Source organism: Schistocerca piceifrons, chromosome 7 (assembly GCF_021461385.2).
Source record: "Schistocerca piceifrons isolate TAMUIC-IGC-003096 chromosome 7, iqSchPice1.1, whole genome shotgun sequence".
NCBI classification, from domain to species: Eukaryota; Metazoa; Arthropoda; class Insecta; order Orthoptera; family Acrididae; genus Schistocerca; species Schistocerca piceifrons.
Window position 1 is genome coordinate 247500228 of NC_060144.1, and position 144179 is coordinate 247644406.

The 144179-nt window shown below is 40.3% G+C and overlaps 2 protein-coding genes and 1 non-coding gene across 3 annotated transcripts; all 3 read right to left on the reverse strand.

Annotated features, from left to right (window-relative positions):
- Positions 1-2267: 2267 nt before the first annotated feature.
- On the reverse strand, positions 2268-2342 carry Trnai-uau. The gene has a single exon. It is a non-coding gene; the product is annotated as a tRNA-Ile (tRNA).
- Positions 2343-26722: 24380 nt separating this feature from the next.
- Positions 26723-106063, reverse strand: LOC124804858 (ubiquitin carboxyl-terminal hydrolase 3-like). The gene is made up of 11 exons (XM_047265213.1): positions 105865-106063; positions 105457-105604; positions 105150-105359; positions 92792-92959; positions 92490-92717; positions 74903-75077; positions 70932-71070; positions 53504-53622; positions 53190-53383; positions 37822-37862; positions 26723-27640 (listed from the first exon to the last, which is right to left on the reverse strand). The coding sequence occupies exons 1-11, from the start codon at positions 105953-105955 to the stop codon at positions 27516-27518; spliced, it is 1638 nt and encodes a 545-aa protein (XP_047121169.1). The 5' UTR covers positions 105956-106063; the 3' UTR covers positions 26723-27515.
- Positions 106064-110208: 4145 nt separating this feature from the next.
- LOC124805063 (40S ribosomal protein S17) lies at positions 110209-121467 on the reverse strand. The gene is made up of 4 exons (XM_047265488.1): positions 121394-121467; positions 121060-121211; positions 111583-111754; positions 110209-110330 (listed from the first exon to the last, which is right to left on the reverse strand). Exons 1-4 carry the CDS (start codon positions 121394-121396, stop codon positions 110262-110264), a joined length of 396 nt encoding a protein of 131 aa, XP_047121444.1. The 5' UTR covers positions 121397-121467; the 3' UTR covers positions 110209-110261.
- Positions 121468-144179: the final 22712 nt, after the last annotated feature.

Here is a 144179-nt window from a genome sequence, read left to right on the forward strand (position 1 = left end):
GAAAGCCTTATCGCACAGTCTTTGCCTTTGGTGAAAGACTCCGCAGTTCTACTGTTAGCTAATGAAACTACTGCACACTCATACAAAAATAAAGAATTTACTTTCATCTTCTCATAAATCTGTAAACAGTGACACAAATGCATCTTTTGGCAGTCATCAGCTAACCAATGGGTAAGTAATGTATTCACAAACAAAATTAGCAAACATTGCCTGCTTCTTCCGCCTACATCCATGCTAGTTGGCTTCTAGTTTAGTATTGTTGCACAATTATTAATGCGAGAACTCATGGCTGTCACTCACTCGTATGCATCGAGCCTTACACTTTGTTTACTTGAAGACTGAATGAAGTAGGTAAGGTTGTAACTACACGAGGCTACTACAAAAGATATCTATTTAATATATACCATACTTATGATGACAATAGAGCACAACTGTCTTGAAATATTTCATTGCCTTCGGATGGTTTTCGAAACTATTACAACAGGCACCAATATGACACTGAACTTCATTTTCAAGGGCATCCATGGAAGCAGCCTTACGCTCATGATTTGCTGTTTGCTGCCTTGTGTAGGTACAGTCTTGCTCAAAAGTATTCCAACGATCTGAATTGCATTTCGCCTGATTCGCATGCAACCCGCATAACGCAGCTGTCTAGCAGGTCCTCTAATCGTAATTGGTACAGTCGTTTGAGTATTGAAAATGGTTCTAACAAGTCATCACTAGAAAACACTGCTCTGTACCGCAATAACTCAAGATGTAAAGTAATAACATGATACTAAAAATATCACGGAACACAGTATCACAGATAAGACGATCCTTAAGGATTGTAAGCTCACATTTATTACAACAAATTACATACCTGAAATGTTACCACTCTCATTATAGCGTCAGATAGGTAATGAACGTAGTAAGTTCGTCGTATTCATGATTTCCTCATCAAAGTGACATACCGTACTTATTATTTAACACAAAATGACAGTAAAAATTTAAGTTATTCACAACCAGCTAGTTGAGAATATGTATGAACTTCAAATGACACGACGAACCGTCTTGTTCCGCATATGGATTCAAACCCAGGTCATGCAGACTAAGCAAAGACTTTGTGACTGATGGAAACTAACAGTCATTTCTGACTAGGCATACAGAGAGTGATGTACCTCAATTTTAGACAGCATCAGTTAGCAAATATCAACTTTAAATTACATAATGTAAACGTTTTTAACGGACGCGAATTCCTAACCAGCATCTATTGTCCCTGTTAACGAACTACGAGAGATGTTAAATATTGCTTCTGCTCAAGCAACTTACTTGAAATTCCGCGAGGTAAAGCTTTGTGTTGGACAGGGATTCGAAACCAGAACCTAATCGGATTGATATCGAAGAACAATCAACTGTGGCATATCGGATTTTCTCAGCAGTAGCTAGATGTTTTAACTGAAATGACGAGACGAAACATTAATTTTACCCTTCCCAGAGCGCCAACCTGGCCGCTATCTCTGTTATATTCTAGAGAAAACGAACATTAAATATGGGTTTGTTACACCAGCAGCTACATGTGAGCATGTTTGAACTAGAAATAATATGACAAAGAGTTCAGTGCTGACTGTGAACCCCACACATATCATTGATGACTACACACAATGAGATGTCAGCTACCGCTTTTTTTCTCCACCAGCAGCTCGGAATAACATCCTTGAGCTTGCAGTGATCTCGCAAATAGTTCTGTCTCACTGGGAGTCAGAAAAGTCAGATATTGTTAGTGTTGACAACAAATGAAAACACATTAAACATCAAAATTATTATCCACCGGCAGATAGGTGTTCTCATGCTTGAGCTTGATAATACATAATGAAACTTTAGTGTCGGGCCAGGATCCGAACGCATTGACATGCAATACTTGGAGATGTTGTGGAATCTGCAGTTTTGAACAAACAACAAATTGTAGTTGAGCTGTATTGTCACGAAGAGATCTAATTCTGCTTTAAGGGTGGTTTGAGTGGCATTCCCAGTTCAGAACCAATTTAATCAACATACAGAAGCTCAAATAAAAGATGGAATGAGTGTCCTGTGACTCTACATAGCACTTGTTTCGTCACAAGAAATAAGTAACTAGTATAAGAAAGGGTACTGGTGATAGAGTTTGCACTTGTCGCCACTCCTGACTTTATTATAGTTCAACCTAACGTCTACTTGAAATTAGAAGTAAGTAAATACCTTCAGCAGCTGCCTGGTGTTGATATATACCAACGGGGACAGGTGAAAATGTGTGCCCTGACCGGGACTCGAACCCGGGATCTCCCGCTTATATGGCGGCCGCTCTATCCATCTGAGCCACCAAGGGCACAGAAGGCAGCGCAACTGCAGGGACTATCTTACGCACGCTTCCCGCGAGAAACACATTCTCCACTACATTACTCGTGGAGGACATTCTTACCACGTCCCATAAGAGTTTGGGGAATATGTGTGCATCTGCACAGAAGAAGATGGTCATGGCCCGTACGCCAGAACTATATACTATACTTAAATGGATGTGGTGTCTGTTCTTTCGGACATGTCTAGCGTCTACTTGGTATAGAAGGAGTAACATGCTTAATGTGAGTTTCAGACCACAACACTATCATACGTTCTTCACTTGGTATAGCCAGAAGAGAATAGAATCTGTCTCTCCCTATCAAAAATCATCGGCAGGAGTTGGAATCGAACCCAGACCATAAGTATATGAACCTATCGTCAGTCCAATAGACCACAAAATCCTCTTCTCTGTTACTCATTTCTCTATCGTAACGCCGTTGCGCCACACTGGATGAGAATTCTGACACACAGGCTCTCTGTAGTGGTTTGCAGCTTGTTCAGTACATTAATTTACTTGGTTGACCAGATCGCTATGAACTAGCTGCCTCGACTCTATTTTATAATCACTGAAATAAAATCACGTAACTGCCATCTACACAGAATTGTCAACAGATGTAGGATGCAGAAATTTAAATAGGAAGTGTTCCTTTTCATTTGAGCTACTCTGTTGCGCTACCTGTTTGTTGAAAACGTCGTGCAGTGCAAAAAAAGGCAGTAACTGTCTGTCTCTCAGAAGTCTAGATCCGGCCATATGCATTACCTCACAGCACTGTGGAATGCGGAAGTTCTAGAGCACTTGTTGTTGACCTGTGGAGCTGCTGTAGGCATGTGTCAGCTAGTAGCGTAACGGTAAGCGTCGTGCACCATACATAAGACGTCGCAAGTTCGAGTACTTTCACTGCTACATCTTGTAAACCGCAATTCTACTGTCTGCTGAAGTTATTAATCTAATGGATCTTTGGATATAATTCCCTTCACTTCTCAACCCAAAATAGTCGCAGGTGAAAAAGGGCTAATGTGACATTTTGTTTTTTTTTTCAGGTTTAATAGACAGCCAGGCAGCAGATGCATCTCGAAACTTTTGTATTATGTATGGGGAGAGCGCATCATGCCAAAATACACCAGAAAAGTATTTTCTACATTTGCTGTTGTGTGGTAGTGGTATTTTATTCTCCTTCAAACCTTGTTTGACAGATTTAAATCAGAACAAGTTTTCTACATGCATGTAATCAATAAACAGCATGTGCATTGCCAGACTGTTGTAGATAACATCAGAGAATTCGCATGTATCGTTGATGATTAATTTCTCTCTCATGTTTAGTATTGTTTTAACAACTCTAAAAGATACCTTACACAAATTGTGTACCGTATTATAAGAAATGAAATAAAAATTACCCACGATAACCTTACGACGAAAGTCTGTTTTAATAAAACTGAGTATCTGTACACAAGCCTGCCTCTATCTACACTAGTAAAATACTACTCACTTGTTAGATTTCGATTGGGTCTGTGTTTAATTGGTATGCTGTGTCATACTCAAGAGATACGCAAATGTGGCATTTCATAAATAAAGTTATGTATTCCTAGAAACCCGAAATTTGCTTTGTGCAGTATTGTGAGTTTTTCACCATTGCACTATAAGCCGAAAGTATTTTCTTCCAATTTCCTTATCGATGTTTGGTCTGACTGCTTATAACTCTTTCACAGAAGGATTGAAAACTTTAGTCAGCAAGTCTGGAACCGCGAACCATAACAGACGCTTTTTCACAGGTCGGCACGTTACCACAGAAATAGCAAATAGATGTTTTGCCTGGCTTTCTCATTAAGAGGCCAATAGTGGCAAGAACTCGTAAACCGCTATTTCAAGGACGAGATTAGTTGCGATTTCCACGTGCAAAAACTTTCCTGGGCTGAAAACCGTAAGTTTAAAAATCTTTTGTTACATCTCAAGCGATGATAACTCAGATTATTCAATGGAAATGACAGGAAAAATCAAGTAAACTTTGAGACTTATTTCCCTGCACACTAGGAAGTAACTCATCGCTCACAGAGTTCCCAAACATACCTTGCCTTGTTGCCAAATCTCAGTTACAGTACCAGCAGGAGGAAGGCGAACCGATGTAATCCTGCAGCGGGCTGGGAAGTGACCATAGCTGGCGTCTCAAAGACGCGGCTGCTATGGCCTGGAATACGTAATGCGTCTGATTCGCATTTCTGTAACTAGGTTTAGGGACAGGAGCGTAGTTACTAATAATTCTCAGAACTGACTGCAAACTAAGCATCATAAATCGGTAACTCTCATAGTAGTTTTTATATTTCGTTCGTAAGTGTACTCAAAACTAAGAAACTCATTCACGGACGTTTTCGAGCCTCGCCGATAGTCGAGCACAACAAACAAATAAAAAAATAAAAAAAAGAATGTGTGTGTCTGGGTGTGTGAGTGAGTGTGTGTGTGTGTGTGTGTGTCAGAGAGAGAGAGAGAGAGAGAGAGAGAATGAGAGAGTAAAAAATTATTGTAAGAAATTGAATCATGGTATGTAAAGAAATCTTTAATTAAAATGACTCGCTCCACATCTTTACAAAATGTCGTATTCATGATCTATGGAACAAGTATTAATCAGCCATGAAGAGTCAGGAGTTCCCGAAAATTTCGCCAATATCAGTAACCAAATCTAAACTTGAAAATAAAAGACGACAGTTTTTGTAATAAACCGCAACTGCTATCAAGACCCTTTTGTCACTGTTAACTAACCACGAAAGATGTCTGATATACCTCCATTCAGAAGTAACAAAGTGTGCATGCATTTAAAGACGAAGCACATGATGAGAAGTTCTGTGGCAGAGATACGAACCCAACAGGTAATCGGATTGTTAACTAAGTAAAATCAAGTGTTATATATCGGTTTACCTTACCAGCTGCTAGATATTTGAATCTAAAATAAGGATACAAATTTTTGTGCCTGAGCGACAATCAAACCGCACACCTATCGTCCTTCTTTATCATCCACGAATATAGTTTAATGAGCATCAATTACTTACTTACCAACAGTAAGATGTGTGCGTGTTTGACCAGAAATAACGACACATACTGCGATTGTTGGCAACACATGAACAGACATTAAAAATGACGTTAATTTTCACTAGCAGGCCAGTGTGCACATGCTAGGGCTTGAAATGACCCACATACTTAACTTTGGAGGAGAGCTAGAGAAGACTGAAGTCTTGGGAAAAGGAACGAAATGATTGATCTATACTGTTCCGAGAGATTCAGTTCCTCGAAAGAGGCGATATGAATTCGAATCGCAGTCCAGCACCAAATTTTTCTGCGTCTCTAGTTCAATCAAGTACAAGTAAAATAGGCGCCCTGTTCCTTTAAGTGGCTATGGGTTCATCAAATAAAATAAAATTTTCTAATGTAAGTAAGTTTACTGGTGACCGTATTTCTGTTTACCATGACTTCCGCCTATGTCATTTCCCAACGTAAACCGGCTCTGCCCAGTTGGTAATGAAGGAACGTGATGTTAAATGCGGATTCTGGATTATAACGTCTTTCTCTTGGGGTTACCAGAGGTAAAGTAAATCTGTTTGTGCGTCTTAAAAGTAAATGTCTGAACCCACGCATTGCACTGTGATAGTTCGTTCCACCAGACCATTGTGGCCACATTTCCCAGCCCCAGGAGTGTGCTGTAACGGATAATGTGCTTAGTTTACAAATTAGTCACGCTGGTAAAAATGTGAGTGTATTAAATGGTCAGCAGGATGTAAAGACTCTTCTAGGTATTATAGCCCCAATGTGAAGCCATTTGAAATTTTCACTAATTCACCAAATTCCTTAGTTCGAGAAAATGCACTGTGAAATGTGAAGTTACCGGATAATTCTGTTATTACCAGCATTATTACTATCATTTTCTTCATACCGCTGCTGGAACACATGTGCTTGAAGATCATTTGATGCCTTTTGGTCATTATAGAAGTAGTTGCCCAAGAACAGTTTCTTTTCCTGGCCACGGAATCCTTTTTATGTTAATATCAAACGTCAGCAATTACTCTTAGATTATATTAAAACTAAAGTAATTCATGAAGACGTTACTTGATAACAAAAACGTGCTGCCTTTCTTCATTTACTTGAATATAGAAATGGCGGTCGAATGCTGCCAAAGCAAAAGCCAAGGGATCTTACTGCCTTCCGATATACTTCGCTGTCAGTTCTTCCTTATGATTTGGTCGACGTGACCTGTTTCAAGTTGTGTAGGACAGAGAATCCTTTAGAAAATCATTTTTTTTCCTTTGCAATAAACGGAGAGATTTTCATTCTAAGCTATCCAAGTTCAAAATTTTCGCAATATTAGTTCAAATTTAATATTCGCTTCTATAATGTAGGAAAGTATTTCACAGTTGCAAAACCTGCATCCGACTCATTGACCTTACACTTGGTTGCTGACAATAAATTCTAGCTCAGAGGGACATCAGTTTAAGTAACATAATGTAGCGAAGACTGTTTGCCAGTGCTCTTTCTCACTGGAAAATAAGCAATTCGTTCATTGGGCTCTTTAAGTACACTGTAAGAGTAACTTCTGTGTGTATGCAATGCATATGGATTGTAGAATTCAGTGGTGCTCTCTCATCCTCCTCTGTATACAATTTGCCTGACATAAACGAGCCCTTTATCAGTACAGGCCCTGGGCAGTGCAACATGATACTGACAACAGTAATGTGCTTATAGCGACAAACTCACTGATCGTTTTACCTGATTCTGTATAATCATTTAAATAAAACAAGATGACCTTCCAGTGGGAGACATTTCGTCTCCCTTTTCCTTGTGTGAAATTTGTCAGTAAGCTTTTTGCCTTCCAACCAGCGAAATGCGGCAGAGTAGGCCGGTAATCGATTCACAAACCACGATTTAGTGCCATTAAGACGATTTCTTTAAACAGTGTCGTAGCTGAAAGAATTTAGTTTCTTCTTAAATCGTCTTATGCAGCAACTTTCACAGATATCTCAAATAGGAAAAGCTCTTTATCCAGGTACGAAGGTTGTAAAACAATCTTCCCACAGTTTGTGTCAGGTTGATCTTTTCGTCTTATAGCACTGTGTAAGTGTTTCGTCTAAGAGGTATCCAATGGCTCTGAGCACGATGGGACTTAACAGCTGTGGTCATCAGTCCCCTAGAACTTAGAACTACTTAAACCTAACTAACCTAAGGACATCACACACATCCACGCTCGAGGCAGGATTCGAACCTGCGACCGTAGCGGTCGCGCGGTTCCGGACTGTAGCGCCTAGAACCGCTGGGCCACCCCGGCCGGCTCTAAGATGTATCACAAGTAGTGTACCTGTAGCTGTGGGAATCATTGATTGAAAACGAGATTAACACCAACGGGTACAATACTGCTAAATATTCAAAATGATTATCAGTTTAAGCCTGAGTTCATCCACAAACTGAGGCGTATTTATAATATTGAAGCTAGACTGTGTATCCACGTCTCCTTGAGTGGGCATTGGAAGGCGTTTGTTTACACACACGTATACAATACTATGAATACTTCGAACGCTATAGTTAATGTTGCTCTCATAGACTAATTTTGTTTTTTTAAAATTCTTCTGGGTCTTCAGCGTGCAATATGTGTTGTAGATACAGTCTTAGACAAAAAAATGACCACCGAGTCGTTCACGTAAGGTGGACCAATACAGTCGTGCTCCCCTCAGAATTCTATGTCCGGCAATATGCTCGATCTGGCAACATTGTAGACTGCGCCACTTCCCGGAGAAAGTCTTGACTGCAGACCGAGTACATTGCTCTTGACAGCGACCGTAGTCTTGAGGTAAAACACGAGTCTAGCTAATACGACGGCTGGCAACTGAAAGCACAAGTCGACAAAATTTTTATCGCCCCTTTCCTCTCGGTGCTGAAGCTATGAGTGTAATTCAAACGAATCTACAATATATTTCGCTTTCTGTCACATTGGTAATAACAGTTTGGTTCAACAATATTTTCGCGAGAGATTTCTTGGCCGACCATCTGCCTCTGAACACCGCATGCGTCTGAGTTCTCTGGGACCCGTTTGCTGACTACCGGCAGGGGCTGAGGCACTGCGCTGCCTCGCCTTCTGCTGACAATGTCTGCTCCACTCCTCACTCTCGACGGTGTAAAATGCTTTAATGTTGTTGAGTGGTGACCTATAAAATCTGTCTACGATTTGTGTTTCACACTCGACAGCAACAGAGGCACAAAACCGTTTTTATTTCATGAGTATTTTTAACACTAGTATGCAATACATCAATGTGGCACAGAATTAATTTCGTTGTTTCTGATCCAGTGCACTACAATTGAAGCATCACATCCTGTTCTTTTTCCTTTCACAGGAGATTCTTCAAATAATTTATTTTTGTCATGGATTCATAAGTGTTAGTCAAGGCACAGAGAGTAAATGCAATGTAATCTGTTTGGATTCTTTCTTTGATTCCCTATGGTAAATGGACGTGAAACATTGTGTCAATACCTTTCAGAACCTGTTCTATAGTTACTCAGGCAAGTTTCTTGTTTTAAGGTCCATATACACTCCTGGAAACTGAAATAAGAACACCGTGAATTCATTGTCCCAGGAAGGGGAAACTTTATTGACACATTCCTGGGGTCAGATACATCACATGATCACACTGACAGAACCACAGGCACATAGACACAGGCAACAGAGCATGCACAATGTCGGCACTAGTACAGTGTATATCCACCTTTCGCAGCAATGCAGGCTGCTATTCTCCCATGGAGACGATCGTAGAGATGCTGGATGTAGTCCTGTGGAACGGCTTGCCATGCCATTTCCACCTGGCGCCTCAGTTGGACCAGCGTTCGTGCTGGACGTGCAGACCGCGTGAGACGACGCTTCATCCAGTCCCAAACATGCTCAATGGGGGACAGATCCGGAGATCTTGCTGGCCAGGGTAGTTGACTTACACCTTCTAGAGCACGTTGGGTGGCACGGGATACATGCGGACGTGCATTGTCCTGTTGGAACAGCAAGTTCCCTTGCCGGTCTAGGAATGGTAGAACGATGGGTTCGATGACGGTTTGGATGTACCGTGCACTATTCAGTGTCCCCTCGACGATCACCAGTGGTGTACGGCCAGTGTAGGAGATCGCTCCCCACACCATGATGCCGGGTGTTGGCCCTGTGTGCCTCGGTCGTATGCAGTCCTGATTGTGGCGCTCACCTGCACGGCGCCAAACACGCATACGACCATCATTGGCACCAAGGCAGAAGCGACTCTCATCGCTGAAGACGACACGTCTCCATTCGTCCCTCCATTCACGCCTGTCGCGACACCACTGGAGGCGGGCTGCACGATGTTGGGGCGTGAGCGGAAGACGGCCTAACGGTGTGCGGGACCGTAGCCCAGCTTCATGGAGACGGTTGCGAATGGTCCTCGCCGATACCCCAGGAGCAACAGTGTCCCTAATTTGCTGGGAAGTGGCGGTGCGGTCCCCTACGGCACTGCGTAGGATCCTACGGTCTTGGCGTGCATCCGTGCGTCGCTGCGGTCCGGTCCCAGGTCGACGGGCACGTGCACCTTCCGCCGACCACTGGCGACAACATCGATGTACTGTGGAGACCTCACGCCCCACGTGTTGAGCAATTCGGCGGTACGTCCACCCGGCCTCCCGCATGCCCACTATACGCCCTCGCTCAAAGTCCGTCAACTGCACATACGGTTCACGTCCACGCTGTCGCGGCATGCTACCAGTGTTAAAGACTGCGATGGAGCTCCGTATGCCACGGCAAACTGGCTGACACTGACGGCGGCGGCGCACAAATGCTGCGCAGCTAGCGCCATTCGACGGCCTACACCGCGGTTCCTGGTGTGTCCGCTGTGCCGTGCGTGTGATCATTGCTTGTACAGCCCTCTCGCAGTGTCCGGAGCAAGTATGGTGGGTCTGACACACCGGTGTCAATGTGTTCTTTTTTCCATTTCCAGGAGTGTATTAATTAATGGGGAAATGAGCGCTGTTCAAAAGTGATATTTAAAATATTCAATTGAATTTAAGTCGACAAAATTGCCCATATTTGAAGCTAGCCAGAGGAAAAGTAAGTTGCTAGAGCCGCTGTTAGCAAGTGTCTGCAGAGAGTTCCTAATTGCTTCTGTGTAAATGTAGCATAGAGGCCCTATAGTAATCAAGAGGTTCATTTCCTTCATACTTATCACCCTGGCATGTGAGTCTTAAGCGAAAAACAATATTCAAATTCGTATCTTTGACGGTCGATTCGAATTTGTTCAGAGACGCTTGTATTGTGAAGCAGCTTGGCAGTCAGAAAGCCGAGATCCATGACCATTAACACAACTTACTGAGTCGAGCTACCAAGAGGACTTGGTGTGGTAAGATTTTCTTCCTATTTCGTTACAGAATTTTTTTCTGGAAATTCGCAGCTCCATAAAATAAATCAGAAAAAAAGCTCACACACACTGGCCCCTACCACAGTTAGAACTGACAACTCATTGAGCCATCATGACACGAGATACATGTGGTACCATGGGGCTACAGACACACTGCTGGCAGCACGCCACTCTCATCATGGTATGAGTTGCTCAGCCTCATGACGCATCAAATATTCAGGTGTATAATCTTCCATCACGATTAAAGTTTCCCACAGAATATATACGAATAAAACACTTACCTCGTTACTTTGTGACAGAAGATTATTTCAGTACAATAAAAAGTCTTTCGAAATCAACTTTGCCCACCTGCCACGAAAAGTAAGATAACAAACACGTTGCGCCTCGAAATCGATTGCATCTGTGTGCAGTCTTGTGATCATACAAGTAGAATTTCAAGAATTACACGAGAATGTACAAAAACGTTGGTGCAAATGAAAGCTGTAAGAAACACAGTTAACTAATTATTCTGTGCCCCGTAATAATCAATTGATTTGAAAATACAGAAGAGAACAAAACTAAAAATTATGCTCATTAAGACAGAACGTAAAGTGCAGACGCGGGCACTGTGCAGATCTGCGCTTTTTCGTCTTCAGATCTATACACATAATACACTCCTGGAAATGGAAAAAAGAACACATTGACACCGGTGTGTCAGACCCACCATACTTGCTCCGGACACTGCGAGAGGGCTGTACAAGCAATGATCACACGCACGGCACAGCGGACACACCAGGAACCGCGGTGTTGGCCGTCGAATGGCGCTAGCTGCGCAGCATTTGTGCACCGCCACCGTCAGTGTCAGCCAGTTTGCCGTGGCATACGGAGCTCCATCGCAGTCTTTAACACTGGTAGCAGGCCGCGACAGCGTGGACGTCAACCGTATGTGCAGTTGACGGACTTTGAGCGAGGGCGTATAGTGGGCATGCGGGAGGCCGGGTGGGCGTACCGCCGAATTGCTCAACACGTGGGGCGTGAGGTCTCCACAGTACATCGATGTTGTCGCCAGTGGTCGGCGGAAGGTGCACGTGCCCGTTCACCTGGGACCGGACCGCAGCGACGCACGGATGCACGCCAAGACCGTAGGATCCTACGCAGTGCCGTAGGGGACCGCACCGCCACTTCCCAGCAAATTAGGGACACTGCTGCTCCTGGGGTATCGGCGAGGACCATTCGCAACCGTCTCCATGAAGCTGGGCTACGGTCCCGCACACCGTTAGGCCGTCTTCCGCTCACGCCCCAACATCGTGCAGCCCGCCTCCAGTGGTGTCGCGACAGGCGTGAATGGAGGGACGAATGGAGACGTGTCGTCTTCAGCGATGAGAGTCGCTTCTCCCTTGGTGCCAATGATGGTCGTATGCGTGTTTGGCGCCGTGCAGGTGAGCGCCACAATCAGGACTGCATACGACCGAGGCACACAGGGCCAACACCCGGCATCATGGTGTGGGGAGCGATCTCCTACACTGGCCGTACACCACTGGTGATCGTCGAGGGGACACTGAATAGTGCACGGTACATCCAAATCATCATCGAACCCATCGATCTACCATTCCTAGACCGGCAAGGGAACTGCTGTTCCAACAGGACAATGCACGTCCGCATGTATCCCGTGCCACCCAACGTGCTCTAGAAGGTGTAAGTCAACTACCCTGGCCAGCAAGATCTCCGGATCTGTCCCCCATTGAACATGTTTGGGACTGGATGAAGCGTCGTCTCACGCGGTCTGCACGTCCAGCACGAACGCTGGTCCAGCTGAGGCGCCAGGTGGAAATGGCATGGCAAGCCGTTCCACAGGACTACATCCAGCATCTCTACGATCGTCTCCATGGGAGAATAGCAGCCTGCATTGCTGCGAAAGGTGGATATACACTGTACTAGTGCCGACATTGTGCATGCTCTGTTGCCTGTGTCTTTGTGCCTGTGGTTCTGTCAGTGTGATCATGTGATGTATCTGACCCCAGGAATGTGTCAATAAAGTTTCCCCTTCCTGGGACAATGAATTCATGGTGTTCTTATTTCAATTTCCAGGAGTGTATATACTAACCAGCGTATTCTTTGCTTTCGTAATGTTTCCCTCTTGTTTAGTATTCTAATGAAGAACTGGAACCACATCCATGAGTCTGTTTCTTTGTATCCTTCCATCTACTATCTTTGTGTTGTTATTGCTCGGTGCTCAAAAAGCAAAATATTATGCCTGCTCCCACGAGGTATTAGAAAGGGGTCGCAAGAAGGCTAACGAATTATAATCAAAATACTCTGAGACGCCAATTTGTCTGCCGTCATGGTGTTAAGTCGACAGAAATAGTTTGGTATTATTGCCTGCATCACCGGCATCCCATTGTCGTCTTCTATTACTGAGATTTTGATAATACCATGACCACAAGACGCCGAAATAAATGTGCATATTCTCCGTGACGAAACATCCCACATTCCGTTCATCCTGATTCATTCGTTACGTGCATCGGCAACAATGAGTGATAGGAAAGCTGGTGTGAAGTGACAAATAACAATAACAATGGTAGTAATAACAAATCAGTAATCAAGGATGTTTACTGCAGTACAGACAATTGTTAGCGATTAACAAAATAACCAAGAAAGGTTGAGTGTTTAATTGGCGCACTATATAGGTGTTCTTACAACTTAGTTACTGAATTCTGTTCTGATTGTTTGGAATTGTTGTTGTTCTGGTCATCAGTCCCGAGACTGGTTTGATGCACCTCTCCATGCTACTCAATCTTGTGCAAGCTTCTTCATCTCCCAGTACCTACTGCAACCTACATCCTTCTGAATCTGCTCAGTGTATTCATCTCTTGGTCTACCTCTACGACTTTTACCCTCCACGCTGCCCTCCAATACTAAATTTGTGATCCCTTGATGCCTCAAAACAAGTCCTACCAACCGGTCCCTTCTTCTTGTCAGATTGTGCCACAAACTTCTCTTCTCCCCAATCCTATTCAATACCTCCTCATTAGTTATGTGATCTACCCATCTAATCTTCAGCATTTTTCTGTAGCACCACGTTTCGAAAGCTTCTATTCTATTCTTGTCCAAACTATTTATCGTCCACGTTTCACTTCCATACATGGCTACACTCCATACAAATACTTTCAGAAACGGCTTCCTGACACTTAAATCTATACTCGATGTTAACAAATTCCTCTTCTTCAGAAACACTTTCCTTTCCATTGCCAGTCTACATTTTATATCCTCTCTACTTCGACCTACATCAGTTACTTTGCTCACCAAATAGCAAAACTCCTTTACTACTTTAAGTGTCTCATTCCCTAATCTAATTCCCTCCGCATCACCAAACTTCATTCGACAACATTCCATTATCCTCGTTTTGCTTTTGTTGATGTTCATCTTATATCCTCCTTTCAAGACACTGTCCATTACGTTCAACTGCTCTTCCAAGTCCTTTGCTGTCTCTGACAGAATTGCAATGTCATCGGCGAGCCTCAAAGTTTTTATTTCTTCTCCATGGATTTTAATTCCTACTCCGAATTTTTCTTTTGTGTCCTTTACTGCTTGCTCAATATACAGATTGAATAACATCAGGGAGAGGCTACAAGCCTGTCTCACTCCCTTCCCAACCACTGCTTCCCTTTCATGCCCCTCGACTCTTATAACGGCCATCTGGTTTCTGTACAAATTGTAAATAGCCTTTCGCTCCCTGTATTTTGCCCCTGCCACCTTTAGAATTTGAAGAGAGTATTCCAGTCAACATTGTCAAAAGCTTTCTCTAAGTCTACAAATGCTAGGAACGTAGGTTTGCCTTTCCTTAATATTGCTTCTAAGATAAGTCGTAGGGTCAGTATTGCCTCACGTGTTCCAATATTTCTACAGAATCCAAACTTATCATCCCCGAGGTCCGCTTCTACCAGTTTTTCCATTCGTCTGTAAAGAATTCCTGTTAGTATTTTGCAGCCGTGTCTTATTAAACTGATAGTTCCGTAATTTTCGCATCTGTCAACACCTGCTTTGTTTGGGATTGGCATTATTATATTCTTCTTGAAGTCTGACGGTATTTCGCCGGTCTCATACATCTTGCTCACCAGATGGTAGAGTTTTGTCAGGACTGGCTCTTCCAAGGATGTCAGTAGTTCTAATGGAATGTTGTCTACACCCGGGGCCTTGTTTCGACTCAGGTCTTTCAGTGCTCTGTCAAACTCTTCACGCAGTGTAATATTTCCCATTTCATCTTCATCTACGTCCTCTTCCATTTCCATAATTCTGTCCTCAAGTACATCACCCTTGTACAGACCCTCTGTACACTCCTTCCACCTTTCTGCTTTCCCTCCTTTGCTTAGAACTGGGTTTCCATCTGAGCTCTTGATATTCATACAAGTCCTTCTCTTATCTCCAAAGGTCTCTTTTCTTTTCCTGTAGGCAGTATCTATCTTACCCCTAGTGAGACAAGCCTGTACATCCTTACATTTGTCCTCTAGCCATCCCTGCTTAGCCATTTTGCACTTCCTGTCGATCTCATTTTTGAGACGTTTATATTCCTTTTTGTGTGCTTCATTTATTGCATTTTTATATTTTCTCCTTTCATCAATTAACTTCAGTATTTCTTCTGTTACACAAGGATTTCTGCCAGCCCTCGTCTTTTTACCTACTTGATCCTCTGCTGCCTTCACTACTTCATCCCTCAGAGCTACCCATTCTTCTTTTACTGTATTTCTTTCCCCTGTTCCTGTCAATTGTTCTCTTATGCTCTCCCTGAAACTCTAGTCAGTTTATCCAGGTCCCATCTCCTTAAATTCCCACGTTTTTGCAGTTCTTCAGTTTTACAGTTCATAACCAATAGATTGTGGTCAGAGTCCACATCTGCCCCTGGAAATCTCTGTCTTACCATTATATAATCTACCTGAAACCTGTCAGTATCTCCAGGCTTCTTCCATGTATACAACCTTCTTTTGTGATTCTTGAACCAAGTGTTAGCTATGATTAAGTTATGCTCTGTGCAAAATTCTACCAGACGACTTCCTCTTTCATTTCTTCACACCAATCCATAATCACCTACCACGTTTCCTTCTCTTCCTTTTCCTACTACCGAATCCCAGTCACCCATGACTATTAAATTTTCGTCTCCCTTCACTATTTTAATAATTTATTTTGTCTTCTCATACATTTCTTCAATTTCTTCGTCATCTGCAGAGCTAGTTGGCATAGAAACTTGTACTACTGTAGTAGGCATGGGATTCGTGTCCTTCTTGGCCACAATAATGCGTTCACTATGCTGTTTGTAGTAGCCTACCCGCACTCCTATTTTTTCATTCATTATTAAACCTACTCCTGCATTACCCCTATTTGATTTTGTATTTATAACCCTGTATTCACCTCACCAAAAGTCTTGTTCCTCTTGCCACCGAATTTCACTAATTCCCACTACATCTAACTTTAACCTATCCATTTCCCTTTTTAAATTTTCTAACCTACCTGGCTGATTAAGGGATCTGACATTCCACACTCCAATCCGTAGAACGCCAGTTTTCTTTCTCCTGATAACGACGTCCCGCCCGGAGATCTGAATGAGGGACTATTTTACCTCCGGAATATTTTACCCAAGAGGACGCCATCATCATTTAATCATACAGTAAAGCTGCATGCCCTCGGGAAAAATTATGGCTGTAGTTTCCACTTGCTTTCAGCCGTTCGCAGTACCAGCGCGGCAAGGTCGTTTTGGTTAGTGTTACAAGGCCAGATCAGTCAATCATCCAGACTGTTGCCCCTGCAACTACTGAAAAGGCTGCTGCTGCCGCCCTTCAGGAACCACACGTTTGTCTGGCCTCTCATCAGGTACCCCTCATTTGTGGTTGCTCCTACGGTACGGCCATCTGTATCGCTGAGGCATGCAAGCCTCCCCACCAACGGCAAGGTCCGTGGTTCACGGGGGGGATTGTTTGCAGAGAGAAAAGAAAGAACCTTGTTGCCATACATATCGCTAGTACAACGAGATATTACCTATCAACTATCCTAGCTTTACATCACGAGACGAACACGGTGTCACCGAGCTGATATTTGAAATACATTTCTGTTTTCTCTCTCTGTCTTTCTCTTTTTATTTTTTGAGGAAAGTATTGAGAAGTGCGAGTAATAAGCAAATAGGCATATAATCTATTTACAGTTATTTTCATCGGGATACATAATGCAAAAATATACCTTTTACGTGTATTATTACGTAATTCCAATTTTTGACAGTCAATTCGTGAGCTTGCTCGCATTCAGTGGGGTGAAACCTATCACAGAAGCAAGCAAAACACAAATATTTCTTGCACCATGCGCAACACGCAAACGGAATCTCACTGCACTGACGTGTTATCCGATATATTGCTCGGAAAACATATATGGTTCATGTTGCTAAATACAGCTCTATCAGACATCAATTTGGATGCTTACCAAGTGTATAAAAGTATATCTTGAAACACACAGAAAGGCACATAGAGGTATTCAACTGAAACATAGCCATGACCAAGACTGTAACTAGGGTCGACAGCATCGTCGTCTACCACCTTGACAACTCTAACGCTGACAGTGCTCGGCCAGTTACTTACGTTTACTGGTATCAAAGCTACAGCATGAAAACACAAAAATGTTAATAACCCGATGATCATTAACTTTGGGTCCCAGTCATCAGTCGGAAGATTGGTTTTGAACACCGCAGTGCTTTAATAGGCACGATCTTGTTGGAGGTGGTGTGCCATTGCTTTTCTCCGACCTTTGATTTGACTTACCTAGCCAGTTAATAGGGGAACCTACAGTTTCACGTTGCTTTCGGACCACAGTGCAGCTTTGCATTTGTCACATCAAGAAACACTGCCCGAGGGGAAATAAGTGTAAAATGGCACATGAAAATCGTGGGACTGACCAGGGATCGAACCCAAGACCTTTGTATTTGTGGTCTTGCTCTTTACCACTTTGCCTTCTTCTTGGGCTAAAAATTAAGGATGTCTCGTTTGTGCCTGCATTGGCACTTGCGTGTCCCTGCACCAAAGTAAAGAGAACTGAATTGAATGTAGTGCCTTCAAGTTGGCATAAGCAGAAATGGAGAAAAATTAAATCACATAAATGGTCTCTCTCTGATGCCTTTATCGTCATTGCCATTATGCGTCTTATGAGAAAAAACGCACTGTTCATTAAAATAAACATCTTCGTCTTGTTATGCAAATATTTGCGATGTATTTTACATTAAAATTTTACTAAAAAATTTAAAATAGGAGAAGTTTTCCTTTTGTTCACAGCATCTTAATCGCTGAAGAGAAGTTAATCTGAAATTAAACAATATGTGCTTTAAACAAAGTCTTCTTCCTATTAACACAGCAGACTTAGTACCGCGTCCAGTTCCTGTCCTCTTCTACAACTGCATTTAATCGCCGGTGAACAGAGGCAACAAGCTTTCTGATGAATTTGTCACTCTGTGACATCTCTTCCCAAGCAGCTTGAACTGCTTCTGACAACGCTGACTTGGATGTCGGTGCACGTCTTTTGCTCCCAATATTTTTTTCCATCTCTGCCCACACGTTCTCTATAGGATTGAGGTCAACAGCTTTTGGAGGCCATTCCAACAGCTCAATGTCTCCTTTCATCTGAAACCAGTGTCTTACACGATTGGCTGTATGGATTGGGGAACGGTCATGTAGGAAGATAATTCTACCTCCAAGAAATCGCTGACGAACAGAAGGAAGCATAACTGCGACAGACGTCCGGCCACACCTTTGCCTCTGCTGGACATATTTACGGTCGTATCTCGTTCCACTTGGTCGATACACATGGACAGAGCTATTTGGAGCAGTTGAAAATACCTTCTCGTCAGTAAATGTAACTCGGTCTCAGTACGAAAGCGGCTTCCTCTTCAGGCCCGTATGAAATTTAACCTGGCAGCCCTATGTTGCTCTTTCAGCATTTCGTTAACAGCCGATTTCCGTCCATACCTTCCTCCCTCGTAGAGCCGACGAGGTATGGTCGACCTGCTCACTGTTAGCTGCAAGATGTTTTCAATCTCTCTGCAGCTCCTGAAAGAGCCCTCATTACTGAAGCGGAGTATACTCTTGTCCTCAAAAAAATTTAGTGCTGGACTGTGATTCGAAATCGTATTTCCTCTTTCGAGGCTCTGAATCTCTCGGAACAATATAGTTCAATCATTTCGTTCCTTTTCCCAAGACTTCAATCTTCTTTAGGTGTCCTCCAAAGGTAAGTATGTGGGTCCGAATCCTGATCCACTACAAAAATATTCATTATTTCATTTCACGCCCTATCATGTGCACACTGGCCTGCTACTGAAAATTAACGTCATTTTTAATGTCTGTTCATGTGTTGCCAACAATCGCAGTATGTGTCGTTATTTCTGGTCAAACACGCACACTTACTGTTGGTGAGTAAGCAATTGATGCTCATTAAACTATATTCGTGGATGATAAAGAAGGACGATAGGTGTGCGGTTTGATTGTCGCTCAGGCACAAAAATTTGTATCCTTATTTTAGATTCAAATATCTAGCAGCTGGTAAACTTCTCATCATGCGCTTCGTCTTTAAATGCATGCACACTTTGTTACTTCTGAATGGAGGTATATCAGACATCTTTCGTGGTTAGTTAACAGGGACAAAAGGGTCTTGATAGCAGTCCTGGTTTATTACAAAGACTGTCGTCTTTTATTTTCAAGTTTAGATTTGGTTACTGATATTGGCGAAAATTTCGGTAATTCATGACTCTTCATGGGTAGTCAGCAACATGATATAATTAGATTAGATTAGATTTCATTAGACTAATACTTGTTCTATAGATCATGAATACGACATTTTGTAATGATGTGGAACATGTCATTTTAATGAAACATTTCTTTACATACTATGATTCAATTTCTTTACAACAATTTTTTACTCTCTCATTCTTTTGTATATTTCTCTCTCTCTCTCTCTCTCACACACACACACACACATTCTTTTTTTGTTTTTATTTGTTTGTTGTGTTCGACTATCGGCGAGGCTCGAAAACGACCGGGAATGAGTTTCTTAGTTTTGAGTACACTTACGAACGAAATATAAAAGCTACTATGAGAGTTACTGATTTATGATGCTTAGTTTGCAGTCAGTTCTGAGTGTTATTAGTAACTACGCTCCTGTCCCTAAACCTAGTTACAGAAATGCGAATCAGACGCATTACGTATTCCAGGTCGTAGCAGCCGCGTCTTTGAGAAGCCAGCTATATGGTCACTTCCCAGCCAGCCTGCTACAGGATTACATCGGTTCGTCTTCCTCCTGCTGGTACTGTAACTGAGATTTGGCAACAAGGCAAGGTATATTTGGCAACTCTGTGATCGATAAGTTACTTCCTAGTGTGCAGGGAAATAAGCCTCAAAGTTTACTTGATTTTTCCTGTCATTTCCATTGAATAATCTGAGTTATTATCGCTTGAGATGTAACAAAAGATTTTTAAACTTACGGTTTTCTGCCCAGGAAAGTTTTTGCACGTGGAAATCGCAACTAATCTCGTCCCTGAAATAGCGGTTTACGAGTTCTTGCCACTATTGGCCTCGTAAGAGGAAGCCAAGCAAAACATCTCTTTGCCATCTCTGTGGTAACGTGCCGACCTGTGAAAAAGCGTCTGTTACGGTTCGCGGTTCCAGACTTGCTGACTGTAAAGTTTTCAACCCTTCTGTGAAAGAGTTATAAGCAGTCAGATCAAACATCGATAAGGAAATCGCAAGAAAATACTTTCGGCTCATAGTGCAACGGTGAAAAACTCACAATACTGCACAACAGATAACGCCTCTTTCCGCTGCTGACAAGCAAATTTTGGGTTTCTAGGAATACATAACTTTATTTATGAAATGCCACATTTGCGTACCTCGTGAGTATGACACAGCATACCAATTAAACACAGACCCAATCGAAATCTAACAAGTGAGTAGTATTTTACTAGTGTAGATAGAGGCAGGCTTGTGTACAGATACTCAGTTTCATTAAAACAGACTTTCGCCATAAGGTTATCGTGGGTACTTTTTATTTCATTTCTTATAATACAGTGCACAATTTGCGTAAGGTTTCTTTTAGAGTTGTTAAAGCAATACTTAACATGAGAGAGATATTAATCATCAATGATATATGCGAATTCTCTGATGTTATCTATAACAGTCTGACAATGCACATGCAGTTTATTGATTATATGAATGTAGAAAACTTGTTCTCGGTTAAATCTGTCAAACAAGGTTTGAAGGAGAATAAAATACCACTATCACACGACAGCTAATGCAGAAATTACTTTTCTGACGTATTTTGGTGCTACGCACTCTCCCCATACATAATACAAAAGTTTCGAGATGCATCTGCTGCCTGGTTGTCTATTAAACTTGAAAAGAACAAAATGTCTCAAAAATTAGCCCTTTTTCCACATATGACTATTTTGGGTTGAGAAGTGAAGGGAATTATGTCCAAAGTTCCATTGGATTGATAACTTCAGCAGACAGCAGAATTGCGGTTTAAAAACTGTAGCAGTCTTATCTATGGTGCACGACGCTTACCGTTACGGTACTAGCTGACACATACCTACAGCAGTTCCACAAGTCAATAACAATTCCTCCAGAACTTCCGCATTCCACAGTGCTGTGAGATAATGCATATGGCCGGATCTAGACTTCTGAGAGACAGACAGCTACCGCTTTTCTTTTGCACTGCACGACGTTTTCAACAAACAGATAGCGTAACAGAGTAGCTCAAGTGGAAAGGACCACTTCCCATTTAAATATCTGCATCCTATACTGTTGGCAGTTCTGTGTAGGTGGCAGTTACGTGATTTTATTTTGGTGATTACAAAATAGTCGAATGTATGCACTGGGTAGCCGAGGCAGCTAGGTCATGGAAATTCGTTCAACCACGTAAATGAATGTACTCAACATGCTGCAAACCACTACAGGTAGCCTGTGTGTCAGAATTCATATCCAATGTGGCGCAATGGCGTTATGATAGAAAAATGAGTCACAGAGAAGAGGATTTGGTGGTCTGTTGGACTGATGGTAGGTTCATATACTTATGGTCTGGGTTCGATTCCAACTTATGCCAATTATTTTTGATAGGGAGAGACGGATTCTATTCTCTTCTGGCTACCCCAAGTGAAGAAGGTATAATAGCGTTGTGGTCTGAAATTCACTTTAAACATGTTACTCCTTCTATACCAAGTAGACGTTACACTTGTATGGACATGGTGTCTGCTCTTACGGACATGTCCGAAAGAATAGACACCATATCCACTTAAGTATAGTATATAGTTCTGGCGATACCGGCCATTACTATCTTCTTCTGTGTGGATGCACACATATTCCCTGCACTCTTATGGGACTTGGTAAGAATGTTGTCCACAAGTAATGAGTGTGTTGGGGTGGGACACTACAAATGTAGTGTGTGGACATACAGGGTGAGAATGTGTTTCTCTCGAGAAGCATGCCTAAGATAGTCCCTGCAGTTGCGCTACCTCCTGTGCCCTCAATGGCTCAGATGGATAGAGTGGCTGCCATGTAAGCTGGGCACACATTTTCACCTGTCCCTGTTGGTATATATCGAAGCCCGTCAGCAGCAGAAGGTAATAACTTAATTCTCATTTCAAGTAGATGTTAGGTTGAACTACAATAAAGTCAGGAGTGGCGACAAGTAGACACTCTATCACCAGTACCTTTTCTTATTTATTTCTTATGACGAAAAAAAAAAAAAAAAACAACGCTATGTAGGGTTACAGGACACTCATTCCATCTTTTATTTGAGCTTCTCTATGTCGATACAATTGGTTCTGAGCTGGGAATGCAACTCCGATCACCCTTAACGCGGAATTTGATCCCTTCGTGACAATACAGCTCAACTACAATTTGTTGTTTGTTCAAAACTGCAGATTCCACAACATCTCCACGTATTGCATGTCAATGGGTTCGGATCCTGGCCCGACACAAGTTTCATTATGTATTATCAAGCTCTAGCATGAGAACACCTATCTGCTGGTCAATAATAATTTTGATTTTTGATGTATTTTCATTTGTTGTCAACACTAACAATATCTGACTTTTCTGACTCCCAGTGAGACAGAACTATTTGCGAGATCACTGTAAGTTCAAGGATGTTATTCCGAGCTGCTGGTGGAGATAAATTCGGTAGCTGACATCTCATTGTGTGTAGTCATCAATGATATGTGTGGGGTTCACAGTCAGCACTGAACTCTTTGTCATATTATTTCTAGTTCAAACATGCTCACAGGTAGCTGCTGGTGTAACAAATCCATATTTAATGTTCATTTTCTCTAGAATATAACAGAGATAGCGGCCAGGTTGGTGTCCTGGGAAGGGTAAAATTAATGTTTCGTCTCGTCATTTCAGTTAAAACATCTAGCTACTGCTGAGAAAATTCGATATGTCACAGTTGATTGTGCTTCGATATCAATCCAATTAGGTTCTGGTTTCGAATTCCTGTCCAACACAAAGCTTTACCTCACGGCATTTCAAGTACGTTGCTTGAGCAGAAGCAATATTTAACATCTCTCGTAGTTCGTTAACAGGGACAATAGATGCTGGTTAGGAATTTGCGGCCATTAAAAACGTTTACATTATGTAATTTAAAGTTGATATTTGCTAACTGATACTGTTTAAAATTGAGGTACATCACTCTCTGTATGCCTGGTCAGAAATGACTGTTAGTTTCCATCAGTCACAAAGTCTTTGCTTAGTCTGCATGATCTGGGTTTGAATCCATATGCAGAACGAGACAGTTCATCGTGTCATTTTAAGTTCATACACATTCTCAACTAGCTGGTTGTGAATAACTTAAATTTTTACTGTCATTTTGTGTTAAATAATAAGTACGGTATGTTACTTTGAAGAGGAAATTATGAATACGACAAACTTACTACGTGCATTACCTATCTGACGCTATAATGAGAGTGGTAACATTTCAGGTATGTCATTTATTGTAATAAATGTGAGCTTACAAGTTTTAAGGACAGTCTTATCTCTGATATGGTGTTCTCTGATATTTTTAGTATCATGGTATTACTTTACATCTTAAGTTATTGCAATACAGAGCAGTGTTTTCTAGTGATGACTTGTTAGAACCATTTTCAATAGTCAAACAACTGTACCGAGGAGTGATTAGAGGACCTGCTAGACAGCTGCGTTATGCGAATTGCATGTGAATCAGACGAAATGCAATTCAGGTCATTCGGATACTTTTGAGCGTGACTGTACAATTGTTGCATATAGTACAACTCATTCTTTGGCACAGCTCAACAGAAATGACTGAAGTTTCCTTGTGTGTTTTCAGGACTTTAAGATTGCACACATGCTATTCCCTTTGAATACTGCACCTCTGTTTATGACTTGGCCTATTCCCCCCAGACTCCCACACTGCAGCATGTTGATATCAGAAGCACTCTCAAGTCCGATTAGGCACACTTTGTAAAAAATGCCTTTAAGACTTCTTAAATATCTCAAGACATTGTGCTCTCATTTCTCAACCTCAGTTACTGCTGTCCAGTGACAAAATGATTTTATGACGCAACAGTTAAATTAGCAAACTCATGGATATCATTTTCCATGAAACTACCTGGCAGTTTAAAACTGTGCTGGATCGAGACACATACTCGGGACATTTACCTTGATATGCAAGTGCTTTACCAAGGAGCCACCCAAGCATAACTTACTACCTAGCCCCTCAGCTTTACTTCTGCCAGTCCCTCTTCTCCTACCTTCCAAACATCCAGTTGCCTGTGAAGAGAAAGGGCCCGCGATCAAGTCTCAGTCTGGCACATAGTTTTAATCTGCGAAGAAGTTTCATACGAGCGCACAATCCACTGCCGAGTGAAAATTTCATTCTGGATCAGTTTCCATGTCTGAAATACTGGTATTATTTTACATACACTGCTGGCCATTAATATTGCTACACCAAGAAGAAATGCACATGATAAACGAGTATTCATTGGACAGATATATTATGCTAGAACTGACATCTGATTACATTTTCACGCAATTTGGGTGCATAGATCCTGAGAAATCATTACCCAGAACAACCACCTCTGGCCGTAATAACAGCCTTGATATGACTGGGCATTGAATTAAACAGAGCTTGGATGGCGTGTACAGGTACAGCTGCCCATGCAGCTTCAACACGATACCACACCACAGTTCATCAAGAGTAGTGACTGGCGTATTGTGACGAGCCAGTTGCTCGGCCACAATTGACCAGACGTTTTCAATTGGTGAGAGATCTGGAGAATGTGCTGGACAGGGCAGCAGTCGAACATTTTTTGTATCCAGAAAGGCCCGTACAGGACCTGCAACATGCGGTCGTGCATTATCCTGCTGATATGTAGGGTTTGGCAGGGATCGAATGAAGGGTAGAGCCACGAGTCTTAACACATCTGAATGTAACGTCCACTGTTCAAAGTGCCGTCAATGCGAACAAGAGGTGACTGAGACGTGTAACCAATGGCACCCCACACCATCATACCGGGTGATACGCCAGTATGGCGATGACGAATACTCGCTTCCAATGTGCGTTCACTGCGATGTCGGCAAACACGGATGCGACCATCAAGACGCTGTAAACAGAACCTGGATTCATCTGAGAAAATAATGTTTTGCCATTCGTGCACCCAGGTTCGTCATTGAGTACACCATCGCAGGCGCTCCTGTCTGTGATGCAGCGTCAAGGGTAACCGCAGCCATGGTCTCCGAGCTGATAGTCTATGCTGTTGCGAACGTCCTCCAACTGTTCGTGCATATGATTGTCGTCTTGCAAACGTCCCCATCTGTTGGGGCTACAATCCGACCTTTATCAAAGTCGGAAACATTATGGTACGCATTTCTCCTCCTTACACGAGGCATCACAACATTGTTTCACCAGGCAACGCCGTTTGTGTATGAGAAATCGGTTGGAAACGTTCCTCATGTTAGCATGTTGTAGGTGTCGCCATCAGCGTCAACCTTGTGTGAATGCTCTGAAAAGCTAATCATTTGCGTATCACAGCATCTTCTTCCTGTCAGTTAAATTTCGCGTCTGTAGCACGTCATCTTTGTGATGTAGCAATTTTAATGGCCAGCAGTGTACATAATTCTGTGTATTTCTACGGTGGGTGGAAACAGTTTGGATGTACCTTCAGCTCCTATTTAACATTTGTTGGTTTTGATTTATGTCTGCGATTTGCGTTTCAAAACTGTCTCTCCTCTGCCCCATCTTGTACTAAATAAGTCTTTTCCATTTGTCAAATATTTAGCAATTCTAAGCCGATTTAGAACAAATACAGAGATACAGGACATTGTCATCAACATCCTATGTGGCTGCAAACAGTTTTACACTCTGCAACAAGCATCGATAGAATCACTGGATAGGACATTACACACACCTGCTATCACTTTATCCTCAGGAGTCCACTCTGCAGTAGATGGGTATAGAGTAAGCTACACTACCTTTATTGAAAATATTCACACACCCCCCCCCCCCCCCCTGCATCACCAAATCCAAGGCTATCACGTCACCCGGTAAATTTGTGTAAGCAATAAAAAGTGAACACAAACTAGAGTGACAGAAAATTTAAGCAAAACAAAACGAATAATTACTGAATTCTATCACAAAAAACTAATCAACTGCTTTTGCTTTTATTTTTCACTATGTACAATTAGTTATGGGCAGATGCCTTGTAGACACCAGTTTTCCATTCACCAGCCTGCTGTGATTATTTTCCAGTAATTTCACTCATTCATCTCTTCTGCCTTAACTTGTTCTTTTTATTCTGAAAGAAGTTTGTGGCCATAAAACTAGAGACTCCTAACTACCTACCTACCTACCTACCTACATATATACACACATATATGGTAAAAACTGAAACATTGTTTGGAATTTATTTTATGGTCAGTATGATGAACATTTAATATGATTAAAAATAGCCTCAGTTTTATGACTGATGGTTTAATATCACATTTCTTTAAAATAGCTTTTTAAAACTAAAACAGTCAATTCCTTTTGGTGTGTTCAAAGACCCAAATAAATAATGTTCTTTAACTTTTTACAAAGAAGGAATTGAAAATTTACAGGTACATACTGTATAGGTGTAAACAGGAGTGTGAAACTCCAGAAAAAAATTCAAATGGGCTAAATACCATCATCACAGAACATACATCAAAAATACTTCACAACTACGTAAATCCCTCTTCAAATAAGTACATAATTACTTTTAGAAATTCAGTGTACACTTAAATATACATATTTGATGGGATGACAATCAGGAGCATACAATGAAATCTGCAGAACAATAAAGACTGAACTTTTAAATAATGACACCTAAGATACAATCACAATGAGAAATAAGTAGTTTCAATTACGAATGTTTTCTGCAAGTGTATTTTCCTGCAACATCTGAAGAGTAATAGGCAGAGTATTCTAAAAATTCTTATCAGTCTTTAGTCATTTACAGCCTCAGATTCCACACACATTTATACATCATTAACAAATAAATACATTGAAGTTAGATACACAGGAATGTTTATACAGAATATCTGAGCCATAATAAAGCTCTCATAACTTAGGCACAATGAAGCTCTTTCTTAAAGAGCATCATTTCACAAAATAAAACAGAAAAAGCAACACTTCTTGTACTGTATGCCGATATGGTTTCCAGGATAATACTTTTCACAGACAATCCAAGATATTTACTGCAAAGGAGGAGGTTACTGACAGCCAAGCAGCTTCTGAATAGCATTTTGTCACGTGCTCACAGTGGGCAGCCTGAATTCCCGCCTAATATAAAATAATATATAAGGTTTGCACTTTGCGACAACACCACATTCTGTTGGCCTCACTGTACTATCGTTGAAATGGAACCACTGTCCTGTGAACAAAAGAAATTCATGGTGATTCTCAACTCATTATATACCGAAGTAAAAGACACAAAAGGATCAAAACAGTAATTTTTTATACAACGTTGCTCTCCAACTAACACATTAGAATGATATAACCACAAAAACTTTTTTATTTATCACTGTCAACCTTTCGGGCAAGGAGCCTGAGTGTATAGTAATGTGCCACACACTTGGTGACCAGTATTAAAGCAGGAGCCTGTTGACTGATATAAAAAGCATACTGGTCTATTATCAACTTGGGAGTGAATTTAGTTTTCTGACGAACTGATGTAAACATATCTTCACACACACAAATAGTGTATTTCACCTCTAAATGATCGTTCACCTCTGAGGAAATGCCTTAAATGCATGAAGCAGTAATTTGCATAGCTTTGCTTCAGAGCAGTTTACTTGAATTTGGAATGAACTTCCCGACAAAAGTGTTAGTATGTGTAACAGTTTTGTCAGTCTGGATAATAACACTGGCAATTTGGCTGAATTGCGGTAGAAACAGTGGCAAGTAAGGATGAGGATAAACTATGTTCTGGAAGTGAAAAGCCAATCAACTCAACTAACTGTAAGAAGTACTTTTAGTGACATATACATCTCATCTCAAATCCAATGAAAGTCTAGTCTTAAAATTATGTTGAACTTCTGAAAATTCACTTGTGCACATGATCGAGGGTTAAGTCAATTATTATCCACAATTTAGTTATATTTTTTATTATTTTGGTAGTACTGTTGTTTTACATTGATGATGCATGCCTTGTTTATTTGTTGTTATATCTTTGCAATTTTCAAGCTGCTGGGTCAGTTTTGTTATCGCTGCCATGCTGTTAATCATGGCTGCTCCACCGTCCATTTGCACCAAAGAAGAACGACGTTCAGTGATCCATTTTTTTGTGGCTGGAAGGCGTATCAGGGGCAGAAATTCATCGAAGACTTTCGGTACAGTACGAGAACAGTGTTTTGCCACAATGGAGTATCTACGAATGGATTGAAAAATTCCAAAATGGTCGCACAAGTGTTATGCACGATGAAGGAGCCGGATGACCGAAACTTACACAAATGAAGAAACCATTGAGTGCTCACGTGAACTGATTCTCTTACACAGATGATTAACTATTGACAAAGTGGCACATCGTCTGCAAATTAGTCACGGTTCTGCCTACGAAATCATCCACAACAGAACTGGGTTTCATAAAGGTTGTGCAAGATGGGTACCAAAACAACTCACACAACTACGTAAACAAACACGCTTAGACATCTGCAAAAACCATTTGGATCACTATGGTAATGAAGGGGACAACTACTTAGACAGAATCATTACTGGTGACGAAACATGGATCCATCATTATGACCTGGAGAGTAAACGGGAGAGTATGGAATGGAAGAGTAAACGGGAGAGTATGCAACGGAAATGTCCAAATTCGCTGTGCAAAAAAAAGTTCAAGACCCAACTGTCTGCAGGAAAACTGATGCTTACGGTTTTTTAGGACACACAAGGTCCAGTACTAGAACATTATGGGGAAAGGGGTACAACAATGAACAGTGTAAATTACAGTGAGATGCTTACTGCCAAGCTAAAGCCGCAATTCGAAGCAAACACCGAGGATTGCTGTCAAAAGGTGTTGTGTTGTTGCACGACGATGCCCGTCCGCATACTGCTGTCCACATTGCTGAAATGCTCCAAAAACTCAAATTTTAAGTATTGTATCATCCTCCATATAGTCCCAATCTAGCCCATTCTGACTATCACTAGTTTGATCCACTCAAACAAGCATTAAGGGGGCGTCGATTTGCCTCAGATGAAGCAATGAAAGAAGCGATGCATTCCTGGCTCACAGCTCAAACGAGAACCTTCTTTTATGAGGGCATCAGGAAGCTTGTACAACAATGGACCAAGTGCTTTGAAACACAAGGAGACTATGTTAAAAAATGATGTAAGTTTCCTATTTGATTAAAAGAACATTTTATAACTACTTTGTGGATAATAACTGACTTATCCTTGTACACCAACAGTTACCAGGACCGATGGACACAATTAATTACAAATCTGGTTTCTGTTGGTCTCCAGGCTTAGACACCTAACTCTTAGAATTATTCATAGACAACCTGTAGTACTCAAGACCTCTTATCACAACAGTCGTAATAATGTTACTTTCATTTGCCTAGTACTGACTGTGAAAACTATGCACTTATTACACGTGAGTTGCCTCTAGCTACTAACCGACAACCTACACGGAAGAGATATTTTAATACTGCTGGGTCAGAAGTAACTAAATCAGAGACCACAATGCTGCTGAGCCATGGCAATGGCTCCTTATTGATTCTTGCCTGCCTTCCATAGTCGTATGTGTCTATGGTGGCACATTTACCCTGCGTGTATCAATTCTCCTTGTTAAGCAACACCTCTGGCAGTGCAACAAGGAGGCAGTGGAACATGGTGAGAGCCAGTACGACAAGGGCAAGCAAACAGCTGGGTATGGTGAACCGGAACGACCAGTGGTCTGAACTACCAGCTGCAGCTATGTCTCTCAAGCTCTTGTTTTGGTCATGGCCTTGGTGTTTCTCGCCTGTGGCAATTTTTGGGGAGAAAGCATCCTCCTGTAGGAATTCCATTTATCTTGATGTCATATGTGTCTATGGGGGCACATTTCCCCTGCTTGTATCAATTCTCCTTGTTAGGCAACACCTCTGGCAGTGCAACAAGGAGGCAGTAGAATATGGTGAGAGCCAAGTCGTATTACATAGTTTAATTCTTAATTTCTTTGCGTGTTTTTGGGTACTTGCATTGTTTAATTCAAAAATTTCTGGCGTATTACAGTATTTGAGAGTTGTAGCATCGCGTTTTAGTACCTGAATAGTGTAAATTCACGTAGTTGTTTGCCTTCTGTTTTTGTTTTGAACGGCCAGTGTCGGTGGGTCACAGCCAGTGTGCTCCCTGCCGCCATTGGATAAGCAGCTGCCAGCAGCTAGTCGCATACTCCTAGCTCACTTATCTGTTACATAGTTTCGTATAGGAGGTGTAATTTCGAGTTTTAGTTACTGTAATCGTAAATTCAGGCAGATTGTAGCGCAGTTGTTAGGCATTTGTACAGGTTAGTTCATACATTCTTTGCGTGTTTCCCTTGCGTTATTTAGGCACGGACTCGTGTTTCAGTAACTGTTGTTCAACATCAATTCGAATGGACAGGGACTGTGATTGCTGTGTTGAGATGAGGGCTGAGTTGGCATCCTTTCGCTCACAGCTGCAGGCCGTGCTGACCTCGGTCGCGCAGCCTGAGGCTGTTGCCAATGGGCACCACTGTGGGGAGTCGGACTTGGGTATCACGAGGATGTCAAACTCGTCCCGTCTGTCCTCAGATTGGTCTGCCGCTGTGGTTACCCCGGTTGCTGCCCGCAGTGGGGCTGAGCCCTTGCCTGTGGTTGATTGGGAGATCGTTCCAAGGCTCCAGGTGGAGTCATTCCTGATGTAGAAAGGGTTCTTCCGGATGCCATGAAGAGCATAGGGGGCAGCCAGCTGCAGGCGGTGGCACATTTCGGCACTAATGACGTGTGTCGCTTTGGATCTGAGGAAATTCTCTCTGGATTCCAGCGGCTATCTGATTTGGTGAAAGCTGCCGGTCTTGCTTACGAGATGAAGGCAGAGCTCACCATCCGCAGCATCATTGACAGAACCGACTGCGGACCTTTGGTGCAGAGCCAGGTGGAGGGTCTGAATCAGAGGCTCAGACGGTTTTGCGACCGTGTTGGCTGCAGATTCCTTGACTTGCGCCACAGGGTGGTGGGGTTCAGCTGGAGGCTACACGGGTAGCGGAGGCCGTGTGGCATGGACTACGCGGTTTTTTAGGTTAGAAGGCCTCAGGAAAGTACAGGGTGGGCTGCAATCTCAAAGGGTGCATGGCAAATACAGGGCGTGCCTGGATCAAGCAACAGTCGGAATTGTAGTTGTAAATTGTTGCAGTTGTGCTGGGAAATTCCCTGAGCTTCAAGCGCTAATAGAAAGCACAGAAGCTGAAATCGTTATAGGTACAGAAAGCTGGCTAAAGCCTGAAATAAGTTCTGCAGAAATTTTTATGAAGTCTCAGACGGTGTTCAGGAAAGATAGATTAGGCAGATTTGGTGGTGGAATGTTTGTGTCTGTCAGTAGTGGTTTATCTTGTAGTGAAGTCGAAGTAGATACTCCGTGCGAATTGGTACGGGTGGAAGTTATACTTAACAGCCGAACTAAGTTAATAATTGGCTCCTTCTACCGACCCCCAGACTCCGACGATATAGTTACTGAACAGTTCAGAGAAAATTTGAGTCTCGTAACAAATAAATACCCCATTCATACGGTTATAGTTGGTGGGGACTTCAACCTTCCCTCGATATATTGGCAAAAATACTTGTTCAAAACCGGTGGCAGGCAGAAAACATCTTCCGAGATTGTCCTAAATGCTTTCTCCAAAATTATTTCGAGCAGTTAGTCCACGAACCCACGCGAATTGTAAATGGTTGCGAAAACACACTTAACCTCTTAGCCACAAACAATCCAGAGCTAATAGAGAGCATCATGACTGATACAGGGATTAGTGATCACAAGGTCATTGTAGCTAGGCTCAATACCATTTCTTCCAAATCCACCAGAAACAAACGCAAAATAATTTTATTTAAAAAAGCAGATAAAGTGTCACTAGAAGCCTTCCTAAGAGACGATCTCCATTCCTTCCGAACTGACTATGCAAATGTAGACGAGATGTGGCTCAAATTCAAAGATATAGTAGCAACAGCAATTGAGAGATTCATACCTCATAAATTGGTAAGAGATGGAACTGATCCCCCATGGTACACAAAACAGGTCTGAACGCTGTTGCAGAGGCAACGGAAAAAGCATGCAAAGTTCAGAATAACGCAAAATCCCGAAGATTGGCTACAAATTACAGACGTGCGAAATTTGGCACGGACTTCAATGCGAGATGCCTTTAATAGGTTCCACAACGAAACATTGTCTCAAAATTTGGTAGAAAATCGAAGAAATTCTGGTCGTATGTAAAGTACACAAGCGGCAAGACGCAGTCAATACCTTCGCTGCGCAGTGCCCATGGTACTGTTACCGACGACTGTGCCGCTAAAGCGGAGTTATTGAACGCAGTTTTCCAAAATTCCTTCACCAGGGAGGACGAATGGAATATTCCGGAATTTGAAACACGAACAGCTGCTAGCATGAGTTTCTTAGAAGTAGATACCTTAGGGGTTGCGAAGCAACTCAAATCGCTTGATACGGGCAAGTCTTCAGGTCCAGATTGTATACCGATTAGGGTCCTTTCAGATTACGCTGATACAATAGCTCCCTACTTAGCAATCATATACAACCGCTCCCTCACCGACAGATCTGTACCTACAGATTGGAAAATTGCGCAGATCGCACCAGTGTTCAAGAAGCGTAGTAGGAGTAATCCATCGAACTACAGACCTATATTATTGACATCGGTTTGCAGTAGGGTTTTGGAGCATATACTGTATTCAAACATTATCAATCACCTCGAAGGGAACGATCTATTGATGTGTAATCAGCATGGTTTCAGAAAACATCGTTCTTGTGCAACGCAGCTAGCTCTTTATTCACACGAAGTAATGGCCGCTATCGACAGGGGATCTCAAGTTGATTCCGTATTTCTATATTTCCGGAAAGCTTTTGACACCGTTCCTCACAAGCGGCTTCTAATCAAGCTGTGGGCCTATGGGGTATCGTCTCAGTTGTGCGACTGGATTCGTGATTTCCTGTCAGGAAGGTCGCAGTTTGTAGTAATAGACGGTAAATCATCAAGTAAAACTGAAGTGATATCAGGTGTTCCCCAGGGAAGCGTCCTGGGACCTCTGCTCTTCCTGATCTATATAAATGGCCTGGGTGACAATCTGAGCAGTTCTCTTAGGTTGTTCGCGGATGATGCTGTAATTTACCGTCTAGTAAGGTCATCCGAAGACCAGTATCAGTTGCAAAGCGATTTAGAAAAGATCGCTGTATGGTGTGGCAGGTGGCAGTTGACGCTAAATAACGAAAAGTGTGAGGTGATCCACATGAGTTACAAAAGAAATCCGTTGGAACTCGATTACTCGATAAATAGTACACTTCTCAAGGCTGTCAATTCAACTAAGTACCTGGGTGTAAGAATTACAAACAACTTCAGTTGGAAAGACCACATAGATAATATTGTGGGAAAGGCGAAACAAAGGTTGCGTTTCATTGGCAGGACATTTAGAAGATTCAACAAGTCCACTAAAGAGACAGCTTACACTACACTCATTCGTCCTCTGTTAGACTACTTCTGCGCAGTGTGGGATCCTTACCAGGTGGGATTGACGGAGGACATCGAAAGGGTGCAAAAAAGGGCAGCTCGTTTTGTATTATCACATAATAGGGGAGAGAGTGTGGCAGATATGATACGCGAGTTGGGATAGAAGTCGTTAACTTCCGAATGCGAAAATATTTTGTGGAGCCCAACCTACATAGGTAGGAATGATCATCAAAATAAAATAAGAGAAATCAGAGCTCGAACAGAAAGGTTTAGGTGTTAGTTTTTCCCGCGCGCTGTTTGGGAGTGGAATGGTACAGAGATAGTATGATTGTGGTTCGATGAACCCTCTGCCAAGCACTTAAATGTGAATTGCAGAGTAATCATGTAGGTGTAGATGTAGAATTGCCGATGTTCCGACCTGGACTTTCCATTGTTAGTATCATTTTGACACAATGCCAAACTGTAAAAATTCTCAAATTATTTGCTCACTATGCAGCCAAACTACAGAAATGTATGATCACTGGATGACTACCATGAAATGAATGATCTGAACATTATTTCCTCTTGTGTTACTGAACGGATGCTCTCTGGACACATGAATGCAAGAAAATGTTCATAGCAAACAGAAACAAACAAATAACATTAGATTTTTGGTGAACTTCAGGAGCCAGTCACATCATTTAAGTATTTTGCATGTAATACACCATGGCAATAAGAAAGGCAGCAAACATGCCAATGAGTACAAGCAAGGGCATATCTAAATGACACAGTATTGCTTCAGTATTTGGAATCCTCATCAAGTAGGCATGACGGCAGGCACTGAAAGAATTACAAGTGCACAACTAAGATTGTAATAGATAGTTATATACCATACAGAAGGTTAACATAAATACTGAGGAAATAAAAATAAAAATGGCCAGAAAAAAGTTAAGGCTGTTCTTGAGAAACCCTGATTTATACATCTGATATTCTGGGTGCAACAATTCAGTTGGCTCCATCCGATCTCACACATATGAAACTGGAACAGCTCCCATAATCTGATTTATTAATCACTCAATCATACCTAGTTTAATGACTATGAAGTCACATCTTCATGTGAAAAGTGGATGAACCTTAAATTGTGATTAGATTTCCTTGATGGTAAATAATAGATGTCACCTATCTGACTGCTCGAAAGAGACGTATAAAAAAAAATACACCCACAAGTCATAAAATGACGACCACGAGGCAAGATGTGTTGTGCTGATGTCCTGGACATTTCACCTGGGGTGTCCTCACTCCGCCTTGCTGGGTTTTGTCGTACCTCACGCCCTCTGTCATTTTATGGATGACAAGTGCATTTTTTTTGTATGCTAATTTCAAGCAGGATGATAGGCAGTCTATTATTTACCCTCATGGAGATCTAATTACAATTCAGGTTCACCTGTTTTTCCACCTGCAGATGTCATGATGGTCAGTGAACTAGTTACGATTATGGGATTAGTAAATCCATTTATGGCAGTTGTTGCATTTTTTTTATTACTTGAAATACATTACTGCAGCTGTGGTTGTCCCACATACCATGTTATTTGCAACCAGGAAGTTATCTATCTCAAACATTTAACTGAAGAAAATCAGCTGCTGTGCTGACTAAATCAGAACAGCTGATTTCTGGACACTGTATAGTTGGCACCTAAAAAACTCAAATTTTGTGATAAAGAGAATGTAGACGTGAATTCTGCCACAACATGTGGTTACCTAATAACTGCTGTTACATAGCAAATTGTATTCAGATGAACTATTTTACTTGATATAGTTTGAAACTGCTGCATTTTCCGCATGTAAATATAGAAAATGTAATGTATTTTTGGCTGTAGGTCTGTTGAACATAACCTGGTGAAGCTCAATGTTGGTGCAAGAACATGTCTGCGAAATAGAAAGTGGATGAATGTAAGTATGTACTGGCATGATTGGAGCCTTGTTGATTATCAATGGCTTAATGGTCTCAATACACATGGTATAACTCAAAGAAGGACTCAGCCATGGGATCTATTATCTTACAAGAAGGAAGGTATGTTTGCTGGCTACCTAAAGCTCAAAGTTAGAACTATCACTATGTTCACATGCAACACAACTTCTGAAAGACAAAAACCGAATTTAAGAAACCGTTTCTTGCTGCCATGTTTATACAGGGTGACACAGAGAAACAGGAACATTTCCACAATCCAATAAAACTAGAAGTGATGAAGGAAAGAAATTGCATTCATAGTAATTGAAACCTTACAACTTAGCCATTTATGAAGCATTGATGTCATTTATAATTTTTAAAAATTAGATCTTTTACATGGTGTCGCCCTGTATGAATACATTAGTGAACTCTGCTGTTGAGATTCCTAATTGACCGCTGCAACATCTCAGCTGGGATATTGTGAACTGCATCCCGAATTCTCTGTTTTCACTCATCCAGGATTCTTGGTCGAGTCATGTAGGCTTTGCTCCTGAGGTAGCCCCACAAGAAAAAAAAAAAAAAAAAAAAAAAAAAAAAAAAAAAAAAAAAAAAAAAAAAAAAAAATATATATATCACAAACAGATAAATGTGGCGATCTAGTAGGCCAGGGAATGTTACCGAATCGTGAGATCACACAGTTGCCATCCAATTCTTGGAAATATGCCACTGATTGCTGTGCAGTTTGCGATGTCACTTGGTCCTGCTGAAACCAGGCTTCTTGAATGTTTGGGAAGTTGTTCAATGTAGGTGTAACAAAAGTTTGTAATGTCTCCACGTAACGACTGTCATTGACAGTTATTGAGTTTCCCTGTTCATTTGTGAAAAAATACAATCCGACAACCCCATGTAATGAAACATCACACCATACTGCCACTTTACTAGCGTGTGAAGGGCGCTCATGAATGTCATTAGGATTTGTGTTAGCCTCAGTAACGGTAGTTCCGTTTATTCACATAACCTGTGAGATGAAAATGTGGCCTCATCTGACATCCACAACTTGTTTAGAAATTCATAGTCATTGTTTATTTTTGTTATCATTTGTTGACAGAATCCTAATCGTAACCAGTAATTGTTGTCCTTCAATTGTTGCACCATCTGTAGTTTGTATGGAAGAAATTTTAAATCAAGATGATGAATTCTGTGAACACTCTCCTAGGACATTCCAACCACTGCTGCTTGCTTACGAACTGAACACCATGGACTCCGTAAGAAAGGTTCGCATACAACATCAAAGTTTGCTGGAGAACACACACTTCTTGGTCGTCCTATTGGTTTCTTCTTGACGGCAGATCCAGTCTCTTCAAAGTTATTACGAAGTTATTAATTCAACATTTTATCGCGTGTTTCGATGGAACGGCATCATGACGAACAGCACCATCCTGAATTATAAAAATGTCGAAACTCCTCTGCACCAACATTTTATAAAACATTTTTATGGCTAACGCATACTGTTGTCCATTCCACTGATCCATAATTACTGAAACGGCGGACTGTTTACTCACTAACTGTCACAAATTCGCAGTGGTGCCACCTGCCCATGGCTGCCACTACCCATTTCAACATTCCCGTTACTCTGTGTCACCCTGTATGTTAAGGACTGAAGCAGTTTTGGTACACTGGTAAAATAGTGCATGTGGAAATCTTGAAAGGCTGACATGGCAAGAAGCCACAATTTCTTCACATTAGTATGAAATGTATATTTAAGTTTATAGGCCACAATTTTATTAGCATACACAGGTAGACAAATAAATGTAACTAGTATTTAAATTATAGTTGACTGACCGTTCAGTCCAATTAATATTTTTAATTTACTGCAAAAATCTTGCTAACCCATTAGCAATAATAAAATGTGAGACATAAGAAAAAAAGGGTAATTCAGTATATTAACAGTAAATGTGCTTACCGTCATTGACTGCAAATGCCGTGTAGTGACCAGAGCCAGCACTGAAATGAAAACACATTATGTAGGTGAAAAATTCTATTTACAATTAGCAGAAACTCTAAAACAAATCTTCAACAGCAGAAATCTCAGAGATTATTATATAAATAGTCAGAAGTATCTGTAAAATTCAGCTCCTGTTATTACTCGATCTATGTAAAAATAGCTGCAACTTATTAGTAATCACCCTCATCTTTTTCTAAATTACAACACACAATAACTTTCATTTATGCTGGCTCTATTCCTTTATTTAATTCTTCTTTCTTTTGCTAACTGTTTTATGTTATTCTGTCTTTGCTTCCACACTCTCTTTCCTTATATGTGTTAGACACACATTCACACTGCAAATACTTGTAGTATTTCACACGTAAGAGCATTCCTATAACACTGCCCTCAGCTCTTAACAAGTTAACAAAAAACACACATGTAGGATGGTTTGCATGTTTTCACTCTCTCTAAAAAAAGGTTATAGAAGTAAGAAATGTCAAGCATTTTCCAATATAACTCCTAACTCCTTTTTTGCAAGTGAGTTCTTAATCAGCATCAACATATGCTACCTTAGGCATTAATGCCAGTTCTGTAAGTATTGCACCTTTCTTTTGTCTATAAGTTTTTCCATGCAATATACTGAACATTTCCCATTGTGTACGCATTTTGAACTGTACCAAATATTGAGATTCACTGTGACATGTCATTTCAGAACTGAAGACGCCAGTACCTAGGATTTTCACGTACAGGGTGATTATAATTACGGTTAAATTTTCAAAATGCTTTAGAAATAAACATCACTGGTCAGAATGATGTCAAATTACAATGGAATATTATCGGAGAAGGGCGAAAACATATGGGAGAAGAACAAAAAAATAGTGTGAAAATTGATCAATAGACGGTGCTGTATGTGTCAGAATACGTAAATGAAAACACCTGCCATGTGTACAACCCACTGATGTTGGTATAAACACGTCGGGTATGCTACTTTACTTTCATGTTGCGACATTCGCCATGACTGTCTCAATGCAGGACTGCATTCTGCTTGTAAAGCTGTATTACAAGAATGATGACTGTGCACGTATCGCTCTGCTGAAGTTCCGGGCACTGAAGGGTTTGAAAAAAGGCTTTGGTCCAATGACTGCTGTGGGTCTGAAGAAAATTATTCCGAAATTCAAAAACATGGGTTCTTTTGGTGTGCAAACTGGTAGATGGAGGAAACGAATTGATTCAACATCAGTGGAAGCACTGGCCACAGCAAAGTAGGAGGAGACAAGTGGTTGTATGCAAACGTGTAGTACACGATGAACTGCCTGAAAATTAGACATACCTGTGAACATGGTGCGTAAAACCCTACGAAACATCCTCCTTTGCTATCCATTCGGAATTACCCATGTGCAGAAGTTGCTTTCTGCTGACCTCCCAGCAAGAGAGACCTTTGCTTTAGAATTTCTTTCTCACATGGAAGTTGACAATAATTGGCCGTGAAAGATTTTGTGGACAGACAGAGCCCACTTCTATCTGACAGAATATGTCAATACGCAGAACTGTCGAATATGGGCAACGGAAAATCCACAAGTGAATCAACCAGTATCACTTCATCCTGAAAAGGTCCCTGTGTGGAGTGGGTTTATGGCATAATTTATCATGGGGTGATATTTTTTCGAAGAGACAGATGCTTCCGGTCCTGTTACCTGTATTGTCACTGGTAAGTGCTATGAGTGTCTTTTGCACAGCCACGTCATTCCAGCTCTCCAACAGTGTGGACAGTATCATTTTAATGCAAGATGGTGCACCTCCGCACATCGCACATCCAGTTAAGCAGCTGCTGAAGCAGCCCTTTGGAAATGCTTGAATTATCAGCCGCCATTTCCCTATAGTCTCGCCGTCCTGATTACCTGATCTTGATCCATGTCACTTCTGGCTGTGGGGCTATCTGAAAGATGTGTTCAGTGTTCCGATTGCAAACTTAGCTGCATTTAAGGCACGCATTGCGCAACACATTCTGAACGTGACCCCGGAACACTTCGATTAGTTGTGGAGCTTACAGTTTCTCAATTTCAACTTGTTGCAAAATATGGTGGACAGGATATTTAAAATGTTTTGTGCCAGTCACATGGAAATTAATACTCCGATCTGATTTTGACTGATGCTTTTTACGCGGTTTTTGGTCCCAGGACAATTAAAAGCCAATGTGAGTGATATTTTTTATGCTGTTTTTGGCCTCAGGACAATTAAAAACTGATTTTCCCATCTGATGTAATATGATCTTGCCATGGTGGATGGGCTTATGTAACTAACAGTATCACACCAGTACAGCCATGCACACTGAGTGGTACAGTTTGTTTAATGTCAAATGTACACCTTAGGCATTGTTGTATGATTCATCATCTGTAGTTGATCGCTATTAAATTACGATGCTTACAGCCCATTGGGGCTGCCCTCCAGTACCAAATTGGTGATCCCTTGATGCCTCAGAACATCTCCTACCAACCGATCCCTTCTTCTAGTCAAGTTGTGCCACAAACTCCTCTTCTCCCCAATTCTATTCAATACCTCCTCATTAGTTATGTGATCTACTCAACTAATCTTCAGCATTCTTCTGTAGCACCACATTTCGAGATCTTCTATTCTCTTCTTGTCCAAACTAGTTATCGTCCATGTTTCACTTCCATACATGGCTACACTCCATACATATACAGGGTGTATACATGGACAAAGAAAAAAAATTCCCGGATTTTTCCCGGATTTCCCGGTTAAAAATACACTTTCTCCCGGGTGAAAATAAACTATTCCAGTGTTCCTAAGTTACTGTATACTTTTCCTCGGTACTGTAAAACTTATCAGTCATTTGAATGTTTGTGGTTTTATACGCCGATGAAAACAAAACTTGTGGGAGGGGGGGGACACGTTTTGGAAAGATCTTTGATGTGCAGCAACATGTACACTGCATATTTTCGTGTTACCAAGGTATGAATGGGAATTCCGCCAAACACTCCATGTTACTTTCCAAAGAATTGCAATCAAGATTGCGACATGCTTTTGTAAGCCAGTCATAGTTCATGTCACGTGAGCTCGACAGCTGATGACAGTGTAGGACACGTGATGTAGTCAGCCAATAGCAAGATCACTCTTAAGTAGTGCGAACACACAAATAAGAAAAGTTAATGGTTTAAATTAATATACATAGTGTTGCTACAAGAAAAACAAAGGTTTCACATATAATCGTGATCTCTAAGATCAATAAGCTGTAAGAGAAGCTAAGCTTCCACATATAATGTTGATCTTTTTGCGCGTGTTACACTTTGAGATATATCACACTAATGTGTACTACTAAAATTTTTAGTAACGACGTAAGTGTCTGATCTTCTGAGCTCGAAATTCTTCTAGATAGTCTTACTCAAAGAGTTGATTTTTAATTGAGAGTTAAACGCTCTGTGATTTAAGAAATTCATCATACATTATCGCACATAGTTCATCTTATGTAAAAGGAAATTTAAGAACCTTCAACACAATCGAGGCGGGTTTTTAGTTTTTTAATATAATTTAAAGGAAATTTACTTTGAAAGTAACGCTTTTCAAACCACCATATTTTCCCGTGACCTGTTAGAAACTGATTCGTTTCAGCAGTTGCCAGAGAGCGCCATATAACAGGCGCCACTGCTCTTGGGCAGCTACGATGACGCAGGAAGCTATTACATTCGTACGTGTAAAACATTAAAAGATCTGCAATATGTTACAAAAGAAACAAGGCATCAGAGGATACTTCAAGAGCATCGGAATTTCGTGAACCATACTAAAATACATAATTCGGCTAAATGTACACATTCGTATGTCCAGATTCGGATGGTAATTTTCTTGATTACCAGTACTGTATTATCTCATGTTTGATTCTTTATTATGACATAATACCATGCGAGCTAGGAGATGGAAAATGTGCACTTGAAATGCAGCGAATAGTTTAAACTAGCCAACAGTGCGAAATGAAACACTTCATTTCAAATAAATTGACTGCCTCAGCGCTAAAGATTAATAAAAGCCAAATCTCTTTAGCAAACCGACAAAAATAAGTTCATTGTTGTGCAAGGTGATTAATGCTTGACTGTCAGAAAGATGGAAATAAAACCTGAAACTAATAACATATTTTAGTTTCCGTAATTATGCGAATGTATTTTAATTCATTTGATAGCTCCAAACCACAGAAATCCGTTTTGTTTTCATTTAATGTGAGGGCAATAAATGAAGAGGAAACAGCAAAATCACTAAACATAAACACGGGTCACACGGAGACTACCCACCTCCCCACTACAGCTCAGATTTATCTGTGCATCAGCCCCGTATCTACGATATTTCTGAACCGGGACAATAGTAGATAGCGCCACCCAGCCACACATCCATAGGCAGAAGCGGGTGAAGTTACTACCCATACGTGACACAACTGCGCATGCACAAGAGCCCGCCCGCAGTTACTCAAACGAGTCTAATGTACAGAGCTGTCACGTCACGCTCATCGAAGGCAATTTGTTGTTAGGAGGCATTGCATAGTCTTCCTAAAGCCTTTGACACACTTTGCTGTTGGCAGACGCTTGTATGAGCACTATGTTTTGCTGTTGTATATGGCGCATTTACTGTGCTACTTACGTTTTATTTTCATTATTTTTTTTCTCGTTCATGTTTTGTTGCTGCAGTATTATTCTGCAGAAGCGGGGTACAGTAAAATTATTTTTTGGAGAATTGGTTCTTACCAGGCAAATTCACAAAAATTTCACTGAAAACTAAAACAAAGAAAAATTCCCGGAATTCACAAAAATTCCCGGGTTTTTCCCGGTTTTCTCCCGGATGAAAAAATTCCCGGGTTTTTCCTGGATCTCCTGGTTGTCCCGGGTCGTATACACCCTGATATACTTTCAGAAACGACTTCCTGACACTTAAATCTATACTCGATGTTAACAAATTTCTATTCTTCAGAAACGCTTTCCTTGCCACTGCCAGTCTACATTTTATATCCTCTCTACTTCGACCATCATCAGTTATTTTGCTCCCCAAATAGCAAAACTCCTTTACTACTTTAAGTGTCTCATTTCCTAATCTAATTCCCTCAGCATCTCCCGACTCAATTCAAAATGTTATATAATATTGAAAAAGCTGTTAATACGAATAATACCCAAGACTGGTGTGGTTTCTCGATCTGATTACATCTATTTTGTCACTGTCAGCTATATAAAACAAAATACACCTTTCTAATATTGCAGCAATTTTGTAACACACACCAAATAAACGAGGCTGTTCTGGCACATATGGTCATTTTTATAACACGACAAAATATAATTCACGAAGTACCAATATCATATGCCCGTAAGGTCTACTACAAGCGAAAAGCTTTATATTAGGAAATAGTTTCACATTTCATTCACACGCACCAGTTTCTCAAGCAAGAGATCGAAAAGTAGTATTAGAAAATTTTTATATAAATTTTGAATAGTCTTATTCTTTCGTAATCAGTGTGATGTTCCTGTTTCTTCTACTTCCTCGCCTAACAATCTTGTCATCAAGAATTCTCTAGCTATTCCTGCTATTGTCAAAATTTGTTTGCCAATTAACTTCACAAACCCTGCCAGAAGCACAGGTTTAGTTATCTCACGATTATTCTCCGGTTAGGCGTTGTTACGTATTCATGCAACACATTTTTCGCGTTACTTGTACACTATAAGCGTATTCAATAATCAACTTATGAGCCATTCAGAAATCAACTTAAAATGTGTTCAGAAACCTACAGGGATGCATTTCAAAATCATATGAATAATATATTAAAAACGAAGATTCCATGACTTACCAAACAGGAAAGCGCTGGTAGATAGACACAATAAAAACACACACACACACAAAATTTCAAGCTTTCGCAACCAACGGTTGCTTCGTAAGGAAAGAGGGAAGGAGAGGGAAAGACGAAAGGATGTGGGTTTTAAGGGAGAGGGTAAGGAGTCATTCCAATCCCGGGAGCGTAAAGACTTACCTTAGGGGGAAAAAAGGACAGGTACACACACACACACACACACACACACACACACACACACACAAGCAGACATATTTAAAGGCAAGGAGTTTGGGCAGAGATGTCAGTCGAGGCGGAAGTGCAGAGGCAAAGATGATGTTGAATGACAGGTGAGGTATGAGTGGCGGCAACTTGAAATTAGCGGAGGTTGAGGCCTGGTGGATAATGGGAAGAGAGGATATATTGAAGGACGAGTTCCCATCTCCGGAGTTCTGATAGGTTGATGTTAGTGGGTAGTATCCAGATAATCCGGACGGTGTAACACTGTGCCAAGATGTGCTGGCTGTGCACCAAGGCATGTTTAGCTACAGGGTGATCCTCATTACCAACAAACACTGTCTGTCTGTGTCCATTCATGTGAATGGACAGTTTGTTGCTGGTCATTCCCACATAGAAAGCGTCACAGTGTAGGCAGGTCAGTTGGTAAATCACGTGGGTGCTTTCACACGTGGCTCTGCCTTTGATCGTGTACACCTTCCGGGTTACAGGAATGGAGTAGGTGGTGGTGGGAGGGTGCATGGGACAGGTTCTACACCGGGGGCGGTTACAAGGGTAGGAGCCAGAGGGTAGGGAAGGTGGTTTGGGGATTTCATAGGGATGAACCAAGAGGTTACGAAGGTTAGGTGGACAGCGGAAAGACACTCTTGGTGGAGTGAGGAGGATTTCATGAAGGATGGATCTCATTTCGGGGCAGGATTTGAGGAAGTCGTATCCCTGCTGGAGAGCCACATTCAGAGTCTGATCCAGTCCCGGGAAGTATCCTGTCACAAGTGGGGCACTTTTGGGGTTCTTCTGTGAGAGGTTCTGGGTTTGAGGGGATGAGGAAGTGGCTCTAGTTATTTGCTTCTGTACCAGATCGGGAGGGTAGTTGTGGGATGCGAAAGCTGTTTTCAGGTGGTTGGTGTAATGGTTCAGGGATTCAGGACTGGAGCAGATTCGTTTGCCAAAAAGGCCTAGGCTGTAGGGAAGGGACCGTTTGATATGGAATGGGTGGCAGCTGTCATAATGGAGGTACTGTTGCTTAATTTACCAACTGACCTGCCTACATTGTGACGCTTTCGATGTGGGTATGACCAGCAACAAACCGTCCATTCACATGAATGGACACAGGCAGACAGTGTTTGTTGGTAATGAGGATCACCCTGTGGCTAAACATGCCTTGGTGCACGGCCAGCACATCTTGGCACAGTGTTACACCGTCCGGGTTATCTGGATACTACCCACTAACACCAACCTATCAGAACTCCGGAGATGGGAACTCGCCCTTCAATATATCCTCTCTTCCCGTTATCCACCAGGCCTCAACCTCCGCTAATTTCAAGTTGCCGCCACTCATACCTCACCTGTCATTCAACATCATCTTTGCCTCTGCACTTCCGCCTCGACTGACATCTCTGCCCAAACTCTTTGCCTTTAAATATGTCTGCTTGTGTCTGTATATATGTGTGTGTGTGTGTGTGTGTGTGTGTGTGTGTGTGTGTGTACCTGTCCTTTTTTCCCCCTAAGATAAGTCTTTCCGCTCCCGGGATTGGAATGACTCCTTACCCTCTTCCTTAAAACCCACATCCTTTCGTCTTTCCCTCTCCTTCCCTCTTTCCTAACGAAGCAACCGTTGGTTGCGAAAGCTTGAAATTTTGTGTGTGTGTTTTTTTATTGTGTCTATCTACCAGCGCTTTCCTGTTTGGTAAGTCACGGAATCTTTGTTTTTAATATATTTTTCCCATGTGGAATGTTTCTTTCTATTTTATTCATATGAATAATAGATAGACCAATGTGCACTGGATGCTAGGCACTTTGTGAAACAAGGTTTTTCCCCCTCAAGAATATGAATTTGGCGCCCCCTTTTCCCAGTAGCATCTGGCTGCTTGCTCCGACCTCTCGCACAGCCAACAGCCACATTCCTGTAGCCAGAAGCGGGAGAATCTACTACTCTAACGCGACTCAACTGTGCATGTGCAAGAGCCCCCTCTTAACTGCTAAAACAAATCTAATGTAAATAGTCGTGAAGTGACGCTCATCGGAGGCAATGCATTGGTATGAAGCATTGCATGGTCTTCCTAAAGCCTTTGACACATTTTGCTGTTGGCAGAAGCTTGCATGAGCACTGCGAGTCGTCGTACTGCGGCTTGTATGACATTCATTACGCCAGAGATTGCAATTGTGTGCAGCAAATGATGGCCACCACATTGAACATCTATTGGCCTGACATGTCGGGACACACTCTATTCCACTCCGGAAATGAAAACGGAAACCACGTGTCTACATGTACCTCGCCCCTCATGGTAATGTACATGTGCGTCAGTGAAAAAGACCAATGAAAAGGTGTCAGCATGTGGATGTGATGTGCTGTTCCAGTCTCTTCTGTACCTAAGGGCCATCACCATTCCCTTTGGATCCCTACGTAATTCGGTGCTCTCCGATACACACAATCGAACAGCGCAGGAGTGGTACTCAAGCGTCAACTTTAGGTTACAATATCTCTGGATGTAATTAACATTTTACAATGCAACAAACGGCACTGATTACGTATTTGTTTATATTTTCAGATGTGCTAACAAAACTAACGGGGTTCCATTTAAAAAAATGTAGGTTTGTGTTAAAAAACATACTTCCGTGCATTTTTTTATGGTTTATATTAACCAATTACACTAGCCCCTCTCCTCACGTTCAGTCTGTGGAATCGATTCGTCAGTATTTGATGTGGTTTACGAAATACATCCAGCGGCAATGTTAGGTGTGACACCCTGTATAACAAGTTCTTAGCTATGAACAATTGTGTGTGGTGTATTTTTCACTAGTATAGTCACATAAAGAATTTAAGTATAGTGATATGCGATAGTAAAGTGTACAAATACTCATCCTTCAAAAGACGGCAGCAAGGATTCTATGCCATCTCACAAGTAACGAATTATGCAAAGGGGTAGTCAAGAGTAACAAATTATGTATACTGCCACCACTAGTATGGTGCAACAAGCACACCGCTTTGTCCCCCAAAGGAACATGCATGGAAAAGTTGTGTGAACTTCATTACTTTCTCAAAGATGCACAGAAAAAAAATGTGAAGGTGTCAATGAATTCAATGGCACTTAAGATGATGTAAACAAACTTCAAAAATATTCCATTATCTCTTTGACAAAACATAAGCGATAATAGAACAAATTTGAACAAGAAAATGAAGTCCCAAATATTCTGATTATGTTCAGGCACTATCAGTAGAGACGTACAGCAGAACTGTTTAATAAGGATACCATATGTCAATCAGATTTTTGTAATTTTTTATATTTATAGCACACCGCCCTGTGGCTCTGTAGCACAACTGTTGCCTGCCATGTGGGTATCCTTTGTCCACTTCCCAGCCAAGGCAAATTTTTAAACAAGGTGTATGCTCTACAAGCCTTTGCACAATGCATTAAAATACATAAGCAAGCAAAAAACAGTAATAAAAAATAAATAACACAATTTAAAAAAAATCAATATCATCAGAGATGGGTAATCGCTGGTCTGAGTTTACTATGGGTCATTAGAATACCTAAGTCATTTAAATATAAAATTCCATCAAATATGTGCTAACATGTTTCTTAAGTGTCATATTTATGAAAATTGCTTGTGAGGGAACACAATAAAAATGCAGTATTTGTTCAGAGTGCTCAATGCCATAAAATTATTGTTTCATGTGTTTTTATGTTGCTCATCGTTGGACCACATGATACCACATCTGTGCTACAAAACATTAACGCAGTCCAAATAAGCAGCAATTGATTTTTCATTTTTGTCCTAATTTTTTTAGGATAGTTTGACTATTTAAACACTCTCCATTAACAGCTTTTTATAAAAGATTGGTAATCAGGAATGGGTATGTGCAATGAAATCTGAAATTTTGCATACAATATGTAACTAGAAATAAGATGATACGCATTTTTCATAGATGATGACAACTAGGTGTTAATTAGCATATATTTGATGAATTTTACATTTGAATCATGTAGGTATATAACTGAATGAGAGAAAAAGGGGGGGGGGGGGGGGCCAAAACAAGACTTGAAATAGCAAGCACCAGTGTCAAGTGATATCTGTGGGTTTTTTTTTTTTTTTTTTTTTTTAAATATATCTTGCATTTCACAGCAATGTTTAAAATCCCCACTGGCAGGAACTGAACCCAGGCCATCCCAGGGACAAGCAAGCATTCTACCAAAAAGTCGCAAGGCCCCCCTACTATTTGTCTTAGCTTTAGTGAAATAAAGACAATTTAAAAACTTGAAAGTCAATCTTTTAGAGTTGCATGAACCCGCTTTGAATAACTAAATCAATATTATGAAAAGGGAAGTTGCTACTCACCATACAGAGGAGATGCTGAGTTGCAGATAGGCGCAACAAAAAGACTGTCCCAAATAAAAATTTTGGCCATTAAGGCCTTTGTCAACAATAGACACACACACACACACACACACACACACACACACACACACACACACACAGAGCTGCAGTCTCAGGCAACTGAAACCACACACAGTCCTGCGTGCGAGTTGCGTTTGCATTTGTGCACACACGTGTGTGTGTGTGTGTGTGTGTGTGTGTGTGTGTGTGTGTGTGTTTTGACAAAGGCCTTAATGTCCGAAAGCTTTATTTGCGACAGTCTTTTTGTTGTGCCTATCTGCGACTCAGCACCTCCACTATATTGTAAGTAGTGACTTTCCTTTTCGTAACAGTGTTACATTCCATCCTGAATTTTCCATTGCTTTGGGTAACTAAAATGTAAATGTAAATGTCGCGTGAATAGAGTCTCCCATCGGGTAGACCGTTCGCCGGGGGCAAGTCTTTCTATTTGACGCCACTTCGACGACTTGTGCATCAATGGGGATGAAATTATGATTATTAGGACAACACAATACCCAGTCCCTGAGCGGAGAAAAATCTCCGACCCAGCCGGAAATCAAACCTGGGCCCTTAGGATTGGCATTCCGTTGCACTGACCACACAGCTACCATGGGCGGACTTTGGGTAACTGATAGTTCTGAACATCACATACTGCAAATATAAAAAGTTACAGACATCCTTTTTCCAGTTGGTCCTGTAAGAAACATCTGGCAGATTCATATTCCCACCTAAACCTTAGGATTTAGCAGTACAGTAGTTCCTACCAATTTAATACTTTATTGAGAAAAAAATAAATAAATAAATAAATAATAAAAAAAAAAATCTTTAATGTGCTGGTCCCTGAAATGGGACTATTTCGTAGCACTAAATACAGAACATAAGCTACAAAACATTAATATGGTGGCTGTTCATTTCAGCCACTAATACGACAGCATTTTGCTCAAATTCGTAACACACTGCAAAAATCTTATGTGAGTTTCTATGTATTACATAATTAGTATGCTCCAAAATGTGGATGGTTAGGTTAGGTTAGTGTTGTTTAACGGCCCGTCGACAACGACGTCATTAGAGACGGAGCGCAAGCTCGGGTTAGGGAAGGATGGGGAAGGAAGTCGGTCGTGCCCTTTCAAAGGAACCATCCCGGCATTTGCCTGAAATGATTTAGGGAAATCACGGAAAACCTAAATCAGGATGGCTGGAGACGGGAGTGAACCGTCGTCCTCCCGAATGAGAGTCCAGTGTGCTAACCACTGCGCCACCACCCAAAATGTGGAATTCTATGTTATGATTCAAAGAACATGTCCCACACCTTGTTCATGTCCTATGTGAGGATGGCTTATGCCAATATTACACATAAAAAGATCTGTTTGTCAAATCTAGGATGACATTCCAACTACTGACAGTAAAGCTGTTATGAATCCCAAGGTTAGTTTGAGCAACACACTGCTTTACTAAACTTGATCCTATTAGAGGTGCTATGCTGCTCTCTTATTTAAATAGTATTACTTTGTGAATCTAGGGCCTACAGTTTAACATGGACTCCAAACCACAGTGCATCTCTACATTTTTTCATATTAACAATCATTGTCAGAGGTGAAAAAAGTGATAGGTGACAGAAAAATCCTTCAGCCACTCATGCTGGAAAAAAAGGCAACAAATGTTAGCCAAAGAACCCAAGACAGAGGCCAACAGGCAATACAACCACAGCCTATTTAAGATACTGTCAAACTACTGCAGTTCACAAGCAAAGATTTTACCTAGTTAGTGTATAAACTCTTTTTTTTTCACGTTATATAGGTCTCAACAAATATGCATACAATAACTTGAACAAAATTGTGCATATTTCTAACACCAGGAGAGACTGGGACTGCCATTTAGCTAAGTGTTTCTCTTAAGTTGTAGATAATAGCCTCATTAGTGGGGATCAAACTGTATAAAAAAATTGGCTTGTTATTTATGGGGAGCTACTTTGAGGTACGATTTAACTAAGTCCTTTCAAGTAAGTATGTTATCTCATCAGTTTTTTCATATCAGAATAAATAATTCATACCTAATTTATGATTGTTATTTCATGGAGTGTCCACTAGTTTTTTGCGACAAATTAAATATATGGCCATAATCCAAAACACCTCGTGTTGGTATTGTGTTATCCAAGGACAAACCAAACATACAACATATACAGCAACCATAGCAGAGAGTGTCACCTGAACAGACCCATACCTACATCTATACTCTGCAAACCACCATAAAGCGTATAGTAGACAGTACGTCCCGTTGTACCAGTGATTAGAGTTTCTACCCGTTCCATTCACGTATGGAGCACTGGAAGAATAAATGACTGAATGCCTCTATGCATGCTACAATTATTCAAATCTTATCCTCACGATCCCTTTGTGAGTGATATGTAAGGGATTGTAGTATATTCCTAGAGTTGTCATTTAAAGCCAGTTCTTGAAACTTTGTTTGTAGACTTTCTTGGGATAGTTTATGTCTAAATAGATAAGGAAGTAACTAGGACTCAAAAGTCAACCTTTGTGATGGACTAAAATATAATGCGGATTTGTGTCACCGGAAGTTGTCGTTTAAAGTGATTAAGCATCGATCTTGAGAGCTGAGTGAAACTGAGTTTCCCGATTTTCTTATGTATACTGACAAACTCCTGTATACTTTATAACAGAGTAACAGACTGATCTCTTATGACTCCCATTTTATGGCAGCTTCCATCCAGGAGGTGGTGAGATCCTCCTTACTCGTCTTTGCATAGGCCACAGCCATATAACGCTTGGCTTTATGCTCTATCAAAAAGACCCTCCAATGTTTTGTGCTTGTGGTGTACAGATTACGTGCACCACATTTTACTAGACTGTTTTATTTTCAGACTGAGTGGCAGCAGCTGAACTGCCAAAAAATTTGCCTTGTATTTTAAATGACAATTGAATGTGGTATGGCTTTCAAGGCTTTGGAAATTGTCCTCACTGCTTCCTAAAAGTTTAGGGCAATGTTTTTAATGTGGTATCTGGGTAGCTTGCTCATCCATGCCATTTTTGTAACTGATCAGCCAACCAGATACTCCTGCAAATCTGCCTTAGCTTTCCTCTCGTCTTACTTAGACTTAGTTAACAGTTTTAAAACATCTGAACACCATCTTCCATGATGTGAGAAAGTGTGACTGTGGGTGATCATGGGAGATATTTTATCTCAAATTGCTTTTCATCTCTTTCCTCACATTTTCTCCATTTTAACTACATGTTTTTCTACTAATTGTGTGTGTGTGTGTGTGTGTGTGTGTGTGTGTGTGTGTGTGTGTGTGTGAGTGTGTGCGCGAGCGCGCGTGCGCGTGCGCAAGCATGCGTGCATTTGTTGATAACCCCATCATTGGGATGAAAATTTGCGAAGTTTTCAGTTTTGTCTATATGAATTTTGACAACTTTTACTCCTTAAATTATTTACTTCCACCAGCATTTTTCAACACCACGCACAGGCAGGAGGAAATCTGACGATACGACCCGCCAAGGAAGGTCCGACTTACACTCGCAAATTCCGGATGGAAATACTGACCAGTTGTACTGTACGTCACATATACCACCCTCTACGGACTCGTGGCTAAGCTGAGTAATAACAGTATCAGTTTAGAAGTGAGGGGATCTTGCAACATGGCGTGTTCATGTTTATATTTACTATATTTCTTAGCTTTTGTAGTACCACTCGATAAGAGCGCTAAATATGGATCGAGCCACGATTTTCTTGATGCGCAAGGAATCTATCACTTGAAAACTGGGTTTACTTCGTAGGAAAACGATGTATGGATGTTTTCCTACCTGCCTGTGACTGGTGCTGCCTTCTGTTGTCAATTTATACAATTATTGCCAAAGGAACATTAGCAAACGTAACAGCTGTTGTCACCAATGGCTGAGCCGGTACGTGATAACACTAACATAATTTCACGCATTTACTTATTCAGTTTCGGTTTCCCAGTGTGCTGTAATTCTGCTGCAACGTCACTTTTGTCATGCAATTTATCGAATGACCAAGAAATTTAGGATGCTCAAGAGAAAGAAATTGCTCAATAACTCACCTCACCCATTTTCTTGAAGAATAATTGTACAATACCACGATTTTAAAATACACGATCTATTAAATAACTAAAGTAAATATGAAAACTAAATCTATACTCCCAGTCTTTTATCAGTATGTATTGCTCTTGAAGATATACCACTTACACATGTACCAGTGAAACTTTAAATAAAGGCTTAAATGGCCGTTTTATATGTCTGCCATGCTTCTAAGTGGTCAGTTTTCAAAGTGTTAAAAAGATCTTCAACATGAAGTTCCAAACAACTCACTACAATAACAAATAATTCACACAGAAAATCTGTACACCGAATCTACAACCAAGTAAGAATGGAACATTACATAGCACGTAACAGAAACAAAGTAGAGAATTATATGAAACATTGAAGAACAGTAAATAATTGATCACTATACAGTACTGTTAGAAATGGATCATACTTTGTCAAAATGTGACAGAAAGAGAGAGGAAGGAAAATGTGAGGGCAGACGACAGAAGAAAATAGGAGAGTTTGCTCAACAGTCAGGTATAAGCTGAAGTAAGGAATTACTTTTGTAACTTTAAAACTCTTGTTGTGTGTGTCATGTTCCCATCTACGAAGACATTTGAAGATTCATACTTCTGCAAAATCATTATTCCAATGTTTCCCTTACTTCTTTGTTTTCAATCAACCTTTAAGATCCTAAACATGAATATTTGTCATTTGCCGATGTAGAAAATTGTCAAATCTGTTTCCTATTTCCTGTTTGAAACGTTCATAATTCTCGAAGAAATCCAATATAGAAGTCTTATGTCATGAAAGATAACCCAAAAAAATTACTACTGAGGATGTTTCATTGTAATACTCACCCAGATCCATGATGGACAATAACAGCAGCCAAATCATATAAGTTGCTACCACTTCCTGATCTACGGGTATCGTGCAGATTGCTCAGCACATACTGTGACATGTCTAACGCAGTAACAGGAAATGATATATTTGTATCTATTTTCGTTCTGAAAAAGTTATGCCATCTGAATCTCTTCAAATGAAGACACAACACCTGGAAAACATATATGCACTTTCTGTAAAATCAAACTGTTATTCATTTTAACGTAAATTTATTTTTTCAGTAAGATAAACAAACAGCAAAGACAAATGAAAAAATTGCTCCTACACTTACATTTGGTAGCCGATGAATCCAGAAGCGTTTTGTTGACCGTTGTTTGCTCTTGCAAGTGCTACAGTAATACAGCTCAGTTTCAGCCAGTTCTTCAACTTCTATAAAACTTGTTAAACAATCTGAAATAAAAACAACCTCTTCAATATTAGAATCGTAAAAACAGAAAACAAAATGGACAAGTCCAATAAAATTTTTCGTTAAGATGATTGTTAACTTTTCATCCACTTAATAAAGCATGTAGAGACCTTAGCAAGTCTTGCAAATGATTGCTTACATCTCTTTTCATTTATTTAATGTGTGGGTTTACCATTTATGTGATATATTAGCAACAAGTGTAATGCAGCACACATTTCATTATGGGGATGTTGAAGATTATTACTCTGCAGTGTGGAATTATTGTGGCTGGATCTTAGTGAGGAGGGACCTAGGGACCTGTTTTAATAATGACATTCCAGAACTTACACTCAGTGAGTACAAAGTGTCACACAAAGGTTTTGCGGCGCGGCACACTCCTTTCTACCGCCCTGCCAGTGTCCAGCTATGTTCATTTGTCTAGCTAAAAGCTGTAGTAGAAAATACTAGAGCACTACTGTCTATTGCAGGTCGCAACATACATGGAATTGTCCAGTAAATGGGATGTGGCTAGCTACCGAAATAAAATTTTTAACTTGGCAATGTAAATTTTCAGGTGTATTTTTACGATAAAGATCACAGTTAACACTGCCAAACCCGTACCAAGTGGCAACACGCACACTACAATCACACACGTAGCCAGTTTATGGTATTTACACCCGTTACTGAAGTTAATAGAGTTCACCGGATCGTTTAGTTATGAAAATGCTTGCTCAAATGTTGTGCACTCTGCTCTACACGTAATACCTGTTCCAGTCTTAGTTAAAACCACGTGGCGTGTTGTGCGATCTAACAGTCAAAAGCAATAATTTTGATATTCCGTCCGAAATTCCACACAACTTCCACTATACCGTTCACTTAAATACACTTTGTACTACTTCACGAACTAGTAATTAGCATTTTTCCATGATTTTACAGCACTTTCGTCGAAGCTGCTTTCAATGAGATGTTACTAGTTCGAACCCTCAGCCCCGACCCCCCCCTAGATCACACCAAAGGCTTTGTTCCCAGCATAGATTGACACGAGCCTGCATTTTTCTGATTGGCTGATATCACAAACAGCAAATCAGGTTGCAGTATTATCCCACGCTAACCCGTGCTTTACTTCAATGACCAATCATAGTAAAACATTTCTTTCTATGGCAATTGCTAAATAAATAAATTTAGAAAAGTATCAATTACAAAATTACTCCTCCTGAAATTATCAATTCATTTGTGTTCTACTCACAATTTATTAGTACCATAAACTGACTGCACATTTAACTATCGTAAATCCCCTGTATAGTTTAACTGGTACTTCGTAAATAAACAAAACAATTTTCATTTACTTCTGTTCTTCTTCACTCGTACAACACTCACACTGCTAATTACTACACATATAAAACAATTATAATTATGCAAATACATTAAATATTAATCAAACATAACTTTACAACATTGTTTTGACTGCGACTGCTAGCACTGTCCGTCAACTGTTGACCTCTGCCGCCTACCAGTACAACTACGTGCAGCTCTGTAACTCAGGTCCATGTCAGGTGGTGACATCTGTCGATGACTCATGCCTATAACGATATCGTCCTAACAAGTGACAGGAGGGATGCGAAGGCGCTACGCCTCAGTTTGTCTTCCGAAAGAGATCAATCACAATAAAAATCACAATAAGAAAATTGATTTTTTGCACTTTTTCTAAGGCATACAGCAACCACAATGTTTCAGTGTATTTATCATCCTTCATAATTTGTCTTCACAATTACAGATAAAATAACCCATTCTGTAAACAGATACAAGCTACCTCCACCGGATAATCTTATTGTGGATTTGTAACAATGTGCAGAATGTTGAAATGAATACTGTAGTTTCTCGTATCCCAGCCCAGTGCGTTGAAAGGCATGGACCTTGATAACAGCCACTACACAGTGCTGCTATAATTTGCGAGCACAGCTGTAGCCACTTCAGTGCTGTCTAGAGCTGTCCTACCAGACTATCAGCACTGCCCTTTAAAGCCAGCAGCACAGTGCTCAGTCAGTCAGTTGTGATTTCACAGTACTCTAGTACTGATCTTGCTACAAATCGCTGTGTCTGGTTCTGGATTCACTATGTCTTAAGTTTCAATCTTGGTTTACTCGTTGGACTCCACTGTGTCACATGGTTATTTCTCCTTCTCTGTTGTTGTCTTTCAGTTTACTTTTAGCAAATTGCTGGTGATGCCCTCAGCCAGGCAACCAGTCCCTGCAGATTCCCAAGTTGTTCCTGGTCTTGACAGATTCTGGTCACTACAGCTGGCAACAAGATAAAAGGACAGCAGTGTCCCTTGAGTACCAAACTTGTGGAGCAGCAACAGCTGCTACTGCAGCAGCAACTGCAACAAGAACAGCATCAGCAGCTGCAGCAAGAGCAAAATGCATTTCTCCTCCTCAATCAGGAAACTCAGCTTTTGAAGGATCAACTGCAGGTTCCATAAAATGGTGGTTGCTCCTCAGGCAGAGCCACCCACCTGTGTTTCCATCTATTAACGAGACCTACGAGTATTAGGACGTGTATTTGCGAGAACAGAAACAGCACTTTGCTATTTTCCAGAGTGCAGATGGTGCTCTCCAATGGTTGCTTGCTCTACCCTTCCTGGGCTTCCCCAGAGAAGTTTTTCTCAGTAAAGAAGTTGGTTCAACTCTCTAATCCTGCTGCAACAATTTTTGAGGATATATGTTCCTTGCTTTCAAATTATTGTTTACAACAATTTCATGTGGTCACTCCGTGCCTCGAATTTTGATTTCACTTGTGTAAACCTGGCTTGCAAAACTTCATAGTTACTTCTTTGATTCATGATGCAGTGGTCCAAGCGGCTCCTGATCTGGAAGTATCCACAGAAGCCTTGAAACTGGAAAACCATTCCTTGGATGATTTTTTGAAAACCGCGTACTCTTCTGAGATAATACAGGCAGTAAATTAACAAGTCATGACATGAACCCACATAGGAACTGTCTAGCTGTCGCCTCAGGGGCAGAACACCCTTAAGTCCTTTTCCCGATGGCAGCATCACAATTCATCAATTCCAGACCTGACAATAGCCTCTGAACAGCCACTCACACCCTGTCAGCATAAGCAGTAGGGCCTCCCATCATGTCTGACAGCTTCACATCAATCCGTGTGCAAACTGTACAGATTGTTAGGTGCACCCCACATGTTGTGGGGAAGACGGACATTTCTGGTCAGTCTGTCTAAAACAATTGGGACAGTCTGATCCTGTTCCCTATATGCATCAAAGAACAGTAAACCAACTTCAGGCAGTTGTTCCCCAGGGCAATTCTTCCACTACCAAGTTGTTTATCTACCTCACGACTGTGGATGACTGTTTCCAGGTGAACACAAGAGCTAATGTTTCCTTGATAAACCTCCGTATGCTTTTCTGGGGTTCCCTGGCTTGACGCCACCCTACCGTACATTGGTGACATATGGTGATAGTTTATGTCGCCTCCATAGTCGATTCACAATCACTGCTGCATACAAAAAGGTCACTCTACTGTCAATAGTCACTTGGCTGGTAATGTTTTCAGTCCAGATGCCTTCTACCTGTTTGGATTCTGCAAAACTTACGAGACCTCATCTCAGACACGGCTCCCTTCCAGGAACTCAATGACCTCTGTGCCACCTTTGTGCATCTATTCGCGCCTGGCCTGGGATGCACTACAGACAGATTTCCAGGCTTGTACCTCCTGATGTCCAGACGAGATAGCATGTTTCTGCCAGGCACATCCTCTTCCTCTCTCCTTGTGGACAGCCATGAAGCACTAACTCAATTGCCTCCACAAGGCTGGAGTGATTGAAACTGTTAAAACCAGAGTTTGGGCCATACCACAGGTAAGACGATCAAAGTCCAGGCACAGGTGTAAAGCTACTCCATTCCACGTCAAGAGACTCCTCACGAATCTAGTTGGAAGTGAATATTTTTCTGAGATAGACCTTGCCAACAGGTATATACAGGCATCGCTGCATAAGGAATCGCCAACACATTATGGCCATTAACATCCCCTTTGGCTTATATTAATACAAGTGCTTGGCTTTTGGGATCTCTTCTGCACCTGCAGTCTCCCAGAGGTACTTGGAAGGAACAGTTAACCATGTCCATTCCCACTTGTACGGGAGGACTACCTGTGCAAACTTTGTACCCTCTTTACTAAGACGAGTGATGTGGGGCTCAAGTGCCACTTTCACAAATGGCAGGTTTTTCAGGAGCAAGTTGAGTACTTTGGGCACTTGCTAACAAAGACAGGATCCAGCCCTCTGACTGCAAATTTTCTGCTATTCAGTCTTGACACTGCTCCCAAAACTTAGAGGAACTGCAGCCTGACTTTGGGGATGGTTAATTATTATTCCATGTTCCTCTCACAAGTGCCTCACATATGTGTCATCTCAACCAGCTGCAGAAGAAGGGCATTTAAGTACAGGTGGTCAGTTGCCTATGAGCACATTTTCTCACAGCTGAAATGCGCACTGCACTCAGTGCCCCACTCTATGCCCTTTTCTCCATTACATCCCCTGGTTTTTCCCACTGATACTTCTTCCTGTGGCACAGGTGCATAGGAATATTGATGTTACTGAGCAAAGACACTGGCACCCACTCAAAAGAACTACTTGCATACATAAAAATAAGCATTGGTCATTACCTTTGCCATTAAGAAGTACCATGTTTACCTATTTGGAACAAAGTTAACCCTCATTACTTATCACTAAGCACTGGTCGCACCCTTTGGGCTATACTCCAGAGGGGTGGCACAACAGTTCCAGCATTGTGGACTTTTCAACTCCTGCAATTATACCATTAGATACAAGCCCACAGAACCACACAAAAATGTGGATGCCCTCTCTCATCTGCCCTCAGGACCCAACCTGGGATTGGACCAACAGGACATCTGTTTCCACATCGACATGGAACAGCAGCATGTCTTTGACAGGTTTCCCATTACTCTAATGCTGCTGTACATGTTGTGACCCCATCTTACAGCAGGTCATGCGCTATGAGCTCCATAGGTGGCACACGTATTTTTTGAAGACCACCAATCCACAACACCCGGCCTGAGCTAGCCTCTCCCTGACCATTTGTCAGTTTTCTCCTATATTCACCTGCTTGACGCGGATGTTGATAACTCACCATCTACCCTGTGCCCTTATGTTTTTAATTCCTTCATTGTGGACATTGGGGTATGTCGCAGATGAAACCCCTTATGCATGGCGACATGCCTAATGGCCAGGACTGAACACAGACGTGGAGGCCATGGAGTGCAGCTGTTCTGCTTGCGTCCGGAACCAGTCTACGCCTCTCCAGTCTCTCAACCCTTGGCCCAGACCCCTGCCGCTCCTGGGACTGTGTTCACCACCTCAACTTTGCTGGCCCTCCTCCTCTTTCTGGGGGGGAGGGGGGGGGGGAGGGGAGTTACCCCAGCCCGTTAAGTTGGAAAGCACGCCGAAAGGATGGACATTGACGACAACAACAGCCACTAGATGGCACTTCTATGTCCAGCGAGTGCTGCTGCCACTGCTGCGGCAAAAAATGTAGAGAAATGCCCATCCTAGCAGCCTATCAGCACTCCCGAGTGCCCTTTCAAGCCAGCAACGCAGACACTCAGTCAACCAGTCGTGATTTCATTGTGGTTGAGTACTGATCTCATTACACATTGCTGTCTGTTTTTGGATTTCCTGTGTCTTAGGTTCTGATCTTGTCTCATTCTTTGAACTTCTCTTCCACCATGTCATCAATGTTGTTTGTCCTTCACAGCTGTTGTCTTTCCGTTTGCTCTCAGCAACTCAATTTTGACACCTTCGGGTTGCTGGCCAGTCCCAGCAGAGTCAAGAGTCGTTCCCAGTCTTAATAGATTCCAGTCACAATATAGCTGCCACTAGTTATAATAGAGAACGAATATACCCAAAAAACAAAGATGCTGTGACTTACCAAATGAGACACTGGTAGATAGACACAATAAAAAACACACAAACACATACACAAATTTCAAGCTTTCGCAACCCACAGTTGTTTCATCAGGAAAGAGGGAAGTAGAGGGAAAGACGAAAGGATGTGGGTTTTAAGAGAGGGGGTAAGGAGTCATTCCAATCCCGGGAGCGGAAAGACTTACCTTAGGGGGATAAAGGGACAGGTATATACACACACACACACACACACACACACACACACACATATCCATCCGCACATATACAGACACAGGCAGACATATGTAAAGGCCAGTGCTTTCTTGTTTGCTAAGTCACAGCATCTTTGTTTTTTGAATATTTGTTTTCCCATGTGGAATGTTTCTTTCTATTTTATTCAGAACAAATATACCGTTACATTATAGCTTCCTCTCTTCAATAAAATAAAGTTTGTGATGAAGTGAAGAATATTAGAGTTTAGCATCCTGTCAATGTCAAGATCAGAGACTGAGCATACACCCAGATGGAGCAATGATGCAGAAGGAAATGTGACACCATCGCATCTTGTGGTTAATGGCAGGAACTCTAATTGCTCTGCATGACATTGAGGTATGGCATTGAAAAAACAATACATACTGTCTGTGTACTCACATCTAGTACCCATTCCCATTGAACAGTCATCATAGTTTAATGTAATGAAACAAACTATGAAATTATCTGCTCAGAAACACAACCCAAAAATAACTGAAAAGTGTGGAGTTTTTCTTAATTCTAATCTTACATTATGCCACAAATAGTCATTCACAGCACATCATGGCAGTTTCCTGTCCCTCCTCACAAATCGTTAACTAGATCGTTACAGTAAAACGTAACAGAACAGATCTAAACAATATGTTTGCATAGTCATGTGGGAGTGTGGTCACAGTTACAAAAAGGTAAAAGATAACACGAGGGAATGTGAGGAATTAGCAATACCTTATTAATCAACTCTACGAACAAGGAACAAGAAAGTGAAAGAGGACGATTCAACAGTAGTCATGCACTATGAGAAGGAGAACAACGGGAGCATAAAAACACATAGTAGAAAGTGAAATCAACTGAGTCACCATTTCATGGATGAAGTAGCACTGTATCTAGAATTAGTTCGATTCATTTGTTTATATCACTATGTTCTTCAGATCAAATAAGTAGATTCAAGGCACACACATTAACCATGAAGCAGTAGTTAGAAACAGAACTCTGTACACTATACCAGAGATAAACTATCACTACACTAAGTTTGGGATATATTTTATTAATAACACTCTAAATTTAGTACCAATCTTTCTTTTTTTTTCTCGTTACTGTTGAAGCATTTCGGGGCTACAACTCCAGTTTCAAGGATTGTACACACATAATACAAGTTAGATCTGATGCTGTTTTTCACTCAACAGCAACAGGAGGACACAGTTGTTTGTTTTACAAGGAAGATGTCTCAGGCAGGATTAAAGAAAGAAATATAACACAGTCCCGTAACAAATTGTCTGTATTTGACGTCCTAACATCTGTCTTCTGCACTGCTGAAGCACTTCCACATTTGCACTTCCATCTTGAAAGATTTAGCACGCTTATGACAGTACTATATGAAGCAAGCAATAAATATTTAACTTATGTTACTCAATTATTATTATTCCCTTTTCTACAGATGGACAAACTAAAATTTAAAAAATTCAGAGGAGTGAGAGTTATTTTTTTGGTTCACATTCACATTCAGAATGGTGCCGAAGTATGATTGGCACCTCACAACAAAACCACAGAAGAGTACAGTGACACCAGAACGGCTCATCTACTTGTGGCTGTGCAGATAGCAGTCAACAATCAAGACGAAACTTCCTGGCAGATTAAAACTGTGTGCCAGACTGACACACAAACTCAGGACCTTTTCCTTTCATGGGCAACAATCAAGATGACAGCATCACCTTAGATAGGCCACCAGTGCACTAAATGTTTAGGCAGACATTAATGTGAACATAATGTCAGTTATTCTTCAAGAGAAGTGTCTTGTACATTAGTCTGTGTAAAGTGAGACTTAAACATTCAGAGACAGTTGGAATTTCTCATAACATTCTTGTGGATTTTGATTATACAAAGTTGAGTAAATCTTTGTGTCTATATTGTATTAAAGTGAATCAACATTTTACATGTTCTGGTTCTGCTCAATCTTCTCTTGGAGTAGAATCACCATTGTGCCAGTGAGTGTATTTTTATACAGCACAACACAGAGTAACTTAAAATATTCATTACAATTTACTGCTACCATTGCTAAGTGTAATTTATACTTGCCAAGAATGTAACCTATTAAGTATAAGGGGCGTTCAAAACAAAATGAGCCGGAGGCATAATTATAGAAACCAGTACCTGTATGTTACAAGTATTGACCCTGGCTGTTGAGACACTTGTCCCACTGTGACGCAAGGTGGTGAACAGCTGGCTCATAAAATTCCTGGGGCTGCGATGTCAACAGTTCCAAATGTACAGAGGACGTCGTAGTCCGAGGTGAATCGATTGCCTCTAAGAGCTTTTTTAAGGGGACCACAAATGGCCCCCTTCTGATTCACTTCCTGCAGCAAGGGACAACAGTGACTGTCCAGCATTACTCACATACCTTGACCACAAAGCCTCATACAGCCAACACAGTCGTAGCACTCCCACAGAAATTCAAATGGGAGTTTGTTGGCCACCCTCCCTACGGTCCGGACATCCCTCCCTGTGATTATGCCATTTTTGTGTCACAGTGGGACAAGTGTCTCAACAGCCAGGATCAATACTTCTAACACAAAGGCACTGGTTTCTGTAATTATACCTCTGGCTTGTTTCTTTTTGAATGCCCCTTATACCTCACATTATTTAAGTTTATACATACAAATGAAATGAAGTAAGCTACATTGTGAGTACAACATGAAGGCTAGCACACACACAGAGAGAGAGAGAGAGAGAGAGAGAGAGAGAGAGAGAGAGAGAGAGAGAGAGAGAGACTAGAGTAAGTGAAATGGGATGGAGTGCTTATATTTGAGGCTGAGATAAGGGAATTATGTTTATTAGTTCACATGAGGCTGTTGTATTAAGGTAGTCACTACTGAATCTAGAGAATAATCTTTTGTACTTACTGTCTGTCTCTCTCTGTTTATTCAAAACGTCAGTGGATTGGAAAACCTGCCTGTGTGTTTCTAGAGTCTGTTGAGATTTTTGTGCCTGAGAGTACTATATATGGCAGAGTGAGAGACCTTTATTGATGTTTGGAATACTGGTTGCTGTAATGAAGACGAGTTGCCATTTTATATTTATGACGCCAATTTACAGACAAGGCTGACGTATTTTCAGGTATGGTAAATCATGTCCCTATGAAAGAAACTTTGACAGTCTGGGCATATGATATTGTAAACACCTGGTTCCTTATGTGTATCGAGTTTGTTAAAACTGCAAGGAAGGACATGGTTTATTTTAATTTTTGTGTAATAGCTCATTTTAATACCATATCTTTTTAATTGATTAGAAATTTTATGTTTTCCAATGAATGGAACAACAACAGTTTTCCTCTTCAGTTGGCCAGGAGTGGTTTACAAGCAGTCTTCATGTCTTTGCTAGTATCATTCTTCCCTCAAAGCTATATCTCGATTGACTCCTGTCGTTACTACATACTTCACTTTGTCCAGACATCTCTTTCTTGATCCTCTTACTAGTCCTTCTACCAATCACATCTGGGTATAGTCTCTTTCTTTTCACCCCTTTGTTAGTCGTGGCCAAACCATCTCAAAGAGGCTATTGTCAGTTTTTCTTTCAAGGATTGCACACTCCCGCTTTTTCTGTTTATTTTTTCATTTCCTGAACAATCGCTGATAAGAACAGTTCTGCTGTTCACTGTTTGTACTCTACCTACTTGATTGTTATGCAGGTTTCTTGGCAGGAATGAAATACTAAAATATTGTTTTAGTGTCAGTTGGTAACAAATGCATTGTTTTTATTTCTACTTGTTTCCTTTTTCACATTATTGAGGAGGCTATCAATTGTGTGTGGTAAATATTAATTATTTGTGACTATTTGTCGATTAATACAATTTCATTATGAAAATCATGTTGTGCCATTGGGATGTTCACAGCCTTATTAACCACACTTCTGATCCCACTAGTTTATTCTATCTATAATTGTATTCTTTCCTTATAGAATGAAAATAGGTGTTTTTGTGTGTGGAGAGGGGGGGGGGGGGGGGGGGGTTCCTATACCTGATAAAGGCAATGCAACTGTTGGAATGTTGAGGTGATTGACTATTTACAAAAAACAGATTTTTCCACAGTTTCCACACAGTGTTTCCTAAGGCAGAACAAAGAAACAATGAAGAACAAAATTTTCCTCTTCACAGCTCAAGAAACTAAAGCACCTTTGTTTTGATAGACCAACCCAAATCGTATAAAGAAGGAGTCCATATTAGACTTGTAGAATTTTCCGGAACAAGCTCAACATTCCCATAAAAACTGTTCTACAATGAAGAAGAGCTACACCTTTGGACACAGTAGATCCACCAAAAACAACAGAGAATTCACTCGTATAACATCCCGTCCGTTAAGTCTGCCTTGAGCCGGGGTTCGGGATGACTTTCTGAACTCTACCCCTTTTCCTGAACCTCTCCAGTCCTTTTCCTTCACTTCCTCTTCCTTTCCCTTCAACCCTTTTACCAGATGAAGGGGCACTGGCTCTGAAAACTTGTATAAGCCAAACCTTTTTTTACAAGATCTCCCGCCACCACTTAGAGAGGAAATTTTTTTAACTATCCAATTATGTAATATATTTTGACAGACGAAATAGATCAACCAGGAGATTCTGATAAACGGGCTTCACGAAATGAGAAACACTGATCACGAACCAATGCAATCGCAAGGATACAGAATTTACAAGGGAATACCAGGGAAAAGAGCAATTAAGCAATGCCTGCAATTCGAAACAGGATTCGTGGTCAACCTCAAAATGATAGATTCCATAATACAATTCAATGCACTACTTCCTAGGCTCTCAACTTTAACTATAAAAGTGGCAAATATAATGTAGTAACACTGTTCACGTTTACGTCGCACTTCACTTAGCGTAGACTGGGACTGTGTCCTAGGCATGCCCGATGTTGACTGACTGGGCATGGCCCGTGCTGTCTGAGTTGTTGTTGTTGTTACGCCGGCAGAGGTCGCGTCCGAATTCTCGCGTGCCCTCTGGTGAACAGGACTCTACTTGCGGCAATTACCGTCCGTGACGCGCCGTGCCGATGTGCGCCTCCCGCAATCTTTCTGGTGGCTACTGCATATAACATACACAATAATAAATGCCCACGCCCCAACTAATGACAAAAATAATAGAAAAGACCGCAGAGAAGATGTGGATGGATTTTGCGAGCTTTTAAATCAGACGTCAACAAAAATCACACCAAAATTTTAATTGGAGACTTTAATGCCCAATTAGGAAGCAAAAAGAAATACAGAGATGTAATTGGGAAATGGCCAGCACAACGAAGAACACACCAGAATGGCATGAGATTGGTGGATTCTGTAGAAACAAGTGACATGATCTCAAAATCAACATACTTCATGAGAAGACCAAATAAACTTAAAACCTGGAAACACCCAGACTGGGCAAAAGGAGAAAGGCAGTTGGATCATGTCTGCATGGATAAGAACTAGCACAAGGAAATCCTGAATGGAACTGACACCGGATTAGATCATAACTTGATAAAAATAAAAATTAAATTCACCCCATGGAGAGAGAAAAAATCCCACCCACAAAAGAAGAGAACCTATGACCCTCATAAATTGATAAATAACAAGGCATATGAAGAACAAACTAAGAATATAAAAATAACAGATGATCTGGATGAAACAATTCACGAATTGAAACAAATAGCTGAACAAGTAGCTCCAATAAATCCTAGGAAAAAACATCAGTGGTGGAATGGCAAATGTGATAAAACAGATGAAGATAGACCCCATATCTGGTTAAGGTATCAGAATCAAAGACAGAAGAATCTTACTTGGAACTCACAAAACAAAGAAAGATGATTCAAAAAATATTAAGGAGGGTTAAACCTCAATATAAAAAAATATACTTTCTATGACAGAAACAAATAGTAAGAACTCAAACTCATGAGATTACTACAAAACATTTAGCAAACAACACTAAAGATATGATCCCCCAACACTAATGCTAAAAGATAAAAACAATACAATGGCCCATAGTGATAGAAGAAATACAGACATTTTAGCATAAACATTTAACGAATTACTAAATTCGAAGGATCCTCCTGAGCTTCTTGAAATAAACACAGAAACTCCAACAAAAACACCCCACTGACAATTCAGGAAGTCGGTGAAGCTTTGAGTGAGCTCGAGAACTATGAAGCAAGTGGAGAAGATCAAACATTTGCAGAACTCTGGAAATACACAGCAGAACCCCTGAAGATATCATTACATCAATGCATAGTTAAAATCTGGGTCGGAGATGAGCTGCCAGACCAATGGACTACATCTGTCATAGACTCATTACACAAAAAGGAGAAAAACCAAATCCGCACAACTACAGAGGCATTTTCTTATTGGATTGCACACACAAAATATTGTCAAGAATTCTCAACAATCACTGTAAAGATCAACTTGAAAAGAAGCTAGGAGAATATCAAGGAGCATTTAGACCCTGGAGAAGCTGCCCAGAACAGATCATCACATTAAAACAAATAATGGATGCCTACAAAAGGAGACAGAAGCACTTAGTCATAACCTTTGTAGACTTCAAAAAAGCTTATGATTGCATCCACAGAGCTTCTATGCTGGACATATTAAAAAATTTTGGACTTCATGCCAAATTAATAAAATTGATAAAATTAATCCTTACAAACACCAAGTCCAAAGTAAAATTCAGAGAGAACTATCTGAGCCATTTATGATTAAAACAGGGTTAAGACAAGGACATGATCTAACACCACTGCTCTTCCACTGTGCTCTTGAATACTTGATGAGAGAATGGTACCAAGAGAATCCTAAAACCTAACAATTGGAACTAAGAAAGATGATATAAACCTAAATTGTTTGGGAATCGCAGATGACTTGGCATTACTAGCTAATACTGTACAAGACGCTAGAAATCAAACAATGAGCCTGCAAAATATTGCACAAAAAGTAGGACTATAAATATCTTTCGAAAAGACTGAGATGATGGTACCAGGCCCACTAGTAATAGACCACGAACAGTAGACAACAGAAAAATTAAAACAGTGAAGCAATTTAAATATCTTGGAGAGATTTTAACACACAACTTGGATGAAAAACCTGCTGGGCAAGAAATAACCAATAAAATGATAAAAGATCAAAAACTAATATTGTCTGCATACAATAAGAAATGTCTATCAATTCAAACAAAATTAAAACACTACACGATGGTGGTTCAGCCAGAGGTAACATACGCAAGCGAGACTCTTTTTGAAGTCACTAAGAAAAACAGAGTCAACAAAATACTAAAAGTAGAGAGAAGAATAGCTAGAACATGCATAAATAAAAAATACCAAAAGGATGGACAACGGTGGATAGTGCCGAATGAAGCAGTGTACAGAGAACTGGAGCCCATCACAGATATTATACATAGAAAGAGGATTTCTTTCTTTGGCCACATAATAAGGACACCAAAAACCAAATTAGCAAGAAAAATTTTGCAGAAACTGTGGAATCTGAAGCAACAAGTAGGATGGATCAAGGAAATTAAAGAGGATGTGGGAGAACTATATATAACCTTCGATCTGCAAAACAAGACAGAAAATCTCAAGAAACTGAAAGATAAGAAAATAGGATTTAAACCAAAAGTAGACAAACGACACACAATGAAAAGGGTATTTCCCGATGAGGAAAGACAGGAAACAGCAGAACAAATGAAAAGATACTGGGCAGTTAAGAAAGAACGAAACATGGGCTTACTGAAGAAGAGGACCACGAAATGATTGACTAAAGTGGTCCAATGAGGCCATAAAAGCACATAATAACAACAATAATAATAATAATAATAATAATAATAATAATAATAATAATAATGTCAGAGAATTCATTCAGTTAGTCAAAGCCTGGTAGATATTAAATGAAGCTAGACTAGCGTCATTTGATATTTTAAATCTGAATGCAAATGCCCCAGTAAAAATTAGGCATCACCAACAAAAATTTAAATAAATTTAAGACAATTGCAGCAACACAAGTTACGGAAATCCAAGCACTTTTGTTGCAACGTCATAATTTTCAGTTTAATAACAAATTGTATGAACTGCCACTTCTTTTGGCCATGGGATTACGCCTTTTTGGATTGTTAACTGACATTTATATTGATCATTTACAAAAATGCCTTGTTAAAATCATGTATTTGTTAATGAAATAATTTACTTTTATAGGTATGTCGATGACATCATAATACTTTTCCATGGCAATGAAACTGAAGCAGTTCCATTCCAACATCAAATTCACCATCGACCATGAGGTACACATGACATTAAATTTCCTACACCTTAATAGTTTGCACAAAAAACAATACGCACCTTCACTTTACACAAAAAGGAAACAGCTACAGCAGAGGGCACTATTCACAACAGCTTTTTCCATCCCACTCCCAACAAACTAGCAGCATACGGAAGTATGATTAATAGTGCAGCGAACGTACCAATGGCACAATATGATCACGGTGATGAAATAGTATCGATCAAACAAATAAGAACTAATAATGGATATTTAGCACCCACAACTGATCACGCTTGATAGTATTCCATTCACTGGAGGAGCCTCTTAAAAACTGTTGATCACCTCACATAATATGACATTAAAATGAGATGTTACATGAAAAATAAAACAAAGCATGTCCTTCCTCAAAGTTCCAACAAACAGGACAAACACAAGAAACCAGATTTTACTATATTATATGTCCATGTATCACTTTTTATGTAGGTAGGAAGGTACATCATTTGCCATACAATATAATGAACATTGGTCAGCCCTACATTTAAAGATGTATCACAAATCTGAAATGGCAACTACCTTGATGACAGCAAACACAACCTGCTATAGGTAACCCCATCAGGCACAAAATTCAATATACTACAGGCACTAGAAATATATACACAACAGATTTTTCAACTCACTGACATGCTGAATGATACGTCTCAAACACACCCTCTTATCCTATTCTCATACTCACTGTCACTTTGCAATAGGTTATTTCAATTCATTTTTGTAAATGAACTTAAATAATAAGGGCTCTAAATATTTTTTTAATTTTATTTCCTCAATCTATGTAATTGAAATAGTATTAAATTCAGTCCACCACGTCACTGTAATATGAGGTAGATATGTTTCATTTGAGTCATGTGGTCTGCCAAATGTGCTGAATCATTTTGAACTTAAGAGAAAATGTGGAAATTTGTCATAAATGCATGACAAATGTTATGTGGTCATACATAGCAATTTGTTAGAATGCTTTACTATATTTTTCTCATTAACCCCACCTGAGACAGTGTTCCTGTAAAACTAACAACTGTGTCATTGTGTTACTGTTAGTTGAAAGGCAGTGGCAGAGTTAGTACCCATTATGTATACACATTCTTGAAAGTAAAGTTATAGCTCTGAAATTTGTTGGACAGTAATAAGAAAATAAAAATATTGCCACTGAAGGCATAATATCAGAAGTAAAACAAATCCCTCTAGCAGTTACAGTCACAGACTACTTAATCTCTATCAATAGCATATCAAAACACTTTTATACACCATTTGTGCTTACACAAACTGAAATGAACACAATGGGACTAGGATGAAAAACAATGCACATTAAGAAGTCATCAACTGTGACCTTTCTACAAAAAAGAAAGAAGAAAACATAGGATACATACACCAATAATTATTGAAGAACAATAGTTGATTGCACGCTACAAAACTGAAGATCTGTTTACAAGAAAATATTTTACTTGCACTGTCAATGGCAAATTTCAATTTTTAGATCTAGATCATTATGTAATGTGACAAAAAGTTAACAAGAAACTTTTTAATTTTCATTAACCCTTTCGTGGTTGATGGATCATGTATGTCCCATAACTTTGAGCGCCAGTTCGAGTGTCGGGATATATGTTACCCAGCTCTGCACGGTGCTGCCATCTACGGACGACTGTACTGAACCTAAGAAAAAAATCGGGACTGCACTGCAAAGGCAACAGAGAAGCGGTGACTACTTTTGTTGACTGGCGTGTATATATGGCCGCTGCAACGCCACTTATTTGTGTCATTCTTCAGTTTTCATCATTTCTCACTTTCCAGCGATGTCTGAAGTAAGTAATTCATCTTATAAATAACTTAATAATCATTTTTTAGTACAAATACAGTGTGGAATGTACTTCTCAGCGACTGTACTATCTTATAATCGAAATAAAATTAGTTGGACATATGTGTCCCAGCAGACATTATTTGTAAAGATTAGCAAGACAATTGATTAATGGGTATTTATCCAGGAAAAAGAGGGAATCAATGCCCACTTTCTTCCTAGCAAAGAGAGGAGTCTCTAGTGTGCCAGATGACGTCCGGCTCGTGAACGTAGGCAAACATGTACCGAAAGACAGTGGCACTAGGAAGCGATGCAGATTCTGCAGCATAAACTCTAAAGAGAGGAGAACAAAAGTTGTTTGCACTGCTTGTGGTGTACCACTCTGCGCCACACCATGTTTTTCTAAGTTTCATGGCATGTAAAGTTTTGTAAGTATTGATCATGTATCATGAAAACTGAAATGTAATGAATATTTTTTACACTGGCTCTACACAAATAAAAAGATTACATGCATGTATAATTTGTAGTTATTTTATTCTCTGCAAAATCTTGTTTATGGCTAAAAAAATAAAATTACAAAATCAGTTAGTCAGCAGAAAAGGTATCCTGCGAAGGTTCACGGGATGTGTGTGTCCCACTTCCTGTTGTGAAAAAATGAAGAACTTAAAAAATATTTTGGTGGTGAAAATATAATAATGGGACTGAAAAGAAACTGTTATCACCTTAATATTTTAAAAATCTGTAAAAAATGAATTTTATCCACGAAAGGGTTAATCCCTATGTCTTGTTGTGGGCATTTCCTAATGTAACTGAGGTAACACTAATGCACCAATGAATGGTTACCGTGAGTGCTTTAAGGACATTTTTGGGTACGGTCATCTTCCTGACAATACATTTCATTATGTGATTGTTCACCTCATGTGTTATAATTAGGTATTCATGTTGTCATTATGAAGGATTTATTTGGCACAAGTAAAGTTTTCCTCTCTTTACAATAATAAAACGAAAAGAATAAATATGATCCACCTGCCTGATATGTTACATGGAGGAATGCCACCCTCATGGTCTTTATACTTTCTGCTGAGCTGAAATTTGTCTGGTATGTCAAGAGAAAGGTCCAGAAAAGGGTCATGTTTCTTTGATTCTGTACTGCAGTTAAGACACCGTACCTGAAACAATTACAGTAATTAATTTCTCTACATTGCACAGCACACACACACACACACACACACACACACACACACACAGAGAGAGAGAGAGAGAGAGAGAGAGAGAGCGGGGGCAGGCGAGGGGGGGGGGTATTACCCTGTTTGCCTCCTTCCTTCTATTTCTGTTGCACTTATCATCATTGTATTCTTAAGTTTTTCTGTCATTGCCCATTGTCATATAATCACTTATTCATCGCACTTATGCTAAACATTCTCTGTTCCTTTCGACTTGTGCAGAACAGATTGTTTAACTGGAAGCAATCGAATGTAGTGAAATTATGTTAAAAATCTCATTCAACATCTGAATACAATGTGTTGACTGAAAATTCACTATGATTGAGCTGACCACATGCATAACTTACAGGATCATAAATTCCCCCACTGGTGAATAGTTACCACTTGTATCCATGCATGCCAATTTAATTTTCCCAGTCCACCAATACATCGAAGTCCAAGCCTTCATAAATATTGGGCTTTGAGCCACTGCTGCACTTCCATCAACAATGGACAATAGTAACAACAACTTTAACTCACAGCACAAAGTTTTGAAGAACATGGGTATTACACACAAACGGTGCACGTTTACTGCACATACATCATGTTCAATCAAGGAAATCAGCTGTGGCTGAACACCACGTTTCCAATGACCACACAACGACCTATGAATATCTTCCAGTTCTGTCCACAGTATAACCATTTGTTGATACGGTGGTCGAGCATACTGTAGACATGGCAGGTGACAATATAAACAGCAAGAAAGAGGTATTACCTTTTAAACGCGTCATGGGTATCACTCTTTGCTCTCAGATGAATCTGTAAAACGATGTTTTCTCTTCTTAGCATTCGGATACCTGCCACCAGTTTGTGCATATTTGTACAAGGCACTATTGCAATTTAGTTTACACTACACAAATTTTCTTGTTACACTACACAAATTTTATCCTAGGGATTTGTCGCATCAACTATGTTATCAGTGACAAATGTGTCTCAGTCTTAACAGTGTAATTTATGTCATGTCTGTGTGCCAGTATCAGTTATATGAAGCCAACACAACAATAACACTGATTTAATGGTTACTTTAGATTTGTAAGTTGTGTTCGTGGGTTTTTGCATAGAGAGAGAGGAAGTACAATATCATTCAGACAGTCACTTTTCGCTTCTGGATGAGAATTACGAGATAAAAGCAGAATTTCATGCACTTTATGATAACCCTTTGAGTACTGACTGTCAAATGAAAATGCGTGAAGCAGTAAAAGCCGTAGGCACATTGATGGGAATGGCGATGTATTTTACACTGGCAATGGAAATATCATAAGTTTGATATGTACCGTCAGCCCTATGCATGCCACGATTGCTGACAGTAGTTGCAGTACCCTACTGTGTTGTTTTTGGGTCAAATTAAGAGAGATGCAAAGGAGTTTTTTGTATCAACACCTTCCCTGTGCTTCAGCTCCTATGGGTCCTGATGCAATTCTTTCCACCCCCATCGGCATGAATTATGGCAACTTCCCAAAACTGCAGAAACAATTATTACGTCAAATTCAAAGCGGTAAAAGGCTCAAAGGTATATACATTTACTCAAATACAATTATGTTATTGCTTGCGTTAAGACCTGATAGCATTTTTTCGTCCTGTTTTCAATCATTTGGGTCTGATGCTGCCCTCGTTTAGTGCCAAACATTACAGAAAATAGGTCACTCATTATTAGTTAGCAGGGTAAAATGTCCCTCAAAAATAACAAAATCAAGAGACAACAAAAATAAGAATGATTTTTCAAGACTCAAGTTGTTGAAAAGTGCAAAATTCATGTAAAAATGATTTTTTAAATTGTTTCCAGCAGATGTGTGTTTACCAAAAAAATGTCCAGGGGGGGGGGGGGGGGGGGGGAACAAAAAGAAGTTGTTTAGGGGTCAATTCAGGGGCGTCTGGCTGGCCACTACTTCAGCAGTTGCAGAAGTAAGTCACCTTTGCTATTTATAATCCAGCAAGCACCTTGGTGGTCAACTGACATCATACAGAGGTATAATTACACATGCAGGGTTCGCAACAATGGTGAACCCTAGCTGAATTTCAGCTAAGTTTTCGTCAGGTCACCTGTGAGCTGACATGCACGGCACGCGCGATAACAAATCTTCCTCTGCAGGATACGCGTTTTGTTGTCATTATCAATGAAATCTGTATTCTTCATCAGAACCCAGAAACCAAGCAACAATCAAAATAATAGCTTCCTCCTGTTGAGTCCACTCTGAAGAAGGCTATGATTGTTCCATAGGTCAGAGAAGTTATGGTAGCAGTTTTTTGGGAGGTGAAGGGCCTGACGCTCCTAGACTTCTTTGTAAGAAGACATTTGTTCCCAGGAGAATACCACAACAAATAAATAATCAAAATGTGGAACTATGTTTGTAGAATTTAGCACTCTCTTTGATGGAAATAATAGCATTCTGCCTGTTGACTTTAACTAAATATAAGGAAACCAAATCCTGATTCTGTGCAAATTTATACATTTGTTTACACAAATACAAAGTGTTTTACTTCTGTCATCTATTAAGAAGTGTTGACCATCTCATCTTCAGCAAAAACAAACTGCATGTGAATTATCAAACAATGGAAAGTCCTATCTACTATACACAGAAATTTTATGCTTCTGAAATGTGCTTTCCAGACTTAATTAACATCATAATAGGAATGTGTGCAGCACAAGATGGATGAAAATTCCACTTATTAGAGCATTATGAAATGTAGACAACTGCCAAACATTATGAAGAAATACCAGTCCTGGCTAACAAAAGGAGTGCTGAGGACACACTGCAATTCACTGAAGACTATATCATGAATCTTAAGCTTACAAACATACAACAGAAGGCAGAGGAAAATTTGTAGAAACGTCTTATACCTTAACTGAAGTACCTACAGGATATCTGCAAAATAAATGTATTTTCTCAAACAAATGTGTGCACCCTATTTGTTTCTTTAATGGATAGGTCCAATGAACACTGCCTCCATAGTTCAAATGGCTCTGAGCACTATGGGACTTAACATCTGAGGTCATCAGTCCCCTAGAACTTAGAACTACTTAAACGTAACTAACCTAAGGACATCACACACATCCATGCCCGAGGAAGGATTCGAACCTGGGGTCGCGCGGTTCCAGACTGAAGCGCCTAGAACCGCTCGGCCACTCCGGCCAGCACCTTCATAGTGGCTAGTGCCAGACTGTCAGATGGGCAACACAGAATGCATTCAATTTTTATCAGACATTATTCAAAAAAATTCTTTAAATTTGTATGTATATTCAACACAATCTTAAACTGCAGTCATAGAAATTAAACTCAAGGTGCAGAACAGATATGCATTTAATAAGCACAGAACAACAGAATATCTACATTAAGGCTTACAGCATATTCTACTGAACATTTGGGGGCACCTTTCATAATTCTCTCAGTCCCCTTACTGTTGATTTAATTTAATCTCCAATTAGTGATAAATAAGAATGAACTGTACAGAGCTTTTTCAGCTCCACAAAATTACACAACCAGTCACACCAACTGCCATTAACATTAGCAGCTGCTGCCAAATGAGGCTTAATTTCCACCAAAACAGTGTATCTCCACAACACATTTATCTGAGGTGTTTAACAAAAGAAAATTAAAGCATTATAAATACACAATGAAACATACAACCAAACAACACTGTATGCAATACACCCGAAGAATAGGTAACCAATGTAAACTGAGGCAGAATAAACAACAGAATTTATTACCATTTAATAATTATATATATTGCAGCAACTTACTTCACTCTGTAGTGTTCCCCCAAACACACTGGTGACGATTGATGTACGCCCTTTCTGTAGGGAGATATAAGGGCTCTCCTTCAGAGAAAAGTCGGGCAAAAGGTGCAGCAGTTCCGTGTGTAAGCGATCTAGCATGTATCTTAGAAACTCGTGTGCATCTTGTTGTTGGTAACCCCTAAAAATCAAAACATATTCATGAAGGATCCTACACTACTTGGTGAAAGAATATTACACATATAAATTTTAATGAACTAGGCTGTCACTAACATCTCAGCGTTTGGTTTCCGCATATTGTTGATCGCTACATATCGTCTTCCCACTAAGTATACACAATGGCTAGGACAAAATTCCAAGTTTGGGTTTGAAAATACTGAATTATTTAACTATGTCAGTATCATTCCTGACATATGAAAACCCTGTCTCAGACCAGAAGTCAAACCAGGAACCCTGCCGTTTGCAGGCAACACCCTTACCAAATGAGCTATCCAAGAACGACCCGCAACCTATCTTCACACTTTCTATTCTGTAAACACCTCCCCTTCTTCTTTCCTTACTTCCTAGTTCTCCACCGTAACTTATGTTGACTAGTACTATTGGAACAAAGAAGTTTTTATCCCCTAAGGTATGCAGAAGACCTTTTGTGAAGTTTGGAAAGCAGGAAAGAGACCAGCAGAAGTGAAGCTTTGAGAATATGTCTTGAGCCATGGCTAAATACATTTGTCAATAAGGGCATTGACCATGGAAGGCAAGTTCTGGGTTCAAATCCCAGAAAGGCAAAGAGTTTATTATGCAAGAAAGTTTCAAAGTAGTGCATACCCCAGTGCAGAATGAAAACTTTTTTCTATTATCGGAGGCTATAGCTCGAACAATAAGGGGTGTATCAAAAAGAATCATCCAATTTAACGCATCTACATTTCTGAAACCAATACACACATACAATGAATTTTTTTTATTAACAAACACTCAAAAAGTTTTTTTCTCATATCTTTTCATAGGTGTTCAATATGCCCCCCATTGAGATGCATGGAATACGTCAATGCAGTAATCAAATTTTGCGACACTAGCATGTCTTGAGTCACAGCTTCCACAGCTGATGTTATGAGATGTCTCAGTTCATTCATTGCTGTTGGTAATGGAGGCACACAAACAGAGTCTTTTATAAATCCCCACAAGTAATAATCACAGACAGACAGGTCCGGTGACCTTGAAGGCCACTTTTATAAGGCCAAATCATTTGGTCCAGTGTGACCAATCCACTGTTCAGTAATCCTTTGATATAAAAATTCCCCCACTTCCATATGCCAGTGTGGCGATGCCCCAGCCTGTTTAAGTTCTCAAGTACATTGAGATATTGTACGGTGGATGTGTTCGACATCTGTGTCCAACAATGGGGGACGTGGTCTGCCTGGCAATTTGCTTTTGTGCAAACAGTTTGTTTCTCGGAATTCTTCATGCCAGCGTCTAACGCTCTGTGCTGTACAAGGATCCAAGCTATACCTACTACGAAAGTAATGCTCAACAGTTATCACTGACCCACAATGCACAAAATTTAGAACACAAAACGTTTTCTGTTGTCCAGACATCATTTTTACTAGAACTGAAATGGGCGCACACTGTTGCTACCTAGTGGGGAACCAAGTAAAACTCAAGAGTTTGCTCTTTCCAACCATATGCTGTTCATGCACATATCTCAATTAACATAATAGTATGAATTTTTGTAAAACCGGATGACTCTTTTTTTTATATACCTCGTATAACTCTGTGACTGGTAGAATGCAGTGCAAGGTAATCAGTGTTGCTGGCATGCAGCCACTGGTGCTTCACAAGGCTCTGCACATACTCATTCAAGGAGAGTTCACAATAAACATGTGGCACTCGGAAAGAACTGCAAATGACTGGCAGAAGGCCCATCAAAAATATTAGAACATAAATTGAAGTACAGTAACATGTCCCAGCATGTTTGTGGCCTAATTTTAACACAGAGCTCTAGTTGAGAATCGAGATGGTTGGCAATGCAAGCTGTGTAACATTTTATTAGTGGTGATACTGACACCTTTCAAAGTTGTTTGGAATTTTCATCATTTTTTGGAACAAGAAGGAAGAGATTGTGATTGCAATGATACATTACAGTTCAGTTAATACTGCCAACGTCAAAGAGTGTTGCACTGTAGTTGCTACTTATTTTAAAATACGCTACACATGCGTATGTCATGATTAGGTTGTAACCTGATGAGTTAGCTTAAATTGCAACCACCATAAATGACCATGGCTCCAATACTTTATTAATACATAAGAGAATTTCTTCTTCTGCACTTCAAGGCTAAGGTACTTGTGTCTGGTCCATCTTGACTGCCACCAAATTCTGAGACTTCCTACATCCCTTCTTCTTCTTACCTGGTACAGCATGACCAGATGAGGGATTCTCTCTACCTCTCACTTTGCTATGAAATCTCGCTGCATATTGATTGATGTTTGTTGAGATTATTTTCTACATTGTTGTCCATGTCATAGCTTATGTTCCATCCTAAAAAAGTGGAGCTGGAGTGTTGTTGAAATGGTGTATTATCATTAATTTTAAGTGAGGGAGGGGGTATTCCCCATGGTGAGCCATGATTTTAGTTTTCTTTGTTGACATTCGCTGATTGATGCAATTTATTCAATGCTTTTTGTAGTTCATCTTCACCTTCTACCAAAATGGTAACATCATCTGCACAAATAAGGACATCAACATACTTATTTATATCACACTCTATACCCAGATTTACTTCCTGTCTCCAGTTCTTAATCATCAAGTCAATTTTATATATTATTCTTTTTCTTCACACTGTTGGAAGCTTTTTCTAAGTCAATAAAAGCTACATGTATGTCTGAATTGAATTCTCATCCCCCCCCCCCCCCTCCTCGACCCACCCACTTCCTGAACGGCTTTTCCAGAATCCACCTTGTTCTTCTAATACGAGTGTATCCGATAGGTCCTTAAACATTAATTACTTTTGTACATATTTTACAAGCAGAGTTTATGAGGCTATTTCTTCTGTAATTTTCACAACTGTTTCTTTGATATTTTTTGAAAATTTATATTACTTCTTATATTTTCCAAGTGTTTCGGATTTTACAATAGTGTCAATATTCATTAAATAAATGTAATAATCTAAAATCACAAAAGTGACCGGCTTATTTTAAAAGTTCTATATTAATACAATCTGGTCCACAGGCTTTCCTCTTTTCCATACAAAAAACTACTTGCAGCTCTATTTTGACTGAATCCACTCCACTATTATGTGATGTGATCCCCTTCTCCCCCAATTCTGGATCTTCTATTTGCCACAATTTTTTGAAGAATTCTTTCCACTGACCTTCGGTACTTGTATTTAACCATGCAATAGCTTTCTCTGTTTTACTGAAGTGTGTCATTAGTTCACAGGCAATCCCGTGTATATCTTGTTCTACTTTTGTCACAAAAATATCGCATGACTCTTGGTGGGCTAGCCTGGTTATTTGTTTGGTGTGGTTCCATTTTTGCTGACACTCCAGTTTCTGGTGTTTTATTCTGGAGGCGTTTTTGTGGACTCTATCTTCTCCTTCAATAGCCTTTGAGAAGCTTTCATTCTATTCTATCACTTAAGCCTTGTCCCGCAGTTACACAGGGTCAGCCATCGTTAATCGGATTTGGCATGTTAATGCTGAAGGGGTGGCATTGATAATACTTCTCCAGTGGATAGCTAAAGATATCGATTCGAGACGCAGTCCAGTACATAGTAGTTTTAACCTCACAGAAAGTTTTAACACAGCGGACACTATAGGGGGGGATCTGTAATACTCAACACCATACATTTCACTAATTCCAGATGCTACTGTACTGGAAAGTTTCGAGCTGAAATGGCCAACAGCTGATTTCCTCTCTCTAAGCGATCTTTCCAGTGGAAGTATGTTGCTACACACTTTTACCACGAAAGTGGGAAGAGGATTTATGCTGGAACCACAACCGATCTTTATCATCTTTCCAACCGCAGTTAGTTGACAGTGAATGTTACATGACATGGTCCATTCAGACGGCAAAGTGTTGAAGTTTTCTGGTGAAACCTGTAGCACATTTCATAGGATAATCATATGAAACAACAACTGATAGTAAAAAGTGAAATGGTGACATTACTTCTGGGATATAGCTATTGCTATACTAACAGTAATATTTATATTAAGGTGACACAATTAGCTATAAAAAAACCAAGCTATGAAAAGCAAGTAAATATGAGCTGCAGTTTCACTAGCAGCAAACTGATTGAGATTCTGTTAGCTCCTGCCGCCACCCCATACCCCCCGGGACGGAATTAGTGTACCCCAACTGTCTGCGTCGAGTGTAATCCATGGAATAGTGTGAAAGTGTTCAGATGTCTGCGAGCCGTGTAACTGAGGCGGTACATGGGGACCAGCCTGGTATTCACCTAACGAGATGTGGAAAACCGCCTAAAAACCACATCCAGGCTGGCCGGCACATCGGCCCTCGTCATTAACCCGCCAGGTGGATTCAATCCGGGGCCAGCGCGCCTACCCAAGTCCAGGAAGCAGCGCGTTAGCGCTCTCGGGTACCCTGGCGGTTCCTTTGAGAAGCTTTCATTCCAAACCCTTAATCCTTTCTTTTCCCAAATGCCTTATACCTGTATGCCACTCCCTCTACACATTCTTTAATATTTTGCCATTCTTTCTATGTATCCTGAACAGCTGGAGTGCCTAGCAGATATTTCTATAGCCAACTTTGATGAAATTTCCTATCACTGTCTTGTTGCAGAAGGTACACTTAAAGACACCCTCAAAAGCTTTGTCTGTCTTCTTGGCCTAATTTTCTTTCACTTAGCAGTCATTCTAACTGTTGTGAAGATTAAATAGTGATCAGAACACTTGTCACTTCCTCAGTGTACATGTTCATCTTCAACCTAATCACTATCATTTGCGATTAAGTGTTCTATTAATCATCTTTAAGCCTCACGACTCCATGTAAACTTATGTACCTCTATTTCTTCAAAATGTGTTAATGATGTTGAAAGCTGTAAAGTCTCTAAGTTCTTTACCATTTTCATTGATGTGTTGTTTTCTGAATGTATCCACAACTCCCAAGATAGCATTTAAGTCTCCACAGATGAGGATCTGGTATCTCTTATTTACGTTGTTTTAGGACCACTTGCAGGTCATCACTGAAGAGTTTTTTGTGTACACAAACCTAAACTGACTACCGTTTTTACTCGAATCTAAGCCGCACTCGAATCTAAGCCACACCTGAAAAATGAGACTCGAAATAAAGGAAAAAAAAAAAAATTCCCGAATCTAAGCTGCACGTGAAATTTGAGACTCGAAATTCAAGGGGAGAGAGAAGTTTTAGTCCGCACCTCCAAATCGAAACAAAGTTGGTCCATTGTAATATGAGAGACAATTTAGGTCGGATGAATGATGATACAGCTACAGTTGTTTGGTTCAAGTCATAAGCTTAGCAGTTAAGCTTTATCAGGTAGCCATTGCTATGCGTCAGGCGCTCCGTCTGTATTTATACGGGTACCCTTCCTTTTTCGCCTGCTTCATCTGGTTTGAATTGATTGCTTATTTTTCTTTGATCTGATAAGTGCCATTCTCTTTGTTATAGGTGTCTAAGTCACTCTAAGCTGAAAATGCATTACTGTACTGTGTCATGCATTGCTTGTCGCATTCTGATAATGAGAGTTTACGACCTGTCGCCGCTTGCGGCATGACCTGCTTTTGTGCGCGCTACTGCCACTTACAAATTTAAAAAAATAGAGAGGAATCGTCTCATTGGCGAAACGATGGCAAGAGACTCCTATTTGCTGTTACTTACACTGCTGCTTTCTTTGATAATGATCACCAAGAACCAAATAATAGACTGCGTATGATAGAAGATGTTCTGAACGAGAGTTTAGCGAAAATTTTTCTCCGTTTGAAAATCTTTGCATACGCCTCTTTAGTACATTACATTCTGCACGGAACTTAGAGACATCTTAGATTTAAAAATCTAGTCAGTTGCCGTGCTTCATTTCTGGCTGTATAACTATTAAGCATAAGAATAATACGAATATAAACATGACATGATATGTATATTCTTCAGCGTTTGCTGTTGTCTCACTCTAGTTTCGTAGTTTATTAGGCAGACAGGATTTAAATGAGATAGCAGCAAACACGAAAGGATACATGGCAAAATGTTTATATTCATATTATTCTTATGGTAAAGAGAATACTGCATGTGATTCACAATTAATAAAAGTTACTATTAGCAACCATCTCTTCTCACAGGTAGGAAAAAATTCAGAATGTGGAGTTGGCCATATTGACAAACATCCCGAACAGTCTTGAAAGTCGGATTTTCGTAGTACATTGAAATGCTACTACATTCGAAGACGAACAATACGGAATTTGTCTTTACTTTGTCGGATAATGTATGAAAATGCAGTGGCCGAAACTGGGGGCGGAGAAAAAAAGCTCGTCTTCCACCTTTTTTTTTTAATTTATTTACTGACGCAGAGGTTTTGGTGGCAGTATTTATCTATGTGCCTGCAAAGCATGCCTGTGTAGCGCTGCATATATTCAATGGCATAAGTAGTTGTGGTGGCACCTACAAACATTTTTTAGAACTTCCGCCTACTTTGCACTCGATTCTAAGCCGCAGGCGGTTTTTCGGATTACAAAAACTGGAAAAAAAAAAAGGCTTAGATTCGAGTAAATACGGTAAATAACCTCTATCAGTTTTACATTTACATGTGACTGTTCTTTCACTGATACAAGACTACACTACGTTATAGTTCTTCTAATTTTTCTTTTCCACTTGTTATTCATCAAGATTATCACCTCACATCTCATTCATGTTTTGAGATACTTTTGTATATCATCATGTAAAAAATTCTTTATTTCATTAGTTTGTGTATCTCGTAGAATGTCACATAGGGCCAATGGACGTGGGGAGGTTTTTCAGTTGAATACTTGTTGATACACACATCTTCATTTATATGTCATAAGCCACCCTATTTTGCATCTGTGCGCGAGTGTGGCGGGGGGTCGACTTCTTCTTCTTCTTCCTCTTCTTCATTTCTGAGACTGGTTTGATGCAGTTCCCCACACCACTCTATCCTGCGTGAGCCTAAATAACTACTGCAGCCTACGCTCATTTGAACCCACTTACTGTATCATTTGAACCCACTTACTGTATTTGCCTCATCATCTCCCTCTCCAATTTTTATTCCCACAATTCCCTCCAATGCTAAACTGATGATTCCTTGATGTTCCACAATGTGTCATTCCTTGATGTTCCACAATGTGTCCCATCAACCGATCAAATTCTTTTAGACAAGTTATGCCAAAAAATTATTTTCTTCCCAATAATATTCAGTACCACATCATTAGTTACAAGACCTACCAATATTATCTTCAGTTTTTTCCTGTAGTACCACCATATCAAAAACTTCTATTCTCTTCTTGTCTGAGATCTTTATCATCCACATTTCATTTCACTTCAGTACATGGTTTTACTCCTGACAAATAGCTTGAGCAATGATTCCCTAACACTTAAATCTGTATTCAATGTTAACAATTTTCTCTTTTTAAGAAATGCTTTTCTTGCCATTGCCAATCTTCCTTTCATATTCTCTCTATTTCAGCCAACATAAGTTATTTTATTGCAAATAGCAAAACTCACCAACTACTTTTAGTGGCGTATTTCCTCATCTAATTCCCCCCTTTATCATCATCTGATTTAATTCAACAACTCTCCATTACCCCTGTATTGCTTCTGTCAATGATGATCTGATATATTCCTTTCAAAACGCTGTCTATACCATTTAACAACTCTACAAAGTCCTTTGCTGCCTCTGACAGAAATACATCATTAGCAAACACTAAAATTTTCATTTTTCCCCCTGAACGTTAAATTCCTTCCCGTTTTTTCTTTGCTTTCTTCTACTGATTGTTCAACATAAAGACTGAATGACATCATGGACATGCTATAAACCCGTCTGTCCTTTCTTAACTGCCACTTCCCTTTCATGCACTTTTAAGTCTTTTAACTGCTGTTTGGTTTCTGTACAAACTGTAGATAACATTTTGCTCCTTGTGTTTTACTCCTGTTACCTTCAGAATTTCAAACAGTGTATTCCGGTAAATATTGTTAAAACTTTCTCTACGTCCACAAATGCTATAAACACAGGTTTGCCTTCTCTTAACCCACACTCTAAAACAAGTCATACGGTCAGTATTGTCTCACACGTTCTTACATTTCTCCAGACCCAAACTGTTCTTCCCTAAGGTCTGCTTTTACCAGTTTTTCCATTCTTCTGCAAATATTTTTTGTCAATATTTTGCAACCATGACTTAGTAAACTGATGGTTTGGTAATATTCACACATCACCACTTGCCTTTTTTGAAATGTTAATTATTGTGCATTTCCTAAAGCCTAAGGTATTTCTCCTGTCTCTTACATCTTGCACCTTATGTGGAACAGTTTTGTCATGTCTGGGTCTCAGAAGGGTATCAGTAATTTTAAGGGATGTCATTTACTCTAGGAGCCTTGTTCTACTTAGCTCTTTCAGTGCTCTGTCATTCTTCCCCATCAACGAAATTAAGAAAAAATTGAATACATCCAAAAATAAAGAAAAATGCCTTGCAACTGTAATAATCTAATGTAGATCCCTTGTATAAAAGACCGTGACCAGCAGTTGACAGAAAGCACAGGTAAAACTAATCTACAAGGAGGGTTGCAGAATTGATCCTCAAAACTACTACCCAATATCCTCGACATCCATTTGTAGTAGAATTCTAGAAAATATTCTGAGCTCATGCATAATGAGGTATCTCTAAAAGAATGACCTCTTCCATACCAACCAGCATGGGTTGCAAAAACACCAAATATGTGAAAGCCCAAGTTGCACTTTTCTCACATGACATCCTGCAAGCAACAGATCAAGGCAGTCATGTGGAAGAAGTATTTCCCGAAAGCAGGATTTCTTGACCTCCAAAAAGCTTTTGACTTAGTACCACACCCCAGCTTCTTATCGAAACTAAGATCATATGGGGGGTATAAAGTGAAATTTTTGATTGGATTGAGGATTTCTTGGTAGAGAGAATACATCATGTTATCTTGGATGGAGATATTAATGACATTGGTTGGTTGACTGTGGGTAAGGGAGTTAACAGTTATGTTACGAGTCCCTCGCCAAAAGATCCAGAAATGTAAAGTAAGAAAGGATAGAATGTAATGGACATCAGTTGAATCATCAATAATAAAACAACATGAGAGAAATACTTGAAGCCGCATACAGGCATGCCCGGGACTCTGCACACAGTTCCCCCACAGCTGTCCCACCCCTGATCCATTATAGACAAAGTGTTAAAGATGAGGATAACACCCATAAGTCAACTGAGTGCTACTCCTAAAATGGAAAAAAGCAAGAAATATGATTACGCTCAATGGGAAGGTGAACAGCAGGTATCACAGGGTGATGATAGTAACATGACAATACCATGGAGATTGCTCACCGAGTCATTACATATTAAAACATGGTCAAGGGAGGTCTGTTTAATAAAACAGAGCGTGCAGTTAGGGGTTTTCTGCTCTGCAATTAAAAACACACGTTCCCGGCAACGAATAATGTTCCTAACCAATGGGTGATATGAAAGCATAAACCGTCCTACCCACGCTTTTAGTCATCAACTGGTTGGTTGGTTGGTTTGTTTAAAGAGGGGAGGGGGGATCAAACTACTAGGTCATCAGTCCAGAGTCATCAGTGTGAAACATAATAGCACCCTGATACTACTGAAAAACTGAAAGGAACACATATGCTGAAGCATAGGTCCTTGAAATTGATTAGTCCTAATTTGTGGCCTGGGTACCAACCAAGGAGGAAAGGGCAAGCGATGGTGCAAGAAAGCAGGGGAACACATTCTGAGGAGAATACACAGAGGTCATGGCAGAGGGCTGCAAGGCACATTCAATGTGGTAACCCCACCTGACGGCAAGCACCAGAGGTTCAAAGACCCTCTTATGCAAAAAGAATGGGATACATTTTAAGATTGGGCATTGTCGAATGGCAATTGCATAGAGAACAAAGAGTTGGTTCCATTCGAACTGAAGATGGAAGATTCCCACTTTGCGAAGAGGACTGTCTACCGGATTAGTCTGGAAAGCACCAGTCGCAAGTCACACAATATGAAGATTGACGGGGTCTAACAATTTCAAAACTGAAGGTGCTGCAGAGTCATAAACCTGGCAACCATAATCCACTCAAGACAAGATCAGGAACAGCAAATACGGAGAACAGTAGAACGATCACACCCCAAGATGTGTGGGCAAGTAAGCAGAGAGCGTTAAGCTTCCGTGTGCAGCTAGTCTTTAGCCACGTCAGCTTCTTGTCAAAAAGAAGTCCCAAAGCAGCATCTCAGTGATGCGTACCCAAGAAGTGTTCCGGATCAGAGTCAGCCATGGTATGTTGAAAAAAATGTATAACCCTGATTTTTGCAGCAGACAACTGGAAACACTGGGAAAGGGTGAAAGCAGAGGCTCATCAAATGGCACCTTGTAGCCGGCATTCAGCCGAGGCTACTGAGTGGGAGCTGTACCAAATGCAAAACTCACCAACACACAGCGCAGGGATTAACAGCTGCCCAACAGGGGTGAGCTGAGAGAAGTACTGAATCTAACCCAGAACAACTGGTGGGATAAATATTGACTAATATAAATTGGAAGGTGCCTTTGAAGCCCCAGTCACGGGCACCAAGTAAAAAGTGATGGCCTCATGCAGTGTCATATACCCTTTCTGGTTCAAAAAGGACTGCAACGAAGTGATGACATTTAGAAAAAGCCCACTGGACTGCCATTTCCAACCTAACCAGATGAATGGTTATGGGTTGTCCCTCCCAGAAAACACAGTGATGGGAACAAAAGGCCACGATATTCAAGAACCCAGCATAATCAGTAGGTGACAATCCTTTCAAGCACTTTTCCGAGCACATTAGTGATGCTAATTGGTCAGTAACTGTTGACAAATCTTGGGTTTTTTTCTCGTTTGGGGACTGAAATGAGAATACCACCTTGCAATCACAAAGGGAAGATATCGTAGTGCCAAATAAGGTTGAAGACCTTGAGGAGATGGAGCTGTTGAGTAACATTTAGACGCTGTACAACCAGACAGTGAATGGAATTAGGGTCCAGGACCATATTGTGAACGGACATGCATTCAAGTCATCACTTACACGTCTGGAAGGAAGCTACGGATGAAGAGGCTGCCGGCACCGACACAAGGTGTTCAGTAAGAACTGACATGTCAGTACAAAAACCACCCTGAAGGTAAATATCTGGTATAGCTGTGGCTCTTTGGCACTCCTAAATACTATGGAACGCGGCCGATACCTTTGATGAAGAGGCATACATTCAAAGGGAGGAGACATAGCAGTCCAAGCATTCCTTCAAACTTTGTTGCATTAGACACCGAGCATTAGCACAAAGTTGTTTAAAAGTGATAAGGTTGTTCTGTTACTTGAAACATTGATGATCATGAACAGCTATTGCAATGTCTTTGTTCCACCATGGCATGCTTGGCAATGGAGAGGACATGTAGAAAAGGGAATAGCGGTTCCAGCAGCTGGTGTGATCCGTGTCGTGGACATCTTGCACCAATGGTATCTGACTAAAGGTGTAAAGGAAACAACAAAGGCATACAACTGTCAGCTGGTTCTTCGAAGCGCCTAATGTAGTAGATGGTCCATCTAGTAGTGGCAAGGAAGTGATAGGATCACCACATCTTGGTCACTGTCACAAAGACTGTCATTTAGTGACCAACATAGCGGAGCCATCAGATTAGTGGAAAAACATCATTAGGTCGATAGCTAGAAAAAAACCCAAATGCTACACTGAAAAAAATGAGCAGGAACCATCACAGAGCAGACACAGTTCACAGTCAATAAGAAGCGGTCAATTAAAAAGCCCCTACCAGAGGAAGTGGTCCTCCTCTACAAGGGGCAGTGTGCACTGAGGACTCCAAATAGAACAAATGAGGAGGAAAGTTTTTGGATTAAAGTGGTAAACTCAATGCATGTTTAACTGGCATACCAGGAGGTAAATAAATACTGCAAATGGTGATTGCTGAGGTATTTTTCCCCCGCTCTGCTTTGCTTCCAATGTGGTATGAAGAGAAATCCACTGACTGACGACATCTGTGCAGATCCTCCTCCTGCCCTCTCAGGGGCCAGCACAGTTCCACCAGAATACACTTTAAACAGACCATTGAGAAATGGTCATAAGCGAACCACGTTTCTTGTGGAGCGACGCAAATTCCAAAAGTGGAGGAAATAAAGTGGTGCAGTTCCAGTAGGTGACAGTAATATAAATTACAATTCCATTGACTGACCATCTCACTGGCGTCCAGGTTACAAGAGAAGGGGACAGGCAGATCAGCCATGCCCCAAGATGACTAATGTGGATGATACCACCTCCCCCTCCTTCACATCTTTGGTGGCTAAGATTCTTGCGAAAGACCTATCCGCAATGTGCTTAGCGATGGATGAAGACGTGCAGCGCTGGAACGCACAGGCCACAGTTCCGCCAGTCACTGGCTGGTGTTAGGTCAAGAAGAGAGATCTCGAGAGGGAGCCCTGTCACCATTTGACACCAGAGGAGGAAGCTGCTTCTCCAGCCTAGAGCAGGAAGTGTTTCTCAACGATGGTGCTGAAGGAACCACAGAGAATAATACGATGGAAGAACTGGTTTGGAAAAAATTGACACCTTTCGTGCCTCAGTATACACCTCACCTGTCCACCTTAACTTTTTCGGGGGGGACATTCATTTCAAGGGCTAATATAAAGGCATCTGCATCTAATCTATTACCCTTGGACCACTTTGGATGCACTGTGCAAAAAGTATGCTGCTCTGCTCAAGATTAGCCCACAGCTCCTCGCGTAAAGCATCAGATCTCTGTGGAAAATGTTTCCCTAGACCATAAGCAAAGTTTTGTATTAAGCAGTGGTCAGTGATACGACACCCAGACGACCACATAACTGAAGAGCTACAGTCTGTGATGCTGAGAAAGCTTTAATAATGATCCTTTAATAATTATCCGCTGCATATTTTTCCCACTGACTGAAACTTCTCCAAATTGATCTTCAATATGCTTAACAAAAAATAATAGCTTTGTTACAATGAAAATATCCCCATCAGTTCCAGAAAATCCTCCATATTGGAAAAAATTTTTCACTTTCATACACCTGGCTTGTCCTTCTTCCCATGGGGTAGCCAGAATACGCAAAGCAGTGGAGTTGTAAGTGGGTACACTGAAATGCCTAGGCCTGTCTGATGACATGGCTGGATCAGAACAGCCATTATTTTCATGTAATTTAAAATGCTTCATGTGCAAAATGTCTGCCATGATGCCAACCATGCCAATCAATGGTTCTCCCTCACAGGCACAATCCAGCCACAGAAAAGGCTATCTATTAAGACGGCCGTTACCATGTATCCTGATGCCGCAGGACGACGGGCATTTACTCATGGCATGCATGGGTAGCTAGGAGCTCAGGAATTAGCGGTGTAATACCTGTGTTGTCATGGGGCTCAACCAAAAAGGTACATAATTGCGCCAAAATGTTGGAAAGGCTACCGCATTGGCTTTAAAGTGCAGGCAAGTCGATGTGGGTATCGCACACAGATGATCTCTAACAACGAACACAGTACATGCCATTTAAAGTGTCCTTCCTCAGATGGCCTACACAACAAGAAAATTTGAAAAATGAAGGTAAAACCCAGAAGGAAACCAAAAATTACTTCAGCCGAAAAGTAATGTAAAGTAATGAGATGCATCCTGAGAAAGGAAAGCAGAACCCAAGGAATATCTGGATTAATGTCAAAGGTTGTCACCTTGGGAAAGAGATTAAGAAAAGGAAGGATAGTCAAAGGTCAATGATTCCAGCACAGAAAAGGAAATAGTGCTGCAACAGCTTGGAGACCCGAGATTTCACACATGTCCTCACAAAAAAGCTGGGAGCCCTCTGACAGAAATTAGTGATGTTGCAGATGATACTAACAGTAACCGCAGACTTTTTGCAAGTGATGAAGTTGTCGACAACAAGGTACAGTCTGAAAAAAAGGTACAAATATTTAGCCCCATTTTGATGAGATTTCAAAGGGGTGTAAAGATGGCAACTTGCTTAAATGTTCTGAAACATAAAAATGTCCACTTTACAAAATCAATAAACATAGTATCCTGGGACTAAAATATCATAGTTGGAACTGGTCAACTTTTACTGATATAATCTGTCGGGATACTCACGAGTGAGCAGCGCTCTTGGAGAGGGAGTGGCCTTTCCACGAAGGACATTGCAACTGCAAACCCAAAATCAGTTCCCGTTTGCTGTCCTGAAGTGCTGTACAATGTGCAGTGGTTTATGTTGATCCTGCTCATGCAATTTTCGTTACTGATATCAGCTAATTCACTCTGTGTATTTTGAAATGTACTTTGTCATTCAGAAGTGATGGATAAGTTTACGTCTCAAGAAAATGTGCACAATACAAAGAGTAATTATTTTTGAGAAAAAGTGTTCAATTGTCTCTAACATAATTTCAGCTTGTATTAAATAGTTGAAACAAAAGGAACTGTTGGTTACTGTTGTCAGTCCCATACTGCAATTCGTACAAAAGTCAGCACAGCCGCAACAGGATGCATGAGAAAGAAGCATGAAAATAAACCACATGGTTTACTCGAACTGCTAAGACATATGAATTTTGGGAGGTAACTCATCCTTACAGATAGTTATACGAAATTTGAGAAAATGACGGAGGACTTCTTTGTCAAACAAAAACATGTTGTCGACATTATGCAAATTTCCTATTGAAATACAACAACAACAAAATTATTTTCCTTGGCAGACAGTTGTTTTGCACAAGATAATGTGTAAAGAGAGTATTCTCTGGAGAAGATCTGAAGAAGTGAGATTCTGGTAGAGAGAACTGATGTGACTCACCGGCAGTGCAGATACTTTGTTAGAGGTAAGGAAATTAAGAGAGCAAGGTAAAAAGTTCTTTTATATTGACAAAATTGGGTGCACAACATTTCTTGTTGTCTGGGTCCTGGCATTCATGGCATCATGGACAATGTTCCTGGAGGCAACAGGCTTATTGTGGTGAACAGTGCATCTAATAATAGCTTTAATTATTAGTCTCCATCCATGTTATTCTCTTCAAAATATTCCCTGTTACACACTACACACCGATGTCAGTGCATTTTCCGAAGTCCAAAACATTTGTGGTACTATCTTTCAGAGAGCTTTTTATCCTCTCACTGACAAAGTTTTAATTTCATCTAGGCTTGTGAAAGAGTGCCCTAAGTTTTCTTTATTTTGGGGAACAAACAGAAGTCACATGGAGCCAATATGGGAGCTACGGTATCATTAAAATACTGTTTTTCTACGAACATTCACCAACAATGCAACGAAATACAAGCTGTTGCATTATCATGATGCACAATTTCATCTCTATCTTGTGTTTCAGAAGAAGGCATCATTTTTTGTATTCCGCATGGTGTTTACACATTTATCTAAAAATAAATGCTCATCTGCACAATGCATAGCCACAGATTTTAAAATGTGCACCATGGCAGAGCCATTACAACTTCATGAAATAGGCTGTAGAAATGCCTTGTGATGTAGCTGAGTGGGCAGAGTGGGGATTGATTCTCTCATAAGTTTACACACGGACTATACCTGTTGTAACAATTTGTTGGGATATGAAATGCGATGATCACGAATGCTCTATTATAGGTAAAGTAGGTGGCAGACTTCGGTTCACTGTTATAATATTAGGGAAACTCAACCAATTTACACATGGGATACTTACTTACCACTTACGCATCACAACTTACATAACACTTATGCATCACACCCTAAAATATTTCTCGTGTGTGGGACCTGTATCAAAAGAACTGTAAATTCATCAAGGAAGGTGAAGGTGCAAGAAGAAATATTGGCACATTCAAGAAGCAAGAGTGAAGATCTTCCAGGCAATGTAATGAGAAGGGCAGTGGACTTTTAGAAGATTTACAATTTAGTAGAACCTATCTAGCTAACTACGATTGTGATTCAGTTTGAGTTAATGGGAAACAAAGCTCGCAAGGAGGAGAACATACTCCTGAGCAATTTGAAATAAATGTTTCTTGCTATCACAACAGAAATGGAAATAAAGTCAAATTATCAAAATTTTGTGACTTGCATACAAAATGATGTACAGAAGGTTCACTCAATTTGTGCACACAATACATTTTTATGTAATGCGATTGGTGGTGGTAAAGACACAATGAAAGCCAAAAGTTTGATCCTTACCTGAAATGATGCCAAAACGAAAATAGGTGTTTCTGGTCTACTCACATGTACCCTTTTAAGTCATATTAACAACTGCAAATCAGAGGTACAGATTTTTAAAAAATGTGTCAAAGAAGGGCACATTTGAAACACTTCTAATTTTTGCTGACTTTAAATGCTGATAATGTAGTGAAAACATTCGTAGCAAATATCAGAACTCAATTATTCTGTGACAGGCAAACAGACAATAAAATGACCAGCAATCATGTTTCTCGTGGCCTTCACCTACTACTTACTGCTTTTTACAGTACAAGGAACATTATTATGACAAAATTTTGAAGCAAGTTTGAAAAGAAACTGTGCCATAGGCACTGCCACTGCTTTGCAAACTTCATTTATGTTACCTCTAAGTTCTGCATAAAAAGCTGTACCAGGATGGCAAAAGCTGCAAAACTCTACCCACGCTAGGTCTAGAACAATGGCTTTCCATATTTGAGGATTTTGCAGAGAAAGTTATAACTTGGAACATATTCAAACGGGTCCTTTGTGGCTCATTCGGAACAAATTGCAACAAAATTAAAGACTGACAGGCTAGAGCACCTTCACGATTGTGTCAACTGGCACAGAATCACCTACAGATCAAAGTCCTGACACACTAATCTCCATATTTCAGCAAGCAATCTATAAAGTAGCCACTGATTTTACTACAATAATGTGAAGTAACAATACAATGTCATACTACAACAAACCTCAAGTTTTACTATTTTTATTCTAAAACTCTGTTCTGCAGATATGGCTGGGGAAGAGAGAGTAACACTCCCATATCCTTCTGCTTACTTTGTTTTCCATACCACTGAAAAGATTAGATTCACTCACTCACTCACTGGCCTGTCCTGCCCATACATAAGTTCATTCTATTTATTATTGTTTCAGTGTAGCTTCAGCTGCCACTGCAGTTTGTGGTGTGTGTGTGTGTGTGTGTGTGTGTGTGTGTGTGTGTGTGTGTGCGCGCGTGTGTGTTCTTAGACAAAGGCCTTGGAAGCTTATATTGTGATCGTCTTTTGTTGTGCCTATCTGCGGCTCAGCATCTCCACTATATGGTGAGTAACAACCTTCCTTTTCATAATACTGTTATTCATTCATTGATTTTTAACAACTTGTTGGTTTTTATGCCAATCAGCAAATGTATGTCAACTAAATTTGAGATCTATCATGCATGCAAATATTCTTCAAAGGTCTAGGAACCACCCCATCTTACCTGAAACGAGGTACCACCTTCCATATCACAAGAAACAGGGACTCAGGTGAAATGGCGCCCTTAGTGCCACCTTGTGTTAAACTTACAAGAACTTTTCTCAACTCCTCTGCCATTATTGCATCATTCATTTCTCTAAGTGTTCTAGACTGATAAACGCGTCTGCCATTTTGCTTAGTTTTTTCTAGTGATGGCAACTGCTTGAAGTAGCAACAAAATTCTTGAATGTTGCTGAAATGAAAAAGACAATAAAATACTACTCATGTCTCATTACTAAAATTATTAGCAGGAATTTAAAAACTCACCTCAAAGACTGTAGTACTGCATTCATGAAACAGGTATTACCTAAGTTTCTTATACCAACAACTTTCTTCTCCCTCCTTAATTTGGCATTATTATTTTTTGGTTTGTCAACTTTTTCTATATGCTGTTTTTTGTACTTCACTTCACCGTTAACATCTGATGTGGAATACCTATTTAAAATATTGTCTGTATTTCAATCATTAGTGGGTTCAAGTAATAACATTCTTCTTACAATCTGTGTTGTACAAATGAAACTATTAAGTTATTGCTTACCCTCCAACGTTACAAATCCTGTAATAACATTATACATTAATTCAGAATCAACACCACACTGCAAAGCCAACTTTAATCCAGTATACTAACCAAAAATTATACATTGTTCATTAAATTAATTTGAAACAATGGAGAAAATGAACGCATAACATGAATATAATATCATTTAAGGTCTGAAGACCAATTTCTTCTGTAGATTTGTAGATTCAATCCTCTTTTTTGTTCCAGTCATCCATTCTAAGAAGAAATTCAGTGAACTAGTCGGCTGGAGTAGCAATTTCGTAGAAATCTAAATATGTTGACTGGTTTTGAATACATCCGGACTGCTACCAACTTAAGCCATCAGAACTCTGTGTTTAATGCATCCAACATGTCAATAAATGATATTTTATACGTTCAACACAGGAAACAATCAAGTGTTCATTAACAGAGTTTTGTGGAAGCATATGCTATGCATACAGTGTTGTCTCCTTGTTAACAATGGTAGTGTCTACATAGGAATCAATACTGCCCCATGTCATTAGATTTCTCAAAATCAAATACTTCCACCTACCTTTCTCTGAGTGCACAAACAGTTCCTGAACAACAGAGTAAATACCATCACAGTTTCCAAGCTAAATTAGAAGTCTAATTACACTGAAAGTTATTCGACAGTGATCTTGTCAAAAGTCATCCTCTGGGTTGCCCCACACATCTTTCAACGTACTCTCAACATATATTTTCACATAATGAATAAAACCTCAACAACACACAAAATCTCCTTGGAACATTGGTTTGTAAGAGCTGAAAAATTTTCCACCTGGAAGTCAAACCCTTGTTGACTGTAGTCCTTATTAACATCATAAGAACATAAATTTTAGGTGAAGTTTATAACTTAGACTAACAACTTATTAAAGAACCTCACTCTTAAATTTTGCAATTTGTAGATTTGTGTATTACAACAAAATAAAATACAAATTGCTGGTACAGCATAAGCATGAACAGACAGTTTTTAACACAGTGGTAAAATTAACTTGAAGGGGGCTTAGCAATGTTTCAACGCATTTAAATATGCCTTAGACAGTGCTTCAAGTTCTACGAAATATCTGTTACCAGGAAAATATAAATTATCATAATAGCAATAAAAAAATAAATCCTTTAATGTCCTGTGCCAATTATGAATGAAATTTCTGTTATCAAATGTCACCCAGCAATGGACTCTGAAGCTGAAGCTGAAAGGCAGTTTAGATAAAAATATCAGATGAACATTAAAACAAAATTGTAACTGTGGATATAATGGAAATACCTCTGCTGCACACTCAGAAGCACACCATTAACCAATCACACCTAGAAAACCTGAGAGATCACACGCTTGTATCTAAGTTTTTTACAGGCTTCTATCAAGCAAGTTCATCTTCAGTCTTACACCAGGTATTTACTTGCACGTCTGAATGGATAGACATTAGTAACGATTGACAGCCATCTGAAATTCTAAATTATTTCGCTGAACACAATTGTCTTGGCATTAACATTAAAATTTGTGCCAGGCCAGGACTCGAATCTTGATTTCCCGCTCATCGCAAGCAGTCACCTTAACCACTTCGGCTACCTGTGTATGTCTCTCTGACTGACCCAAACTTCCGTTTATTGCACTGTCTACATCCCTTCACCACAGTCCCCTACTTTCATCATTTAATGCTCAAAGCATTACTCTGAACTCTGCCCCGGTGACAAGACTGAGGAACCAAGACCCATGTTATTATAGTCTTGCGAATGCCCTGGAATTTAATATTTACTTGTATGTCTGGATCTATATATGTTCAATAACAGACAGTATGTCTATAAGTAACACAATTGATGCCAAGATATTTCCATTCAGCAAATTTATTTCAAATTAGAGCATGCAGAAGACATCAACAGAGAAAATTATGGTGTATTCATTACGAGCTCTTGGGCTTTGGGTGATCACTGGTTGGTTGGTTTGGGGGAAGGGACCAAACAGCGAGGTCATCGGTCCCATTTGATTAGGGAAGGATAGGAAAGGAAGTTGGTCGTGCCCTTTAAAAGGGACCATCCCAGCATTTTCTTGAAGTGATTTAGGGAAATCACGGAAAACCTAAATCAGGATGGCCAATCGTGGGATTGAACCAACGTCCGTCCGTCCTGAATGCGAGTCCAGCATGCTAACCACTGCGTCACCTCACTCGATGGGTTATCATTATTGTCAGAAGGTAAAGCTGAAGACATGCTAGGAGAAACCTACTGAAGGACCTCATGGAAAAATAAATTACACACTTTTTCCAAGGGATTGGCACGTCATATATATATGGAGTACAATGCAGATTTTAAGTTCTATAAATTTTGCACATGGTTTAAATTTTGAGGAGAAATTTCCAAAACATGCCATTCCAACAGCAGCAGCTAAAGAAAATAGATAAATAACTGTAGGTTCTAGACATTCCTCACAAACAACTGAATTTATCAGCTCTCAGGCCATTCCACATTAAGTGGACCAGGGGTCTCAGTTCGGCTATTTCCAAATATAATGAAATTTAATAGGAAGGTTCCACAATATCTCAGATGAGAAGAGAAAGTTTCAGCTCGGTATCTCCTTTGATTGCATCTTTACAGCCTCTTGCAGATAAGAGTACCAAGTTTGCATGATCTACGTGCATGCTATAGTGCCAACTTCAGATTACTTCTATGAAAGGTACTTTCAATTTAGAAGGCCCTACTTTTGTATACCAGTACCTAAACAACTTTCTCTGCTTAATAAAAATATATTACTGATTATTATTCTTAATACATCTGGCGACCCCCATATCTTCAGAAATGTCAGAAAATTCATACAATGAGAGCCCATTATTAACTAGCCATTAATCACCATTTTATGGGTGGATTCAGCTAAGAATTTGTAATATGACACTCAGCCATGCTGTGTTCTAGCACTTCTTGTACAACAGCCTCTGTCCTCCTCGATCAAAATATGCGTACCTTTGAAATTCATGAGAATGTTTTTGGTGGACAATTTTAGGTATTTTTGGGGAACCATGTCCTACGAAACTGTCTGTTCTTTAATCTTTTTTTCTTTCTGTATTTACAAAGTACATTCTTTAAGCTTCCGAAGCTACAGAGTTTACACCACACCAACTTACAGATGAAAAACATTCCTCAAAATTATGCTAGAATGCCCATGAGTATACAGAAATTAAAATCTCTGAAAAACATTTTTTGTCAATAAAAATAAAAGTGTAGTTATGTACGAATCAATACCAGCAACAAGCAGCAATAAAACAAAAGAAAATGCAGAATGTTAGAACTTTCAACACACTACACAACTAGAATAACTCTTTCACATTTTAGACTGAATAAATTGCCCATGTTGTCTTGCTCTGATTGTGAGTAAATGTATTGCCTCCCTCCAGATGATATTGGTGGTGATTTTGTGACTTTTAAATATATATGCTGCTCGGAAATCCAGCTCGATGGATGGTAGAAGCAATGTGCAGGACCATGGAGATGAACACAGTTGACAACGCATCATTTTATTGTAATGGAACTTCAGATACACTTCTCACCCAACAAGCACAGTCATACACACATTTACATCTATTCTCTGCAATCCATCATGAAGTGCATGGTGGCAGGCAGTATCATTGTACCAGTTATAACTGTTTCTTTCCGTTCCATTCATGTATGGTGCACAGGAAGAGTGGTTGTCCGAATGATTCTGTGCATGCTGTAATTACTCTAATCTTGTCCTCACAAACCCTATGTGAGTGATAAGTAGGGGGTTTCTGCACATTTCTGAGTTGTCATTTAAAGCCAGTTCTTGAAATTTTGTTGGTGGACTTTCTTGGAATAGTTTATATCTATATTCAAGAGTCTGCCAGTTCAGTTTCTTCAGCATCTGTGTGACACTCCCATGTGCCAAACAAACCTGTGACCATTTGTGCATTCATGACCATACCAGCTACATACTGCTTGCATTTTAATGTTTAAATTGAAACAACTAGAATTTCATCACCTACATTAACTGTAACTGCTGCAGTATCATTGCAAACTCTGCTTACTCTGACATTGTTTAAACAAATGGGCTTGAAACCAGGGATTCTCTCTCGTCCCGGCAATTGTGTGGCCTTTGGCAAACAATCTTTCCTGATCGAACTGAATTTGTTATCTTTCTTCCTGTGTAACAAAAGAAAGTTGGTGCCTAAAATATTACACTTGTAGAATTTAAAGGCATTAAGGAGTGACAACATATGTTTATCTAAATGTTTCTGCAAACTAGTATGAGACGCAAGTATTTTACCTGTTTCTTCAATTCCATCACAAGGAGATTTTCTGTGGCTGGTTGCAAAGACAGCAGGTATACCCAAGTCTTTTTCTTGCAGACATATACTGAAAAAAATTCTTATACTGACAGCATATCCACCACTAAAGTAGTAAATGTGCTCAATTTCTCATACTGTTGACTTCATATATTTAATCAGTCTCGTTATGACCACATTAACTGCATGGTATCATGATGAAACCAATCACAATTAACAGAAATGCTGATGTCCTGTAGTTCTTTACCACCACAGTAAACTACAGAGGAATGCAATGTGGCTGGGCTTTTCTCCCAATGAAACCCTTGAACGACACCTTTAAAAACAAATCGAAATATCACCTCACCATCTTCAATATTTTGTTTCAGGTGCGTCAGATACGGAATTTGATGTTTTGAAATGAAATGTTAGGTTGTCAGGTCATGAATTTTTAGAACCAGTTCATCCATGAACTCTTCTGCAGTTGCATGTCAGGTATCTAGTGTACCCCTGTCACTATGAATCCATTGTTCATCTTTTATCACTTTTGGCACATATTCTTTGAACACATCTGCCACATAAGTTTCCAGTTCAGTTTTTCCATGGCGCTGTTTACAGCATTGCAGCATGAGCTTTCAATTCCGGTAACAGCACGTTTTCTTGATTAGTTCCTTGTAATCACCAACTTTTGTAAGCGTTGCAGCCAACATCAGTTTGGCATGCCGACGCGTTAGAAATACACAAATAGTTTATTTACCAGCAGCACCAACTTGGATACACCACTTTGGCCTGAATTCATTAAATTTTGAGAAGCCTAAATCACTGTGATATTGGTTACAGATAGGTTATGAACATTTCCTTGAAGTTACAAAGTAGGAGCCCTTCTACTCACAAATTTTTTCACCGCCCACTCTCACTTCTATACGTAATTATATTTGCCTCTGCATAGCCAAGACAATTCACCACCTTCACAGTACCTGATGAGAGGATGCTAATCTTATTGATGTTTTTTTCCTTCCCCATCTGCTGGTATTGCCATGACGCCAGCCTCCGTTCTTAATTTCCTTGCCTGTTTCAGCTTTCTTGAAGAAACACTAAATTCTTTTTCTGTTTGTTCTACACTCCAGCTGCTAGGAGCCATAACTGAAATTTCCACCACATGTAACCTATTTACTTCCTTCTGCCTAAACATTTAACGGATACAGATATTACATGACAGCATTAGAGGATTTCAACTAACCTATTTGTTACAATCAGTCAGTAAGGGGCTGCAAGATTCTTAAGAAAATGTGTATTGGTGACAATTGGTTCACTCTGTAAGAGCCAAAAATAATACGTGATAAAGTTGGTGAATACACCAGCCATACGTTTAAGAATTAAGTGTTAAGAAAAGGAAACTGTCCTAGACTATAGTATTCCTTATAGTCCTCAACTAAATGGGAATGCAGAGAGACTATATATGACAATAATGAACAAGGCTACATGAGGAAAAAAAAAAAAAAAAAGAGGATTGCCAAAATGTAAAAAGAACACCTGAGATACCTACACGTACCAATAATTATGGCATTTTCTTTAAAAAGAAGAAGAAGAAGAAGAAGAAGAAGAAGAAGAAGAAGAAGAAGAAGAAGACGAAGACGACACTATTCATCTAAATGTATATTGTGATGCTGATCATGCACAAGATTTAAGAGACAGGAAGAGTAGATGTGCACACATTGTTCTCCATAATAGTTTTCACGTCAGCTGGTGTTCCAAGAAGCGAAGTGTAACAGCTACTTCATCAATGAAGCAGAATAAATTTCAGCAGCAGAATGCACTAAAGAAATAAAACACATCAAGATCCCATCACAAGAGTTGTCAAGAAGAAATGTGAAGATCATACCTCATGCAGATAATGTGCTATCCGAACAGTCATATCAGGATAGTTAGACGAATCTAACATATAGACGTGAAATTTGACTATGTCAATGGATAGTACAGTGAAGACTGGTTTGGAATGAAGTGCAACAGTACAAAGCAACAATTAAGCATACTGACCAAAGCTCTGCAAAGATCAAAGTTTGAGAAATTCTGGAATGCTACTGCAAATCAATTACGATAACTTACTAGTTTTACAACAATGTTAAGTGACAACTGTTTAGTGTTTGATTAACTGAAATTGTGAAACTCATGATTTAAATTTATTGAAAACAAACATTGTATTTTATTGGGAGGTTTAAAGTGTTAAAGAACAAATAAAAACATTGTTTGCTGTGTTTTTAAGCGTTGGCAATCATAAAAAAATAATGTGGTATCTAAGAGTTTATATATGAGAACAATATCTGTGTGGTCATTTGTTGTAACAACATAGTAACTTCTGCCATTTCTAATCATATTGTGTGTATTATTACATTTCCAATAAAGTGAACACATTGTTGCTGTTGTGGTCTTCAGTCCTGAGACTGGTTTGATGCAGCTCTCCATGCTGCTCTATCCCGTGCAAGCTTCTTCATCTCCCAATACGTACTGCAGCCTACATCCTTCTGAATCTGTTTAGCGTATTCATCTCTTGGTCTCCCTCTACGATTTTTACCCTCCACGTTGCCCTCCAATACTAAATTGGTGATCCCTTGATGCCTCAGAACATGTCCTACCAACCAATCCCTTCTTCTTGTCAAGTTGTGCCACAAACTCTTCTTCTCCCCAATCCTATTCAATACTTCCTCATTAGTTACGTGATCTACCCATCTAATCTTCAGCATTCTTCTGTAGCACCAAATTTCAAAAGCTTCTTTTCTCTTCTTGTCCAAACTATTTATCGTCCATGTTTCACTTCCATACATGGCTACACTCCATACATATACTTTCAGAAATGACTTCCTGACATTCGAATCTATACTCGATGTTAACAAATTTCTCTTCTTCAGAAACGCTTTCCTTGCCATTGCCATTCTACATTTTATATCCTCTCTACTTCGACCATCATCAGTTATTTTGCTCCCCAAATAGCAAAACTCCTTTACTACTTTAAGTGTCTCATTTCCTAATCTAATTCCCTCAGCATTGCCCGACTTAATTCGACTACATTCCATTATCCTCGTTTTGCTTTTGTTGATGTTCATCCTATAACCTCCCTTCAAGACACTGTCCATTCCATTCAACTGCTCTTCCAAGTCCTTTGCTGTCTCTGACAGAATTACAATGTCATCGGCGAACCTCAAAGTTTTTATTTCTTCTCCATGGATTTTAATACCTACTCCGAATTTTTCTTTTGTTTCCTTTACTGCTTGCTCAATATACAGATTGAATAACATCGCGAAGAGGCTATAACCCTGTCTCACTCCCTTCCCAACCACTGCTTCCCTTTCATGTCCCTCGACTCTTATAACTGCCATCTGGTTTCTGTACAAATTGTAAATAGCCTTTCGCTCCCTGCATTTTACCCCCGCCACCTTCAGAATTTGAAAGAGATTATTCCAGTCAACATTGTCAAAAGCTTTCTCCCAAGTCTACAAATGCTATAAGCGTAGGTTTGCCTTTCCCTAATCTTTCTTCTAAGGTAAGTCATAGGGTCAGTATTGCTTCACGTTTCCATATTTCTATGGAATCCAAGCTGATCTTCCCCGAGGTCGGCTTCTACCAGTTTTTCCATTTGTCTGTACAGAATTCGCGTTAGTATTTTGCAGCCGTGACTTATTAAACTGACAGTTCGGTAATTTTCACATCTGTTAATGCCTGCTTTCTTTGGGATTGGAGTTATTATATTCTTCTTGAAGTCTTAGGGCATTTCGCCTGTCTGATGCATTTTGCTCACCAGATGGTAGAGTTTTGTTAGGACTCGCTCTCCCAAGGCTGTCAGTAGTTCTAATGGAATGTTGTCTACTCCCGGGGCCTTGTATTGACTTAGGTCTTTCAGTGCTCTATCAAATTCTTCACGCAGTATCACATCTCCCATTTCATCTTCATCCTCTTCCATTTCCATAATATTGTCCTCAAGGACATCGCCCTTGTATAGTCCCTCTACATACTCCTTCCACCTTTCTGCTTTCCCTTCATTGCTTAGAACTGGGTTTCCATCTGAGCCCTTGATATTCATACAAGTGGTTCTCTTATCTCCAAAGGTCTCTTTAATTTTCCTGTAGGCAGTATCTATCCTCCCCCTCTTGAGATAAGCCTCTACATCCTTACATTTGTCCTCTAGCCATCAATGCTTCGCCATTTTGCACTTCCTGTCGATCTCATTTTTGAGACGTTTGTATTCCTTTTTGCCTGCTTCCTTTACTGCATTTTTATATTTTCTCCTTTCATCAATTAAATTCAGTATTTCTTCTATCACCCAAGAATCTCTACTAGCCCTCATCTTTTTACCTACTTGATCCTCTGCTGCCTTCACCACTTCATCCCTCAAAGCTATCCATTCTTCTACTGTATTTCTTTCCCCCATTCTTGTCAATTGTTCCTTTATGCTCTTCCTGAAACTCTCTACAACCTCTGGTTCTTTCAGTTTATCCAGGTCCCATCTCCTTAAATTCCCACCTTTTTGCAGTTTCTTCAGCTTTAATCTACAGTTTGTAACCAATAGATTGTGGTCAGAGTCCACATCTGCCCCTGGAATGTCTTACAATTGGAAACTTGCTTCCTAAATCTGTCTTACCATTATATAATCTATCTGAAACCTGTCAGTATCTCCAGGCTTCTTCCATGTATACAACCTCCTTTTATGATTCTTGAACCAAGTGTTAGCTATGATTAAGTTGTGCTCTGTGCAAAATTCTACCAGGCGGCTTCCTCTTTCATTTCTTAGCTCCAATCCATATTCACCTAATACGTTTCCTTCTCTTCCTTTTCCTACTATTGAATTCCAGTCACCCATGACTATTAAATTTTCGTCTCCCTTCACTATCTGAATAATTTCTTTTATCTCATCATACATTTCTTCAATTTCTTCGTCATCTGCAGAGCTAGTTGGCATATAGACTTGTACTACTGTTGTAGGCGTGGGCTTTGTGTCTATCTTGGCAAAGGACTGTTAAAAAAAAAAATCCACTGGGTACTCTTACCGCACCAAGTAAGTACATCTACTCATCAGTTATGCATATCATGGGAAACATTACGAAGTACTTCACAAATACTCCTAAACATAATTATGTAACAAGAGCCAGTTGGATTTCCACTGACCAAAGAAAAACAAATAAACTCAAAACTGCATTTTTTTTTAAATCAGGAATAAAATTGTCTAACAAACTGCCCAAAGGAATGGTAAAGATTACTGAAATACCTCTGTTAAAATAGGCAGCTAATACATTCTTCAGAAGTTAAGATAATTTAGAGTACTCTGAGCAGTGGTTAATAATGATGAAAGGGGACAACTGCAGCATCCTATCACATTATAACGCATGATCACAATGTAATGATTTTCAAGAGAATCATGTGTCAAAACTTTAGCAGCTTATTCAACACGGGGGAGGGGGTGAGCTGACTCAGTTTGTAAGGGGAATGAGGGGAGGGCATTCAGATGTGCATGGGGCATAGTTGCATCGATCAGAGTTAGTGTAATGGGCATTAGAAGCACTGCTGCATGCTCTTAGTCCTGCAATCAACATCAGGTGTCCTTAGTGTGTGCAGCAATGAAAGGCAAAGCTATGTTTTATATTACAAATTATATGCAGCAAACAGTGTATGAATCAAAGAAATCTGTACGATAGGAAGCAATTGAATGAGGTAGTGGAGTTGTCAAAATGCTGACTTCATATTCAGGAGGATGAACTTTACTCTGTTCAGCCATCCTGATTTACATTTTCTGTGGTTTTCTCACAAAAATGTCAGGATGGTCCCTTCATCAAGGCCATGGAGAACCACATGCCATATCCTCACGAAAACATACTTTGACATTCACTGTGTATGTATATTTTGAGCTATATATTTTCATTCTGTTTCCAAATCCTGTATCATTGTGAAGTCATTTGCGGATGAATAAATAAACAACTAAATAAAAATAAAATTTTGTCAGCTACAGACACCATTCAACAGTAACCTAGGTTTAAATGACCAACAGATAGGCTATAAAGTTCCAGAACAAAATAACTGGCAACAGGTTCTCCTCTGTAATTATATATAACTGAATTACAATTCAATGAATGGTGTTTTTTTTTGTGTGAAAAGTAAAAGCTTACTTCTGTTTTTAATAGCACAATTTTGTTCCTCAATGTAAGCTGAGGTAAATAACATGAATTCACACAATTAACTTCGAGGTAGGGTAGCATTCAATACTGTTCAAATCATTGTCTAGCCCACCTAAGTAACTTATTTTGGCAATAATACACCACTACATGTTTTCTTTTAGACTTGGGTAAATGGTGTGAACTTGGAAAAAGAAATTAGTGAGAAGAAAAAAAATATCAATTTGAAAAGCACTGTTCTGCTTTATTTGATAAATTAAGTAAAAGTAATAGGGTGGATATTAAGCCAATTCAACAAATTTTCATAGCAGATGAAGAATATAAGCCTTATGATCACATCCATCCATGCATTTCTCTCTCTCTCTCTCTCTCTCTCTCTCTCTCTCTCATATACAACCTGGCTGCTGTGTAGTTGGTTCTTTCCACATTGACGAGAACTACCCAACTCAAGGGGAACCAAGCACAAACAAATAAGGTTCAGTTGTTTTGAGGTGGAGCCCTAGCATCACAACAGAGAAGAAACCTGTAAGCTGAAAACAAGCCCAAGTGAAGTACACCTGAACACACAGATGTCTCGTCTTTTGCGAGGACAGCAGCAAAAAGTCAAACTGGATGAGGAAAATAGGGGAAATCATCAATATCAACTAAAAAAAATTAATGTGAAAATGAAACCCTCAAAGATTGGAAGAAAGCGAAGAGTGGATTTACAGAAAATGAAATCTGAAATACAAACACAAAATTCAACACTAGGCTGAAAGAAAAATTATACTGGACCAGTCTTGTGATAGCAAACCTCTTTCGTAACATAAATCTGATTGTGAAAATGTGGAGTTAAAGAATTATTTAATGACTACAAATGAACTATTTAGAAGATGCAAAGCTTACAGGAAAGAACAACGAAGTCTTATGTTAGGGCTAATAGAACAAAAAGTACAAACGAATATTTGTGCAGCAAACTATATTTTGTTATCTAGGTGTTAAAAGCTACCCCCCCCCCCCCCCAGCCTTATTTGGAAAGTGCCCCATGGTATAAGTGGTCTCCAAAAAACATATGCTTCAGCTGAAATGTAAAACTGAACATTTTGTTTATTGTTAGGAGCTATGATAAATATTTACACACTGTTGTGGCGAATACTGTTCATTACAAAAAATAAATAAATAAAATAACAAACATGTCATTTTCTACAGGAAAAATTAATAAAAATTTTTTGAAATGTGCCCCTATCTATCAGGTCAGGTCACCTTATTTGAGAACAAAAGCGCAACAGGAAAGTCAGGGCCTACCTTACATGCCACACTGTTCATTCTCAACAGAACAAGTTAATATCAAAAAATCCAAGTGAACAAACGGCGATGAAATAAATTATTACCCACACATCAAAAAAAGATTATTCTGGCGATGAAATGAAAATATGTCTACCCAATATAAACAACAGGGTCTCTTCAAATGAGACAAAACTGTCAAGTCTTTAACACCTTTTCACTATGCTCAACTTGGAAAATCGAGTTTTAGTACACATGCTATAAATGTATTTTCCCTCATTTCATGGAATCATTACGAACTTACGTTTTCCCCCTTTTTCAACTACTTCAACCTTGGACCGGGGTTCCTGATGAATTCTAATAGAGGCATAAAATACCTTTTGCGCGACCTAGGCCGCAAAATCCGGACGTTTTCTTGACTGTCTCTGGGCGTGAGGGACCGAGACTTCCAAGGCTTCCGGTCATTTTCTGCAGTACGACATTCATTTTCTTCATTCGTCTTTGCATCTAATTTGTGAAACAATCGACGAATTCCCTGTAGGACATCTGACTGCGTATCATTCGTTATAAATTCATCACATGTGTAGCTGAAAATTAGATGTACCGAATGACAGTAATGCTGCAGCTTCTAATTTCACCGTAACTCACTGACAACCGTCAAGAGGGTCACTGACCACTACTCACCAAAAAACTGCTAGGGTCTCACAGTCCATACTGAGTGTATGATCACTATGCTGTTCTGAATGATGCTTCGCATGCCCATTAATATAGCGACCGCAATTTATCGTTCCGCAATATAAGCACAGCCACGGACTTTCTGAAGATGAGCATACTGAAAAAAATGTATTGCAACATTACAGGATAGTTTGGTCTCACTATTAGCAAAAAAACATTGCGCACTATTTGTTTTTGTGAGAAAGGGCAAGTTTGCTATTCACACCAATTTTCACTAATAGTTCCCAAAAATATGTGACATTTTAATTTCAGCGAATATTTTGTTCGTATACGATATCAAAAAATTACAAAGCAGTGCGATAATCACACAATGCAGTCCAGGAGAATTTTATTTCAAAAATAGGAACCCAACCTCACCTGCACATTGCCAATCTCTTATTCCGTCAGAGCTACTTTCATATGCAGATACATGAAATTTCACACTGGATAACAGATGTGGACACTCCATCCTGCGGTTAACAAGAGCCTACATCTGCAGTCAGTCCTTGCCTTTCGCAAATGACACTTCCTCATGAACCAAGTGCGACAACCGCTCCATCGTTAGAACCCAAAGTGCTACGCCAGAGATCTCAAGATTTTGTATCCTTGCGCGGCACCCAAATTACACGGTGGGAGCAATATTTTGTATCTCGCGATAATTTCATGAAATAAAGGAGTAGTTGAGCCTCTTATCAGCTCGAAATATTTTCTAGAGCTGCTTTACTTTCATTATGGAGGCTCTAAACGTAAGACAATAATGACAGCCTGAGAACAAAGAATCAATAATTTTTAAACAGTTCTGAGCGCATTATTTAACACATACAGTCGATACTGACGTAGAAAATCGTTTTCATTACTTAAATTCAACATAAATTCGACAAAATTTTCAGGCAAGGTGAAAATATAGTTTTCGAATGCTTGATTAAAGAAACCATATGGAACAACTTGTACAAGCACAAATGCTCAATAAAAGTTCTCAGTTCCTCACCTCCTTCGAAAATAATTTATTTATAAATAGATACAACACAACAAATACGAACAGCTGCAAATACAGTTATCGTTTTCGTGAGCAACTCACTCTCGCTCAAATGCTGTTGTGCAATTACGACAATGTCTTCGTTGCCTCCAAACAATGAAAGGTGTGTCGTCTTGCCGAAATCAACTATCCCACGCATGGCTCAAAGGGCGATACTCAGTTTTAGAGTAATGCCACTATTTGGTTCCTTTCATGTGAGATTACTATTTGCTTCACAGCATTCGGAAGAGAAAAATATGCCGTTGTGGCTCTGCGGTTGCGTGTGTGGTAACCGCTTCATCGGCATTAAGGGCTTTCGACGCTTCGCTACTAAAAGTTTCGCTTTTCGCCAAACCAGAAATCGGCTAACAGTACTACAGCAATAACAGTGATCGCACCAATTATGAGACAAAGGCAGGTCCTTCTTAAATAAATATGCTTTAGATGAAAATAACTAACAAATCCCACACAACTCTCTCGTAACACTGGACACTACCATTACGTTCGTGGACCACTACCTTCAGTCTCTAGATATGCCATATGTTTCTTGCTACTGCCAGTATTTTATATCCTCTTACGTCAGTTATATTGCTGCCCAAATAATACAGCACATGTACTACTTTTAGTGTCATTTTCTAATCTAATTTCCTCACAGCCAGTTGATTTAACTCTTATACTTCCTCTAATACTAGTTTTGATTTTGTTTATCTTATTCTCTCTTTTCAAAACGCCAGTTCCACTCATTTGCCTTTCTGACGTAATTAGTATCATAGGGAAACAATATATTTTTACTTCTCCACCTAGAACATCAATTCCCATTTCCTTTGCTGCTTGGTCAGTGTGCAGTGAGCAACACAGGGAATATGCCACAATCCTGTCTCACTCCCTTCTCAACCACTTGCTTAGCTATCATATAATTTGGCACCTCTGGTTTCTCCACATTTTAATTTACCTTCCACTGCTGGTGTTTTATCCCGTATCTTCAAAATTTTGAAAATTTAGTCCAGCTATCACTCCCTGCCTCAATGTAGTCTTAGAGGTTTCATAATTTGACTTCTGTGCTCATAAGAGCAATTTCAAGTTTATTTACACAACACACAATGGGAAAATTTAATATCAACTTTGTTGCTAATGCTGTACCAATAGTTTTGGTAACTGAACAAACCTTACTTAAAATTCAAGAACATTAGTATGAATGCAAATGCTCCCTGGAGTTCACACACAATTAAATAAAAAAAATACTAACACAGCTGGACAGTCTTAGAGTCCGAACTGGATAAGTCAATAAATAAGTATGATGACAACTGGTATCTAACCTTGCGAATACTGAGCTATATAACAATTTAGGTACAGAAATAAGCAGGAAAAAAATATTTGACACAAAGTCACTGAAATAACTACTTGAAAAAATGGAGACACTCTCAGAAGTACTGCACAATAGTTCAACACACCCCCCACCCAAAAAAAAGAAGTGTGCACGAGATATAGGAACAGATGCTTTTATTCCTTTTTGTTCAAACTCAAGTTGCTGATTTTCATATTCCTAGCAACCATATGAGCAGTAAAGGCATAAATTATTGTGCTGAAACCTGTAAATACAAGCATCTCAGTTCTCATAGAACTTCCCACAAATAACACTGACAAGATGAACATCAAGTAATGTTCCCCAATAGTCTTACAGGTCTTTAACCATATTGTGCATCACAAGACTACAACTACTTCAGTTACAAATCTATCATGAAACCACTGTCACCTACATGAAAACATTTAGATGCTGTAGAACAACAGTACTTGGTTGTAACTTGTTATACAAGGCCTTCACTTAATTTCTACAGACAAAATTATTACATTTCAGACAAATTATTACCACATTAAGATACACAGTGAGCAGTCACATTATGTTCTGGTTCAGGAGTTGCACTGCAATGCAAAAGCCGATATGTCACAGCCAAGTCTGGCAAACTTTTTAAACCTGTTGTCAAATGCATGATCAAAATCAGCTCTACCATGTGAAACTGCTGGATCCCGAGTAATTCACAACCCATACCAAACTTGGTTAACTTTTACACAGTGGTTCTCTGTCAATCAGTGAAACTTACTTATGTTTATTACCCTTTAAGTAAATAGATAAAATAGCAAACTAAAAGAAACACCACTAAAGCCTTCAACCAGATTCTTCCTAAACCCAACATTTATATGCCAATAACACGCAGCTGCAACATTGCAATTAAAACTAATAGAAATATTCTTAGCATCCCCAACAAAATGACTCATTGACTGTAGTGGTAAGAGCAGTGTTGCCAACATGCAGCCAGCCACACTAGACAACACACAGGATGCACCTACAGAAGAACTGAGACTGCTTCCAGTAGTCAAGGAACTACCACTGGCTGCCTGGCTCCTACGAATCAATTCACTTAAATGTCGACTATCACTTATCTAAATGTATAAACAGAGACCATTGCAATTTGCTCCTCTACATTACAGTTACTATCATAAACTACATTGGGTACTGCACTGGGGTTGTAAGGCCAAGCAGAAGAGTAACTGTAGTAATTCCTCAGACTGTAATCTGTCCTGGCTATTTCACTTTCTGCTAAGTTGTAATATAATATTCAACAATGAAAGCACTGAATAGTCAATACACACTCCACCACAATTAAGTGGACCCTAACTGACCACATTACTGCATACCCCATTACTACACTTCAGAGATTGTCCTAGTTTCTGATATTGTGCATTCACAGTAACTGAAAACATACTTCCAGTCAAACAAGTGCTACATGTACTGGTTAATTAATACAAAATTTCACAATGTATTTTGACTTTTTCAAAGAAAAACCAAATTTGAATACTGAACAATAGCATTGCCACCTTAAGTCACAACACTGCAAATAATAGGTATCCCCATTACATTAAATGTGCATTTCTTCAGTTTTTATACTTATATGTCATCATTATTCCGAATTCCTCTGCTATTTATATTTTAACTTACTCTACTGAGTATTTCAAGCATGAATTGGACTTTGCAAAACCTTAAAATCACTAATATTAATTACGATCTACTCTTACAGAACAGCAAAAAAGATGGAATATGTCAATACTCCCCCACTCTACCACTTGATAAATACAACAGCCTCTTCACCATTTGCATGTGCACATTAACTTTCAGCATTTTATTTTGTTTAGTTCCATTTATTTCAGGCCACCTGGTTACAGCAAGACTGCAGTTGGTACAATACACACAGTAGTTGTAGATTAGTTGGGAAAAAAACGTAGCAACACGAGGAGGATTCACTTTACGAAAACGCGGTGGCAAAACAATTTATTTTTAAACCCATTGCATTGTTGCTCTCGTGTATTTTACACATATTGGGTTTGTCAAGGCTAAGATGATAAGAATATGAAGTAATCTGAAATAGTAGGGACTTGGTGTCCTGTCGCTGATGTAGGGACACAGGACAACTATAGAAAAGGTCGAATAATCCCAACAAAAATATAGGCATGTAGAAATCCTACTTAAGAATTGGTTTTAAGAATTCTGCAAAATGTTACCTACACACTAAAAATTTCCTGCCTTCTTTTCCATCTATAACAACTTATTTTCCTTGTGCCAGCATGTAGGTGGATAGACTTCTTTTCCCCTTAATGAATCACTGCAAATTTTGGGAAATCAAAAGGTCAGCATTTTTATAAATCAATAAAAGTTTCATTATTTGTAAGCTTTATTGATACATAAGCAAATGCAAGTAACAAAAGTTCACGGGCGTCTGCCAAATCCTTGTGTTGCTGGCTGAGTAAGTTGAAGTCCTGTGATGTTGTTGAAGTCCTGTAACAAAATAGATGTTTTAGCTTTTTCCAAGTGTTTGCATTTATAACTGATCAATCCATATTCTACTAAAAACAGTATGAAGACTAATCCCACAGATTAATTTTCTACAATACTAAATCAATCAATCCTAAAAGGAGCCCACCTCAAGATACAATGACAACCAATACAGTAGCGTGCAAATTAATTGGGACAAGCTCATGTCTTACAAGAAATTGAAGTTAGTTAGCTGTAAATTTTATCCGCCAAACTGTTTTACTCTGAGAACTACTACTGTCTTGACTATGAACGATTTCAGGTCCCCTCCAGTTTAGTTAAGTACTCATATACTTAGCAACAGCGTGTGTTATTTCCGTGTGCTCAACACGAAAACTTAGTGTTAAAATGGACATATTGCCTAAGTAACGCAATTAGCAGTTGTCTATGGCAATAAGATAAATTGCCTCTATTGGTGTGGTAAAATCTGATGTTTGACGACTTATTACGGCACATGGTGATACTGCCTCAATGTCTCTGAAGAGGAAAAGCAGATGCGAACGATAATGAAAAACCTCCCCCAACAACTGACAAAACATTACTTAGAGCACATTTCATACTCGCAAAACAAAAGAGAAGCAGGGACCATCAGAGTGATATGTTAGCTACTCAGGTTGAAATTGATGCTTCAACAATATGGCGTAGTGTTCTTGATAGCGGACAGAACACACAAAATCAAATGAAAAGGTTCCAGTTAACAGCATACTGAAATCCAATCAACTATTTGGAATTCCTTTACTCAAGAGTGAATCATTCCTACAGACTTCTGCAAATGGAGGAGGAATATTTCAACACGATCTGGACCCATGTCGCACTTCTAAAGTGGTCAAGACCAACACATTCATGGAAGGAAACAACATTAATGTGTTTCCGTGGCCTGGTAATGCATCATACTTAAATTCCTTAGAGAATCTGTGGAGCATTGTGGAAAGGCATATCCGTTAAATGGACTGTTCTACAAAAGAATGCATGTTAGTAAATGTGGTGAAAGTTTGGTTTCATGGTGAACTACGAAATACTTGCTCTAGCCCGACCTAGTCTATGCCACACATTCAGCTCATTAAAACAAAAGGAGGAGAACACATTAGTTAGTAATATTCAGCAAAGCTACTAATTGTTGCATCTGTATAGTAATAAATGTGCACCATTAGAGCTTAGTCATCTTGTCCCAACTATACTCCACACAACTGTAAGATGTGCAACAAATATTACTCACCAACATCTTCAACATGTCTTTTGTTTCTGGGTCAACTTCAATAATATCCTGCTCCAAAGCAGACACCTCTGGAACATAATTATCACGCCTTTCACGTTCTTCTTCCTGTAGTTTGATTGAAATACCTCTGACTTGGCTATGTCTCAATCGCTTCATGAGATGTGTCACAAATCTGTAACAAGTTAGTGCGCACATGAAATTCTGATGAAAAGCATTCTACTTTCCAGTAAAGCGTATATAAAGCATCAACACACCACAAAAGTAACAACACACCAAACTGGGATAGCATGTATTTCCTATTACGATCCCAAATCGAACAGGATAAAAGAACACACATTACTAAAGACACAAAGTTTAAACTTTGCAACCTTTTTAAGCAACTGAAATATTAGCGTTCTATGTACATGGAATAAGGTTACATGCTCGTACAACATTTGTGTGTCACCTGTGGTGGCTGCTATGCAAGAGCGCACAAGACCATGTGAGTATCCTAATTTTCGTCACCTTGTGGACTGACTGGTTATTTTTTGTTTGAATGCTGTTAACCATAACACAGATGCTGCAATCTGAAAGATACGGCACTTAAATCTACCGTGCTACAACTCCTCTACACTCGTTGAAACTTGGAATCAGGGTCACAAGCATACTTCAGTTATGTATGTTTTAAGGAGCTCTTGCGCATGTGCAACTCATGTGACGTAATTGCCTCAAAGGCCACACACATGGATTTGATAAATAACAAGCATTGATCACGATGTGCCCTAACAGCCCTTGCCAATCAACTCTTCAGAATACGTCAGTGTCACTAGGTGGTAGCACACTGTGGCAGACTTTTGTTCCCGTTGCTAGGCATAAATCGTACTAGATATGCTAATTCATTCACTATATACTGTAGTAAAATTAGAGCTGACTTCAGCATATGTTAAAGTTGTACTGACAGTGAACTTATTTTGTGGTTTTCTGAATGAGTTATGTTTAACAAGTTACGAGGTTTATCACACATCAATCCTTTTGAGGCACTGAGAATCAAAAGCACATCACCATCAATTGTGAGACTGTAGCACTTAGTCATGCTTCTGGAATCTGTTGATCGTATGGTGAGTCATGTTTATCAATGCTGTAGACCCAAAGTGTATACATGAAAATTAATGAAAAGCTGTATCACTTGTTTTTCTGATATTCACTTAAATGTGGGATTAACAGTGTGCTTTAGGCTCTTATGAACCTCAGTGCTTCATTTCCACTCTGTTCAAGTAACCATGCTGGTAGACGTTACTACTCGAGTTTAAACATTTCCGCAAACTGCACTCTGTTTAGAGTCGGTTGTTTACTGTGTGGGATCAACTTTCGTGTGCAGAGTAAACATGAATTATGTTGAATCTTTTTTAAATGCTAACAGGAAAGTATAGCTGTAAGGCTGGATCGTAAGTCATGCTTGGGTAGCTCAGTCTGTAGAGTACTTGCTGGCGAAAGGCAAATATGCCAAGTTCAAGTCTTGGTCCGACACACAGCTTTAATCTCCCATGAAGTTTCATACCAGCACACACTATTCTGCAGAATCCCACACTGGGATTAGAAAAGAAAATTACCAGGAAAAATCAGCCGCAAAGGAACTCCGCCCTCTCTGAGCACGCATCCTTTGAGTGACAAAACCAAATAAGCTTGACGACAAGCAAACATTTAACTAAGAAGTGTACAGTTAGCCCACGTTGGGTGGGTGCAGTGTAAGAATATCTGATTTTCAGCCCAGAATTAAATTCATGAGCTAAGTCTACATCTGTTAGGGATGAAAGCACGAAAACTCCCACTTAGACAAAAATGAGAAACAGAGTTGCGAAAGCTTACTCATAATTTCATTATTGCCCTAAACTGTACTTAATTACGTACAAAACAACAAAATTTCACCAAGACAACTCTTTCTTTTGTCAGATTCACATCATTATTATTATTATTATTATTATTATTTTACTCTTCAGGTTTTCCCGGCAATCTAATGACATCTTGGGTTGTTGGGTGTCCTCCTGGATGTCAGTGTCATACTCGCACGATATTGTGGTAATTTACGTGTAACCTTTAGATGCAACTTGAGACTGCTTCTAATGTGGAACTGGTCCAATATTTATGTTTGTAGCACTTCACCAGCAGTTGCAGGCATTCCCTCTGCGGTCTACGCCCACTCACTGCGATCTTCTGGAATGTTGCTGTTCCATTTTTTGTCCGCTGCGGATCTGGATGCTCCTTCTGTAACCTGCATCGACCAGACCCACTCCTGGGTGTTTCATCTTCAGTCTGGTGCATTTGGAATTCTGTCTGAGAACAGGATTTCCCCCTGCGGTCTTCAGTGGGAACACCAAGAACCGCAGCGGATGGAAGAGATAACAGCAACACTCCAGTAGATCACAGAGAGCGGACGCGAACTGCAGAGGGAACACCTGCAACTGCTAGTGGATGGGTAAGGCCACAGGTCCACGCGAGGAGCAGTCTCAAGTTGCACCTGATGAAGGTTATGAGCTACATTACCGAAATATTGTACAAGTACAATGGTGATACCCGGGCCAAGTTATTATTATTATTGCTGGCTGTAGATGTATGGACTCATTAGTAAGCATAAGAATTGTATAGCAGACACTATTAATTTCACACTTAAATTTTTCTGAATCTAAAGATTCATGAACACCTAGAAAGTATACTCTCAAGCCGCCGCTGTGCATCGCACAACTTAGTTGTTGAGCAGTGTGTGGTTACAGTCCACTTCTGAACGTCTCACGACCAAAGTTATTAAAATTTCAACTATGTAGCATGCCTGTCAGCATGTAACTTTGGAAGAGTGTTAAAAACCACCATTTAACCTTGTTTTCATTTTCCGTGCTGTGTTGAGTAAGTTACTGAAACATGATCCAACCCTAACACTCCACAGATAGTATTGAACAAAATTCAAATGGCTCTGAGCACTATGGGACTCAACTGCTGAGGTCATCAGTCCCCTAGAACTTAGAACTGGTTAAACCTAACTAACCTAAGGACATCACAAACATCCATGCCCAAGGCAGGAAGTATTGAACAGCAGTTGAAAATACTGCACACGTCTTCTGAAGGGTATCAAAAAATATTGTGGAGGCAATAAACCCTCAATAACAATAAACACAGCCCCTACAGTAGTAGAACTAACTACTTCAATTACAAGATATACTTTTGATAGACACATCTGTTGCATTTGCATGTATTAGATTCCTGCTACAGCCACCTTTTAGCCACTTTTTTTTTTAAAAAAATATCCAATATTTTGATTTGCATACTAAAGATTTTATGAAAATGGAAAAGTTAAAGTACATATTTCATAAGAAAGAGTCTGGTTTGAACATTTTTTTAGTATTTTGTTTTCTGAAAACTATCAGGAATTTTAAACATCAGTTTAGAGATTATCTATTGAGTATGAGAATTTCAAGCAGATCTGTCCTCCTTAACACTTTCAAAAATATAATGTAATGTTAATTTATTAATGCAGTACAGATAACTATTGCATGTACATCACTGGTTAAGGTGAAACAGGATATGAATAATTTAAGAGTAAAGGTAACAAATTCATCGGCATTAGAGGCCTCTAGTCAGTAACGGGCACATAAATAAGAATGAACTCTTTGCTAGCTTTCAGACAAATTGTTTTTCACGATGGAACATGTACGCACGTGCACACACTCTTCTCTATGGATACACTGTGGCAGCTGACTACAAGTGTATTCGGAGTAGTTGCTGCTACTGAAATTATTTACTATGTATCTAATTTGTTTCTCTAAAATTGCTGCATCATCTTTTCCTAATTACATAAAAAACTAACAGGTTAGTTCTTGTATCATTTGCAAAAAATACATCAGATTTTTCTGTTTACAAGCCTGAAAAACTTTTCATCAGTTCCAGAAGTAATTTCTTTTCTTTTCTTTCAAATCCAGCAGTAATCAACAACTGCTTATTAAGCTGAATGTATTATGCTGGGCTTTTTAATATTCAAATACACGCACAACTATAATCAGTAACTTAGTTTAGGAGTCTTTAGTGCATTTCAGAGCACTGTACTATTGCCCCCCCCCCCCCAAGGTTAGGTCAGGCATGTGAACTGGTAAACGGATGGTACTTACCACAAGCATTTCATTACTTGTTTTATGGATACTCAAGATGCTCTCATGCAACACACCCCTTACCCTCCGACAGTGACCTAATCTATATCAGGTGGACGATGAATAACTTCTTGTACTTCCTCTGAGAAATTGTTTGGGTGAGACATGACCCCTGCCTTTCAGCAGTAGTTGTGTCACAGAACTGACACCATGACAGGCAGTCAACATCGAGGGGTTGGCACTAGCTCTTGCGACAGCCCTGACAACCCACGACCAACTTTAAGAGAGAGAGACACTGCTGTATGTGTGAGTAGCAACACCACTGTGCTGACAATACACAACACCAAGGCCAGACCAATCAGATATTGGGGTTCACTCTGTGCATTTGAAGCATACTAGTCAGTCTAAACTCTTGTGTTATTATCTATGACAAACTTTCTTGAGCTGCTGACCCACAATCAAATATGTATTCCGTGTGTTCTCATTATTTTGCTCTAATTCTCAAGACCCACCTATTTCTCAGCATCTGTTCCTAGATAAACCCAATAGTAGTCACATTCTCTTCATCACATTAGGCCGCATTACAAAAACATTAATGCTATACACAATTTTTAAAAATTTTCTACCCAGTGAGACAATGGCTAGCTTGCAAAAAACTGTGAACATTACCAGGAACAACCATTTGGAGATTACCACTCCAGAACATGACATCCACCAACATAATAAAAGTACCAATTCTAGAAATTAATGATTTGGGATTAATGAGGGGAGGTGAAAACATTAGTATTCGGTCATAAAGGAAACGGAACTGTAGTAGCACAAAAACTGCAGGTTGCGATCGTTGCTTGGCACAATTTCCCACCACGCAATTTGATAAATTTTGGTAGAATTTCACATACAGCGTCTATTTAAATAAAGTCTTAGGCAGAACTTTAAATGAAGATTGCCCCCTTTTAGTAATGAGAGTTATTTGATATACACATTGCAGTGTACTTCTCACAATAATGTCAAGTACAATTTGCATTCAAAAACATTTTAGGGGAAGAATACAATGTGCTAGTCACCACACTGTATAGAGTCAACATACACAATATTAAGAACTGTGAGGCTGACACGAAAAGTGAAGACTTCATATTCTATCTTGCAAAGAATGACACGAGTGCATCAACAACAAGAAGTGCGTCACAAGACATGGTTAAGTTCTTATCACAAACTCTTGGCAAACTGCAAAAGCAACAGAAATTTAAAGGAAACCTTTTACTTGAAATCCTAGGTATTTAATATCAGTTTAAAAACAATATTCCTAATTACTAGTGACTACACTGGCAGGAAGGTGCTGACAGAGGAGTGAGCTGCTGTAGCTATACATAGCTCTTAGTATCAAATCAGCGGAGGCACTGTGTAGGGCACTCGGGATAGTTGCAGCGAGGGGCTCAAAGTACTACCAAGGTCCTTGCCCTCGGATGGCAAGTTGTTGTCCACCAGGTAGTGATTGCTCAAGAGCTAGAAGCAAAATTTATTTTTGAGGTACTCCCTCTCAGACAGAACTGGTGGTGGCATTCAATACATCTGAACTCTTCCCTATCTTTGTAATACGTAAGAAGTTAATAATAGGAATTTCCACTTCCCAATCAGTTGTAAGTTTCAAAGTACTTGAAGATGTAAGTTAACTAAAATGATGAATGTAACACGCACGTGCCAAGCTGTTTTAGTTGATGCCACTCCAGTAATGAGGATGAAACGGCAGAGAAAATCTCCAGCTAGCCAGGAATCGAGCCCAGGCCTTTCGCATGACATCCTTCTGCACTGACCACTCAGCTATGGAAGCTGGCTGTTTGTAATATTAATAAAAGCAAATAAGCTTCATTTTATGTACACATACAGGCCTACAACACGACCTACCTCTGTCACTAGGTGGAAGGTCAAACTTAAAATCATTATCAATGTAAACTCAAGTAACACTTCTCATCTACATTTTATAAATGCTTGTATGTATGCAGTTCCACTTTTGCTAAAACTCCACAGTTAATATTGCAAAGGGGAGTTCATCAAGAAACTATCATGTAGCCTATATTATTAATCCGGTAATATGGCAGTATGAACTGGGTTTTAATGGAAAAAGATAAACAATGAACAGCAGGAAATGAACTGAGCTTGATACATCAAACACGGTATAGATAACAGACACTAAACTTGAGATTCTGAGGGTCACACTGCCAGACTAACAATCCATTACAGCATATATTAACTGATAAACCTGTGTGATATTACCCATCACCAATGATGTCTCATCAAGATGGCACACAATTTCTAAATGACAACCAATAACATTACAAATTGCCATGGCATGAAAATATAGTCAAATCAAAAAGGATTCTTACAAATTTTTCGCAGTAAAACTTGTGGAACAATCACAGGAAATAGGATAGGACAAGTTAAAATCTATATGGACACATAATAATAATAGTATAATCTACTAAACAAAACAAGCAGAGGAACACTATGAAACAGTTTCAAAATTTTAAGAAATTAGTGCACACGAACTGTAAGTGGTATCAAAAACATCACTCGTGCTATGCAAATTTAGTTTAAAGACAACCTGAAGGCGATGGCAGTACAGAAAGCCAAAAGCTGGTGACAATACAATAGCAACAGATCTCGTGAACTAACAGAAGATGGGATTACAGAAGCATCCAATTCCACCCGTCTGCTTTGAACCACAACATCACCAATACGGAGGAAATGACCATTCCCAATGTCTCAAGTATGGTGCCTATGACATCATTAAATAAACACAACAAACATGAAAATACCTATAAAACCAAAAAACCCATCTCCCTCCATAAATATAATTGAACTAACGGGAAGAAATTGGGGGTTTTCGGGTGGGGACGAACTAAATATAACACACACACACACACACACACACACACACACACACACACACACGAGGACATAAAAAGAACACAAAATCCCCAAATTATGCTACACTTGCAATATCGACTTACCAACATGACCAAAACAAACCCCAAACTCGCATATTCTGCTTGCATACGCCGCACTGCACTATCTCCACCACAAACCCAAAAACTTACAGAAACTTAATGACGGACAACATGTCGTCCTCCATGCCAGCCCACAGATGCGCACTATTAAACTTAGAAGTCACATCCATACCTAACAAAAGAAGCCATAAATTCAATTGAACAACTTACCACGTGACAAACAGCAAACCAGTAACATAAAACGACACTGCAATAACATAAACAACGGAAACTTAATTCTTAACTCACTGAAACTAATTTCCATTCTTGTGTAACAGTCACGACCGATAAAAGTACACTTCACGCACCGACACCCAAATAAACTCAATACACCACACAACATGCAGACCATACACACACTAGAGGACACCACCAACCGCAACTAGATGATACCACCAACTGCAACAAGACAACATCTACAAACACAACACACTCATAAACTAAACTCTGCGCCATTACGACGTCACACACAACACCCTTACATCACGGGTCAAAGCCAACTGGTGGGATCGGACACCTCCGTTGACCCCAAAAGATGTATCAGAAAATACGCGTAGAGCTATAAAGCTCTTAAAACACCAGTATCAATACAGAAAGCCATAACATCACTTGCGTAGAAACAAAAATATACAAAATAATTACATTTGATATCACTTTACCAGCAATTTAACATACTAGGTATGAAACACAAACAACATATTAAAAAATAAATAAACACTATCACCTTGAACTACAATGTTTGGATGCAAAATTTGTTTGTATGTAATTCGAACGTCATGTAAACTGTTTCTCTCATTACTAGCACAACCAAAGATAACAATCGCTAAACGCTTACAAGCTTCAGCTCGATAACAAATGAAGTCATCAATATCTCGACTGAAAAGTAGTGGGTGGTAGTGAACACTCAAATTGATTCTGTACATCACACACTACCCAATGTGAGTTGCTTTGTGTCTTGTTTAATCTTCCTCAGCTGATTTACAATATAATTTAGCAATTTACTCACGTGTATCTACAGTTTTGAATTTGCTGTATTTTTTATTTATACCAAAAATGCATTAAATATGGAGCAAATAAAGACATCCGGTTACATTGCAGATCACTGTCACCATAACAGAGACATGGTGGGGGGGGCACACTAGCTCACATCTAACTTTTCTTTACACACACGATTTCAAGCATACTACACCTACACTATATAAAATGCAAGTAGGGATTATAATGAGACAATAGTTTCACACAGAAAAAGAGGGACAGAAGAAGAAAAGGGCAGGTTGAGAGAGTGCTGAACAGGAGAAAAAAAAAACCACACACACACACACACACACACACACACACACACACAAATTAGTAATAAATATATACATTGGAAGTCACATAATATTAACAGGGAGTCTGTGGAGACTCATTTGGGAAAATCAATATAATGTGGAAAACATCAGGAGAAATGAAACAATGATCGCTGGGACAAATCACACTTATCTTCACTCTCTTATGAAATTGGGCATGGTAGATGATTTGGGCTAGCCGAAATGATACAGATAGAAGGTACTCTAATGGCATGGGCAGCTGTTACTCACTGCCAACCTAGACCAATTTCAACAAGCAACACAGAGTTTCAGCTTCTGTACATGAAACATCTAAAAAACGCGAAAATACAAACTACACTTAGAAACGGTAAGGTAACAGAATGGCAACAATTCCAGCACATACTTTATTGTACAATCAAGGCCTCACACAAATTCGCTTCCCAATTGTACCCTATAAACTGTGACAACAGTAAGTGCTCTACAGATAATTCCATCAGTACATACAGCCTGAAACGTACTTTGGAAAATTACAATATCAATTTGTTTGGCATTCATATATGACTAAAACATATTGTGCAGCACACACCTACACATGTCTGTTTACACGCAACTAACGTATCATGAACGACAACACTCAAGACGAAACTGCACGTATTTCCACTTCAATTCTCATAGCTTTTACGTATCTCTTCCTATTCCCATACCAACACACTGCTTCAACGGGTCAAACATTAACGAATGAAAACTAGTGGTCCAAATTACAGATTTTAAAGTTCAAAAGCACAACCGAATCACATCAATTATCAAGGAAATCCATTTAATCGGTGGCATAGTTTAACCAAAAATATGTGATCTGATCCAAGGCGCTACGTATACATTAATATGGTTTAACTTACAATTTACGCAAATATTCAAATTTCGTTTTAATTGAGAATACATGTTCTTTTATCACTGCAATGCGCAAATAAGAAACACCGCACTGAATGGTGTCAGTCGTCTCCATTAACTCACCCCGCAATTTTATTTCTTAGTGGCTTGCTGGGGATAATCGCAATTTCCTCGCATATCCGTTTGTTTGTGTGAAAGTCAAGCGTTAACTTAGTGTAATATTTCTCGATTATAACACGAGCTGCTTTCTTCACAGTTTTCGTCCTCACACGACCCTAAAACAAAACGTGTATAATGTTAATTCATTTCGTTCTGCAGCAACATTAACCACACAATACAGCAATAAAATAAATAAAAATACTTGTTCTCATGGAACTATTATTAAATAAATATCAACACAGACTTGATTTACAATTAGATATTCGATTATTTCACGCTATCAACCACAATAACTCACCATGTTGCGAAGCTTTCCGGAAAGACCAACTCGAAAGTATGGCTGACGTTACATCCGCTTCCAATGATACTCAGTACTCGCACTTCAATGTGTTTCAGAGATAATGTAAAGAAAAACCAAGGATTGTAGACCCGACATATATTTTATTTTCGTAGTAAAACATTTTATTTTTAAAACTAATATATAAATTTCTAAAGCAAAAAAGAAAGATAACATTTACTTTTACGAGCCCAAGAAATAATATTTAATGAATCTGTGACGTCACTTTATTTTTTAAAATCAACTTTTACAGAAGAAGAATAATCTGTGTAGCAAACTAAATTTAATGTGGCTGGTTTATTATTAGTTCTTTATGCATCCTTAACCCAGCTGACAGTCCAGCTGGCTTTTCGAAATGATATGAGTGAAGGCAATGATTGTGGTTTCGTTGGTAGACCTGCGTGTGAATGTCAGAAGCATTTGTCCATCAGCGTAGTGATGTGATGCAGTTGGGTTGTGGAGGTTGGTGTGTTCGGTGGTAAGAAATTGTTAGAGGAGAGTGGGTTGCGTGTGTACGTTTCGATATTTCTGAACAATGTCAACATGTTGTTGAGGACAAAAAGATAACGAAATCTGTGAAGCTGTCACTGCACAAGCCATACGGCATTAATGTAAATTTCGTCCCTCTAGAGACAGTGCTTTACAAAACAGTGGACAGCTGATTAACATTTTCGGCTGTCTGATTAAAATTTTCAGTATACAGAAGAGGAGGCAAGTATTATGAAACTTGATGCTGATAGTTGTTCGGTTTTAAACACAGCGCTGACGAGAGACAAGTTACATAATGTGTTTGTATACATAATTACAATGTCATTATTCTGTTTTTCAGATTTTAAAACATACTGTTTGAACTGTTAACGACACAACAGTTGAAATGAGGTTTCAGTGGTGTTTAGTGTGTTTGTGTTGTGTGGCAAGCTTTACGTTTGTACGAAGCCGTCAGCAGCCAGTATACATGAACCAGTTTGCTGTGCACGTACCAAGTGGATCCGAAGCTGCAGATGCGGTTGCCGAAAAGCACGGTTTCAGAAATTTGGGACAGGCAAGTATAAATAAATTTTGAGAGAATAACTTAAAATGAAAATGTTAAAAAGAGCCGCTGAAGAGCGAACAATTAGTATTGTTCATGTGCCTGTGAATTTCTGCTATTATCTATTCCATCGTTGATGTCAAGTCACGAATTTCTTGTAGAACATTTTGCGTTGCTGTAGTCACTGTTTCGTGTGATAACACAGATTTAATTCAGTATAATTCTTAGTCGCAATCTCATTGCGTGATTGAAACATGCATTTTATCCCGCCACAAAACTAAGCAAACTTTAGGAGACAACAGCCCAGTGAGCAGCCACCAGTGCGACCAGCTGTTCCCTTTCAAGTCTCTTTAAAGCAGTTGGCATTATGCCAAGCCCGGAGTTCGTACCGAAGGCTTACAGAGGTCAGTTGAGGCAGCGCCCAAACGTGTTTTGCACGTCGTACAACGAAGTGTGTTAGCTTTTATAGCACAGCATTTAAAACATATGCGCTGACATCGAGCTAGTTGTTTTCATCTTCAACACAAGACGATCAAGTCTTATTGTTAAGAGTACGCAGTTTTCGTTGTTCAATATCAAGTCGACATGTATGTAGCTATAATCAAAGCAGTATTGCTACATCATTCGTTACCTATTCCTGGAAACGTTGTCCTAGAGTAGCCTAAGTCCTGATCAGCGCTGTCAATTCTCTATGCTGAAAAGATTCGCTGGCACTTACCGGTAGTTCGTATTAAAGTATCGAATGTTAAAAAAAACCATTTGCTTGTTTTTTCCTCCTTTGCCACTGTTCACTTGTTTTGTCAGCTGCTGAACAAAGCTGTAGAAAGGTAAATACACGTAGTAAACAGAAAAAATAATTTTGTCTCCTGTGCAGTAGTTACAGATGAAGACTTGCATGGAATATAATTACATCAAACCAGCCTTCGGTCTGAAGATCGCCTTACCTAATTCAAGGTTTTGTGTTTTTTCAGTAGAGTTAACCGGAATAATACGTGGGCATGTAAATAATGAATTAATGTTTCATGTAACTGTGCGTCATTTGACTCGTAATAATAAATTTCTGTACTGTATGTTGTCGATACCGAAAAATCTCTAGTTCGTTGTCTGGCATGTCATGTTAGTTCTTCCGTATTGCCTTGTTTACATAGTTACGCTCTACACTGAAAACTACTCGACGTGTAAAGCTGAGTTCCTTCGTTTACCAGCTGTCACAGGGATACAAGGCTCCGCGTTACATTCTGAACAAACGTTTGTAATAAGTAACGTTGGTAGCATCATGCTGTATGTCCCAGAGGAAGATAAAGAATATTTATTAAAATGCCCCGTCGCCATAGTATTGATTACTTTTGGGGGGGGGGGGGAGGGCAATTTTAAGAAGGCATGTCATTTCAGGCTTATAATGTATGGAAATTATGGCCGATCACAGCACTGTGGCGAACTGGTACAAGGGTCCTACGTTCGGTTCCCGATGCGGCACATACTTTTGATCCGCCAGGAAGTTTCGTATTGTAGCATTCTTCACTGCCGAGTGAAAATTCATTCTTGTGACAACTTATCACTTGTTTACGTATAATCAGTGTCAAAAACTAGTTAGGCTACTTCACTCGAACCTGTTTCGAAATCGTTTGTACGTTACTCGTATTCATGGACGTCCACATTAATTTGTGAAATTTTACGCGGGGATGGGGCACAAGAATCTGAAATTGTCGTTTTTGCTGTAAATGAGTTTGTTTAGAGACGTGCCTTGCCACAATTCCTAGATTTTAATGGTTACACAAAAGAACGTAGGTCCCAGAGAACAGCGTATACACTCATTTACAGAACTGCGTCAGAATAATGCAATGAATAAAAACTCTGTACTCCGGATTGCAGGAGGGAAAGGCGGGCAAATGCCCCCTCTTGCTGCCTCCCACCCCGCCAGTACCACCACCTAGCAGTCGCCTATAATCGAACATGCAGAAATTAGTTCGTTTAGTGAGCACTTGTGATCGCAATTACATATGAACATTTTTGACGTGATAAGCGAAACCATAAAGATGGTGTAGATTTTTTTTGCAAATAAACATTAAGCATTTTTACGTAGGAGCACGAAGTTTTTCTCCACCTTAATAAGTGGATTAATGAAAATATTTTGCTTATATGAAGTGAAAGCGCGTTATTCATTAGAAATTTTCCGATCTGTATACTGCGGGATTAATTACAAACCCACATTAAGAAGTATGTTTGTTGTTGTTGTTGTGGTCTTCAGTCCTGAGACTGGTTTGATGCAGCTCTCCATGCTACTCTATCCTGTGCAAGCTTTTTCATCTCCCAGTACCTACTGCAACCTACATCCTTCTGAATCTGCTTAGTGTATTCATCTCTTGGTCTCCCTCTACGATTTTTACCCTCCACGCTGCCCTCCAATACTAAATTGGTGATCCCTTGATGCCTCAGAACATGTCCTACCAACCGATCTCTTCTTCTGGTCAAGTTGTGCCACAAACTTCTCTTCTCCCCAATCCTATTCAATACTTCCTCATTAGTTATGTGATCTACCCATCTAATCTTCAGCATTCTTCTGTAGCACCACATTTCGAAAGCTTCTATTCTCTTCTTGTCCAAACTATTTATCGTCCATGTTTCACTTCCATACATGGCTACACTCCATACGAATACTTTCAGAAATGACTTCCTGACACTTAAATCAATACTGGATGTTAACAAATTTCTCTTCTTCAGAAACGCTTTCCTTGCCATTGCCAGCCTACATTTTATATCCTCTCTACTTCGACCATCATCAGTTATTTTGCTCCCCAAATAGCAAAACTCCTTTACTACTTTAAGTGCCTCATTTCCTAATCTAATTCCCTCAGCATCACCCGACTTAATTAGACTACATTCCATTATCCTTGTTTTGCTTTTGTTGATGTTCATCTTATATCCTCCTTTCAAGACACTGTCCATTCCATTCAACTGCTCTTCCAAGTCCTTTGCTGTCTCCGACAGAATTACAATGTCATCGGCGAACCTCAAAGTTTTTATTTCTTCTCCATGAATTTTAATACCTACTCCGAATTTTTCTTTTGTTTCCTTTACTGCTTGCTCAATATACAGATTGAACAACATCGGGGAGAGGCTACAACCCTGTCTTACTCCCTTCCCAACCACTGCTTCCCTTTCACGTCCCTCGACTCTTATAACTGCCATCTGGTTTCTGTACAAATTGTAAATAGCCTTTCGCTCCCTGTATTTTACCCCTGCCACCTTCAGAATTTGAAAGAGAGTATTCCAGTCAACATTGTCAAAAGCTTTCTCTAAGTCTACAAATGCTAGAAACGTAGGTTTGCCTTTCCTTAATCTTTTTTCTAAGATAAGTCGTAAGGTCAGTATTGCCTCACGTGTTCCAGTGTTTCTACGGAATCCAAACTGATCTTCCCCAAGGTTGGCTTCTACTAGTTTTTCCATTCGTCTGTAAAGAATTCGTGTTAGTATTTTGCAGCTGTGACTTATTAAGCTGATAGTTCGGTAATTTTCACATCTGTCAACACCTGCTTTCTTTGGGATTGGAATTATTATATTCTTCTTGAAGTCTGAGGGTATTTCGCCTGTTTCATACATCTTGCTCACCAGATGGTAGAGTTTTGTCAGGACTGGCTCTCCCACGACCGTCAGTAGTTCCAATGGAATATTGTCTACTCCGGGGGCCTTGTTTCGACTCAGGTCTTTCAGTGCTCTGTCAAACTCTTCACGCAGTATCATATCTCCCATTTCATCTTCATCTACATCCTCTTCCATTTCCATAATATTGTCCTCAAGTACATCGCCCCTGTATAGAACCTCTATATACTCCTTCCACCTTTCTGCTTTCCCTTCTTTGCTTAGAACTGGGTTTCCTTCTGAGCTCTTGATATTCATACAAGTCGTTCTCTTATCTCCAAAGGTCTCTTTAATTTTCCTGTAGGCGGTATCTATCTTACCCCTAGTGAGATAGGCCTCTACATCCTTACATTTGTCCTCTAGCCATCCCTGCTTAGCCATTTTGCACTTCCTGTCGATCTCATTTTTGAGACGTTTGTATTCCTTTTTGCCTGTTTCACTTACTGCATTTTTATATTTTCTCCTTTCATCAATTAAATTCAATATTTCTTCTGTTACCCAAGGATTTCTACTAGCCCTCGTCTTTTTACCTACTTGATCCTCTGCTGCCTTCACTACTTCATCCCTCAAAGCTACCCATTCTTCTTCTACTGTATTTATTTCCCCCATTCCTGTCAATTGCTCCCTTATGCTCTCCCTGAATCTCTGTACAACCTCTGGTTCTTTTAGTTTATCCAGGTCCCATCTCCTTAAGTTCCCACCTTTTTGCAGTTTCTTCAGTTTTAATCTACAGGTCATAACCAATAGATTGTGGTCAGAGTCCACATCTGCCCCTGGAAATGTCTTACAATTTAAAACCTGGTTCCTAAATCTCTGTCTTACCATTATATAATCTATCTGATACCTTTTAGTATCTCCAGGGTTCTTCCATGTATACAACCTTCTTTCATGATTCTTAAACCAAGTGTTAGTTATGATTATGTTGTGCTCTGTGCAAAATTCTACAAGGCGGCTTCCTCTTTCATTTCTGTCCCCCAATCCATATTCACCTACTATGTTTCCTTCTCTCCCTTTTCCTACACTCGAATTCCAGTCACCCATGACTATTAAATTTTCGTCTCCCTTCACAATCTGAATAATTTCTTTTATTTCATCATACATTTCTTCAATTTCTTCGTCATCTGCAGAGCTAGTTGGCATATAAACTTGTACTACTGTAGTAGGTGTGGGCTTCGTATCTATCTTGGCCACAATAATGCGTTCACTATGCTGTTTGTAGTAGCTTACCCGCATTACTATTTTCCTATTCATTATTAAACCTACTCCTGCATTACCCCTATTTGATTTTGTGTTTATAACCCTGTAGTCACCTGACCAGAAGTCTTGTTCCTCCTGCCACCGAACTTCACTAATTATTAAGAAGTATGACAACAGTAATTCGGTGTATTTTCACTGTAATAGCTTGCTCCATAATGCACTAGATCAAGAATGGAAGAGTTAGTTTCCTGGAATTAATAAGCCTATATATATGGGTGAGAGCACTAATCGACAACGGAGGAAGATGATAGTGTTGTTTACACGCCCGTTTATATTCTTCCTTGTTGACACAGATTATATTAAATACAGCGTACACAGAGGCATTCAGGCAATCGTTCTTCGCGCAGTCCATACGGAAGTACGTGGTGTGCTTCGTATTACCATCTGCCATACATTTCAGAACTTCGCAGAGTTTAGATGAAACTTCGATTTTGTACCTGAGAGCCTGCTCGAAAGCAATATAGTGTGATCCATACAAACAGATTCTTACCGTTGCTAATAATTTTGGCTATAAAGCATTCTAGACCACCACCACCACCACCTTACTTCTGCACACAGGTAGCACCTTATGTAAGCCCACAACCAGTTCTGTAATAAGTCGTCAGTTGTGAAGTCATTCTTTTTCCTCGTATCATTCGTGCGACGTCCTTGGTTGTTGTAGTGAGCCTTCATGTAAATGAACAATATATAATAATGTTATTAGGAAAATAATTGTTGGACATATGTAATAACACGAGAAATTTTGTGACATTGCTGGAAATAATCACGAACTGCTACTGCAACTGAAGCACTAATCCACGGGTGTCAGAATAGCTCAGTAATTTAAAAGCTATAGTTCATCCAAAGAACGCCCTGTTTTGTAAAAGGCGGAGCTAAAAACGTAACACGTATTCATACCAGAAGCCCTTTTATGTGACCAGTCTCGCTTTACAACTGAAATTTACTGTCGTAATTTGTTTAAAGGGCAGCAGCAGTACAGAACAGCGATAAATTAATCGGTGATTAATGGATCTTGTTGCAGGTGTCAGTAGTTACCATTAATTTATTCACATTGAGGGGGCAGAAGTTATTTTTCAGAACAGTCGGCAGACCGGTATGGAGCTGTTGTTTCTCCTGAAACGATACGCATTGTTCTTCCCCTGTAGTTAGACGCGTTTTTATAATTAAAGCGTGTCCATTCAGTTACTGAAGTTGCACTTCATGTAATTGGATCCTCCTCCTCATTATTATTATTATTATTATGATTATTATTATTTAGAAACATGCAGCGCTCTTCGTCTCGACTAACATTGCGTACTAAGATATGAAGGGATCAAATACGAGGAACTGGTTCAATTTGAATTTGTCGAGCACCTTGGGTTCCCGGCGCCTTTCAGTTCTGTTTTATGACTATCACCTCTGTGGCGGGCTGTCCATAAATCGCAATCATCGGTTGACTGTTTCACATTAATTGCAGAGTGAGCAGAATGGTAGTCGTAATGCTAGTATTAGTCAGGTAAATCGCTAGTGGTACACACATGCGGGCTGGAATTACAGGCCTTAGAATATGGGTATAAGGGACTAGTTAGTTCTGCAGGAGCTCAGTAGTAAACAGTAGTCACGCATCGTCGGGTTGGTGGAGCATCGTCGGCGGCGGCGGTGTCCTGTTGCCTCGTTTATTGACAAATTATTTCGTCACTCATCGTCGGGTTCGTCTGCGGCGTCGGCCTCGTCACCTCGTTTGTTAACGAAATTATTTTGTTTAGTAATATACTACAGGCAGCGTTTTTTCTGTGGGTCGTTTGCTTAGTCACCGGACTCCAGTTACCTTGTTTATTCCTGTTATCCTTAATGCTGTCGGCTTTGCTACGTAACGGTGGCTGAAGGAGGAAGTACCGTTCCCTCGCCACTGTGCCTTTTATCCTTGTACCAAGACCCAAGGACAACTGCGGAGTTGAACTAGTGCTCAGCTGCACGTGCTGTTGGCGCTAACGGGACTCCGTCTGTCCAGCGGCCATTGCGAGTCCGGGGAAAGTAAGCGACTTGCAGCAATCCGGTCGCGCCGGGTCCAACTTCGTGCTTGCAGACTCGGCTTGCTATGCTGCTCCAGCTCGCGTAACCGAATTTCTCTCCCACAGAGTGAGATCCGTCAGATATTCGTACAGCCGGCCATCGTAGATCGTTCACATGAGCGATTTCCTGCATCCATTTGTTTCTCGCGTGGAGGTGTGTGGCGAAGGCAGTTCTCATACGTTGTGGTGTCAACATGTTTGAACAATTGCAAAGAATAAGTTTTATTTCTCTTACGCATTTTTCACTGGTAAGTACAGTTAACCTAAAATTTGAGCATAAATTGCATCTGTAGGCCCATAAGGTTCTGGATGAGATAAATGGTACAAATGGTTAAGTCCAAACCGTATAGCTACAGAAATTGTCCGAAACGTTATTACTGAAGCAGTCAGTAATATAAAAGAACTGATACCAAGGAGTTAATATTTGCATTTATGTGGAATCCTGGTACGATGCACTACCGACTACGGAGGAAATAAGCATGTATATTAAAGGTCTTAGTGGGTGAATGCTAGCGTGTTACTCCTCTGTGTATGATTATATAACTCGGCCGACGGGTGTACTCTGCCCGGGGACTGGGTGTTTGTGTTGTCCTCTTCATTGCACCATTCGTGACAGTGGCTAGATTGGCTTGTGTAAAAATTGGGACTTTATACGGGCGCTGACGACCGCGCAGTTGAACGCCCCAGAAGTCGTCATCGACCAGTGTAGCGGTCACTGTCGGCTGGAGGTGATCCCTCTGCTGTGGGTGCTAACCATAACATCACCAGCAGCGAAAGTTGGGAAGTTTAGTGAAGGATCAGTCCAACAGTATACTTTCAATTACATTTTCGTACACTTACTGAAGTGTCAGCGAAGTACTCCAGCACGGTCAATTTCTTTTAGCTTTCTTAGAATTTCAACTGCACTTAATTAGCCAAAAATCGATTTTTATCCCTCATAAACAAATATTCTGGTTGAACAAAACATTGTGAATTGTTGCGTGTATGCGAATTTTTTCCTGCTGGAGGTGGCGCACCACCTTAGGAACACGGTAAGGTGGTTGCGGGAAGGAGCAAAACAACTAAGCAGACATCAATACAATACGTACAGAGATCAGTCATGAGATAGCCATATGCGCATAAACATATTCCTGTAGTATCGCTTACACAAAGTATAAAATGGTAGTGCATTGGCGAAGCTCGCATTTGTATTCAGGTGATTCACGTGAAAAGATTTCGACGATATTATGGCCGCAAGACGGAATTAACAATTTTCAACATGGTATGTTGATCTGAGCTAGAAGCATTGGACGTTACTTTTCGGAAATCATTAGGGAATTCAATATTCAGAGATCTACAGTGTCAAGTGTGAGCCGAGAATACCAAATTTCAGACATTACTTGTCGCCACGGACAATGCAGTGGCCAATGGACTTCACTTAACGACCGACAGCATCGTTTGCGCAGAGTTGTCAGTGCTAACAAACAAGCAATACTGCTTGAAATAACCGCAGAAATCAATGTGGGGCGTACGGCGAGCGTATCCGTTAGGACAGTGCGACGAAACTGGATGTTTCGGACTATGGTAGCCAACGACCGTTGCGAGTGCCTTTGCTAACAGCACGACATCGCCTGCAGCCTCACTCCTGGGATCGTGACCATTATCGGTTGGACCCTACACGGATACAAAACGGTGTCGAGGTCAGATGGGTCCAGATTTCAGCTAGTTACAGCTGATGGTAGTGTTCCTCTGTCGTAGACCACACGAATCCAAGGACCTACGTGGTCAACGAGGCACTGTGCAATCTGGTGGTGGTTCCATAATGGTGTGGGCTGTGTTTACATGGAATAGACTAGGTCCTCTGGTCCAACGAAACCGATAATTGAATTGAAATTTTTATGCTTTGCTACCTGGAGACCATTTGCAGCCATTCATGAATTTTATGTTGCCAAACAACGATGCGCAATGTTACGGGCCAATGTTACCGGGCCACAGTTTCCCGTGATGGGTTTGAAGAACATGCTGGAGAGCTCGAGGGAATGGTTTGGCCACCTAGATCGCCCGAGATGAATCCCATCGAACATTTCTGGGGCACAACCGAGAGGTCAGTCTGTGCACAAAAACCTGCATCGACGACACATCAGCAATTACAGACGGCTGTAGAGGCAGCGTGGCTAAATATTTCTGCACGGGACTTCCAAGGACTTCATGAGCCCATGGCATATCGAGATGGGCTAGGCAAAAGGAGGTCTTGAATGGGGGGGGGGGGGGTTCGCTTAAAGTAAACGCAAGGATGGTTTCTTTGAAAAGGACGTGGTTGATTTTCTTCCGCTTCAATGTATTATCTGCGCTTGTGCTCCATTTCTAATGACTTTGGTGTCGCCAAGTCGTCGAAGCATAAACTTCATTCCTTTCTATTCTAGTTTCCCTATTGTGACAACAGTATCTCCGGTAGTGGAGAGAGTTACTGTCAATGAGCCATTTCATCTTCAACTCCCTTTAAAGTATCTGAATAACGTAGAGCGGCGGTCTCTATTCAAGCACTGAAGACTTAAATAGGAAAAATTTCTAAGCACAAACATACTGACATATTGCGCCCGGTCATTTCTAAAACTGAAGTATACCGATGAGAAGCGGATTCGAATCTATTTTGTTGTATATACAATATTTTGTATTAGTAATTCTATTATGTTTATCCCCATTTCCTGCGGTGTACCTAGTGTACTTCAATTGAAGGAGTTCAAAGTCATAAGATCTCTTACGGAGTAAATTTTCCACTCACTGGCTTGTAGCTGTAAATTATTTTCTTTGATGACCTCTCTTCCATCCTATCTGTGTGGTCTTTCCCCTTCCTTCCGTCGTGTTTTACTTTTTCACTGATGCCGAAAACTAAAATCTCTTGTCTAAAAGTAAGTTCATTGTTTCTTATCGCGCATTGTGTATCATCTGATCTAAAGAACCCCACATATGAGCGACGCCTACAATCAGTCCCTCGGTTAGACACCGCCACACACGGCAGATTCACCTTGCAGTATTTAAACCAGTAAATCGAACGCCAGTGCGTCGTACGGTTCCGCTGTGGGAAATTACACGGCGTGCTAAAATAACGCCTCCGATTTTTTACGTGAATATCTGAGCTGTTCAGATAAAACAAACGTAATTAAAATACTTTACTCTTCATGTCTACATATGTATTTCTCAAGTCACACTGGCGACGAACGCGTTTCTCCCAACGAGAGCTCAGTTTGTTGATACAGTCACTGTAGAATGTTAGACTGCGTGGACGGAGCAACCACCTCACCTCTACTTGTACCACTTCATCATTATGAAAGAAGTCCTCGAAGGTATTCATGAAGTTTCGGAAAAGACGAAAATCGGATGGGCCAAGTCCAGACCGTATAGAGGATGATCGATGACAGTGAACCCAAGGCTTCGGATTGTTGCAAATGTTGAGCGCTCATCAGTAGTCTGACATTTTCATGTTGGAGAGGCTGCTCCATATGTGGAGACGAACTCTGTCCTGCTTTCGGTTTTTCTGTGGGTGTCGCAATACCTTGCAGAGTTCACGGCGGTGCCTTTTGGTATGAATTGCACATGCGTCACATCCCGAACATCCCAGAACACAGTGAGTACGATTTTTCCTGATGATGGGATAGTCTTGAACTTTGCTCCGGTCATCCTTTGTGGCGAAACAACATTGATGGTGAACCCAGCTTTCGTTACCTGTCACATTGTTGCTAAGGAGCCCATCACACAAACGCTCAAAAAGCGGAAGAAAGTTGACATGTGCGATCCCCACTGTCAGGTGTGAACATTCGGGGCACCCACCAGGCATACGGTTTTCTGTACCGGCGTTCTGCAGTGACGGCATGTACACGCTCTCGTGATAGGTCTTATTTACCCGAAAGATGTTTGAGTTACCCGGCGATTTCTCTGATGTCATCAGCCCGATTCCGACGAGTCTTGTAGGTTGCTCTACGCGATCGTCCACTCAGAGCTCCGTCACACACGTAGTGGTTAGCACAACCGTTTATTTCAGTACAAGTAGGAGACCCAACGTTGCATATTACTGGTATCGATACAATCAAGTACATACAACCATACGTCCATACAACCATCAGATTTTTCATTCTGCTATGGATTCCTATTGGAGACATGTTTCATGGGCTTAGAAACTTGATTACAACTCGCTGTTCCTCGCGCACCGGCTATACACCGCGACAATTCTGGCCCCCCTAGGGGCAGAGCGTTGCAGTTGGCGTCAGTGAAGCAGGAAAGTCTACAGAGTAATATGCATGCCATACAATATTTCAGCCAATATTGAGAACAGAATAAAAAATTCGGAGACGACATTCAACCACCTTCTTCCTTAATCCAGTATATTTCATACTTCGTATTTCACAAAGGACTTCGGAGTGTGCTTGAACGGAGTGGACATAATCTTGAAAGGAGGATATAAAAACTTAACAAAACAAAAGTAATGGGATGTAATCGAATTAAATCAGGCAATGCTGAGGAATTCAGAATAGGAAGAGATATTAAAAGTAATAGACGACTTACGCTATTTGACTAGTAAAACAACTTACCTTGGCCGATCTAGAGAGGATATAAAATTTATAATAGACAATACCAAGAAAAGTTTCTGAAGAGAAATTTATTAACATTGGGTATAGATTTGTCAGGGAGCCCTTTCTGGAAGTATTTCGTATAGTGTGTAGCCCTGTATGGAAGTGAAACATGCACGATAAACAGTTTAGACAAGAGAATGGAACCTTTTGAAATGTGGTGCTACAGAAGAATGCTGAAGATTAGATGGGTGGATCGCGTAACTAACGAGGAAGTACAGATGAGAAATTGGTTCACCAAACTGACGAGAAGAAGGAATCCGTTGATACGGAACCATTCTAGACATCATGGAATCGTCAATTGAGTATGGGAGGAGCGTGTGTGCGGTAAAATCAGCAGAGGGAGACAAGGGCGAGTACTGTAAACAGGTTCCAATGAATGTGGGTTGCAGAAGTAAATCGGAGATAAAGTGGCTTCCAGAGGATGGAGTAGCGTAGAGAGCTGCACCAAGTAAGTTCTGACCGAAAACAATAACAGCATTCGTAATTTAGTAATTTCCCTTTTCCGTTGTCAGTATTCTAGTTACTTTTTCTTTAGCCACATATGAATTCCTTTAGTTTCAAAAGAGTAAGAACAGCCATGGTTATTAATTTTTTTAAATTTATGTCGTCCCTAATGTTAGTAAAATGAAGGAATCGTATTTTATTTCCAGCGTCCATTTCTTGGAAACATAAAATGTTTCCTAGGAAATGGCGATCTTCTAAACTGAGATTCTGGTTCGCTAATTGCTATGAGTGCAGTATTAGTTGTCATTACAAGAAAGAAGTGGGGTTTATTTTCCAGAGCAAATTTAGGGAAGAATTTGCGTGGCGTACCCAAGACGAATATTTAGACCCTTAAATAACGCACTGATTTGCGATCTGCGCTAGAATCAGAGCTGCAGTAGCAAGAGTACTGGAGAATTTAGGTAAGCAGAGGAACTGCACCGGGTTTTTTCGCTTCCCTCTCCCTTGGCGTGGCAGGTCACAAAATACTACGGCGAAAGGCGGCCAGGGCGGGCCATCTGGCAGCCGCCGTTGTCGCCGCTCAGTAGAGCCGCTGCCACAGGCCACTTTCATGCCTCGCCTGTTCGCTTTCTAATGTACGAAAATCAGAAAATGAGCGCTGACCTTGATATCATCAATGTATAGTGTGGTTATAATTTGTTACAGGATTTCACCTGGAACGGAACTCAGCTGTTTACCCTCATCTCAAAGGGGAATGTTGGAAGTTTTCACTTAGGCCTTATACTGTCTGATCAAAAGTATTCCGAATCCCCTGTGAGATGAAGAATTGGCCACTAGATGTCTGAGGCGGACCCGCAAGCATACAAGGAGGTGGGGAATGTTTGTGTTGTCAGCGGAGAAGCAGTAACAACAGACTGGATACCAGAATGAGATTTCCACTCTGCAGCGGAGTGTGCGCTGATACGAAACTTCCTGGCAGATTAAAACTGTGCCGGACCGAGACTCGAACTCGGGACCCGAGCTAGTCTCGGTCCGGCACATAGTTTTAATCTGCCGGGAAGTTTCAACAGACTGGATAGGTTAGGAGAACTGTGACTTCGAACATGGACTAATCATAATCGGATTTCACTGGAGTGAGGGGCATACCTACTCGTCTAAAGCTGCCAGATCGACTGTTGAAGATGGGATTGCGAAGGAGAAAGGCGGAGGAACAATCACAGATATACGAAGACCAGACTGAGATGTATTGACGGACGGGGACCGTGGATCATTGCGGAGAGTGTTTGCAAAAAATAGCATGAACTAACGCATAGAATCGTTCCGGCTTTCTTAAGAGGTACCAGCAGTCAAAGAGCGAGAGTCTACATATGCATACCTATCCCTCAAGCAACCGTACGGTGCGTGGCGGAGGATACACCCGTACGACTACTAGTCATTTCCTGAATTAGCAAACAGAGCTAGGGAAAAGACTGTCTATCTCTGTATGAGCCCAAATTCCTCATCTTGTATCATCGTTGTCCTTACGCGAAATGTATGTTGGCAGTAGTAGAATCGGTCAGCAGTGGTTTCAAATGCCAGTTCTCCAAATTTTCTTAGTAGTGTTACTCGAAAATACTTCGTTCCCTCCAGGGTTTCCCATTTGAGTTCCCGAAGAGTCTCTGTTAAGACTTGTCTGTTGTTCGAACTTACCGGTAACAAAGGTAGCAGCCCGCCTCTGAATTGCTTCGATGTCTTCGTTTAATTCGACCTGGTACAGACGTAAATTACACGAGCCGTGCCAAAGAACAGGTCGCACATGCGGTATCCTTTACATTCGAACTAAACTTTCCCAAAATTCTTCCAATAAACCTCGTTCGCCTTTCCTACCACAATCCTCACACGATCGTTCAATTTCATTCCGCTTTGCAAAGTTAGACCCACATATAAACGATGGGATTGTGTCAAACAGGACACTACTAATGCTATACCCGAGCATCACGGGTTTGTTTTTCCTACTCATCCGCTTTAACGGAAATTTTTCTGCTTTAGAAGCCAGCTGATACTTAACACACCGATTAGAAGTTGTGACTGTCATCTTTTATCTCCCTACAGTCGCTTATCTTAGACACATTGCGGTACACATCATCATCATCAGCGAACAACTGCAGATTGCTGCCCAAACTGTCGAGCAGGTCGTTTATGCATATAGTAAATAATAGTGGTCCTATCACAGTTCACTAGAGCATTCCTGACCATACCCTTGTCTCTGATGAACACTCGGCGCCGAGGACAACATACTGGGTTCTATGACTTCAGTCGTCTTCAAGTCACTTAAATATCTGGGAACCTATGTCGGACACTCTTACCCTCGTTAACGGTCTGCGGTGGGCTTTCCGGAAAGCTAGAAATACGGAGTCTGCCTGTGGCCCTTTAGGCATAGTTCGCAGTATACCAAGTGAGAAAAGGGCAACAGAGTTCTGCACGAGTGATGCTTTATAAAACAGTGCTGATTCTTGGGCATAAGCTCCTAAATTTCAAAAAAACTTATTTTATTCGAACTGAGAACATGGTAAAGGATTTGCTGCAAACCGATGCTAGGGATATTGGCCTGTAATTTTTCTGGTCCGTTCTTTTGCCCTTCTCATATGCCGGAGTTAGTTGCGTTCTTTTCAGTCGCTTGGGACTTCGCGCAGGGCGAGAAGTTCGCGATCAACGCAAGCTAGGTAAATATAATCGAATTGGGATTGCATCCGGACCCGGCGACTTATTTGGGTCACAAGCGACAGTGGAGGACTGGAAACAAGTGATATATCACGCTATTCCCTGTGGCAATCCGATGAAAGGTTTTGGGACTGACGAATGCGAGCAGAATGTTACTTTCCACCATGTGCAATGCCAGCAGTTAAGTACGGAGGAGATGGTGTCAAGATATTGGCGTGTTTTTCGTTGTCGGGATATGGACCCGTTATTACGCTTAAGAAAACGCTAAATATAGAAGGATATTAACACATCTCAAAGTATTGTGTACTACTTACAGTAGAACAGCTTGGAGCGGTGATCGTACCACCGCGACAGTGTACTGTCATAAAATAACATATCTGAGGCAATGGTTTATGGTAAGTAACATTGCTGGTATGGACAGACATGGAAAATTCATGATCTGAAACGAATGGAACACCTTTCGGATGAATTAGAACGTCAACTTCGCTCTACATCCTAGCGGCCAACATTACTACCTTCTACGGTTTCCGCTCATGTCGAATAAACTGCTTTTCCTCCAGACATGCAGACACGTTGTTGAAAGTGTCCCCAGCAGATTTCAAGCCCCCGTAGAAACGAAAAGTGGACACCCTACATATTAACGTCCATTAATAGCTGTCGCTGCAGCAACAAATAAATAACCAAAAGTAAAAAGTACACGCAGCTAGAACCTTGTCGACGGCTGGTCGCACATACTGTCCCAAGCAGCTACATACAATTTTAGCCGGAGTAACTGACCAGAGGCTGTTCGCACGAAAAATACTTGTGGGGCCTAAACTCCAATTCTGCATCTGCGTCACGCTTCCAACAGCAAGAACGATATCACTCGAGGTGTCTGCAGCATGTGCGGCTTACATAAATTACACAAAATATAAAACAGATTTGCAAATAAAATAACAATAAAACTCATTGTCTAAGAGTCACGTGCTATTCATAATCTAAAATCCAAAAGGAGAAAATTTATAGCAAGTAAAAACCCTCACAAATATGAATAACATCCTAATCACAATGCAGTTTAGGAATGCAAAGGGTTATTTAGGTACCAGGTACGTTCAATAAGTAATGCAACACATTTTTCTCGGCCACGTTTGGTTGCTAAAACGCGGAATTTTTTTATGGGACATAGTGGAATATTCTCGCTTTAGCCCCTGTAGTTTCAGGAAATTACGATAGGTGGCGACGCTGTACGTAGCTTCCAAAATCGCGTCTGTTAAGGAGGTGGGTTCCAAGTAGAAGAGCTGTAAGTTCCTTTTGGCCAAAAATTAGAGCATTAGAGATTCATAGGCGCTTGCAGAATGTCTACGGAAACCCGCCAGTGATAAAAACCACGGTGAGTCGTTGGGCGAAGCGTGTGTCATCGCAACAAGGTCGCACAACCAAGTCTTCTGTTCCGCGTGCCTGCAGACCGCACACACATGCGACTCCTGCAATGTTTGAACGTGCGGGCACTTCCTTTCAAACACCTATCTGTTCAGCTGTAAGACTATGGTGGTAGTGCTGACACACTGGTGCACGAGTGCCCGCTGTATTTCTCGCCGCCTAACAAAAGACCATAATAGAGCAACAAAGGACCCTCTGTGCGGAATTGCTTGCTCGTTAAGAGACGGATGGTAAGTTTTTGTCGAACATCGTCACAGGCGTTCAAACATGGGCCCGTCACTTCGAACCGGAAACAAAATCGCAATCCGTTGAGCTGCTCCACGCCACTTCTCAGCCTGTAAAGACATGGCGACAGTCTTCTGGGATTATGAAGGGATTATAATGTTTGTCGTCCTCCCTCACTGTGCAGCGATTCTCTTAAGTGTACTGTGCTACTCCCAGGAAACTGGAGAAGCGACTTCAGCGTGCGCGTAGCCACAAAAATGCAAACGAACTTCTTATCTGACAACGCAAGGGCTCACACAAGCTTGCGCACCCGTGAAGAACACAGGAAACTTCAGTGGATTGTTCTTCCTCATCCACCGTACAGCCCGGATCTCGCACCTTCCGATGCCGTCTGTTGGGCCCAGTGGAGTTTACAGTCCGTGGGAAACAGCACGTGGGTGGTGGGGAGGTTACTGGTGTAGCAAGACGTTGGCGCCGACGTCGACGATTGTAGTAATACCACGCGGTCATACAATCCCCAGTAAAACGATGTAAGGTCGTCGCATTCAACGGAGGTAATGTTGAAAAATAGGATTGTGTAGACATTGCGTCGCAGAAATTAGAAATTTTGCTCAAAGGTACCTAAAACGATCCTCTGCGATAGTGAAAAGCATGGCGCTCGGCAGCGCTTCAAACAGCAAGGTGTCGACACGTGCGAAAAAACCACTGCTTAATTTGTGAGTTGTAAGACGGCTTAACGATGTCACATTGGCACCACATTTCTGTTCAACGCCATCGTGGACATCTCACTCAGTGGGAAGGTCGTCATACCCACATTTCACATCTTTTGATGCTTCTGCGATAGTGGTCAGAACCACGACGCCCAGCGTTGAAACCACGCTGTTTACTTACGTGTGACAGACGGAAGCATTTCAGACACCCAACTGCCCAGAATCTACACGAAAAGTACTCATGAGGTGGCATAAAGGGCGTCAACGGAACCATTCCTTCCCTTGGGGCGTTGATTCTCATACTTTTGACCGTTGAAAACTACTGTTCTGATATCCTTGGCAACGTGCGCGACATTGCCGGCACCCCCCCTCCCCATCTCCCCGTCGGATGATTCAATTCTTCCCAGCTCCTAATCTGTGGGCCTGTGGCCTTTCATTCGAATGTGTCGACATCTTGGTGGTGGAAGCGTCACCGACAAGAGGGTGACGTCGCAGGGCTTTTGCACCATTACAAGGGAAGGTTATAGGCACCTTTGACCCAAATTTCAAACTTATGTTTTGGTGGGAGGCAATTATGGGGGCTTTGAAAAAAGTGATGCGATTTTTCTCGCAGTGTAGATCAAATTTTGATGCAGGCTCTTGTTAACTGTACTTGAGCAAAGTCGGATTCTTGCCGTGACAGCACACAGACGAAACACGAGGAAGTCGCCCGCCATGTCCTCCATACCAGACCAGCAGGTCAGGAGGAAACACCTAACACGTCTCTCGAGTCCGGCATTGTTAATGTTTGCGGTCAAGACAAGTCAGTAAAAGTATTTTTGAATATTCCACCGTATGCTCCGTAAACAACGTATAGCTCCTTGCTCCTTGACGTCTGACATTAGTCTGGCGTGGCGTTTCTCAGCACTGACTTTGTCGCTGGAAGTTCATGGGAGGTGGGGGGGGGTTGTAAACTTCGGGCGCAAGATGAAACTATACATAGGGACATCTGGTAAGGTGTCTGTACATGTACATGTGCAGGTGTCAGTTCAGATACCGCGAGCACAGTTCTGTCATCGGAAACCTTTACTTTTCAATATAGCTAAGGCTTTACACAGCTAGTGTTATTTGTACAGACGCTGCCAACCTTGCTATCGTGTGACTATGTAATGCAGAATAATTCCAGTAGTTATCGGTAGATACTGTGTTCATTTTGCTGAGTAGCATTTGAATTATTGGAGGCTAGTGGAGCGGCTTCTCTTACATTGCAAGCGCTGACTCCTTGTGTCGTTTCTCCTTTCTTTTCTAGGCGCTCAGTCGGGAACCGCGCGACTGCTACGGTCGCAGGTTCGAATCCTGCCTCGGGCATGGATGTGTGTGATGTCCTTAGGTTAGTTAGGTTTAAGTAGTTCTAAGTTCTAGGGGACTGATGACCACAGATGTTAAGTCCCATAGTGCTCAGAGCCATTTTCTCCTTTCTTGGTTACTTATATTAAAATCAGAATAGCAGATTGACAGGTATTTACAAGACAGCTACTTTAGCAGCAACCAGAGAATGAGGTGCGTCACACCGTAAACGTAATAGCTGTGATTTGTCTGGATTGTTCATTTTACGCTACAGAATTTCCTAAAGTAGTTGCGAAAGTACGCAGAAAAGTTATGCTAAGCAAACTTAATAATGCACGTTAACTGTTAGGGTGTGTATATATCCATAACGGAAACGGTCACTCGTTACTGTCACAGCAGTATTGTGTGCTCAAATAAACCGGGACCGACAACATATTCCGCTGTCGTGCTCGACTCCAAATAACTTTTTTTATCGAGGTGTAGTGGTAAGCATAAAACGTGAGCTCAGTGGAGGCGCTGCGTAAGACAGGCGGAGTTTGCAATATTTGCACCGCTCTTCTACATGCAGCTATCTACGCGAGGTTATTTCCTTGGTTCCCTCCCTCCCCCGAGCCCCATCCCATAAATCAACAATCCGTTAATAGGGTGAAACGGCAAATGGCCTGAACAATGACCGCTGTATAAAAAAGTTATACAACGACGAGAAATATTAATTCGACCGATAAATGTGTTTGTGAAACTATCTTGGAAATAAATAGTCCTTACCCTCAGAGGCTTTCCAGAAAATACACCCTTTATCTCAAGTCTTTCAGAGCAAGCGCTTATGAAACATCAAAGTAGAATTCAGTGTGTTTGGGGGGGGGGGGGGGGGGGAGAGAGAGGAGAGAAAGAGGCGAGAAACAGATGGTCGGTGTCAGCGCGTGCAGATCATTAGTGCACTTCACGTGTTAAGGATACAGTGTTCCCACAATTGGGGAAAATCATCGCCGGTCAAATGCTGTGAGCAATAATGTGTTGATGATGTGGGTCGTCGATGACTATTACTGATCCTAACAACTTACATATGGATTAAAATGCTGAACAGCACCGAACGAGGTGGTGCAGTGATAAGACAGAAGACTCATTATTGGGACGAAGACACTCTATATCTAGATTTTCCGATGTCAAGCTAAACACTTCAGACTAATGGCGGGACTGCTTCTTTGAAAAGGACACGGTTTACTTCCTCCTGTATCATTCACCCAATGAAACGCGCCGTCTCTTAATGACCTCGTGATCGATAGGACGTGAAACTCTAGTCTTCGTTTCTTCCTTGAACAACGGATTAACTGCGATACCGCAAGAACAAACACTAAGCGGATTTCTTTACAGATGCACGTCACTCTCTCCCAGAAGCCTTCCACAAATCAAAGTCGAGGTACCGGTAATGGGTTCCTCAGCCGTCAATTCCTTTAGTAGTATCACTCCTAGATACTACTAAAGAAGCTTCGCATTAAAATTGTAATTGGGTAACTTAAAGTGGAGTTCTTCCTCTGCCATACGCATTGGAGATACAAATACAGGGTAACCCGAAAGTTCGTTAATATTTGAAAATTCAATAAGTCACGATGTAATATAGGTGGAGACGTAAAAATGACAACTGGTTGAAATGACATGCGGTTTTATTGGAACCAAGAAAGGAGCACAAAATCAGCAACAGATGTCGCTTCATATGATGATAAACAGTAATTAGCATAAAAATAGATTACAACAAATGTTCATTTCGTCGGCCGTCATTCAACAATATTGGGAGTCGAGAGACAAGTTTTGAACAGTGTATCAGTAGGTATGATTAGAAAATGTCGTTGGATGTTCTTTTAACATCCCTAATACGGTCGGACGATCGCTGTAGATTTGTGTTTTCAGGTAATCGCGCGGACTGATGTTTTGGAGACCTGGGAGGCCAAGCATGACTGAAATGACGGCTCAGCACTTGATCTTCACCAAGCCATGTGCGCAGGAGATCTTTCGCACGTGTAGCAATATGGGATGTAGTGCCATCCTGCACAAGTCGTACTTCTCAGCAGATCTGTATCAGCCAGGCTAGGGACGATGCGACTCTGTAACATACCGGCGTACCTCGCAACCTGCTCGCTGACACTTTGAAAAGCAGCACTGTGTATTTCCTCTAAGAAAAAGTGTATGATCACAATTGATGTGCCAAATTCATACTGTACCGTGACTCTTTCGTCATGCAATGGGGTTACACCACCGTTCTGATTTTCAGCAGCCCAAATTCTGCAGTCGACCATGTTGACAGACCCTCGGAGTGTGAAATATCTGAGGGTAATCCCAAAAGTAAGGTCTCTTATTTTTTTACAAGTACATAGACCGGTTTATTTCTACAATGGTTTACATCACTTTACAGCTTGAACATTTAGCTATTTTTTGACATAATCACCATTTTTGTGGATGCTGTGGCAGTTTTTGTATGCCCATGTCATACCGGCTCGCCGCCATGCTGTTCAGAAAGTTTTGAACCTCTTCTTTCACCTCGTCGTCGGAGCTGAATCGCTTTGCGGTCAAATGTTCTTTTAACCTAGGGAACAGGTGATAGTCACTCGGCGCTAGGTCAGGACTATAGGGTGGGTGGGTGGGTGGGTGGGTGATAGTTCCACTGAAACTGTTGCAGGAGAGCATCGGTTTGCCGAGCGATGTATGGGCGAGCGTTGTCATGGAAATGTTTACACCCTTGCTCAATATTCTTCTCCGGTTCTGAATTGTCCGTTTGAGTTTTTTCAGAGTGTCGCAGTACCTGTCAGCGTTAATTGTGGTCCCAGCGATTCAGCTCAGACGACGAGGTGAAAGAAGAGGTTCATAAATTTCTGAACAGCATGGCGGCGAGCTGATATGACATGGGCATACAAAAACTGCCACAGCGTCTACAAAAATGCATCGACAGAAATGGTGATTATGTCGAAAAATAGCTAAATGTCCTAGCTGTAAACTGATGTAAACCATTGTAGAAATAAACAGGTCTATGTACTTATAAAAAAAATGAGACCTTTTGGGATAACCCTCGTGCTCCGTCGGTCCGCCACACGTTAGACAACCAATCGTCATGTTTCCCTATTTTTTTCAAGTGCCCACACCGCAAATGCTCTCAGCGTCACAAAATTGGTAGCGAACAGTTAATTATGACACTGGATTTTGCACGGATAGCGATGGAGGGTACGCCTCAGTGCTCTGCAAAGCGGCTGGCCGCCCACTGCGGAGCCATCATCTAAACAACGCGTGGCCGCGACGTGACGATAATTTCCTTCACAGCGGAACTTACCACAGGACCTTTACTCCTTCGAA

Excerpts from the sequence above, each read along its gene's own strand:
- LOC124805063 (XM_047265488.1), bottom strand. Across the intron at positions 111,755-121,059 it reads CTAAGAAATAAAATTGCGGG|ATTTGTGACACATCTCATGA; the intron begins GTGAGTTAATGG and ends AACTTGTTACAG. Across the intron at positions 110,331-111,582 it reads AAGACATGTTGAAGATGTTG|GACTTCAACAACATCACAGG; the intron begins GTGAGTAATATT and ends ATTTTGTTACAG.
- LOC124804858 (XM_047265213.1), bottom strand. The coding sequence starts at position 105,955 with ATGGAGTGTCCACATCTGTTATCCAGTGTGAAATTTCATGTATCTGCA. Across the intron at positions 92,718-92,791 it reads GCAGTACTACAGTCTTTGAG|CAACATTCAAGAATTTTGTT; the intron begins GTGAGTTTTTAA and ends TTTTCATTTCAG. Across the intron at positions 37,863-53,189 it reads ATTGTCCATCATGGATCTGG|TGCTGGCTCTGGTCACTACA; the intron begins GTGAGTATTACA and ends TTTTCATTTCAG.